General features: G+C 43.6%; 1 protein-coding gene across 1 annotated transcript; it reads left to right on the top strand.

Moving 5' to 3' along the window:
• The first annotated feature begins 66,233 nt into the window (after positions 1–66,233).
• Positions 66,234–138,087, top strand: LOC126421539 (calpain-12-like). Its single transcript, XM_050087237.1, has 7 exons — positions 66,234–66,341; positions 80,225–80,329; positions 95,716–95,862; positions 106,772–106,975; positions 120,471–120,670; positions 129,587–129,746; positions 137,899–138,087. Exons 1-7 carry the CDS (start codon positions 66,234–66,236, stop codon positions 138,085–138,087), a joined length of 1,113 nt encoding a protein of 370 aa, XP_049943194.1.
• Positions 138,088–144,179: the final 6,092 nt, after the last annotated feature.

The raw sequence follows: 144,179 nt of genomic DNA, 5'->3' as shown, positions 1-144,179 counted from the left end.
CCTGTATAGAGGATGTGTGTTTTAATTTGAAGCAACTAAGTATCTCGAAAATGACGCATCGTACGACAAAGATATTGTAAGTGAAAAGCTGACACTGGTAAAGGGGACACCTGTCTGTGCTACAACTGGCCACCTCCTACTCAGCCCTCCTGCATGGGTAGGGTCAGCTTTTTATTTACAAATGGGAACGTCCTATTTTTATTGCATATTCGGATTCTACGCCAAAAAATACGCACAGTTTGCTGAAATCATTGTTTTCCAATCGTGGTAGATGACGCTGTAATCGACAAATATCAAGTGTAACTGTTTTTGCAATTATGAAACGATGCATCTGATTTTACATTCTTAAGTACAAAAAGAGGCACACTTGATATATGTCGATTACAGCGCCATCTACCACGAGTGAGAAACAGTGGTATGAGTAAACTGTACTTATCTTTTGGCGTAGACTCCGAACTTGCAATAAACATGAGGGATTTCCGTTTAAACATACGAAGCTGATTCCTCCCACGCGTGAGCGCTTGTTTGGAGGTGGCAAGTCGTAGCTCAGACAGATGCCCCCATTACTAACTACTTATTTTTACAAGATGCATCTTTTTCGAGATATTTAATTGTTTTAAGTTAAAACAAACACCGTATATATTTGATGGGCCCACTGCTGAGATGCACAGTACCTTTTCAGCCCACAATAAGGACTTTGTTTGTTTTGTTGGGTCTTATTTGCAATTGAAGATTTAGTTGTAGGTCCTTTTTTTCATTTAGTTTGGATTAATGTTTTCTTACTGGTTGATAGTGTCACGTCCCGGCTTTTGCCTTACAACGAGGAGAAAACCGCGAAGTCTGATGTGACGTTAGAGCTGACTGTGAAGCTAGGATTAAGATTATTGTTGTTACCACAGCATCTGTAAAATTTTAAGAAATATTATTTCTTATTCTGCCCGATGCTATAGACTCTCTGAAATTATGTTTTCATACGAGGCTGCCAAAAAATAATAGTGTACAAGAATAAATAAAAAAATGATCTGTTGAAATATGTCTGAAAGGACAATCATAGCAGCTGTATACTGAGATCTGGAGTTCGTACATTTTGTGTTAGCCATGTTGCTGGAACAGCCATCACACAGTAAAACTTCCAAAACACATCTTAAGCCCGCCCCCAGTAGCTGAGTGGTCAGCGCGACAGAATGTAAATCCTAAAGTCCGCAGCTCGTGGTCGTGCGGTAGCGTTCTCGCTTCCCACGCTCGGGTTCCCGGGTTCGATTCCTGGCGGGGTCAGGGATTTTCTCTGCCTCGTGATGACTGGGTGTTGTGTGCTGTCCTTAGGTTAGTTAGGTTTAAGTAGTTCTAAGTTCTAGGGGACTGATGACCATAGATGTTAAGTCCCATAGTGCTCAGAGCCATTTGAACCATTTTTTGTAAATCCTAAGGGCTCAGGTTCGATTTTCTCCGCTCAGGGACTGGGTGATGTGTTGTCCCAATCATCATCATTTCATCCCCATCGACGCGCAAGTCTCCGAAGTGGCGTCAGATCGAAAGACTTGCAACCGGCGAACGGTCTACCCGACGGGAGGCTCTAGTCACACGACATTTTAACACATCTGAAACTGTAACTTTTCTTCTAAAACCGACTGTGAGCATTGTATTGTTTTCACACTTGGAAGAAGCTGATACCATTCTCTGTCCGGCCATCGTTGATCAGGTTCTCCTTGGCTTCCACACATATTTACGGAGGTATTTTAGATGGGTCCATAAATAAATCACGACTCCGTCCTCCACTCATCCCTCAAAGTAATCTATCACTTCCTCACTAATGAGGCCGTAGTGGATACGACGTTAAACTCTAACCTACCATCTTGGGATTCTGAAATCACTTGTAAATGGCTACCGTTTCCCGTACAGTCTGAATAGTTTAAACGTTCCAGTAGGAAACTTTTGATCGTCGAACATAATTCTGTTGCCATTCTCCGGGACCAAAAACTGTTTTCGAATTTCTATCTCTGATCGGGTAAAATGAAAATCTGAAAACTTGAGTGTAAACCAGACTACGGAATTTAATCGAGAATTTGGAGAGAAGAGCTATGCGATTGGCCATGGCTATGTCAGCAGCAGAAATGCATCGCAAAAATGCTGGATAATGTCCAGCGGTACAAAATGCAAGAAAGGAACTGTGCTTCACGTGAAACCTTACATTTAAAATTCCGAAAGCGCACGTTCCAAGATGAGTCAAGAAAACGTATTACTTCTTCCTATACAAATCTTACGGTGGCGCACTGACAGTTCTCAAGGAAACGGAAGAACTGAACACTAACGATACACTTTCTTAGTGTTACCTAAGGATTACACAAATATTTGTCGTTCTAAGTTGGCCCATGAACCATGGGCCCTGCTGTGTTGGGATGGTTTGCATACCTCAACGATAGAGATAGCCGTTCCGTAGGTGCAACCACAACAGAAGGGTTTCTATTGAGAGGTCAGATAAATTTGCGGTTCCTGAAGAGGGGCGGCAGCCTTTTCACTAGTTGCTGAGGCAACGCTCAGAATGACAGTGATCTGGCTTTGTAACATCAACCAATACGGCCTCGCTGTGCTAGTACTGCGAACAGCAGCTCTACTGTATGGAAGAATGACAACATTTGCTTGGGTGAAATATACCGGACGTAAAAGAGTCCCCTATTCGGATCTGCAGGCGGAAGATACTCAGGAGGATGTCGTCGTTAGGGAAAGCAAAACTGCCAGTCTGCGTGCGGAAGCGTGAAATGTTTGTTGCCTTAATCGGGCAGGTAGGTAAGAAAATTTAGAAAGGTAAGCGGATAGATTGAAGTTAGATGTAGGGGGATCAGTAAAGTTCTGTGGCGGGATGAACAAGACTTCTGGCCAGGTGAGTACAGGGCTAACAATACAAAATAAAATAGGGATAATGCCGGAGTAGGCCCAATAATGAATAAGAAAACAGGAATGCGTATAAGTTACTACAAATAGGATAGTGAACGCATTATCGTAGCCAAGACGGACACGAAGTCAACACCCACCAGGGTAGCATAGGTTTGTATGCCAACTAGCCCCGAAGATGACGAAGAGATTGAAAGAATAAGAGGAGATAAAATAAATTATTCGGATTGTTAAGGGAGAGGAACATTTAATTGTGACGGGAGACTGGAATTCGGTATTAGGAAGAGGAAGAGAAGGAAAAATAGCAGGTGAATGTGGACCGGTGGAAATGAATGAAATAACAAGCCACCGGATTGAATTTCGCACAGAGCGTAATCTAATCATCGTTAATACTTGGTTTAAGAATCATCAAAGAAGGTTGTGTACGTGGAAGAGACCTGGAGACATAATAGTAAGACAGGGATTTCAGAACCAGATTTTAAACTGTAAGACATTTCCAGGGATAGATCTGTACTATGACCACAATTTATTGGTTATGAACTGTAGATTAAAACTGATGACGTTGCAAATAGGTGGGAAATTAAGGAAATGGGACCTGGATGAACGTAAGGAACCAAAGGTTTTCCAGAGTGTCAGATGGAGCATTAGGCAACGGTTGACTGAAACTGGGGAAAGGAATACAATAGAAGACGAATGAGTAGCTTTGAGAGATGAAATAATGAAGGCAGCTGAGGGTAAAATAGGTTAAACGACGAGAAATCCTTGGGTAACCCATGATACACTTAATTTAATCGATGAAAGGAGAAAATATAAAAAAGCAACAAATGAGGCAAGTGAAAGGGAATAAGACTGACAGGAAGTGCAAAATGGCCAAGCTAGAATGGCTAGAGGACAAATGTTGGGATATATGATATTGCGAGAAGAATTAGACAGAGCACTGAAAGATCTAAGTCGAAACCAGGCTGCTGCAGTAGACGACAATCCTTCAGAACTATTGATAGGCGTGGGAGAGCCAGTCGTGACAAAACTATTCCATATGGTATGCAAGATATGTGAGACAGGCGAAATAACTTCGGACCTCAGAAGACTGTAATAACTTCAATTCCAAAGAAAGCAGGTGCTGACATTTGTGAATATTACCGTACTATCAGTTTAATAACTAACGGCTGCAAAATACTAACACGAATTGTTTACAGGAGAATGGAAAAGTTGGTAGAAGCTGACCTCAAGGAAGAGCACTTTGGATTCGTGAGAAATATAGCTTTTGTACTTACAGATAGCTTTTGACAATGTTGTCTGGAATATACCCTTTGAAATTATGAAGGTAATAGGGGTACAATAAAGGGAGCGCGTTATCGACAACATGCACAAAAACTAGACAGCAATTGTACATGTAAGAGTCGAGGGGTATGAAAGGGAATCAGTGGTTGAAAATGGAGTGAGAGAAGGTTGTAGCCTATCCCTGATGTTCAATTTGTACACTGCACAATCAGTAAAAGAACCCAAAGGAAAATTTGGGGAAGGAATTAAAGTTCAGGGAGAAGAAATAAAACTTTGAGGTTTGTCGATGTCATTGTAATTCTGGCAGAGGCAGCAAAGGACTTGGAAATGCAGTTGAAATGATTGGACGGAATCCTCAAACGAGAATATAAGATGGACATTAACAAAAGCAAGCCGCGCGGGATTAGCCGAGCGGTCTCAGGCGCTGCAGTCATGGATTGTACGCCTGGTCCCGGCGGAGGTTCGAGTCCTCCCTCGGGCAAGGGTGTATTTGTTTGTCCTTAGGATAATTTAGGTTAAGTAGTGTGTAAGCTTAGGGACTGATGACCTTAGCAGTTAAGTCCCATAAGATTTCACACACTTTTTTCTTTTTCAGCAAAAGCGAAACAAGTGTAATGGAATGTAGCCGAATTAAATCAAACGATGCTGAGGTAATTGGATTAGGAAACGTAATACGAGAAGTGGTAGATGAGTTTTGCTATTTGGGCAGTAAAACAACTGATGATGACCGAAATAGAGAGGTTATAAAATGTAGATTGGCAATGTTAAGAAAAGCATTTTTGGAAAACAGAAATTTTGTTAACATCGAATATATATTTAGGAGTTAAGAAGTCTTTCCTGAAGGTATCTGTATGGATCGTAGGTGTATGGTAGTGAAACAGTTCAGACAAGAAAAAATTGAAAGCTTTTGAAATGTGATGCTACAGAAGAATGCTGAAGATTAGATGGGTAGATCGCGTAACTAACAAAAAGGTACTGAATAGAATTCGAGAGAAAAAAATTTGTCATAACTTGATTACAAGAATGGAATGGTTGACAGTGCACATTCTGAGACATCAAGGGATCGCCTGTTTGAAGTTGGAGGGAAGTGTGTGAGGTAAGGATTGTAGAGGCAGACCAAGAGATGAGTACAGTAAGCAGGTTCAAATGGATGTAGGTTGCAGTAGTTAGTTGGAGATGAAGAGGCTTGCACAGTATAGAGTTGTGTGGAGAACTGGATGAAACCGATGTTCGAAGTCAAGACAGCAACAACAAGAAGTTGGCAGACAACAGACGATTACGCGGATTATATCGTGTGAATTCACCAGCTGTAAATATCAAAGGCCTGTTTTCAATGGCTAGTAGTCTTCTTCACGTGTGATGATAAATATAGCTGATAATATGTACCCAATAAGAAATGTAGTCTTTTGTCTACTTCACAATGATTAAACTAGAATGAAGATGGCATTGAAGTCGAATATGTGGAATGTAGTGGGGCGACATGAAATCAAATTCTTTTATAAACAGCTGCCTATAAGAAAGACAAACGTCTGGTACTGTAACTAACAACTCTGTAGTTCTTTGTTGATGGTTCATTCAACAAGCAAAGAGGACTGAAGTATTTTAGATTGTAGACTATTGCAAGACTGTTACTGAAATTGAGCTGTATGACGCTCGCAGCCCATTCCTTGGCGCGTGGAAAGCTAATGACCACCGATTGATACCGCTCCTAGTCTGCCTTACATGCAATGTGTGCATTATACACACTGGTGAAAATTCGGCTCTTTTAAAAATTGTAAGTGTGCAACAAAATTAGTTCTTAAACCAATTCAGAAATATGGGATGTATCTATGTTTTTTTAATTTGTAACTCTCGCATTATTTAATTTTCACAAACTGAATCCCCCTCAAGATGGAATAATAAAACACGAGACGCAATGAACAGTTAAATGTTGCTGGCTAACACTGGCGGTACCATCTAGCAAGTAATATAAATTATACATTCGCCGGAAAATAGATAGCATTCAACTGACATTGCCAGCGCCACATACACAATGTAGCAATTTGCAAAAAGACGCAGTATCACAAGGTACAGAATGTGCTTTGTAGGTTAGCTTTAGCTACCATATATGAAAATTAATTACGTCGAACGTTATTATAACTTACCTGATATGATAAGAAGAGAAAATAGGTGCTTTTGGCTAACTTGAAATTTTGAAATGCTCAAAGATATTGTTTCGGGATTTACTTCTACATCTTTGATTGCCGATAGTCGTTTGTTTAACCTGCTATGTCTAGGACCACTGCCAGCTGATGCCAGTACATCGACTAAACTTACAAAAAAATTAAAAGGACAGGAATTTAAATTGGTTAAACTTGTTTTAGTAGGCTTTTCTCGGGAATTGTAGACTATATTACAGTCTTAATTGTGTGCATCTTTCTGATTTGTATTTCACAAATATGTCTTTAAGGGAGGTAGGACGTCATACGGGCCAACATGGAGCAGGAGAGGCACCACAGGAGATTTTAACTTCCACTGTCTATACTTTTACAAACAAATTCATAAAACTTTGTCAGCATGACCAGAAAGGATTCAGGATTCACACTCTTGGCAGTGGAAGTTCAAAAACGTAACAATTTTTTTTACGTTTGAAATTTCATCATTTTTTCACTTACTATTGGCTGGATTTGTTACTATAGGTACACTTTTCTTCATAAATAGGAGAGATTATTCGACGAATTTTGCACAGCATACAAACCGTACTTACAGGGGTATGAAACTCTAGAATTTTTTCAGTTTACGAAAAAATGAATGAGCTGTTATATTTTAAACTTCATGTTTAGAAAAGACTCAAATTCTACAGTTTATTATCTGAATTTTTACCGCAGTTTTTAATAGATTTGGAAAATTCTATAGTTTCATACACCTGTGAGTGTGGTTTGTGTGCTGTGCAAAATTCATCGAAGAATCTCTCTTATGAAGAAAAGTGTACCTATAGCAACACATGCTGGCAATAGTAAGTGAAAAAATGATGAAATTTGACATGTAAAAAAATTTATTTTGTTATGTTTTTGAACTCCCACTGGTACGAGTGTGAATCCTGAATCCTTTCTGGTCATGCTGACAAAGTTTTATGAATTTATTTGTAAAAGTATAGACAGTAGGAATTAAAATGTCCAGTGGTGCCTCTCCTGCTCCAAGTCGGCCCGTTTGACGTCCTACCCCCCTTAAGGTTCTCAATTCCTTTTTCATTTATAAGTCTTTCAGCTTTATAGTTTAACTTCAGGTATCTACGTATGGGTTCACAGTTTATTTGTCTATAGAAATGTTATCAATACAGTACCGTTTTCATAACTTTTGTTGTAAATTCTATGTGGAAGAGTCAGGTTACATAAAAAAAATAAGGGAGTTCAGTGTTGATATAGGTGTCTCTAAACATTTAAATCAAAATATCCGTTTATAATACGCCTAGTTGCTTCAAAAATAAATCAAAATCGTCATTATTACTGTGAACTTCCCATGAATCGCCACTTTTATGCAGCAAACTTCAAAATCTCTCTCGCTTCAAAATCTAAGAGTGTCTATATTGAAACTTCTGTCAGATTAAAACTAGGCCTATGTGTCAGACCGAGTTTCGTACCTTGGACCTTTGCCTTTCGTGGGCAAGTTCTCACCGACTGCGCTTTCCAAGCACAAGTAATGACCAGACCTGACAGCTTTACTTTCGCCAGCGTCTCTTCTCCTACCTTCCGAACTTCACAGAAGTTTGTGAGTGAGGTCGTGAGCCGTGCTTGGATAGCTCAGTCGGTAGACCTCTTGCAAAAGTGCCAGATTCAAGCCCAGGCCGTGCACACGATTTAATCTACCAGGAGATTTCAAATCAATGTACACTTCGCTCCAGAGCGAAAACTCATTCTAGGAATTATCAGTATTTTCAGATTTGACTCGTTCTTAATATAACTCGCAACTCCGCCTTAAACTTCACTTTTCAGAGTGGTTTGTGCTCTGTGAATAACTGTAGGTTCTAAAGCGAAGTCCTTACTCCACATGGGCATTGTGAAACATAACAAAACTACACATCCACGGCTTAATTACTAGACAAACATCTCGCATCTCGGGGTCTTACTGCCACACACGGCCAATTCGTCGCATTTAATTCATCAGATTACTTGGGAGTCACGAGCAAGTAGCGATCAATCGCTGTGATTTGCCCATAACGTGAGACCTAAGGACACATCACGCAACGTGGCGATGGCCTGTTGCGATACCTCGCCCGTGTGTGGGGTCCTTTACTAGCTGAGGACTTGTCCGAGGATTCGTTAAACACCACCAATGATTTGAAAGTTATTCTGTAAAAGAGAATCAAATCTGTAAAGCAAGATTTTCGTTTCGTCGACGGAAATCATACGTCTTGAAAAATTCATAGTAAGATTTTATCCAACTCATTATCGTTAAAAATATAAAAGCAAATACACGAGCTCTGAAAATTCGAAGTTTGGGAACACTGAACTATGAGGAATAATAAAACTGTTTACAGAACATGCATTTAAGTGAGAAATAATTTATATTATTAAATCTTACCAGCTGTGACAAATCTATTTCGACGAGCTTCGGCATACTAGTCGAGAGCTACTCGAAAGTAACTCCTGCAAAAACATGTAGGTTATTACGCTTGCGTTTTCGAAAACCTTAGACCAGGACTCCTTTCGAACGAGGTAGAACCGTTAGGGTACTCGAAAATACAGAAACATTTTAATACATGTCAGGCCTGCTATTTAAATGTTTCTGAGAAACCTGTTGAAGACGCACTTGAGGAGGAAAGCTTTTGCTAAATAACCGACTACTAAGTGATGTATGGCCTGCCTTGACATCAGCGAGCGTGAGCTCAAATGGATGCAATAGTTTTTACTATTCGGCAAGAAAATGAAAATTTTTGTAAGGGTATACATTGTTTACGAATGCCTGCTCTCGCGACGATATCCGTTAATAAAATATTCTCTTGTTTCAAACCGCGTCGAGTAGCTCCAGTTGTAGCCACCTTCCTTAAGGAACATTTCGAGGACATCGGCGTGGACACGGCTTCTGTAAAAACTAGCTGTTTTTATCGCTACGTCGACGATACCTTCGTCATATGGCCTCGCAGACATGAAAAGCTGAAAGAGTTCCTGGAACACATCAAAAAACTCCACGACCATATAAAGTTCACGAAGCAAGTAGAGAAGGACGGTTCGTTGCCGTTCCTAGACGTCCTAGTCCACCGTAAACCAAATGGGTGTCTCGGTCACAGCCTCTACCGCAAACACACCCACACGTATCGGTATCCGCATGCCACCCTATACCGCCACCCAGCACAGAAACGGTCTGTTCCGAGGATCTTGGAACATTGAGCACTTATTTGTTATTGTAATTTTAGTTAATTGCATTGTAGTTGATTTATTGTTGGGCAACTAATTAGTCCATTTTGCAAATTTTGTTATACGGACAACACGAATCCGGACGAGGACTAGAGGTATAAAAATCTGAACGGGAATAGTAAAATCCAACGACCAAGCCTGGAATCGGCATGCAAGTTGAAAAAATTTTCATTTCATCTTAAACTTCACAGCACCAAATTCAGCACTGACAAGTGAGTCGTAACAGCAGAAACCGTCTTGTTACATTGACATTTAGAAATAGCTTTAATGTGCAGAATTTATTTATCTGTAGCAATTTTCACCTTTTTGTGAATTGAAATAGATTATTGAGCGTAGGTAGTGTATACATTTCATTGTCCTCCAGAGCGCAACGAGACTGTTTCAATAAATTGGTCAGCCATTGTTGCTTCCACTTAGCATTTAGGACCAGTTTAACGGCATTCAGACCCCGTAAACCGAACGAGGTGGCGCAGTGGTAGCACACTGGACTCGCATTCGGGAGGACGACGGTTCAATCCCGCGTCCGACCATCCTGATTTAGGTTTTCCGTGATTTCCCTAAATCGCTCCAGGCAAATGCTGGGATGGTCGCGTTGAAAAGGCACGGCCGCCTTCCTTCCCCATTCTTCCCTAATCCGATGAGACCGATGACCTCGCTGTTTGGTCTCTTCCCCCCAAACAATCCAATCCAATCCAGACCCCGTAAGTACATTCATTAAATACTATAAAGAGATTTTTTCAGCTATTTTTGTACACTGACTAGTATACTAATTTTATCATGGATTTACATATTTGTATTGCAATGGATTATGATGGTTTAGCTTTCGTACTTGAATTTACACTAGAAAGCAAATCAGTACAGATTGCGCAAGAAAAAAGTGACTGGCATGTTAGCAAAATTAGTCAATCGTAAGTGTTGTTACTCGTAAGAACCAAGAACAGAATCTTCTGAACAAAAACCAGTATGCGGGAAGAACAACCCGCGTCACAGAAAATATAAGCACAGTAGATTCTCTTGCAGTAAAGGTTAACTTCAGTAGATTCTATTGCTGAAAAGCTTAGCACCAGAGACTTAAAGATAGGGAATAATGATTAACTCTTAGATGACCGAAGCCGCTTAGCTTAGCTTTTGAACAAGCAAAAATCAACGAAACTGTTTAAAATCTACCTCATCGGTTGCATTTTGGGCGAGATAGAAAAACACGTTGAAAGGAAGCTTCGTAGGCAAGTTCCCTCGATATGTGTTCGAATGCCCAACTAGACTTGCCCCCCTTCTAACAGCCGTGTACCGCAAGTCTCTAGAGGAACGGAGGGTTCCAAATGATTGGAGAAGAGCACAGATAGTCCCAGTCTTCAAGAAGGGTCGTCGAGCAGATGCGCAAAACTATAGACCTATATCTCTTACGTCGATCTCTTGTAGAATTTTAGAACATGTTTTTTGCTCGCGTATCATGTCATTTCTGGAAACCCAGAATCTACTATGTAGGAATCAACATGGATTCCGGAAACAGCGATCGTGTGAGACCCAACTCGCCTTATTTGTTCATGAGACCCAGAAAATATTAGATACAGGCTCCCAGGTAGATGCTATTTTTCTTGACTTCCGGAAGGCGTTCGATACAGTTCCGCACTGTCGCCTGATAAACAAAGTAAGAGCCTACGGAATATCAGACCAGCTGTGTGGCTGGATTGAAGAGTTTTTAGCAAACAGAACACAGCATGTTGTTATCAATGGAGAGACGTCTACAGACGTTAAAGTAACCTCTGGCGTGCCACAGGGGAGTGTTATAGGACCATTGCTTTTCACAGTATATATAAATGACCTAGTAGATAGTGTCGGAAGTTCCATGCGGCTTTTCGCGGATGATGCTGTAGTATACAGAGAAGTTGCTGCATTAGAAAATTGTAGCGAAATACAGGAAGATCTGCAGCGGATAGGCACTTGGTGCAGGGAGTGGCAATTGACCCTTAACATAGACAAATGTAATGTATTGCGAATACATAGAAAGAAGGATCCTTTATTGTATGATTATATGATAGCGGAACAAACACTGGTAGCAGTTACTTCTGTAAAATATCTGGGAGTATGCGTACGGAACGATTTGAAGTGGAATGATCATATAAAATTAATTGTTGGTAAGGCGGGTACCAGGTTGAGATTGATTGGGAGAGTGCTTAGAAAATGTAGTCCATCAACAAAGGAGGTGGCTTACAAAACACTCGTTCGACCTATACTTGAGTATTGCTCATCAGTGTGGGATCCGTACCAGGTCGGGTTGACGGAGGAGATAGAGAAGATCCAAAGAAGAGCGGCGCGTTTCGTCACTGGGTTATTTGGTAACCGTGATAGCGTTACGGAGATGTTTAATAAACTCAAGTGGCAGACTCTGCAAGAGAGGCGCTCTGCATCGCGGTGTAGCTTGCTCGCCAGGTTTCGAGAGGGTGCGTTTCTGGATGAGGTATCGAATATATTGCTTCCCCCTACTTATACTTCCCGAGGAGATCACGAATGTAAAATTAGAGAGATTAGAGCGCGCACGGAGGCTTTCAGACAGTCGTTCTTCCCGCGAACCATACGCGACTGGAACAGGAAAGGGAGGTAATGACAGTGGCACGTAAAGTGCCCTCCGCCACACACCGTTGGGTGGCTTGCGGAGTATCAATGTAGATGTAGATGTAGATGTAGACCACCCTACAAAACTATGAGATAAATGTACATACTGTCCAGTGGACCGCCAAACAAACAAATTATACCGAAGTCGGAACGGTGCTCCTAAAACATTTACATTGACCAGTGACAGTACAGAGGCCATTGCAGTCTGTAGCCAAGTCTCTTCTAGTGTTCACTTGAGTTGGCCACACCACAACTCTGTAGCTCCAGAGTGGACACTATTTAATCCTATGCACCCCAGGACCTTCGAAAAACTTTTGCAAGCATCCTCGATGACAAAATCATTGATCTCAGGACCGTGGCAAGGTAAGAACTATGTCCGGTGGTCCACGCCCTGCAACACACCTCCAAGGTCGACCTCTCAAGATTCAACATAGTGGACCATGGACCCATTGTTGCATGCAGGGTTGCTAACGTTGCTCACCAGGACGATCTACAAGGGCCATCAGCAGGAATTCCCCCAGATTTTTGGGTTGCTCCCTCCTGAAAATTCAAATGAAAACACTGGCCTACGTCATGAAGCACATCCATTGCTGACGTCTGTGACGAGTTTGTCTTCCATGGCAAAGATTCTGCAGTGTTTCTATTTGCAGATCCGCTCTGCATGGTTTTCATGAGTATTCACAGCCACATTCTAACTGGATGCAGCATTACCGATGGGATCTTCACCACAACTCCAGGGATAGGACATGGCCGCCGAGGGCAACCGCACTCATGGATGTTGACTACGATGACTCCGGGCTGCCTCATCCAATTGGACACCTCCACCGACACCAGTCTACACCCAGCTTTGGGATGGCTTCACCATCTCTTCCTTAGGAGGGGAGGGATGCTGTATCCTCATCTGGAATCGAGATAGCTCCACAATCTCTGCCCTAGGTGGGAGGGTGCTGAATTCCCAGGCTTGTCCGAGGAAGACTTACATGGCAGTACAACTAAGTCAGAAGAGCTGGCGTGCATGACTTGTAAATAAATGCAGTGGTTATTGTACAGGCGTTGATATGACAAGCTGTTTATAAGCTAGTCTGCAGATAGCTTTACGAAAACTCACCACCTGTTGCCCATGCATTGCGGCTGGCAGTGCTACAATCGCAGAATATTTTGCTTTCACCGGTTACATGTCTACCTGGGTGTGGAGCAAGTGTCCGTAAGTGGAGTGTACGTAAATGGACACTAGCGGCTTGCAAACCAATTCAGTTTGCAGAGCCATTCCTGGGTCTACTCTTTGCAGTCCTCAAGCAGCCAATACGTCTTCATGTGCATCTTCTGCTCACTACCAACCACTGACTCATTGGACTGTCTTCATTACGTTCCACGAGTAATCGAAATGTCGTCGTGTGTTGCTACCGCTCACATGCGACCACTGCCTCGCTGGACTAACCTATTTTTGATCAGCCAAGACGTCATTTTGTAGTGCCACTGCCTTGTGGGACTTGACATTCATAAACAGTAGCTCTCCATCTGAACTTTGTCTCAGAAAGAACATTCCAATATTCAATGTCAGCGATTAACTTTCAGTCTGAAATGGACTTTCACTGATATCTTAGCAGTCTTCTGCTATTGGAACAGCAAGTGATCTTTGCTTATTGAATGGTTGGGACTTCAACGATTCACTAATTAAATACTTCCTGAACCAAATTATATGAACTCGCGTCCTAATTAAGTGTTATTGTATTATGTTTATTAAGCTTTAATAAACGTGCTGTTGTTTTTTGCTATCTGGATGTATCAATTAAAACGTGTTGCTCCCTAGGGTCACAACATTAACGGTCTATTTAAACATGGTGCGCCATTCAGAATGAGGCAAGAACGACTTGCTGTGTCACAGAGTGTAGTAAAGTGAACTCTGTTACAGACCCTGGCGGGCCCATCGGTACCAACCGACCGTCCTGTCATCCTCTCCCAATGGCGTCATTGGATGCGGTACGCAGACACGCTGGTCTCCAGCCCGTTGCCAGGCTTAGTGACCTGGAGCTGCTACTACTCGGTTAAGTCGCTCCCCAAGTGGGATCACGAGGAGGCTGAGAGCACGCTCTTCCAGTGGCAGTGTAGTCATATGCCTCAAATGGCTCTGAGCACTATGGGAATATCTGAGCTCATCAGTCCCCTAGAACTCAGAACTACTTAAACCTAACTAACCTAAGGACATCACACACATCCATGCCCGAGGCAGGATTCAAACTTGCGACCGTAGCAGTCGCGCGGTTCCGGGCTGAAGAGCCTAGAACCGCTCGGTCACCGAGGCCGGCCATATGCCTCAATTCTTCCTATTGTAAGGTAGATGATTACACGAAGGGCCCTTTGTGCATGTTGTTAACGAGTATGCGTTCTCAGTTCCTAGTATTCTAATATCCACTTTCACTCAATACTTCATCACACACACACACACACACACACACACACACACACACACACACATGTCCGAGGGAGGACCTGAACCTCCTTCAGGGAGAACCGCATGGACCGTGACAAGGCCCCCTAGACCGCGCGGCTATCCCGCGCACTAACCCTATTAAACTGCGGCGTACTTGCTGTATGAGATGCAAGGGAATTTTTCCTTATGGCCCCCCGTCGATTAGGATCAGATATCTGACATTGCAAGCAGTGTGATTGTAAGCTCTGCAGCTGACTTTATTGGTCGCTCTCGCGAGACATCAGCAGACAATCGCCCGTCGGGCCAGGCAGCTCACTGTGTGAAAACAAAGTTGCGGGAAGCAGAAATATATAAATAGGTCCTAAGAAATATATAACTAAAAATAATTCCACACTAGATGCAGCTCTTCGGAAAACTAACATACCTGCAGCCTACAATTTTTAAATGTATGAGTCGCTTGTTGTGAGTGAAGGGAAACGGAAATTCAATTCTTACATGGTTGAGATGCCGTCCTCATCAAATTATTCCTTGCAGCGTTCTTTTCCCATGCGTACAACTGCTTTTCTTTATTCTAATGAATAACGTTGATAAATTTTCTTGTTTCTACATAGAAACTAATTATATCTTTGTGCTCCAGAGGAAACTTTGCTTTAATGATCGATGTCAGAATTTTAACTGCTTCGTCACACTTAGAAATGGTATGTTCATGAAAACCAGAAGATGTAATTTCGAACTGTCTTACTGCGAGTCGCCCAGTGTGGCCGAGCGGTTCTTGGCGCTTTAGCCAGAACCGCGCTGCTGCTACGGTCGCAGGTTCGAATCCTGCCTCGGGCATGGATGTGTGTGATGTCGTTAGGTTAGTTAGGTTTAAGTAGTTCTAAGTCTAGGGGACTGATGACCTTAGATGTTAAGTCCCATAGTGCTTAGAGCCATCTGAACCATTCTTACTGCGTTCGCTCAGTCTGTTGTGGGATACAAAAGCCCTCTTAGAGAAACAGTAGATATCATGGAACCAAAACTTTTTCCGGGAATTAAGCACATTTCATTCGTGATTCCAAGAATTCGACAGCGCCTCCACACTTTATTGTAAGGTAGACTACCATACAGTGAACAGAGTAAGGCGAAACGTCTTCTGCATCAGATTTTTTCCCTTTATTTTGTGGATTGTTCTCGGGAATTCTTCTTTCCCTTCCATATTGTCTGCAATGTTACAACCACTTGCACACTGAGCTTTCACTCGGTTTTCTTCTGTCACGACAGTAAGAAACTGAAGGGTATTGAATGTCATGTATTCCTCATAGTACGTTGCGGTGCCTGCAGAGCTGTGTTGATTCGCTCATCAGCAACCGATCCAGTGCTTGATAACGGTACATCGTCTCCATTTCCTGTTAAAACAAGAAACGGAAATCTTTGCTTGACGTCCACTGCTGTAGGGTCGTTACAGAAAGCACCAAGTCCTCGAATTCTCGAAAAAATAATTTTCCAGACGGTCTTGATTTAGTCGGGATATTAGAATACACCTTTCTTTATCTTTTCTTATTTCTTTCTTATTTCTTCAAAGTCTTAGAATGTATGTGACGGAGTAGATAAAACCCTTTTGAAACAGCAACAAACACTTCGTTTCCAAAGCGCATATCAAGGCAAACGTCTCGAAACGTTCTTAAAGTGATCATTTGACTTGGAAGATTCAGACCGAAGCTACTACGTAGAGGCCTGCCATACTCAAAGGGAACTCTAGAATTCAAAACATCGAACACACCATTGACTAAGTCAAAGAACATACTTTCACGTTCCTTTCCTAGGACATACAACAGGACTTTAGCCGTGTGGTGCGAAAATAAACGAGCAGCCATCTTTTTTCGGTGGCATAGGTTAAAACGAAAACTGCCTGTGGTGAAGAAGCTGATGAAATTCTGGTCGAATTCGATAGCACCGGGCTTAGAATTTGGCTTCCATTATTTGTACTGTAAATGTCCCCTTCGACGATAACATTTGTCAGAACTGTGAGCTAGATACAACAAAGCTGGGGGAGCAGCAAAAATCTGAGAAAATTATGTCAATACTTACTCGGGAATGGAACATAGTGCAAAATTGTGTTGTGTAATATCGGCATAATGTTTTCCTTATAGCCAATCTGTGCCAAAAATTTGAAATATTCGGTAAGTCTGAGAGCTGGGCAGGTGGGCAGATATGCTATTGTCTAGCATATAAGCGCAAGAATAATATCCTGTAGGTGCTCAGTTTAGTTTCTAAATCCGAACTGGGTTAGGAAATACTTCAAAACCCGAAGAAATAATAACAGGTGTGAGCAGTGAATTTGAAGTACTAGGAGAGTACTGAACTGTGATTCCAAACCAGTCATTCAGACTGCAGGTTTAACTGAAAGAGGAATTCGGGAGAAGAATATTTACGTTACAAATTTTCTTTTCACAATTGTGACTGCCGTGTGTTAAACGACAGATAGCGCTGCAGATGTATGAATAATTCAGCAGTCAACCGAGGATTACTCGGATCGAATATACAGCAGCAAAAATACGAAATATTCATGACAAAAAATGTAAATACGAAACTGAGAGTATAATGAACACAGAAGAAAAAGAAGACGGTATGAGAATAACTCAAATGGAAGTCGAGAAACTCTTGCGTCGTGGAATGTAGTGGACTTTTATGAACGCATCCCGGGAGTAGCTATATTTTTCTAGCTTAAGAAACGGAAGCAAACTAATGGTGGGAGTTAACAAGCAACTTAAATTTTACGAGGTAGCTGATAATCAGCACGTTTCCGAGATAGCATCCATAGATACCGTCAGCCTTAAAATGAATTATTCAGAACGCGCGTGCAAGCTGATAATCGATTATCCTTCCGCTCTTTGACGGTCTGACCTAGTTACATACCGTAATTGACCCGACAATCGCCGCTCAAGGTCTTTCAATTAAAACACGTCACTTCTCTAGAATCACACCACGATTAAAGGTTTGAAATAATGCTCATATATTATTTGGCTAAACAAATAACTGACTGGTTGGCTGGAGGTGAGGTGGATGAATACAGGTCACGATATGTCAAGGAGAGTTGTTTAAAGGCGTTTAGCTGACGTAGGTGGGCGAAAGTTTGCGCAGTTGCATGTAATGCTCAAAGACATGAATCAAAAACATATTCAGCACAGTAGAACACCCTAAAGAGACCAATTTTTTTACGATGTTTGCTCACGTACCGGCAAACATACTGAAGTTGAGTATGCACACGGACATGTGTAAGCTTGTAGTCGTAAAGTATTTTGTCGCTTGCGACGTTGGGCAACAGTTTGAGTATACCAAATTCCGCCTGCAATATGTATGAAATGACAATATGCGATGCATTAAAGCATTTCAAGATGCACGCCTGAAAAATACGTTAGTCGAAACTAAGCAGCTGTACAGTGCAATGAAGATTTTACGGCCAGAAGTAGACAATGATTTTTTTTAAGCAATTTATTATGGTTGCAGAACCTTCAGTCAAGAAAAAGTTTTAACCACACTATTGACGGTAAAACTTGATGAATTAAAATGTGTAAGTTAAATACTGTAGTACTGGTACGTGCGTCTAATAAGTAATTTGTTTCATGTGGCGTACCACAGCACTGTATTTGTTATAGGATATTTTAAAGTTTACCATCTCGGCTGTTTTTCACAAAGTGTTTAATATTTAAAAAAAAAAACAGTTACAGGTTGCCCAGTGTTCTGTATTGTTACAAAAACAACGCGTTTAACCCGGGTAGGGCAACATCAGGTCATCTGGAAGTACAATAGAAAATGAACATAATTAATAATCGTGCGTGATTCTATCCTGAACTACTATACTCAAAAGTGAAATTCAAAAACGTAAATACATAAGATGAAAAAAATGGGAAAGCACGTATAAAATATTATAATTACTACCAAAAAGCACTCGTCAAATACGCCTAAAAACCCGATATCTGAACTTGGAGAACAGCGTAGAAGATAGTATAAAAACTACCGAACAGCAGCGTAGAATAATGCCACGCTCATGATCTGTAGACTTGACCACGGAACAAAGTGCCGCGGCCGATCCACGCTCACTCAGTGTATACACGGTAATGATTGTATCAGAAGCGACTCATAGCGTTAGTTAAGGTAACGAGCACCTTATGGCGCCGAACGCAGGTACAAGGTCAACAACAAAAACTGGTTCTACCAGAGACAAGGAAATCCTCATAAGCGAGTTATATAGATGTAAAATCAGGAAACAAACTGTACAAATATCATTACAGAGGCAGGAGGTTCAAGTATGCAAACGTAATACAATTACATAGAAAACAAATTTAGAAAGAAATGCGGCAGAGGTAAGTAATGCAATAAACAGAGCTGTGAAGCTGACATACAATAAGAAGATAAAGTAAAAATAATTATGCAATACAATTTCCAAACAGAAACCTTTCTATTTAAAGCAATGCAGGGCACGAATCTGAAGGTACATAAGCGGGGACGCTTTTCAGTAAAAAGTTTATCAGAATGACTAAAACGAAAAGAGGGGTAATAAATGTCAAGAGCGTATAGCCGAAAACACAGTTAGTTACAATGCTAAAACTAACTTATATGAGTAATTTTGCTGTCATAAGCAGGAACCTTCGATGTAAAACGAGACAAAACTGCAAATGTTTTGTATAATATAATGCAATTAGAACATTAGAATGTTTAAGGAAAAACCACAAAAGAAACCTAAAACAAACCTTGTAAATTAAAAACAGTACCTTCATAATAAAGTGTTATGACGAGCTCCAGGGCACATGAGGGAGGGCACACCAGTACAATTAGTGGCTGGTTCAAATGGCTCTGAGCACTATGCGACTTAACTTCTGAGGTCATCAGTCGCCTAAAACTTAGAACTAATTAAACCTAACTAACCTAAGGACATCACACACGTCCATGCCCGAGGCAGGATTCGAACCTGCGACCGTAGCGGACGCTCGGTTCCACACTGTAGCGCCCAGAACCGCACGTACAATTAGTAACATGGCTGAAACAAAAGCAGAAATTATGACTGTGAAGAATATATAGGCATAAGATTTTCTAAAAGACTGCTGTGAATAGGAGGATAAAACAAGGCAAACTACATCCCAAGTATACCATAGAAAATTATGTAATTATAAAACCAGAACTTTTTAAGGTAAAAAACACAAAGACAACTAAACCGAAAACAAGCATTATTGATTAAACGTCACTGCCGGAACCCAAAAATTCTTTAAAAATAAGGAACATAGAGTCATAAACAACTTGATTTTTGCTGTCAGATTGATAAGCGAGTTAGACATCCTTCCAAATATATGAGTGCTTAACGAATTCAATTTCTTCCAGAAGGTCAAGTCTCCTCCCTTTGGGAGCGCGGTGTAAAATCATTAAGTGACCGAGGGTGAGTGGCTGGTGGACACTAGATTTGAGGTGCTCAGCAAAGGCGGAATTATATTTTACATGCCTCCTCCTTGTGAGCAAATGTTCTTGAAATCCAGTTTTAAAGGTCCTTTCCGTTTGTCCCAAGCGTATATACTCCAAAAGCGGCAAACATATATTTACAAGGCCGCTCGTCATGAATAAGGTTTCATCTTATTTGTACCGAAAGCCACTTATCATTTGCCTTACGACAGGATCTTTCGAATTTAATACATTAAATGTATTCGCAGTTGCGAATGTGGACAACCATCAGCTGGACTACGAAAATTTGTGCCGGACTGGGACTGGAACCCGGATTTCCCGCATATCGTGAGCGGTCGCCTTACATTTGGCTATCCGAGCACGACTCACGACCACCTTCAAACTTCTATATGTCGTGAAAGACGTGTCTACAACGTCTACTCGCATATCCATTATGTATATTCCCGTACAGGGGAGACATTGCTCATGAAAGTCGCTTGCTCGGTGTTGGTGGATAAAGGTGATCTTCGAAGTGCCTGTATTTTTCTGATTTTCGATGCAAAGTGCCATCGGACATGAGCCAAGGTAGAAAACTTCAAACTATACTTTGTCTAATAAGTCGGACGAGGTGAGTTCGGTTCGTCTTCGATGATCTTTTCGTCGTAAGAAAATGAGTTCATTTTTGATGTTCCGAAAATGGTGTACGAGCTTTTAGATTATTTCTTCAATACAACATAGAAGTTTGTGGAGGTGAGTTTTGTGCCGGTCGTGGAAGTCATTTCGTCTGACATAAACATATTCTCGTAGAATAAACCGTAACAAGCCAATATCACTATACGCTATAAGGAGCTAGAAGGAAGTGGGACTTTAGATATTTATGTCTTTATTCCACAACAGGTAGTTAATTTCTTCCACATCCCAGTACAAACGCTTTTCGAACACATCCAGCTAACATATGAAAGTATGTTACTGACACAAAAGCCTTTGTACCCATGTCTTGAAGATGGTCATCGTAGATCGAAATTACTTACATTTTGTGTAAAATTGTGGTTCGTAAGTGGAATAAAGACTTAAACAAGTTTGTTTGTGTGGCCATCCTCCGCAACAAGCATGTAAATACTTCTTTTGCAAATCAACTGCCTTTTACTGCTGCTAGTTCCCGCTAGGCCTAAACGCTTTTCTGGATCATTGTGAACTTTGCTGCGACTATATTACAGTTTGAGAAAGTACGTGTTTACCACCTCATCGATACCGCTGTCATTACAGATGGATCTCTAAACCATACAACGATGCAGGAAGGGAAATGGATAACATAATTCAGAACTAACAGCAAAAATGTACGCTGGTGAGCCAAAACATTTTGATCACCTGCTTAATAGCGTGATTATCCATCTTTGGACAAAGCAGCGATTCTCCGTGGCGTGGATTCCACAAGTACCCGGTAGCTTTCCAGAGGTATGTGGCGGCAAATGTCCACGCGTAGGTCGCGTAATTTCTGCAGATTACGGGCCGGAGGTTTTTTGGCGCGGAGCTGGCGGGCTGTAGCATCCTAGACGTGCTCCTTCAAAATCTGAAAAGGCGAATTTGGCGACCAGGATAACATGTGTTTCTTATTATGCTCCTCAAACCACTATAGCACGATTCTGGATTTTTGACATGGACCGTTATCCTGCTGGAAGATGCCACCATCGTCGAGGGTGACATCAGACATGAAAGGATGCAGGTGGTCAGCAATAATTTTCATTTGTTATAGCTGTCATGGTGCCTGCGATTACTATCATAGGTCTCATGGAAGCCGATATGAATGTCCCTATAGCACCGTAGGTCCCCACCCGCTTGAGTCAGCGACGCGGTGCATGTTTCGAGAAGCCCTTCGCCTCGATGATGGTGTATCTGGACACGACGATCGATCTGCTGTAAAAAGAAATAGGATTCATTCGACCGGGCGATACGTTTCTATTGAATCACCGTCCAGTTTCGATGATTCTGCGCCAACTAAAATCGTAACTGACGCTACCGATGGTCAGCATGGCGCTCCAAGTCCAGTAATGTGCGTAGAACGTATTTCTGGATTTCCAGAAGGCTTTTGACACTGTACCACACAAGCGGCTCGTAGTGAAATTGCGTGCTTATGGAATATCGTCTCAGTTATGTGACTTTATTTGCGATTTCCTGTCAGAGAGGTCACAGTTCGTAGTAATTGGCGGAAAGTCATCGAGTAAAACAGAAGCGATTACTGGCGTTCCCCAAGGTAGTGTTTTAGGCCCTTTGCTGTTTCTTATCTATATAAACGATTTGGGAGACAGTCTGAGCAGCCATCTTTCGTTGCTGGCAGACGACGTTTATCGACTGATAAAGTCATCAGAAGATCAAAACAAACTGCAAAACGATTTAGAAAAGATATCAGAATGGTGTGAAAAGTGGCAGTTGTCCCTAAATAACGAAATGTGTGAGGTCATCCCCATGAATGCTAAAAGGAACTCGTTAGACTTCCGTTACACTATAACTCAGTCTAATCTAAAAGCCGTAAATTCAACTAAATACCTAGGTATTACAATTACGAACAACTTAAATTGGAAGGAACACATAGAAAATGTTGTGGGGAAGGCTAACCAAAGACTGCGTTTTATTAGCAGGACACTCAAGAAATGTAACAGACCTACTAAGGAGACTGCCTACACTACGCTTGTCCGTCCTCTTTTAGAATACTACTGCGCGGTGTGAGATCCTTACCAGATAGGACATATGGAGTACATCGAAAAAGTTCAATGAAAGACAGCACGTTTTGTATTATCGCGAAATATGGGAGAGAATGTCACAGAAATGATACAGGATCTGGGCGGGACATAATTAAAAGAAAGGCCTTTTTCGTTGCGACTGAATCTTCTCATGAAAATCCAGTTACCACATTTCTCCTCCGAATGCGAAAATATTTTGTTGACACCGACCTACACGATCACCACGATAAAATGAGGGAAATCAGAGCTCGTACGGAAAGATATAGGTGTTCATTCTATCCGGGCGCTACACGAGATTGGAATAGTAGAAAATTGTGAAGGTGGTTCGATGAACCCTCTGCCTGCCACTCAAATGAGATTTGCAAAGTATCCGTGTAGATGTAGATGTAGAACGCTGTGGTGTAAAACACTTGTGCCTGCACTAGCATTGTACTGTGTCGTCATATCTGCCACAGATCGCCGCCTGTCGGGGTTTACAGAACGCGCAAGCCTCCGACCCGTACGTTCTGTCATGAAACATGGACGTCCGGCAACTTGCCGCCTCGGTGTTTCACCGTCCTTCAACCACTTCACGTAGACGATCACTACAGTGGCACGCGAACAGCCGGTCATCTTCCCTAAGCGAAGTGGCGCAGTGGTTAGGACACAAGGGCTCGCATTCGGGATGAAGACGGTTCAAACCTGCGTCCGGCCATCCTGATTTAGGTTTTCCGTGATTTCCCTAAATCGCTAAATGGTTCCTTCGATAGAGCATAACGGACTTCCTTCCTAATCCTTCCCTGATTCAATGGAGCCGATGACCTCGCTGTTTGGTCCCCTCCCCCGAATGAACCAACCAACCGATCAATGAACCCTACCTTTTCCGAGATGCTCTTTCCCAGGTCCTGGGCCATAAAAGTCCGCCCTTCGTCAAAACCACTTACGTCAGCTGATTTCCCAATTTTGCGGCTCGTATCGTCGCTAAAATGAGTCTCTGCTCAACTTACACACTTTCCTTACCGCATCACGTGTCTGCAGCCGCACTAGGCGGCATTCGATTTCGTAGTGTGCAGTGGTCATAATGTTTTGGCTCGTCAGAACACTCGTATATTGCCATTATAACTTTTCCCTTTAAATGATTTTTGCTATAATTTCATTTAGAAGAACGCTGTCTTCAGCAAAATACAATTTCCTCTTTTTAACTTTTAGCCATACATGTTTCAAAACTGGTTCAAATGGCTCTGAGCACTATGAGACTCAACTTCTGAGGTTATTAGTCCCCTAGAACTTAGAACCACTTAAACCTAACTAACCTAAGGACATCACACACATCCATGCCCGAGGCAGGATTCGAACCTACGACCGGAGCGGTCTCGTGGTTCCAGACTGTAGCGCCTAGAACCGCACGGCCACTACAGCCGGCTACACATGTTCCGAAGCTGTTTTACCAACATCTGTTTGTTTTTATTTGCTGTAAAATGTAACTATACTGAAAAGGAAACAACTGTAGATCAGTCAGGTTATGTTTATCAGCTTACACTGATACGTTTTGCGAGCGCTAAAACATATACATTGTTGGCATAATTGTTTAGTTTTGTGACTGATTTGGAGAGTACAAGTGGTTATTTTATAATCTGTAATTTGCAGCTAATAATCCTTTCTTAGACTGGAATACTATAGCTAAATGTGAATATATTACGTACACCAAAAAAAGTTTTGTGTCACCCTGGTTCCCAGAACTCCTGAAGATAGACGTTGACTCTGGATATTGTATCACAGGCACAGTCCCTTTGACTGTTCACCGATGTCACTAAACCCGACCCCGACTAAAGATGTAAACAACCATGTGTGAGGAGCGCCTATTAGACGGACGGGGTTCAACAGCCAATCAGTTCCACTCATTCAAGCAGGAAGGAGGTACACGGCTCGTGTTGCCAGTACTTCAACCACGCGTAGACGGTCAATACCGCAGTTCGATCACGTCCGCATTATTACTTTGTGACAGGAAGGGCTCTCAACACAGGAAGTGGCCAGGCGCTTCGGAGTGAATCAAAGCGATGTTGTTCGGACAAGGAGGGGATACAGAGCGACAGGAACTGTCAATGACATGCCTCGCTCAGGCCGTCCAAGGGCTACTACTGGAGTGGATGACTGCTACCTATGATTTATGGCTCTGTGGATCCTGACAGCAACGCCACCATGTTCAATAATGCTTTCGTGCAGCTACAGAAGGACACGTTACGACTCAAACTGTGCACAGTAGGCTGCATGATGCGCAACATCACTCCCGACGTCCATGGCGAGGTCCATCTATGCAACCACGACACCATGCAGCGCGGTACAGATGGGCAACATGCCGAATGGATCACTCAGGATTGGCATCACGTTCTCCTCACCGATAAGTGTCGCATATGCCTTCAACCAGACAATCGTCTGAGACGTGTTTGGCGGCAATCCGGTCAGTCTGTACTCCTTAGACACACTGTCCAGCGAGTGCAGCAAGTTGGAGGTTCCCTGCTGTTTTGGGGTGGAATTATGTGAGGCCGACGTACGCCACTGGTGGTCTTGGAAAGCGCCGTAATGGCTGTACAATAAGTGAATGCCATCCTCCGACCGATAGTGCAACCATATCCGCAGCATATTGGCGAGGCATTCATCTTCATGGACGACAATTCGGGCCCCATCGTGCACATCTTGTGAATGATAACGACATCGCTCCACTAGGGTGGCCAGCATGTTCTCCAAACATGAAGCCTATCGAACATGCCTGGGATGGGTTGAAAAGGGCTGTTGATGGACGACGTGACCTACCAGCCACTCTGAGGGATCTACGCCGAATCGCCGTTGAGGAGTGGGACAATCTGGGCCAACAGTGCCTTGATGAACTTGTAGATAGTATGCCACAACGAATACAGGCATGCACCAATGCAAGAGGTTGTGCTACTAGGCATTAGAGGTACTGGTGTGTACAGCAATCTGGACCCACACCTCCGAACGTCTCGCTGTATGGTGGTAAAACATGTAATGTGTGATTTTCGTGAGCAATAAATAGGGTGGAAATGATCTTTATGTTGATCTCTATTCAAATATTCTGTACAGGTTCCGGAACTCTCGGATCTGAGATGATGCAAAACATTTTTTGATGTGTGTATTATTATTATTACTATTACTATTATTATTATTATCATCTGTAGTGATTTTTATTTACACTGACTGATGGTTTTGTACTTACTTTTATTGTGAAACTGCTACATTAACGATTCCTATTCTTAAAATGTGTGTTATTCTCATGAAATCGTGAAAGTCTGAGAAAATGTACCTCGTTACGACGTGTTACTCACATGGTAATTTGTAATATATGTACGACGAAACATTTTAATTTTTACCTCCACTTATTTTTGTCACATTTTGGGATTTACAGACATAAATCTGCATTACCGTTACTATCTCCTCTCCATAGACTCGAAAGTTCACAGTACCATTACGTTTTCTCAGTGGCACCAAATGCAGAGATGTATGTGGTAAGTTTCATGCAGGCTGCGAACCACACTCCGATAGCTCAGTTAGATGAGAATTGCCCACGAAAGACAGGCGTATGACAGATTCCCTGTGTACCAATCACCGTTGTTAGCTTTTCGCATCGTTTCAGAAATGGAATCCAGATTCTTCAGCTATATTGCCGTACCTGTCGTCCATCTTCTCTCGAGTCGTCAGGGGCATTTTGTTTGATATTTCGGCAGGTTTTTCCGTCTTTAGTTCTTACAATGTGTACATGCAGTCAGCCCATGCAGGTACTACTCATTACGTGATGCGACACTAAGCGTTAACGGAAACGATCGTCTGTTTTTCGTTACTCACAAAATATTTTGTCAGTATAAATTATGCTGCTTTCCCATGGAGCACTCCCGATTACTTCATTGTAATATTCGTTTTAACGAGATGTAATAAAAATAACAGCAAAGACGAAGAAGAGCCGGTGCCCTGTCATCCATTGGGTAGCGACGCGTCGTGGCGGTGGCCGACTGACCGGCAGGCACACGAGACGGGGTTAAGTGGACATACGAACAGTGGAAAACCTGCCGTTTCTATGAAAAATTATTGAAAGTGGTACCGTACGAGATTGTATTAGTACTGAACCTATACAGAACGCTGTCGATCATTCTCTAGGACAATCAAAAACTAAAAGGGAACGAAATATCAATTAATATTTCTTAGCTACGTCTTCTTTTCACCATGTAAGATGTTACGTTTGTCTCCTCGCGCCGCACTGTGTTGCCACCGCCTTAGAGCAGAGCTGCTCAGTCGCTGCTTGACTATTGATTATTCTTCCCCTACTGCTGTTCTTGTTAATATATATCGTTAAACCGGATATTGCACCAGATTAATTTGAACCGCTAAATGGAGAGGTGACGTAATATTATACTTAAAAAGTTATTACTTTTAAAAATTGTTGCCGGCCGGTGTGGCCGAGCGTTTCTAGGCGCTTCAGTCAGGAACCGCGCGACCGCTACGGACGCAGGTTCGAATCCTGCGCCGGGCATGGATGTGTGTGGTGTCCTTAGGTTAGTTAGGTTTAAGTAGTTCTAAGTTCTAGAGGACTGATGACCTCAGATGTTAAGTCCCATAGTGCTCAGAGCCATTTGAACGATTTTTTAAAAATTGTTTGCAGTGAGAAAGAAGGCGTCGTTCTCTTTTGACACTGGATACTGCGTAAAACAGAAGATGAACAAACAGTATTTGTTTAGGCTGACTCATATCACAGAAATGAAATTGCAAATACGTGAGCGAAACACCAAAGAGAACGCGACTGACGACTCTTACAAGAGAATGTACAGCTATATACACTGTCCGTCGAAGAAGTTCCGAGGCTAATTTTATTCCTGGCTTATAAGCGACGTCAACGCAGGAACTACGGTGGCAGTTTAAACAGCTATAAACTACAGATGAACATTCGACCACACAGTTGTGAACAGGCAGTGCTAAGTAATGGACGAGCGGGTGAGTGTGTCAACGTTTCTGTGACAAAAATAGCAACCTCTAACTCAGGTGTGGCCAAGACACTTTCCAGAATTTGTTGTAGAAGACAAAAGTGTGTTCAGAGTTTTTCCCACAGACCATGCTCCCGAAGAAAAGCAACGATGCATCAACTACAGCAGTGACGTGATTGAAATACAAAATACAGACAACTATTTTCTGGGAACATTATCACACGTGATGAGACTTGATGTTATCAATACGAACTCGCAACAGGGCTAACTCTTCGACGACGTAATTAACATTAAAGTCAATGTGACGCTCAAGTCGAGCAGCATCCAAAAGAAGGACGTTTCTAACAGTTTCATATGGCCGTGTGAGCATTCAGTGCGTTGTAATATGTGGAACACCTGAAGCATTGAAACCCTCAACTGTTCTTTACTCTGTTTTTGTTATCCAATCTCGAAACTTTTTTGACAGAAGGGAAGTGCATGGAAGCGTTATCTGGGGAAAGTACGTGTTACTCTTCCAATTTCTTTTGTTTTGGCAGAAGTTCACTCAATAATTAACGTCAAAGTGTTTGTGACCGCAACAGGTAGACTCATGCGGATATGGAAACAAACAGCCACTTGAGAGACTTCCAGATAAAAAATAGTTCAAATGGCTCTGAGCACTATGGGACTTAACAGCTATGGTCATCAGTCCCCTAGAACTTAGAACTACTTAAACCTAACTAACCTAAGGACATCACACAACACCCAGTCATCACGAGGCAGAGAAAATCCCTGACCCCGCCGGGAATCGAACCCGGGAACCCGGGCGTGGGAAGCGAGAACGCTACCGCACGACCACGAGCTGCGGACACTTCCAGATAAATGCTGACAGTGCTGTTGTTGTTGTTGTGGTGGTGGTGGTCGTGGTGGTGGTGGTGTTCTTCAAGCCGAAGACTTGTTTGATGTAGCTCCCCGCGCTAGTCTGTCCTGTTCAAGTCTCTTCATCTCTGCGTAACTACCGCAACCTATATCCACTTGAACCTGCTTCCTGTGTTTCTCTCTCTGCAATTCTTACCTCCACGCTTCCCTTCATTAACAAACTGGCGATTCCGTGATACTTTAGGACGTGTCCTACTAACTATTCCCTCCTATTAGTCGGATTGTGCCATAAATTTCTTTTTTCCCCAATTTCATTCTGTACTTCCTCATTGTTACTCGATGTACCCATTTGGCATTCTCTTGTAACATCTGATTTCAAAATCTTTTATTCTCTTCTTTTATAAATTGATTGTCGTCCGCGTTTCTCTTCCATGGAATGCTACAATCCAGACAAATACCTTAAGAAAATACTACCTAACACTAAATTTATACACTCCTGGAAATTGAAATAAGAACACCGTGAACTCATTGTCACAGGAAGGGGAAACTTTATTGGCACATTCCTGGGGTCAGATACATCACATGATCACACTGACAGAACCACAGGCACATAGACACAGGCAACAGAGCATGCACAATGTCGGCACTAGTACAGTGTATATCCACCTTTCGCAGCAATGCAGGCTGCTATTCTCCCATGGAGACGATCGTAGAGATGCTGGATGTAGTCCTGTGGAACGGCTTGCCATGCCATTTCCCCCTGGCGCCTCAGTTGGACCAGCGTTCGTGCTGGACGTGCAGACCGCGTGAGACGACGCTTCATCCAGTCCCAAACATGCTCAATGGGGGACAGATCCGGAGATCTTGCTGGCCAGGGTAGTTGACTTACACCTTCTAGAGCACGTTGCGTGGCACGGGACACACGCGGACGTGCATTGTCCTGTTGGAACAGCAAGTTCCCTTGCCGGTCTAGGAATGGTAGAACGATGGGTTCGATGACGGTTTGGATGTACCGTGCACTATTCAGTGTCCCCTCGACGATCACCAGTGTTGTACGGCCAGTGTAGGAGATCGCTCCCCACACCATGATGCCGGGTGTTGGCCCTGTGTGCCTCGGTCGTATGCAGTCCTGATTGTGGCGCTCACCTGCACGGCGCCAAACACGCATACGACCATCATTGGCACCAAGGCAGAAGCGACTCTCATCGCTGAAGACGACACGTCTCCATTCGTCCCTCCATTCACGCCTGTCGAGACACCACTGGAGGCGGGCTGCGCGATGTTGGGGCGTGAGCGGAAGACGGCCTAACGGTGTGCGGGACCGTAGCCCAGCTTCATGGAGACGGTTGCGAATGGTCCTCGCCGATACCCCAGGAGCAACAGTGTCCCTAATTTGCTGGGAAGTGGCGGTGCGGTCCCCTACGGCACTGCGTAGGATCCTACGGTCTTGGCGTGCATCCGTGCGTCGCTGCGGTCCGGTCCCAGGTCGACGGGCACGTGCACCTTCCGCCCACCACTGGCGACAACATCGATGTACTGTGGAGACCTCACGCCCCACGTGTTGAGCAATTCGGCGGTACGTCCACCCGGCCTCCCGCATGCCCACTATACGCCCTCGCTCAAAGTCCGTCAACTGCACATACGGTTCACGTCCACGCTGTCGCGGCATGCTACCAGTGTTAAAGACTGCGATGGAGCTCCGTATGCCACGACAAACTGGCTGACACTGACGGCGGCGGTGCACATATGCTGCGCAGCTAGCGCCATTCGACGGCCAACACCGCGGTTCCTGGTGTGTCCGCTGTGCCGTGCGTGTGATCATTGCTTGTACAGCCCTCTCGCAGTCTCCGGAGCAAGTATGGTGGGTCTGACACACCGGTGTCAATGTGTTCTTTTTTCCATTTCCAGGAGTGTATTAGATGTTAACAAATTCCTCTTTTTCAGAAATTTAACAAATTTCTCTTTTTCAGAAATTTAACAAATCCCTCTTTTTCAGAAATGCTTTTCTTGCTACAGCCAGTCTATATTTTATATTCTCTCCACCTCGGCCATCAGCTGTTGTTTTGCTTCTCAAGTAACAAACTCATCAACTACTTTTAGTGCCTTATTTTCTAATCTAATTTCCCCAACATATACTGATTTAATTTGACTACATTCCATTACTTTTGTTTGATTTTTGTTGACATTCATCTTATAACTTCTTTTAGAAATCTTATTCATTCCCAGTCCTTTGCTGTCTCTGACAGAATTACAATGTCATCGGTAGACACCAGAGTTTTCATTTCTTTTACCTGAAGTTTAATTTCTTTTCGAAATTCCTCCTTATGCGGCGGGTATATGCAAAGAAAAATATGCCACATTCACGTCACGACTCACCAAGTAGCTCTGCCAGCCAACCTGAACAAAGTATGGTACTTCCAAAGTTATGACCATTCTTTCGCTTGGATCATCACAGAAACGTTTGTGCGTTTTGTGACCAACATTCCTCGTTTAGACAGGACAGCTCCATGAATCCTTTATCGGTTCTGAATTAGTTTTGTTAACACTGTTACATCTTCAAGGTTCTCAGTATTGGTCATTCCATCGTTCCTGTGGTCTTTCTCTACTGTGATTCCTTGTGGGTTTATATTAAAGCCTACATTATTCTTGGGCTATTACTGGCTAGTCTTTCAACATGATTTATCCACTTTGTCTTAGGTGCTCCGGTTTCTTCTAGCATACTGTCTACTCCTGATGTGAGTCTTATATCTTCATTTTAGATGCGACCATCTCTTGAGTATCCTAAAAGTCTAACTTTCCTAACTCTTTATAACTTTTGATCCGTTAAAAACATTTCTAATGTTTTTTTAACATATGTGAATAGTGAACAGGGCTCATGGAAACCCAGAGTTAGGTAAGTAAATAATATGTTATTACCGCTATGTTGAATATTCTGTTCTATTGTTGAAAGGAAATGAAACAGAGATAAATAACGTTGCTGTGCCCTGAAGAAAACTTTCCCATCCTAAAGTAAACTTTACTGTTGAACATGAATGTAAAAGCGGTAACTGATTTACTTGACATAACTGTCACTAAAGAAGATGCTAGACATAAATTCATCAGTTGCAGGAAACCAACTTGCACAGCTGTTATCTTAGACTGTTGTATATCATGGGATATACTTACACAAAAGACGGTATATTTTCTTTCACTATTCAACACGTTGCTTAGGCTATCATTAGATAAGCAAGATAGAAAAACATAAATAGCCATTCTTAGGCTAGTCACTGCAAGTAATGGTCGCAATGATGAAATCACTAAAGTGATTCAAGTAATTAAAACAGAACACACCCAGAGAACAAATAACAATACTTTAAAGAGGAAAATTAAACCCAGAAATCTGTCTTTATGTCTACCGAAAACTTCTACATCTACATCTACATGACTACTCTGCAATTCACATTTAAGTGCTTGGCAGAGGGTTCGTCGAACCACAATCATACTATCTCTCTACCATTCCACTCCCGAACAGCGCGAGGGAAAAACGAACACCTAAACCTTTCTGTTCGAGCTCTGATTTCTCTTATTTTATTTTGATGATCATTCCTACCTATGTAGGTTGGGCTCAACAAAATATTTTCGCATTCGGAAGAGAAAGTTGGTGACTGAAATTTCGTAAATAGATCTCGCCGCGACGAAAAACGTCTTTGCTGTAATGACTTCCATCCCAATTCGCGTATCATATCTGCCACACTCTCTCACCTACTACGTGATAATACAAAACGAGCTGCCCTTTTTTGCACCCTTTCGATGTCCTCCGTCAACTTATGAAACGTTTCAGATACAACAGAGTAACGGTTTAAAAAAACTGGTTTAAGAATAGGCTTTAGCACAAGGGAAACTCTTTGTTTTAAACTAAAAATAGTGCAAATAAGTCGAGTTCTAAATTTAGTTCATCGGGTGTGCATAAAGTGAAATACAACGACTGTCCTCAACACTATGTAGCCCAAACTGATAGGACTTTTGAGATCGTTTTAAAGAACAAACTTCACTACGAAATAATAAGATAGCATTTGGAGACAGCACAGCTAAAGCTAAAGACTCAGTTGGAAGGACTAAAAGAGCTACAACTCGAGTTTTTACACATCGCTCCTGAAGGACGTTTTTCAAACACTCTGGAAGAGCACGAAATCTACGGAAATCATCCACAAGAAAGAAATAAAATATTCAACCGTGAAAGTGATTTTCAGAACTCTGTGTGCTTGAAGAATATTGACGATGTGCTGACAATCAGACGATCCATTGGCCTCGGCAGCGTGCGCAATTGCAGCAGCCACGGGCAAACTGACGCGAGCTCAGTGTACACAAGCAGAAACACACCTCACACGCTCTCTGCTGGAAACAGTGTACCCTCATTGTTTAACAATCAGTGTTTCAGTTTAATTATTATTAGTTTTAATTCGACGACTCATGTACCGCTATTCTGTGCATTTATTCAAACAGATCTTGCGTTTTAAATTGATTTTAATACATGTTTTGGACAATAGCTTTGCTATACTTTAGTACCGAAAATTATTAGCTTCCTTCCCAGTCTCCCTCCCCCCTCCTCTGCCCCCTTCCCCTATCAATCAACGATGATACATGAACCTCTATGACACCGCGTGGTGTTAGTGAAATTGTGGATAGCAATTAATGTTGTTACAAGTCTACTATAGTGCAATTCCTCTTGTTTTACTACAATGCTTTCAGAAATGTTTTTAATTTTTTACAACACAAAATCAGTCATGTATAATTTTAAAATTTAAATTTAAATTTTTTCAATCTGTGTTTTTTACTGAAATAGATTTTTGGTTGTAGATCTGAAGATAATAATTAGAAGATCGGAACTAGCCATCTGAATCTGAAACTGTTACAAGAAGTATTTTTAAAAATACACAATTTGGACATGTCTCATGACAATACGTCATCTACTATAAGAGACCAACAGTTTTTCGCAACCTCATTGACCACCAATACTTTAAGAATAGGAGCTATAAAATTTTTTGCACCAGAGCAGCAGATCTATATAAAACAAATCCAATGATATAAGTCCTTCATAGACCATACAAAAAATTGCGGCGTAAAATTACGTTGAAAATGGGAATTTTTGTGCCATGGTTGCACTGGTGTGCCACTCAAACTTTATTCCACTCTCCACGAAAACTAGCGCCATCGAGGCTAGCGATACGCGATGTTTCGCCAGTGCTGCATCCTCAAGAGACAAATCATCATAAATCTGGCTAAATGACCTTCAGCGACATAATATTCTCTTTGGTACAAAAAATTTAAACATTTGTAAAGTCTTATGCTCAAGCCTGACTTTGGATCTCAGTATGATAACGCAGTGGAGATAGGCATATAAGATAACAAAAAATGGTTCAAATGGCTCTGAGCACTATGGGACTTAACTTCTGAGGTCATCAGTCCCTAGAACTTAGAACTACTTAAACCTAAGGACATCACACACATCCATGCCCGAGGCAGGATTCGAACCTGCGACCGTAGCGGTCGCGCGGTTCCAGACTGTAGCGCCTAGAACCGCTCGGCCACCCCGGCCGGCATATGATAACCAGATTGATGAAGATCTTAAAAGTATGTATGACAGTCACTCGTGTCCAGTCGGTTACTGAATTTTATATCCGCCTTTCTTTTGGGTAGTGGGGGCTGCAAGTTACGTTTTGCTAGTTTTAGTATTTTAGTTAGCTGAATTGGACGTTTGTGGATTGTGAGGTACACGTCTAGCGACGGAAATCTCGCTTTGTTTTTCCTGTAATTATTCCCAGAGTTTTTGTAAGTTTAATGAAGAAATATTACTGGATACAGGAGGTGGGTAAATTACTGAGGTGGAATTGGAGGAACCTTTGGCCCGAATGAAGTGCAGGGTGGATAACAACGAAAGTGGTGTCGTCAGCATACTGAAGCATGTGAACGAGGAGTACGTGGTTTGGGTACCTCACCGTAATACCTATATATAACTAAATTAAAGTCCAACACCACGTTTCACTGGCCAGTGAATGGTTAGAAACGAGTGACTTGCAGTAATAAATCACACTAAACCCTGTGTGAATACGATGGAAGGGTTTGGATTTGGCGAATGCGTGCAGAACATTATCGGCCGTCATGTGTAATGCCGACACGAAGCACGGAGGAGATGGTGTCATGGTATGGGGATGTTACCGTGTTTACGGTGTGGTCTCCTCGTTGTGCTTAAGAAAACTGTAAATGTGGAAGGATATGAACACATTTACAGCATTGTGTGCTGCGTAAAGCAAAGGAACAGAGGAACAGATCCGGGACGATTATTGTGTGGATCAGTACGGCAGCGCACCCTGTCATAAGGCAGCACCTGTGAGGCAACGGTTTGTGGACAACAACATACCTGAAAGAAACTGACGTGCCTAGAGTCACCACCTGAATCCAGAGGAACATATTTGGTACGAATTAGAAAGTCGGCTTGGTTCCAGACCCCAGCGTCCAAACATCACTGCCCACTCTCGTTTCGGCTCTTGAAGAGAATGGGCTGCCATTCTTCCACAGACATTCGGACACCTCATTGAAGGTGTTTGCAGCAGAGTTCAACCTGTCACAAAGTTGAAGGATAGACATCTCCGTAATAACGTCCACTAATAGTGCCAGACTGTTTTGATCCGCTAGAGTACAAACGGCAAAAGCAGTAACGTAACCAGCCGCCACAAGTCTGAGAGCAGCGAAGCTCGACCGCATTCATATTTATATTTAAGGTTCCCCACCGCGTTTTTCCGTCTATATGTGAACGGTGATCCCGGAAACTACTGTACGAATTTTGATACGTTTTTCACTGATAGATAAATTGACGCATGAGGAAGGTTTGTGTATAATTTTCACTACCGCTACCTACACAAGAGCGAAGCCCGGGCTGATCGCTAGTATGAGATAAAGGAACGCTGACAGGCCGAATCTTTGGAGCGACATTACTTGCGCGCCATGTCCGTTTCGTACACGGTATTAAAACGTAAAGTGAAATATAGCCTTGTTGGGTTCACTTATGCGTGGACCCGTAGAGGTCATGTAAATGACTCGGTATTCTGTCCCCGGGAATAGAGAAGCTGAAGACAACGGCCTTCAAGGGAGGTAGTTCGGGACGAACCCTAGTGGAACGAGAGGAGGAATGGTGGCTGGAGATGCTTTGCTATGGCAGATATTTGATCAACTCGCAGGTCAGTGCTTCAGCAGAACAAATACGCACTGGCTGCAAGGGCAAGAGACAAGGTCCACAACACCTGCCTCCGATCTGGAAGTGAGTGCTAGATGAAGAAACATCTGCATACCTCGTCAGGTCACTCGTATACGAGAGCCGTTTTCTCACAAATTTAATTACACTAAAATACGAGGTGTGGCTAGAAAAAAACCGGACTAGTACTGGTGAAACAATAAAACGAATGCAATAAGGCTGAAAGTCGCGTGGCCTGTCACGTGACTCTCGCTCCGCCTACTGCTCGAGTTTCATATGCCTCCTGCACTCAGTCTGCCCGTGGCGTCTGTTTTAAGTAGTTGACGTTTTGTCTGTGCGTCGGAAAATGTTGAGTGTACAGAAAGAACAGCGTGTTAACATCAAATTTTGTTTCAAACTAGGAAAATCTGCAAGTGAAACGTTTGTAATGTTACAACAAGTGTACGGCGATGATTGTTTATCGCGAACACAAGTGTTTGAGTGGTTTAAACGATTTAAAGATGGTCGCGAAGACACCAGTGATGACACTCGCACTGGCAGACCATTGTCAGCAAAAACTGATGCAAACATTGAAAAAATCGGTAAACTTGTTTGACAAGATCGCCGTTTAACAATCAGAGCAGTGTCTGAGTTAATAGGAGTTGACAAGGAAAGTGTTAGGCAGATTCTTCATGAAAGTTTCAACATGAACAAAGTGTGTTCAAAAATGGTTCCAAAGTGTCTCACAATTGAACAGGAGGAACACTGAAGAATGATTTGGTCTGACATCCTGGAAAACATTGAAAGTGATCCCACCTTCTTACAAAATGTTATTACTTGCGATGAATCGTGGTTTTTTACTTACGATCCCGAAACTAAACGCCAATCGATGCATTGGAAAACTCCTGGTTCTCCACGACAAAAAAAAAAGCACGAATGTCAAAATCGAAATTCAAGGCAATGATGATTGTTTTTTTTTTTTGACATCAAAGGGATTGTGCACATTGATTGGGTACCAGAGGGACAAACAGTGAATCAGCATTACTACATTAGCGTCCTGGCTACCCTACGTGAGCGAGTACGGAGAAAACGGAACGATTTGTGGAGAAAAAAGTCATGGATCCTTCACCAAGACAATGCCCCAGCTCACAGTGCGTTGTCAGTGAAGACGTTTTTGGCAAAACACAACATTCCCATCTTAGATCATCCACCCTACTCACCTGATTGGGCCCCTGTGACTTTTTTCTTTTCCCTAAAGTCAAGTCAGCTTTGAAAGGAACTAGATTTGAGACTGTTGAAGCAGTAAAAGAAAAAGCGACGGAAGTAATGTATGGACTTACCGAAAATCATCTGCAGCATTGCTGTGAACAGTGGAAAATTCGTATGGAGCGGTGTAGAGACCGAGGAGGAGAGTACATTGAAGGAGATAACATGAAATTGTAAATAATTGTAAATAAATGTTTTTTCCAGCATCAGTCCGGTTTTTTTCTAGCCGCACCTCGTAGATCAGGGCTTTTATCTAGGGTGGCCATAATTTCTTTGGACAAAAGTGGTATTTGCATACATTCTCTTGGCCATATAGTGAGACAAATTTTAATCTTTCGTTAAATATCGCTTTTAATTCTACGAAACTGTAAAGAAGAACATTTCAAGTTTTCAGAAATGTACTTATTAAGAAATGTAAAACTCATAACAAAATGTAGAAAGAGGTGCAGTAGCAATCATGACAGAAAAAAGTTTTGAATGAACGTGAGGAATTTATGTTCCTTTGGATTCCATAACGCAGTCATATTTCCTTGAAGACGAAATTTCATTCAGCAACTCAGGTTTGCCTAATAGGGCTTAATAGACATCAGTACTGAAGTTCAGAAAGGTCAGTAATATACACCTAACACTCCTCATAGTAAATCTATTCCTCTCTCTGTCCACTGTGACTAAGTAAGCTGGGACACTTCCCACATTTTCATTTTGGGCAGAGAGTGAAAAGAAGTACTGTGCTATGTTAAACGATTATCTGAAACATGCACTAAATTTGCACCAGCTGGTTGCATCATTCGTCAACTATCTAAAGAAGTAGCGAAAACAAATTCGAAAGTTTGATATAGCTTTAATACATCCTCAAATGGCTTGAGAAACTCATCTTTTACTGTACCAGCTAGGGATACGTTCTCCTTGTAATTCTTTTCAGGGACAGAAAACAGAACAGGGAAGGGCGCTGGTTGTCTCTATCACAGCACAAATTTTCTCGTGAAAGCTCGCACTTTTTCAGCCACTTCACAAATTGATTGATTTTCACGTTGAAAGCTAATATTCAAAGCATTCAAATGTCCCGTAATATCCACTAAAAATGCAAAAATGCAAAACCCAATCTGGATCTTCTAATTTCGGATCTTCTCCTTTATTTGTCGTTTAAAAGCTGATTTATTGGCATTCTAAATTCAAAACATATTTTCAGTACATTTCCGCGGCTAAGCCAGAGCACTTCACTGCGGTATAGTATGTCATCGTACTAGTCTCCAACTTTAGCTAAAAATTGGTGGAACTGTCGATGTGTCGAATCACAAATAATTAACTATGTGACTAATCATTTGCATGAAATCCCCTAATTTTGCTGCTTTTCACAAGGTATCTCTTAGTGCAAAATTCAGTGAACGCTATGCAATGATTCTCCTGTGCGCTGCAAGTTCTTTCTAAGCAATCCAACAAATCCCATTTGCTCCGATTGTATTGAATGTGCTCCGTCTGTTCTGACTGACACCAAACGTTCCAGCGTAAACCAACAGAACAGAAAGCTTCTACCATGGCTTTTGAGATGTCCGCGCTTGTGCTAGTGCTGTTTAAAGATATCATGTCCTAAAAATCCTCAGTTATGTGCAGATCAGCGACCACTCTTCGGACATAAATAACTAACTGCGCAGTATCTGAAATGTCTGTGGGCTTATAAAGTGCTATGGAAAACGCACCGAAGTCCTGTACTTTCCTTATAACTGCCGTTAAACGCAGCCAGCAATGGCGCTTATGCGACGGTGTGCAGTCCGCAGAGAAACTCGCATTGCTCGAAACCGATTCATATTCGGTGGGCACAAAAGACCTGAGGCGTCATTGATGAACTCACCGTCAGCAAACTGCCCTCCATCTTAAAATTTTAGAAAGCATTCTTTCGATGTAGATTTAACAGCGATCGGTATTAAATATTCAAATTCAGTAAAGCAGTCTCGATCGCAACAGATGTTTATTATAGGTGTCCCAGTTTCGGTCTATGATTTAGACCATCTTCAGGCTGTAAGCACTACAATACAATAATGATACGTATTCAGAGGCATTTCTATACAGAGATATGGTAACATGGCCAAAAACATCTAAAATAAAAGCTACTATAATAACAAAATAAGACGCTATACCCAAGATGACGGACGGACCGAAATCTATAAGAATGCGCACGTCACCTGCCGAATAACGCGGCAATTACCTGAGAATATACACTGTAAGATCCATCCATCGCGTACGGCACTAAATCATTGACAACCAATTATCTACTCATTACCTGAGTATAGTTGGAATTTAGAAGAAAAATTAATACGAAAATACATACATAATGGCTCACAACAAATTCAATGACAATCTGTTTAAATTAAGGAAACTCAACAACAGACATGACCTGAACAGTTTTCTGAGTAGACAGCCCTCTACGGGCATCTGTGCGAACTCGTTGAAAGTAGTCTTAGCAGAGACGGTTGTGTCAGTTACCATAGCAGTGACCCGCCGGTGTCGACATCCACCAGAGCCGGAACGCTGAGGAGGCGGCTGCCCGACGGCTTGGAAGTGGATCGCCGTGTTTCAGCTCTGACAGACGATAGCTGTGGAAACTGACTGCCACAGTCCGGCCTCAAGTGGACGCAAGAAATAACTGAGGCAATGAATCGCAAGTACTGCGCGCTGCTGTCAAAGAATCTGGTTATAGAACATGAACAAGCGCTGGCTTCAAAATCTGTACGTGCTATCTAGTATTAGACAAAATGTGTCCTATAATGTAATAGTACAACGACTTTATAAATACATTTTGTGTGAAATATCATAAAAGTAAGGTCTTCCAGGTATGAAAGCATTACCACGTTTACTAGCGACAGAAAATGGTGTACTAAAAGCAGCACATTTAGTATATGTAAAATACACTCATTATGTAAGTACAAGAATAAATTACTGCTAAAGAGAACAGTTTGTCACATCATTATTATTTTTATTAAAATCTTAAAATATTTGCTTGAAAGAAAGCGAAGTTAAGAGGCAATCAATGGGCATAACTATGGTACGAAAATACGTAAGGGGATACGATTCGTAACTAGTATTACTCGTTCCAGCAGTAAGTGATAATGAATGGAGCTCTTGAGTTTTATATAAAAGTGTAAAGAGCAAACTTCAGCAGTCTTACAGTAAATCATAAAATAGCTCAAAGAAGTATAATTCCGTAGGCCGGCCGGAGTGGCCGAGCGGTTCTAGGCGCTACAGTCTGGAACCGCGTGACCGCTACGGTCGCAGATTCGAATCCTGCCTCGGGCATGGATGTGTGTGATGTCCTTAGGTTAGTTAGGTTTAAGTAGTTCTAAGTTCTAGGGGACTGATTACCTCAGAAGTTAAGTTCGATAGTGCTCAGAGCCATTTGAACCATAATTCCCTAAAATCAAGATGTTCATTCAACAACGATAGTGGTTTTTTTTCTTCAAATGTGCCTAATGTTTCATCTTCTCAATACTGTTAAGTAGTAATCCCTCAAGTACGTTGTGAAGAATTGTCAAGTTATTGTCAATGTAACCTTTTGCATACTTATTCTGCGTCAAACGTTGACCAAACAGTGATTTGTTGCGAGAGACACCTACTGTACGTTCCTTGGACTGCAACGTATTCTTTCTGTCTGGCCAATATATTGCTGATCACAGTCTTCGCCAGACAGGAAGAAACTCTCCGTTGTGATAATGCAATGTCTGTGTTGTTCAGAAGTAGGATGCAATGTTCCCTCGGCTATGCAAACATGCCCGAAGGAACAGTCACTGCGGCGACTACAGCCGATATGAAATCTATCCGTAGTTGCCAATATCGACAACCATCAGCTGTATAATGGAATGACGGCAGTGAAAATTTCTGCCGAACTCGAACCCGGATTTCTCGCTTATCGCGAGCGGTCGCCTTACCTCTTTTTTTTTCATTGCATTTGGTCGGGGCGGACGTCCTATGACACCTGTTCAAGTTCATCGTTGATCCATTCACTCAGTTTTTTTTTTTTAATCACAGAGGGCAGTTAACCATCTGACCGAAGACGCGGAGCTATCGTGCCGGCTACCATTAGGCTATCCGAGCTCGCTTCACGACCAGCCCCAAACTTCCATATGTCGTCAACCATGTGCCTACAACGTACACTCGTAAATCCAATACGTTCATACTGTACAGGGGAAACATTTTAATTTTGGGTCGCTTGACCTGGGTCGGCGGATCAATACGCTCGCGATAAACGGGAGATGTGGATTCGAGTTACGGTCCGGCACAAATTTTCAGTGCCGTCATTCCATAACAGACATGATGGTTGTCCGTATTCGCATCTCGAATATATTTCATGTACTTCGCGTTGTGGTTTAAGGAACATGCAGCAGGTGTTTCTAGCAACAAATCACTATTCTGTCAACATTTGACACAGAATAAGCATGCAGAGAGTTCTTCACAATGCACGTAAGGGATTACTACTTAACAGCTTTGAGAAGATGGAAATTTATGCACATTTGGAAAATAAACCTCTATCATTCTTGAATGAACAGATTGATTAAAATCTACTTCTTTGAACTATTTTATAATTTACTGCAACACTGATGAAGTCTGCTCCGTACACTTTGATACAAAAATCAAGAGCTCCATGTATTATCACTTACCACTGGGGCGAAAAATACCAGTTAAGTATCGTATCAACTTACGTATTATCGTATCATAGATTTACCCATGGATGGCACCTTGATTTTGTTTCCTTTCAACCAAATAATTTAGGATCTTAATAATTTTAATATAAAAAAGTAATGGCGTGGGAAACTGTTCTCTTCAACAGTCATTTATTCTTTTACTTATGTAAATGACGCAGATTTTACTTATACTAAATGTACTGCTTTTATTACATGATTTTCTGTCGCCAGTAAACGCAGTAACGCTTTCGTACTTTGTGTTGTTCATTTTGAAACATCTGGACGGCCTTACTTTTATGATAATTCACACAAAATTCATTTATATGGCCAACGAGTTCACACATATGCCCATAGAGGGCACTCTACACAAAAAGCTGTTCAAATTATGTCTGTTATTGCGTTTCGTTATTTTAAATAGATTGCACAGGATTTGCTGCGCGCTATTATGTATGTAGTTTTTGTATGTATTTTCGTACCAAATTTTCTTCCTAATTCCAGCTATACCATTTACTGTAACGCACCGCATATAATGAGTACATGGTTGATTGCTTGTGCTATAATGCCGTACGTGATAGAGCTTACAGTAGATATTGTCGAGTAATGCTGCCTTATTCTTCCGGATCTTGCTCCGTCAACCGCTACCAGCCGCCAGCTTAGGTATAACGTCTTATTTTGTTATTATTGTAGCTTTTGCATTACAGTGATCGCTGACCATCAACTTCGGTAACTAAAGCCGTTATTAGACTGCCACAAATTAAGAGCTGTCGCCGTGCCTCTGTGCCTGCCCCAGTGTATGCTTGCACGCGAGCAGTATTCACGTGCACCGCCAGGACTAACGAGACGCGTGCAACGTTTGCTTGCCCTTCTGTTCGTAAAAAAAGAAGAAGCAGCAAACTGAAGGAAGTATACATCCATTCGGATATGGATAAATGTGTTATCAGGTAGACAATTCTACGATGCTGTGAATAAAGAAGCACCAACTTCGCGAAAACATCACAGTTTTTGTCAAATGAAACTATATGTTTCGAGAATCTTTTGAAGCCTCAAGCATGTATGATATATCTCTGCAGACTGAAGGGACGAGTAAAAATTTGTACCAAGGCTGAGATATGAATCCAGGTCTCGTGCTCACTAGCCAGACGCGCCAACCACTACGCCAAGCTGACACAGTGGCTTTGCGGACATGTCGAGACTGCCCCTGCACTCCTTCGTCCTCAATCCAAACTCCCTTTCACGCTTCAGCCAGCTTGGTATTCCCCCTATACTCGAATGCATTGCAGACGTTCTCTAACTCTATTCGTTCGATGCTGGAGTGCTATTCCAATACGAGAGACTCTCCAATGCTGTTCACGTTTAGACGCAGTAGCAATTTGGAAGTTGGCTGAGGTGTGAAAGGGAATTTGGATTGAGGAGGGAGGCGTGCAAGGGGCAGTCTGCACCGGTCTGCAAAGCCACTGTGTCCGGTTGCCGTGGTGGTTAGCGCATGTGCTAGGTGAGCAGGAGACCTGCGTTCGAATCCAAATAAATCCACAAGAACAAAATGATCAACAAATAAAATATAATAAAGTATTGTACCCTTTCCTTTCTCCTTTTATTTTTTAATAAAATGTTCAGAGGCATATCTAATTTTTGTTCGTGGGATGAACCTGAAGTGGTGGCGAACGGCCGTCCTAGTTAGCTTTAGGATGAAAGTGGCGGTGGCACTAGATTTGTTTTTGTTTTTAGGCTAGATAGGGTTTTGGGGGTAGTATGGGTGATAGGGGCCAACGCCTGACGTGGAAGAGGTAATTTTCTTTCTTTCTTTCTTTAAATATAAACAGAAATAACAAAAAACAAAAAGCAAAAAAGAAAAATAAATAAAAAACAAAAAAGGTAAAAAAATAAAATAAGGAAAAAAGAAAAAAGCGGAAAATAAAAAAACGGTCTAAAAAAAGAAAAAATCCAGGGCCTCGTACAAATTTTTATCCGTTGCTTCAGTCCGCTTATATACTTCACAGCTTTTGTTGCACAGAACTACACTATAAGGCTTACGATGAAATGCGGAGAAAAATTGTGCTGTCTATGGGATTTGGTTTCAGAGGATGCCAAAATAATCGAGTCGTCAATCGAAATAACACGACCTACTTTCAAAAAAACATTCTACTTTTGATGTAGGTTGATTCTTACAAAGAAGAAGACAGCAACCAGCCACTATTGATACTGCTAGAGGTAAAGGTGGATAAATGGGCCCCCACTCTGGTTTTTTTATATAACACCTTTTATTTTTAGTATAATCACCTGAAATTAACATAAAACATTTCTCTAGTATGTCCTGCATGTTTTGGTCCAACTTTTTGATATTTAAAACAAAATTTTATTTTTTTCCTGATACTCTGCATTTTGTCGCGTCAAGAATTTGTGCTGGTAATATGGGCCATAAGGTAGTTTGAAATAAAAAGAAACAAAAATTTGAAAAAAATAATTTTATTTAATTTTTTTGTATAATGAAAGAAAGATTCACTCTAAACATTGTTAATTAGTCTACTGGTGGGATGATTTTCACAGCCTACGCCTAGCCTATTTAGAATAGCCACACGCATAAGCATCTTTTTCGCATGCAGCGCATTCGTTGTGAGCCCACATCTCACAGGCTATACACTGGACCCAAGGTTCACCTTTTGTGTCATTTGAAACAATCCCTTCACAAAATAGTCATACAGCGTCGTCAACATCAGGGACAGAAACACCAACTTTTTATTTCTTGTGCAAAGCTGGTAGGCCATGCGCCTGACGTCATTTCTGGTAAGGCCGTAGAATTTGGATTCCATAATGAGAAGATATTTAACCAGTTCGTCCTCAAGTCCCTGTCGTAAAACCGGTGGAAAGCCTTTGGAGCGTAGAACGAGGGACATAGTACACTTTAACCGCTTTTTTCAACCCCATTTTTTCTCTTTAATAGCTACAAATAGCTACAATAGCATTTGCCATATTTGCTTTTTCCCACGATTGCCGTTTCGATTTTTTGGGGGGTACAAGATGTGTTCGAGGCATCTGAAACATAAAGAGTAGCAATATTTGTAAATGGTCCCATAAAATCTGATTGATTTTACGGGGCCCATAATACCAGCAGCAAAAGGGGCCCGTATATCCACCCTCGCCATCTTGAGAAAAACGATTTTGCCTACAGTTAGTTTGGTTCGCAACCGACGTTAATTAACGTAAAACGGTATCCCAACAGCAAGCCAAATACGTACCTTACCTTAGTTTTACTAATAACATGTTAGAAATTTGAGTTTTATTCAAGTAAACACTAACCTTTCAAACTCACAAACCATGACAGCTACTACGTCTGCGCACTGTACAGTGAAGTTTGGCAACTAATTTTAGTAGTTAATGTGCTCTCCGCTAGAATTCGTGGCCTGTACTTCCAAATATGTAGGGGGCCCATAATACCAGCAGGGGCCCATTTTTCCACCTTTGCCTCTATTTATTTAAGTAAATAGCGCCGTAACCGGTTACGAACTGACAAGTTCATCATCAGACGGCTGTTCACATGATTTGCAAGATACGCTTTACATAATCGTCAGTTTCCGATTTTTATTCTTCCATTGTTGCGAAATATTCTTGGTGTGTTGGTGCTCTACGGTAGAAAACAGTGTTAGAAGCACCCCATGTTAACATAACTAACCTCCAAATGATGAAATACAGAGTAAATAAATATGTTAGGTTAAGTGGTTATCGTACTTACATCGAAAATTCCGCGCGATTTTGTTGCGAAGTTACAGTATTGTATTTTTCAAATATTCCAAAATATATGCGGCACTTGTATAATTTGCAGCACTTGTATAAGTTCGAAACCGGTTACGGCGCTATTTACTTAAATAAATAGCAGTATTAATAGTGGCTGGTTGCTGTCTTCTTCTTTGTAAGAATCAACCTATATTAATTGTACACAGCCACGGCGTCAGTATGTCAGTTTTAGACAAAATAGCATACTACTTTCGGTTTTTACGAAAAAATGATGCATCAGTGGTTTGTTTGGTTACAGAACTCTGCGCAGTGCTATTGTGGAAGGAGTATTGTCAAGCAGAACTCCCAACCAGTGATTGTAGCACCATGCTGGACATAGCTCTTCCCCAGACAAGTGTGTTGGGAACCATGTTCTTCATATTGTATGTAAACGATCTGACAGACAATGTTAATTGAAACCTCAGACTTTTCGCAGATTATACGGTTATCTATAATGAAGTACTGTCTGAAAGAAGTTACAGAAATATTCAGACACATCGTGATCAAAGTGGTGCAAAACACTGGCAACTTGTTTAAATGTACAGAAATGGTAAATAACACACTTCACTAAAGGAAAAAAAGTATCATATGAGTACAACATCACTGAAACTGGCATCAAAATCATACAAAATACCTGGATACAACAAATTGTTGGTTTATGAAATGGAAGAGGCAAGACAAGTGTGAGAGTTTAGTTCATTGGTATAATACTGGTAAAATGTAATCAGGCCATAAAGAAGACTACTTGCAAATCACTTCTGCTTCCCATTCGAATAACGCTTAATTCCATGGAACCCATAACAGATAGAGTTAACAGGGGACACTGAACACACACAAAGAAAGGTGGCATGATTGGTCTCATGTTTATTTTATCACGAGACAGCGCCACGGAAATGTTGAGCAGCCGAAATTGGTAGACGTAAATCATCCCACGAAAGCGTACTTACAAAATTTCAAGAACGAGCATTGAGTGAAAAAAGCAGAGATACTGTAAATATCGTTTCCATAGAGACTGTATAGACAAAAATACTCTAATTAAAACATAACAAAGGCATTCAAGCAGTCATTCTTCTCGCGCTCCATACACCTTTGGAACGGGGGAAGCACTAACATGTGGAACCATGCAAAGTACCCTCTGGCGTCCATTTCTCAATGTTTTGGAGAGTACGATTGTAGATATACACTGCATGACATAACAAGTAGCCAGAAGAGGAGATAAGGAAACGAAACTTCACTGGTTGGGAGGATGTGTGATGTTATCTCAGTGATTGCAAAATCGTGTCAAATTTGTTAAGAACTTGGCGGTATGAGCCCACTCACCAGTATGACGCTGCGCCCCTTGTGGCCTGGATTCATGCACTGATCCGGTTGGGAAGGGTACCACAAAGCCGTTGTGTCTGCTCCTGAGGCAAGATAACCCACAGCTGTTGTAAGTGGTCCTTGATATCTTGAATACAAGCACTGGGATGCAGCTGACGTCCAAGCTGGCCCTGCACGTAACCTGGGGATCTTGCTGGCCACGGGAGTACCTCATCATAATGCAGACGGTTCAGAGAAACACCTGCCATGTGAGGACGAGCACTGTCCTGTTGAAAAATGGTACCACGGTACTGTCGCAAGAGAGATAACATATGACGGCTCAGGATGTCCCTGATGAACTATTGTGCTTTCAGAGTTCTCTCACCCACTGCCAGCCCTGACCGAAGTGCTAACTGATGGCTCCACATAGTATGACGCCAGGGTTATCACCACAATGCCTTTCAAAAACATTGGAAGAATGGAACCTCTCGCCAGGTCGCCGCCATACTAGCCAACGATGGTCATCCGGGATAGTGCAGAACAACAATTCATGCTGATCGCAATGTGACACCATTCGTCAGCAGCCCATGCTTCCCGGTCACGACACTGATCCAAATGAAGCTTTCTTTTGTGGTGTTAATGGCAGCCTACGAATGGGATAGTAATTTCCTGGTCTGGCAACTGCTTGTCTCCAACCAAAGGTGCGGAATGGTATACAGCGTTGCAGGGAGTTCATTATGTGTTCTTGGACGGCAGATGTAGATGTCAAACTGTTACAGTGTGCTTGGTGAGCAATGTGACGATCCTCGCTTGTTGTGGTCAAATTTGGTCGACGGAATCTTTGACGACCAGTGTGCCTGCCCTCGCATTCCTGCGCTGTCCAACATCGAGCGACTGTCGTACTCGAATGCCCGCAAATTTCGGTATTATACGATTCGACCAGGCGGCTAAATGAAGACCCCACTGTGAGGCCCCCTTTCAGACGCTGTCAGGAGCTGCTTACATTATCGCAAACGATTACACGGCATCTCCGTGTCCTCAGATCAGTCAATATCTGGCGCAATCTGTCGCTGACTGATGGACTTTTGTCCTTGGTCCGAGATTTTTGAAGTTTGAGCAAATAAATGCCGATCTTCCTTTTTCTGACTGGTTGGTGTTGCTGGTGACCTCTCTTCGATGAAATGTCCTAATGGTTAACTGAAATGGATAAAAACGTGAACTGCAACAGGCTAGCGGTTATCAGAAGACTTGGACTTCTACGTCCTCCTCATCTTCCTGTTCATCTGTAATAGGATATACAGTCCCTCTGCGGTTGACTTCATTCTTTCCGACTGGTCTTCCTCCTTTATCCACTGGTCCTAAACTTCGATAACATGTATCCAATACTTAGGAATGAATACAGATTGGGCGTTGATGCAATCCTTCTTCGAGACGACGTCGTGCATGAGTCCTTGCGACCCAGGGAAATCACGCGACTTGTGGGGAAGGGGAGGTTTGTGATTATTAGGAGGGGTGAAGGGTAAGTCCCGACACGAAGGGATTCGGAAACCTTCAGCACCGCCTGTGCGCTGTGCTGTGCTTGTCAGAGAGTGGCAAGCAGACGTCTGGCTCCACCACCAATGCAGCCTTTCCCTAGGAGGCTGCTGTGGTAGGCGTCTCTTCGCTTTCCTGTGTCTGCTGCGTGACATCCCCTTCGGAAAGGTGAGTAGACGTCTTTAGCTCCATGGGCGCCTCCTCGGCTCCCTGCTGTTTTGCAGGGGCCGGGGGAGCGTCCGTCTGTGTGGCGGCGCACGCCACGGCAGAGGCAGACGTTCCCGCTTCCGCCGCCCTCAGCTCTAACTTCACAGCTGCAAATGGCGGCGGACGTCTTCGACCTCCGCTCTCAGTGTCGCCCGTTCCGCCTCCATGACAGCTTTGACAGCTGCCAATGCATTACCGGAAGCTGGAAGCAATTTGGCTTGCATGTATTCTTCTTCGTGGCGCCGCGGACCGGTTTCTCCTCCTTGGATAAGATGGCGGGGGGAGGGGGGGGGGTGGCAGTGCTACCGCTGCTTCTTGCTCCGTGCCTCCTGATGGCACTACTTCGTTGTGTTTCTTCGTTCAGCGGCTCCAGCTCTTGATCTGCGTAGAATGGCTGCAAGAGCGCCACCGCAATTGACGCACATGGCAGCGACATCTCGTGGTTTGTCACATACGTGTGCTCATGCAGTTTCGCACACTTCAAACAGGCGACTGTACCGCTGCAGAACTTGGCGACGTGTCCGAACTTCTGGTAGCGGTAGCATTGCTCTTTCTTTGCCTTCCTCTTCTTGCCGTCTCGATCGTTCCCTGGCAGCTTGAGCAACGATGCGACCTGCAGCGTAATAATCAAAGTCTGGTTTTTTTTTCTTTATTGTCATTTTACACCTTACACAAGATGGGCTGGCAGCGGCAACTTTACGCAGCTCTTCAGCCACAGGCAGTACAAAGAGAGAAAAACAATGAAGACACAGAAATAACATACCAGTGGACAAAAAACAGTAGACACAGTAATTAAAAAACACGAAGCCGTTCACATGCGAAGTAAAACAAAGAAACTGTCAGCACTGTACACGAACACTGATGATTGAGATGACACACGTGAACGATGGAGCGAGGGCGGCGAAAACACTGAAGCACAAACACGACGGCACACACACAAAACCGATGGCGATGATCTCCGGCGCGTTAATGTAGACGTGACGTGTGCGAGTCCGGGGACCTGGCAAAAGGGGAAAAAGGTAGGGGAGAGAGGAGACGCCAGTGGCAGAGGAGATGGGAGGAGGAAAGAAGATATGGAGGCGTAGGGGAAGCCCGGGGGGAGGAGGGGAGAACGGAGAGAAGGGAGAGAGGGTGCCGTAAGAAAAAACACAGGAAGTGGAAGAGGAGGATCAAAGTTGATAGGAGGGGTAGATGGAGGGGATGAGGGCATCATCAGGGAAGGGGAGCTGGTGGTAGCCACCTTGGGAGAGGGTATGGAGAGTGGAGAGCAGTTGGGACTTGGGAATACAGGTGCAGCAGCGGACGGGGGTGGGAGAGGATGGGAGAGACAAGCTGGTGAGGGGGATCAAGTTTACGGGAGGTGTAGAGGATCTGTATCCATTCGAGGAAAAGGAGCAGGTGTGGGAACGGAATAAGGTTGTACAGGATCCTCGTGGGGGAGGGGAGACGGATGCGTTAGGCGAGGCGGAGAGCATGGCGTTCTAGGATTTGAAGGGATTTGTAAAAGGTAGGAGGGGCGGAGATCCAGGCAGGGTGGGCGTAGCAGAGGATAGGGCGGATGGGGGACTTATATGTGTGGAGGATGGTGGAGGGGTCCAGACCCCATGTGCGGCCAGACAACGTCTGGCGTTGTTCACGCCTTTTATGTACCTTACCAGGCCTAGTGACAACAGTAAACAAACAGAACACTAACGCATTCTGGTGGCCATTCTACCTGTCACAAAAAATTGCAACTCGAATCATTTACAGTCTCACCGATGGTGTACACGTGTACAAAATTACAGTGACATCCGACCGTCTTTTGGCTGGGAGTGTAGGTACTGTGCAGCTTGTGGCAGAGCTCCATTTGAAAGTGTACACTGCTGACTGCTGCGACATCCCCTTCCTCTTCCTCAGGCGTAAAGACGACGGTGCTGTAGGTCTTCATTTTGCTACAAATTAGTTACAGTATACTATCATAAGAACACACGCTGTTATCATAGGAGATTTCATTATAGTGTACTATTATAACGCAGAATGATAATATGCTGAGCCCAGAATAGAAGCACAGTGAATCAAAAACTGTATTTACGGATATGAAACGACCTGTTACAGTAGCCAGGCAGCAAATTAAACGTCATTACCAGTAAATAAAATAAATATAAATGAGATAATAAATGATTCAGATGGCTCTGAGCACTATGGGACTCAACATCTGAGGTCATCAGTACCCTAGAACTAAGAACTACTTAAACCTAACTAACCTAAGGACAACATACATATCCATGCTGGAGGCAGGATTCGAACCTGCGACCGTAGTGGTCGCGCGGTTCCAGACTGAAGCGCGTAGAACCGCTCGGCAACACCGGCCGGCTAAATGAGATAATAAATAAGTTATGTTCGTAAATAGGTAAGTTGTTTTACTATTCAAAGCGTGTAGTTTGTCGGGCATTTTGGTGTAGTTTGAGTGCAGACGACGGGGCGTTACTCTGCCTCGAGTGGCGGACAGCAGGGAGGGAGGGCGGGCCGGCGCAGTGGCCGCTGCCCCCGTAACAGCCCGCCGGGCCGCCCCTGGCACGCCAGTCGGCGACCCGCCGCTGTCCCAGCCGCGTCCCCCACGCCCGCACACGGACACCCACCCACTGCCAGCCACAGAGGCACCACCGCAGGTCAGTCTCGGGCGCACACCATACAAGCACCTGCCTCTGCTAGTCCTGCGACAGCCAGTACCTGTTACACCTCCTACATCTTTCCACACTCTTACCGTTGTTTACATATTTACAAACATTTTTCACTCTTTATGGAAAGCTATTTGTAACTAAAGTAATCAGTGAAAAACCACAACGCTTCAAGTAGCCAATTCAGTACTTACCTTACAGGCTCCTGCATGTATTTTGGAAAAAACCGACATTTTGTCAATGGAGTGAGTGATTGATTATTTTGTAAATTTGGCGCGAGGGATTAGCCGAGCGGTCTGAGGCGCTGCAGTCATGGACTGTGCGGCTGGCCCCGGGCATGGGTGTGTGTTTTTATCCTTAGGATCATTTAGGTTAAGTAGAGTGCAAGCTTAAGGACTGATGACCTTAGCAGTTAAGTCACATAAGATTTCACACACATTTGAACATTTTTTGTAAATTTTGTTTGTTTGTTTATAAACGCAATCACTTTCTTATGACACAGTCATAACAGGTTTCGGCCATACAATAACCATTTTCAGATTCCAAAACAATACAAAAGAAAATTTATATTAAAACCTAAAAATAAGTGCAATATTTAACCAGGCTTATTAGTAATCTACTGAAGTTATGCGGACTATATGTAGTTCACACCTAAAGGCGGCATTCACTGAACACAGATTCATGCGTTGCCAAACTAGCTATAAAAAGGAAAATCCCGGTCTTATATAGATATAAAAATTTGTTAGATTTTGCTTCCCCTCTTTGTGCTACATGCGCCACTCCTCTGTAAGATGGTCTTTACTTTTCAAAAGCCTAAAATATGACATTTACTATTAATATTTAGGTCAAATGTATATAAAATTTAAAATTACAGGACAGATCGTTAAATCAGTGAAATAAAATTTCAGTACAAAGAGAAAACATTGCTATACATGAAAATAGTATGTCTGCAAATCTGTCAGAAGTTGTTCAAGTAGAATTGCTTTCTATTCAGTCGACACGGATATCTCTCATGGTAGGGAAGTAGCGTTTTGAGCTTTTGAAATACCTTTATTTGTCCACCAAGTAATGGGCTAAATGCAAAGCGCTCTGTTGTCTGGGTCAGTAAAAATATTGTTCCGTTTCTCTGTCTATAGGGATTTATATATTGTATACTATACAGCTTCACGGATTTCCAGTAACTTCAATTTGGAAGTGTCGCCGGCCGGTGTGGCCGATCGGTTCTAGGCACTTCAGTCTGGAACCGCGCGACCGCTACGGTCGCAGGTTCGAATCCTGCCTCGGGCATGGATGTGTGTGTGTGTGTGTGTGTGTGTGTGTGTGTGTGTGTGTGTGTGTGTGTTTGTGTGTGTGTGTGTGTGTGTGTGTGTGTGTGATGTCCTTAGGTTAGTTAGGTTTAAGTAGTTCTAAGTTCTGCCTCGGGAATAGATGTCTGTGATGTCCTTAGGTTAGTTAGGTTTAAGTAGTTCTAAGTTAAGTCCCATGGTGCTCAGAGCCATTCGAGAAGAATATTTCATCATCAGGGACCAGGAAGAGCGATTTTTCCTGAAATATCGCAAACACACCACAAAGTGAAAAGATTGGAAACGTGATAAGCGCTTAGAAAACTTGAGTTTCTCCCGGCGAATAAAATGTTCAAACTACTTACGCTAATGCAGGTGGGTGACGCCGATATTTCGACAGGTGAGCATCCCGTCATGTGTGTGTGTGTGTGTGTGTGTGTGTGTGTGTGTCTTACTGCATATGCTGTATTATGGTTCGTGGTCGGTGTAGTACTGCCTACCGAGGTTTTAAATTTCCTTGCACAGCACTCTCGCGTCGCATTTGTGCCCTGAAAATGACGGCGTATACACCCTTCGTAGTTCTTTGTCGGTGACTTCTGAAATACTTCAGAGTTTGAAACGGCGAACAACGTTACCGAGCCCGTTTACAATAGGTGTGTGACATGCCAGATGTACAGAGCTGCGAAGAAGCAATACCCACCCTGACATGAGGAAGGCTTCCACGACTCAGCCAAAAACAATGAGGCGTAGTCTTGTTGGAATGCATCATGCAGGAAGATACCGGATGAAGGGTATTTGATGCTTTCCGTTAGTCGTAATTACGTCTCCCACTCCATTCCTTTCCCCGATCCCTCGAATTGTTTTCCAGTCTCTTGTAGTAATTCACATGGTTCGAATGGCTCTAAACAGTATGGGACTTAACATCTGAGGTCATCAGTCCCCTAGATTTAGTACCACTTAAACCTAACTAACCTAAGGATATCACACACATCCATGCCCGACGCAGGATTCGAATCTGCGACCGTAGCAGCAGCGGTGTTCCGGACTGAAGCGCCTAGAACCGCTCGGCCACAGCGGCCGGCTCTCTCGTAGCAATTCCCAACCTCCAACTCTCCAATACCCGTGGGGAACACTGGGATTTTGAGTGGTCTTCGCATTGAAAGTCTGTGTTCACTGTCCTAAGTTAAAACTGTAAATAAATACCAACTATCTGCTTCACATGCATTGAAAGCTTAGTTGTGAAAAGTCTCTTCATTTCACCAAAAGCACTCAAGAGCGTATTTACTCTTCTGTTTATTTCTTTTGCTGTCCATCCAACCGTTATTTCAGTCATCATAAACTCATCAACTAGTTCCATGACGTAATTGTTAACTTGTAGAAGTGTAGCAGAGGGCCGGCCGGGGTGGCCGAGCGGTTCTAGGCGCTACAGTCTCGAACCGCGCGACCGCTACGCTCGCAGGTTCGAATTCTTCCTCCTGCATGGATGTGTGTGATGTCCTTAGGTTAGTTAGGTTTAAGTGGTTGTAAGTTGTAGGGGACCGATGACCTCAGAAGTTGAGTCCCACAGTGCTCAGAGCCATTTGAACCATTTTTTTTTTTTTGTAGCACAGGATTTGGGTGTAGTGGGTTTCGGTTGGGGGTTGTGCAGGAGTGGGCTGAATTTTACAAATTATTAAACGTAAAATATTCTTCTCGGAAGCACAGAAATAGTGGTAAACAGAACTTAATTTATAGCGCAATACAGTTCTTGAAAGCAGATCTCGATTAGAGATTAACAATGTAAAATACCTGTTACACAATTAAAACCAAATTCAAATAGACTTCGATCCAGCAGACTGAATCGGTTGAACGACAATAATGGTAGTAAAATTAGCTCTCGCATTTAACCACAGGACAATAAACTAGTAGACAGCTATCTGACCTAGTTAAGGCAACTCATATTAGCACTCAACTAAATTTGGATGTACAACCACTCCCATCACCAACTTGTTACTGAAGGAAAGCTGCTGTCAGCCATATACGAGACTATCTACACAAATTTCAAAACCTACAAAACCGATCACTCTTTCAGGATACGATAACAAGATAATTTTGCAGTAAAATGATGTAAACAAAATTAACCACGTTCACAGCATAATATTAACAAGCTCACTTTCTGTACAATGGTACATACAGAATCAATCATGCTCACAGCGTAAAAATAATAAATCAGTATGGCTCTTGCTTTTACAGAAAACATCTGTACACCTAGTTCCGCAGGACCCGTGGATAGCTCCTTGTTATACCAGCTTGGAGAAGGCTTTCTGTTCGCGGCTCTCCACCAACATTTGGCACTCGTCCACCGCCTCCAACTGCTCCGAGTGCGGCCAGCAGATCGCATGAATGGCCATATTTACGATTTGCACGGCATCAGGAACAGCCCCTGCTGCCCGCAAGTAAACTTCAGGCGGCCGTCCTTTTCCGCCCCCGGAATGAAGTCTAGCGCACACTGTCGCTCGTAGTCCGAGGCCCGACTGCTCTTTGTGGGCCGTCCACTAGTGAACCGAAGAGTTCGGCTTGAGAGTGTTAGTCAGCCCAAGACTCCAGATTCGGTGCTGATCAGCCCAAGACTCCCTGACCCTATTTTGTGCTGCACCCATCCAGGCTCGGAGCGGTGCCAGCAGCGTCGCAAGCGCCGCATACTATGAATTTCATAAGTTCACGGTAAATCAGTTTTTTCTAACCTTATAACAGCTTTTATGAAACATTGTCTATTGTGTCTTACCTACTGGTCTCATATAGGGCGCCCAGGAAGCCACCTTCTCGGATCGCCAGACAATTCAAGCAAATCGCATTAATGGAGTATATTACAGTAAGTTAAATTCATAATACCTAACTTTGCGTATTCACAACAGTGTGTCGCAAGCAAATGGGGTCATGCAAATAATCAAAGTCCTTCGGTGTATACAATTCATAAGTCACTGCTGTAGCGTTTGTATGACGGCTCGTCTTCCACGCCGCTGCAGCTAAGCGGCGCGGCGCTTATATTCTCTTCGTGTAGAGGCCGCTCCTGTTTTGATGTCATCCTAGAGAGGGGTTCGTCACCTGGCAAACGTCATCTCACAGCCCTCCCTGCTCTTCGGTTCTTGATCGTCGTGCAGACGCTTGTCGTTACGCCGGAACACTATCGAACTTGCTCTGTTAGGTTCCTCCACAAGTTTATGAAGTCTATCTGCACTAAAAAAATTTGGGTTCAGGCGTGAACCATGAACGTAAATTCCCTATAAATTTTCCAAGTTAAAGGATCGGAAAACTTGCTGTAGGAGTGCTGGGATTAGTTTTGGCAAAATGGCACTTCCTGACTTCTGCTTCAGTTCTAAATTTCTCACTATCCCGATGAAGGATAATAGAATGTATAGCATTGATGCTTGTTTTATTCAGTATATTAATCAATATCGACTTCCCCCATGAACCATGGACCTTGCCGTTGGTGGGGAGGCTTGCGTGCCTCAGCGATACAGATAGCCGTACCGTAGGTGCAACCACAACGGAGGGGTATCTGTTGAGAGGCCAGACAAACGTGTGGTTCCTGAAGAGGGGCAGCAGCCTTTTCAGTAGTTGCAAGGGCAACAGTCTGGATGATTGACTGATCTGGGCTTGTAACAATAACCAAAACGGCCTTGCTGTGCTAGTACTGCGAACGTCTGAAAGTAAGGGGAAACTACGGCCGTAATTTTTCCCGAGGGCATGCACCTTTACTGTATGATTAAATGATGATGGCGTCCTCTTGGGTAAAATATTCCGGAGGTAAAATAGTCCCCCATTCGGATCTCCGGGCGGGGACTACTCAAGAGGATGTCGTTATCAGGAGAAAGAAAACTGACGTTCTACGGATCGGAGCGTGGAATGTCAAATCCCTTAATCGGGCAGGTAGGTTAGAAAATTTAAAAAGGGAAATGGATAGGTTAAAGTTAGATATATTGGGAATTAGTGAAGTTCGGTGGCAGGAGGAACAAGACTTCTGGTCAGGTGACTACAGGGTTATAAACACAAAATCAAATAGGGGTAATGCAGGAGTAGGTTTAATAATGAATAGGAAAATAGGAATGCGGGAAAGCTACTACAAAAAGCATAGTGAACGCATTACTGTGGCTAAGATAGACACGAAGCCCACACCTACTACAGTAGTACAAGTTTATATGCCAACTAGCTCTGCAGATGATGAAGAAATTGATGAATTGTATTATGAGACAAAAGAAATTATTCAGGTAGTGAAGGGAGACGAAAATTTAATAGTGATGGGTGACTGGAATTCGAGAGTAGGAAAAGGGAGAGAAGGAAACATAGTAGGTGAATATGGATTGGGGCTAAGAAATGAAAGACGAAGCCGTCTGGTAGAATTTTGCACAGAGCATAACTTAATCATAGCTAACACTTGGTTCAAGAATCATAAAAGAAGGTTGTACACGTGGAAGAATCCTGGAAATACTAGAAAGTATCAGATATATTTTATAATGGTAAGACAGAGATTTAGGAACCAGGTTTTAAATTGTAAGACATTTCCAGTGGCAGATGTGGACTCTGACCACAATCTATTGGTTATGACATGTAGATTAAAACTGAAGAAACTGCAAAAAGGTGGGAATTTAAGGAGATGGGACCTGGACAAACTGAAAGAACCAGAGGTTGTACAGCGTTTCAGGGAGAACATTAGGGAACAATTGATAGCAATAGGGGAAAGAAATGCAGTAGAAGAAGATTGGGTAGCTTTGAGGGATGAAGTAGTGAAGGCAGCAGAGGATCAAGTAGGTAAAAAGACGAGGGCTAGTAGAAATCCTTGGGTGACAGAAGAAATATTGAATTTAATTGATGAAAGGAGAAAATATAAAAATGCAGTAAATGAAGCGGGCAAAAAGGAATACAAACGTCTCAAAAATGAGATCAACAGGAATTGCAAAATGGCTAAGCAGGGATGGCTAGTGGAAAAATGTAAGGATGTTGAGGCTTATCTCACTAGGGGTAAGATAGATACTGCCTACAGGAAAATTAAAGAGACCTTTGGAGAAAAGAGAACCACTTGTATGAACATCACGAGTTCAGATGGAAACCCAGTTCTAAGCAAAGAAGGGAAGGCGGAAAGGTGGAAGGAGTATATAGAGGGTCTATACAAGGGCGATGTACTTGAGGACAATATTATGGTAATGGAAGAGGATGTAGATGAAGATGAAATGGGAGATACGATACTGCGGGAAGAGTTTGACAGAGCACTGAAAGACCTGAGTCGAAAAAAGGCCCCCGGAGTAGACAACATTCCATTGGAACTACTGACGGCTTTGGGGGAGCTAGTCCTGACAAAACTCTACCATCTGGTGAGCAAGATGTATGAAACAGGCGAAATACCCTCAGACTTCAAGAAGAATATAATAATTCCAATCCCAAAGAAAGCAGGTGTTGACAGATGTGAAAATTACCGAACTATCAGTTTAATAAGTCACAGCTGCAAAGTACTAATGCGAATTCTTTACAGATGAATGGAAAAACTAGTAGAAGCCGACCTCGGGGAAGATCAGTTTGGATTCCGTAGAAATGTTGGAACACGTGAGGTCATACTGACTCTACGACTTATCTTAGGAGAAAGATTAAAGAAAAGCAAACCTACGTTTCTAGCATTTGTAGACTTAGAGAAAGCTTTTGACAATGTTGACTGGAATACTCTCTTCCAAATTCTAAAGGTGGCAGGGGTAAAATACAGGAAGCGAAAGTCTATTTACAATTTGTACAGAAACTAGATGGCAGTTATAAGAGTCGAGGGACACGAAAGGGATGCAGTGGTTGGGAAGGGAGTGAGACAGGGTTGTAGTCTTTCCCCGATGTTATTCAATCTGTATATTGAGCAAGCAGTGAAGGAAACAAAAGAAAAATTCGTAGTAGGTATTAAAATCCATGGAGAAGAAATTAAAGCTTTAAGGTTCGCCGATGACATTGTAGTTCTGTCAGAGACAGCAAAGGACTTGTTAGAGCAGTTGAACGGAAGGGATAGTGTCTTGAAAGGAGGATATAAAATGAACATCAACAAAAGCAAAACGAGGATAATGGAATGTAGTCGAATGAAGTCGGGTGATGCTGAGGGAATTAGATTAGGAAATGAGACACTTAAAGTAGTAAATGAGTTTTGCTACTTGGGGAACAAAATAACTGATGATGGTCGAAGTAGAGAGGATATAAAATGTAGATTGGCAATGGCAAGGAAAGCGTTTCTGAAGAAGAGAAATTTGTTAACATCAAGTATAGATTTAAGTGTTAGGAAGTCATTTCTGAAAGTATTTGTATGGAGTGCAGCCATGTATGGAAGGGAAACATGGACGATAAATAGTTTGGACAAGAAGAGAATAGAAGCTTTCGAAATGTGGTGCTACAGAAGAATGCTGAAGATTAGATGGGTAGATCACATAACGAATGAGAAAGTATTGAATAGGATTGGGGAGAAGAGAAGTTTGTGGCACAACTTGACCAGAAGAAGGGATCGGTTGGTAGGACATGTTCTGAGGCATCATGGGATCACCAATTTAGTGTTGGAGGGCAGAGTGGAGGGTAAAAATCGCAGAGGAAGAACAAGAGATGAACACACTAAGCAGATTCAGAAGGATGTAGGTTGCAGTAGGTACTGGGAGATGAAGAAGATTGCACAGGATAGGGTAGCATGGAGAGCTGCATCAAACCAGTCTCAGGACTGAAGACCAAAACAACAACAATCAATATCGCACCAACTCCTTGTTGCTTTAAGGCTGTTTGTACAGGTTTTATGAATCCCAGACACAAGGTAATTCATACTCAGTGCTCCACGCCGTATTTTCTCCTACGGTTGCCATGGTACATGGTGCTGCATGCACTTCTAAAGGAATGTTGTTCTTTGTCTGTTTAAAATACAGTGTTTTTTCTTTATTGAGAATTTTTTGCTCTTCCTAGACGAGACTGGTAAGTGTGTCGGTATTTGTATGACTTGTGTGTCTTCTATCTTGCGAAATCGATAACAGTTATAGAATTATTCCAGTTTTCGGGAATTATCTTCCACTAGACATGTTCCGTAAATAATTTTGCAAGTTCTTTTTGTATTACTTTTCGTTCATTCACTTTCCTATTGACACACCGCCTAGTGACACTTTCTTTTCTTCGTACCTTGAATTGCTCTACACTACGTCCACGCAGCTATAATTCCAGAATGATACTATTTCCTGTGTCCGCTGCGCATGGCCTTGCGGTAGCGTTCTCGCTTTCCGAGCACGGGGTCCCGGGTTCGATTCCCGGCGGGGTCATGGATTTTTCCTGCCTCGAAATGACTGTCGTCTTCATCATCGTCATTCATCCCCATTACGGTCGGAGGAAACCATCTCCACTAGGACGTTGCCTAGTGCAGCGGTGCGGGTCTCTCGCATCGTTCCCCTACGCTCCGTCACGGAGTGTGGGACTTCACCATCATCACTATTTCCTGTATTAACTATCCATGTTTCTGATTCATCACCTGAACTAAAATATTCATAAAACGTTTTGCACAATTCTTGTCCCGTCCCAAGACGTCACGCAGTCGCCACACGTTAAAACCCGCACCATTGCCCGGCGTACGTGGTTGAGCAGCTCGGTGGCGGCGCTGCGAGACTGGGCGAAGTTTGCTTCAGGGTTATCTGACTGACTGTTACCGAAGCAGATCCTGTAGACAGCACAATAGCCTGTGTGAGCGTGTTATTAGGAAGGGCTCATCTCTTCTGTTGCAGGTCTGCAGATGTTATTAAATGGCGTGCGCTGCTGTATCTAGTGACAAGGGAAACTCCCCGTCGCACCCCCTCACATTTAGGAGTAAGATGGCCCAGTGGATATATCGTCAGAAACTGAACGCGGATCAGGCATGCAAACACGAAGAAGGTGTACTGAACCGTGAAAATAGAGGCAAAATTGAAACAGTGAACGATCCAAGCTCAAGAGGTGCAACATCGAGCGAATTTATACAGCCATGTCGCTGTGGTCATGTGGTCACTGTGTTGGACTGCAAAGGGGGAGATCCGTGGCCCAAGCTTCCTCGTGACCCATACTACGAGGGTCGTCCACAAATTAAGTTCCGTTTCTATTTCTATCCGGGGCAGCGCTACGATCTCAGTTCCGAGCATGCGCAGCAGTTACTCTGGCTCAAGGAGAAGACATGAACGCCATTTTCTGATCGCTACTGCCGATCTATGCTTTGCAGTGCTTCTTAATAATGCTAGCAGTAGTTGAAAACGCCGCTGCGTGTGAAATCAGATCTGTGATTCGTTTTCTAAATGCAAAGAAAGTTAAACCAAAGGGAATTCATCGGAAAATCTGCGAGGTTTACGGACAAAATGCTATGAGTGATTCAATTGTTAGAAGATGCGTCAGACTGTTCAGTGAAGGACGTGATAAAGTGCACGATGAAGAACGAAGTGGACGCCCGCCTGTGGTTACTGATGAACTGGTTCACACAATTGGAGAGAAGATTAAGCACAACCGTAAGTTTATACTTAGTGCCTTTGCTATGGTAGTTCCGCAAATTGTTACTGAAAAACTGAAATTTCGAAAACTTTGCTCACGTTGGGTACCCTAAATCCTTACTGAACAACACAAAAAACAACGGATGGGCAGTGCACTTCAGTTTTTGCCACGCTACAATGAAGAAGGCGATGGTTTTCTTTCTCGGGTAGTCACGGGGGATGAAACTTGGGTATGGTACGACACCCCTGAAACAAGACGTCAATCAGTGGAATGGAGGCACACTTCATCCCCATCGGAGGTTAAGCCTAGGCAAATCTTGGCACCTCGAAAAGTCATGTGCACCGTTTTTTGGGATGTAAAAGCCATTTTGCCGATTGATTTCTTACCACGAGGCCAAACAATCAATGCACATGGTTAATGCGAGACCATTAAGAAATTGCTCCGCGCAATACAGAACACGCGCCGAGGATTACTGTCAAAATATGTTGTTTTTCTCTACGATAATGCCCGACCTCTCACGGCGAATGTCACCAAAGAATTCTTACTGGAATTTCTCTGGGACGCAGTTGATCATTCTCCGTACAGCCCGGACCTCGCTCCTAGCGACTTTCATCTCTTCGTACACCTAAAATCTGTCCTTGGTGGTAAACACTTCAACGATGATGACGAGGTGAAAGAACACGTTACCACATGGTTGAATACACAGGCGGTAACCTTCTATGAATAAGGCATACAAAAATTTGTGCCACGCTGTGACAAGTGCCTACAAAATTTCGGAAGCTATGTAGAAAAATAGTTTAATAGTTGTAGATTTTGTACAATAAATATTTTTTCTGTATCTATACACGTTTGTTTTATATAACCAAACGGAACCTACTTTGTGGGATACCTCATATTTTCACACAGTTATGAACTGTCCGTTCAGTCACTGACATGTCTATTCGCTGTTTTCAAATTTGTGCCTGTGTCGTGGTGTAACGTCCGTTTGCAACAGCGAGGTATAAGGAAGGGACCCCCACACGTAAGTACTTCGTGCTTGTTCTACACAAGGGCCACATATTATGATTCTTGCATTCCGTTTTGGAAGTTTTGACTCTTGAATTTCTTTGTTGTAACACAGTTCACACCTTTTATTTTTGGTTTTCATTTCTGTAAGAAGACCATGCGGCGTCTCGCCTGCTCTCACTGTTAATCACATTTACTCACGACAGTAATATATTCTTACGACATGACTCATATTCTGTAACTAATGTGTAGTATGACAATTGGCAAGAGTACAAATGAGAACAGACACGCCAATGACCGGACGGAAGGTTCGCAATTTTGTGAAAAAGTCATTAGGCACGAGGGAGATTTCAACACGAATCTCCCGCTTGGCAGTCCAACACCGCGTCCTCATAAGCAGGACGCGGTGGCTCTTCCAGTACGCTCGATGTTGCACATCTTGAACCTGGACCGGTTACTGTTTCTGTTTTGATTCTTTTTCACAGTTCAGTACACCTTCTTCCGGTTTTCATGCTCGATCTGTGTTCAGTTTTTTATGGACTATCCACGTGGCCATTTAATCACTAAATTTGGGGAGGGTGTGCTGGGGAGTGTCCCTTGTGAGTGAATTCAGCCTGATAAGCACACATTGTAAAACCAGTACCTGCCTTCTAACTGTGCTTCATATTTGTGACTTCTCGATTCCCTAAATTTTTCAGACGAGTATTCTTTTGGCCACTGGATTTGATGTCATTTGATTTTTCGATATGTTTTATGCAACCAACCCGCCCCTTATTTAACTGTCATGTTGCAGGTGATGCTTATTTGGATTGTATTTTAATTATGAGAATTCTTTTAAAGATTTGGAGTAGAATTTGCTCCTTGCGTAATAGTCTTGTGTGTAACTTTTAATACATATGTATTTTAAATCAATTTTTTTGTTATGAAGCAGCAGTGATACTTCATGTGTTTTCACTGTAGTGGAATTTCATACTGTTAAGTGAGCATTTTTATGTTGAAATTACAATGAAATGAATACCCTTAGGTGCATACAGGCGTTGATGTAAGTCAACGGGGACAATCGAACCCGGGATCTCCTGCTTACATGGCAGACGCTCTATCCTTCTGAGCCACCGAGGACACAGAGGACAGTGCGACTGCAGGGACTTATCTCTGGCACGCCTCCCGTGAGACCCACACTCGCAACTTACTGTCCCGCACTATATTCATAGTCCCCCTGCCTATCATACTCATTACTCGCGGCTTATATATATATATATATATATATATATATATATATATATATATATATATATTATTATTAGTCGTAAAGCTCCCAACATGGAAGACGCTAAGTAAAGATGGTTCACTTCTGGGGCTTCTTATTCTTCTTGTTTGCCCACCAGGTCTTCATTCTTTGCGAGAATTCAGCTTTTCTTCCTTCGCTCCATTTTGTTCCAGTTCTCGGCGCTTTTGTCTCTGGTTTGACCTCCCATTTGTCAACTTTAAGTTTGAAATTGTTTCTTTTGTTCATGTCTTCAGTAGTAATGTTGGCTAATTCCAGATCTTTCTTTACATTTTTGATCCATTCTCCTCCATTAACAAGGGATGCTACGTATCTTACAATTTTTTTGTCAGTCTGTGATCGGGAAGTCTCATTATGTGGCCATAGAATTTTAGACGCCTCTTCCTCATGTCTATCTCTATGTTAGAATATTCTTCAATTTTAGAATTTTTCTGTAATCTATACCCCTCTTTGGTCCATCTTGGTCCCAGAATTTTCCTAATGATTTTCCTTTCCTTATTTTCCATATCTGTTTTCCTTTTAAGTGTCAAGGTTTCGCTGGCATATAGCATTATTGGTTTAATTACCGACTTATAATGTTTAATTTTTGTATTTATAGATAGACATTTTTTATTGTAAATGTTTTGGACCAGCCCTAGACCCCTACGAGCTTTTAATATTCTTCCTTGTTGTGAGTATTTTTCAGAAATTATCTCTCCTAAATATTTAAAGTATAGTACCCTCTTAATTTCTCCATATTTGGTTTGTAACTTAGAAATTTCTAGATTTGTTGTTGTAAACACCGTTTTCTCAAAAGATATTTGTAGGCCAACTTTTCCTGCACACTCTTTTAAGGTTTCTATCTGTTTGACTGCCATTTCACTACAATCTGCCATTATTGCAAGATCGTCTGCGTAGGCTAAGTAGGGGATTTGTGGGTCATCTTTTTTGGTTCCCAGTGATATTGGTTTCCAGTACTTTTCTTTTTTGAGTTCTTTTTCCCATTCTGCCATGACTCTATCCAGAACTAAGTTAAATAACAGAGGTGATAATCCATCACCTTGTCTAACCCCAGTTTTTATCTCAAATGATTTTGAAAGTTTTCCCATGAATTTCACTTTGCATTTTGTATTTGTTAATGTCTGCTCTATGATGTTCCGTGTCTTCTTATCCAGTCCTTGTTCTTCAAGAATTTTAAATAGTGTGGGTCTTTACATTTATATATATATATATATATATATATATATGTATATGTAAAGATGGTATCTGTTCTTTCTGACACGTCCGAAAGAACAGATACCATCTTCATATATATTTTTGTGTTGAGTAAGCTCTACTTGTTGAGTAACTACAAAATTGATTTGTTTGGCCATACTGTAACAGTTGCCCATACTGTAACTGTTAATTATCGTTGAAATTTCTAAATTGTGCTACTTTCTCATAAAAAGTATGTATTGAGAACTTGTTGGCATATATTAAGAATTATTTTAGGAAGGAGCAAGAGCAACGAATTACGGCTGAACCCAGTCCTACCATTTCCTCCATCGGCATCCTCATGATTTAGAATGCTTGTGCTTTTTTTTCGTGAACAGCTCTGCCTCAGTAACCATTTTAACCACAGGAAATCACAACGTGCAACCACCTGTGTAACTTCCTATTGCGCAGTTCTGACCTCAGAGGGGCCAATCGGAATAGACCGACCGCCATGTCATCCTCCGCCAATGGCGTCATTTGGATGTGGTACGTAGGGGCGTGAGTTTAGCATACAGCTCTCCCAGCCGTTGTCGGCTCTGCAGACCTTGGAGCACCTATTTCTCATTGAACTGTCTCCTCAATTTTGATGAAGTTGAATGGACCCCGGCCCAGACCTCCCAACCTCGGTAATTCCCTGGCAGTACCGGGAATCGAGCGAATCCAGATCCTACGATTGGCATCCAGTCTCGCAGAGCACTCAGCTACGGAGGTGCACGTACCAGCATAATTGAGTTAAAAATAAACCCGCGTTCTCGGTGGAGCTCAGCAGAGCGCGCTGCCAATGGTGAACGGGAGAATGCGGCCTGTGTGCATTCCGAGCTCAGATCGTACACACACGGTCTCGTTACGGCAGGAAGGATTGTCAGCACCAGGATCGGCGTATAACACAGCGAATTCAGCCACTATCGTGGAGCACAAGACACTGAAGACCTGCTCCGTAGTGATCGTTCGCGATCAGCAACGCCAGCTAATGACCGCCACCCACAAATTATGGCTCGTAGGTACCCAAAGGAGAGCGGGGCACAACTGTATGCCGCCTTTTTGGAGGCAACTGGGTGGCTGTGTAGACCCTGACAGGAAGGCGCTGTCTCCACACGGTGAGTTTCGCTTCTTGGAGTCCGTCACGAATACAGTACAAATCCTCCAGCAGCATACCGCGCGAAGGAGGGGGGCAAAGAACACTAAATGGAACCTGTGTGAATTGCGTCGGGTACTCTTTCCCGAAAAGTTCAGTGTCTGACGATCAGCGTAGAACAGTGCGACATCAGCCAGCCAGGGAGTTCCACAGGTTTTGCAGCCAGCTGAATCATTAACGTTTTCCGCTAGTATCACCGGTTTTAAGAGTGATCTGAGGCCTGTGCTGTGCTGGATCAACATTTTGGCGATGGGTTCGTCTTGCAATGCTGAAGCTCTGCCCTCACAATGGAGACGACAGTACGGGACTGAGTCACTTGGGACGAGACAAATTAGAGATCCGTGAAACGTAAAGGTCGTACAGAGAAGTCAATCAGAGCGACTAATGAATCCTTAAATTTTGATGCTGGAATTTTGCAATTGCTCAAATACACTTACGCCAATGATTGTTAATTCTAACGGACGTTATCTGGTCAATTCACATCGTCGTCTAATAAATCTTAAAACAAAGCTACACGAGTGAATTGCTAGACACGCAGCACGTTTCCCTGCTTTACTTCTATGGACAGGAGGAGAGGTAGTTCCGCCGCGGGAACGGGAGCGCGGCGCCGTGGCTGGGCTATGGCATGGGGTGCGGCGCCAGCGGCGTCTGCTCGTCGCGCGTGTCTGCCGTGCTCGACTCCAGCCGCTGCTGCTCCTCGGAGCACTTCTTCCGGGACAGCTGCCTCACCCAGGTAACGCCTTCCTCTGTACGCACTCTCGCCCGAGGGGTCGCATCGTAGCTGAAAGTGCATCATACTCTGCCTCATACACTGTTTTTCGAATTTTTATTTTTACAGTTATAAATTTCACTATACAGGTTGTCTGACAACTACAGCTACGAATGACAGGGGCAAGAAAAGTACAACGAACAATCAAATAATTCTAATGTACATAGGTCACTATTCACGTCTAAGGCTACGTTTATTTCGAAACACCTTAAGTCAGACGTCAGTTGCGAATGATAAACTGCCCTCGCTTCATTTTATCATCATTTGGGATGCATAAGTCCTGGTAAATAGCGTTCGGCAATTGGTTGTGGCTCGTTAACCATTGGTCTCACAGGTCCCGACTTGAATCCTTTCTAATTTTTTTTCTTTTTGGGTGGGGGTATTTAATAGCTTTGAAATATGCCAGCTCTACTGATAAGGTCGATGACCTCTCGGAATGCAATGTGGATGATTGTCACTGCATGCGAAACACGCCTGCGATTTTTGACTGTGTACTGCCATCCATGATGCGTGCTGAAGTCTGCCTTCACATGTGGCCATCTGCACCACTTGTTGTAATGTGTTTGTCCTCAAGCGCATGTATGCGGTTTGGATGATAGGCGACTCTGTTGTAAGGTGTTCATGTGTTCATGCACTCATAATATGTCGTATCGGGAAAACTACTGGTCTTCAGACCTGTGTCTGACAGAATTACTTGCTTGTTTCATTGTGCTCGACTCGCCGCTTTCGTTTGTGCCTACATTAGCTAAACACCCTATTTAAATGTCGATATACTCGAGACCTATCATGACATCGTGCCCCGGCCGGGGTGGCCGAGCGGTTATAGGCGCTACAGTCTGGAACCGCGTGACCGCTACGGTCGCAGGTTCGAATCCTGCCTCGGGCATGGATGTGTGTGATGTTCTTAGGTTAGTTAGGTTTAAGTAGTTCTAAGTTCTAGGGGACTGATGACCTCAGCAGTTAAGTCCCATAGTGCTCAGAGCCATTTGAACCATTTTGACATCGTGCACTAGTTGATCAATAATTTATAACCCTTGAATCCAGCTATGTGAATCTAATATAGCAATGTGATCCTGACCATGTTCCCGTAACCGCTCCACTGAGTCATTGTAGACTAAACCCCGTAAAAATGTGGTTGGCCAGTATGTATACATTTCTCCACAATTATATGATAATGAATCTTCTGCGAAAACATATTCTGAAATTAGGCTCGTATTAGCACTTTGTAACCAACGTTATGCTGTTCGATTTTTAATAGCGACGCAGAATTCTAGTATGTCGGTATAATCTGTAAAAAAAATTCTTAGACGAATAGTCTCTCTAAGAAAGGATAGGAGAAACTGAATACTCTGAACTTCCTCAGAAAAACCGTTACTCCAGAGACTGATTAAGGAGTCATTGTGAACTGAAATTATAAGTTTGTGAGTAATGCATTCAAGACGTAAATGTCGAGACACGTATCATAAACTATGGTTGTTTGAATGTGGTTTCTCATGTGTTAGTGTAAGGATTTTAAAATTTTGTAACTTATTATCAAAGGTCCGACGAAAGAATTGTAACGAAGACATTTGACCTGATAGTTTGATCCTAATTTTCCTTCGTTCCTTAGGGTGTGTAGGACACAATATATGTCGCGTGGGCAAGTCTTAGTCCTTGGTCCACGCTTCTGGATGTTGTCACAGTCTACGAATGATCAATAACTACCCAACCGGCCAGTTATGTTTTAAAATTGTTGTGCATCGTTTATCCAGTAACGAAAATTAAATCCACGTATTAAGTCATTACGAGTTTCAGGATGTCTACAACCCATAACTGGTGTTAGCATTACATATTATAAAGATATTGTTGTGCATTAACGCTTATATGAATCTCTCAGATCGTCCACATGTTCGTAGTACGTGCACCCCCATCATAAAACTTCACGAATTGCTCGGCCACAAGGTGCTTATCCAGGTTAATCTGTTAACCAGTCATGGTTTCATATGATCAAAGTGAAATTCGATAGTGGAATCTGATATGTCGAAACTGCTAATATTATAAAAATAATTTGTAGTGCGGGTGGGTGAATAATCGATTCATATCAGTTTCCAAATGAATCGCAGCTAGACTCACCGCAAATCTTTCAATGGTCCTTTCTCGTAGTTCACCCAATACATGAAAATACCTTATCAATCTCTGTAAATTCACATCAGTAATTTCTGTCCTACTGTCAAACAAGTAGCTTAATGCGACGTACAAACAACAAATGCGGATTGAACCACCGCTTCTTTCCGCGTAGTCGTTGTGAGCGGCACGACTCCAGGGACAACATGCCTACCTTTCGTGCCAACCGCTTTATGTTTTATCATGTATTTTCCTGTTTTAGTGATTCAATCAGAATTTATGGTATCAGAACGGTATGTATGTTCTGAGTCTGATATTAACAAGCAGTTCACTGGCATGGGCTATTTATTACTATGTTTTTAAATTTTATGTTTCAAACAAACAGTGAATTAAATTCTATTGTGAAGGCGTGCCAGTGCCTTTCGATAGTAAATGGAACAGCATCATTTATTCGGACCTTTACTCGACGAAAGAGTATGCATGCAATTGACGGAAGAGAAATCTGTAAACTGTTGACGGCGTTTCACTACAATGATGAAAATGACCCGTCGTTCTGAAGTCCCAACCTAAGTCGTTACATCTTATATGGTTTTGTTTATAATCAGCCGGTTGCACCCCCCTTATGACCCTGGGTGATAACGTTGATATCGGGAAACATCCCCACAAATTTTGTAAAAGTTCCGAAAAAATGTCGTCGTTCCCAAACTTCTTAACGCCTGGGGTGCGTGTGGCGGCAGCACACCATCTCTGCCGTGAATTGGAGTGTTGCAGCCAAATGTACCGCAGATGATCTACTTTTGCAAATCTTAGGATGGGCAATATTTTCTTCTTATATATCAATGCTGGTGTCATATTTAATGTTTTCCCCACCTGAATATGGCAAACAAGTCTGTTTGTCGAATTGTCGTGGAGAACTTACGACCTGTCCCTGGCGGACACCAAAGAATTCTACGAATATTTTTGCTGTCGCTTCATACTGACAGTACACTTAGCTTTTACATTTGGCGCCTTTTGCTGTGAAAATATTGGTGAACTTCATACTCTTCTTTTCATGAGCTACTGAATGTCTTGATGAAAGTACATTGTCCTTTAGCTATGTCAGTATGTCGATGGCCAAGAAGATTAAACGCAAATTAAAAAACTCGTATCTTTTGGTACTGACACTTCTAAAACGTCTTGCGTCTCAGTCGTTAGACTCTTTATTAAAGAAGTGGGATTGTCTGTGTGATGCAGAATACACCACTGTATGTTACATCCATGTAAGCAGAGACTGAGCGAAGTAGCAAAATGGCTCTGAGCACTATGGGACTTAACGTCTGAGGTCATCAGTCCCCTAGAACTTAGAAGTACTTAAACCTAATTAATCTAAGGATATCACGCACATCCATGCCGGAGGCAGGATTCGAACCTGCAACCGTAGCGGTCGCGCGGTTCCAGACTCAAGTGCCTAGTACCGCTCGGCCACACTGGCCGGCGACGTAGCAAATCAACGTGTGTAACGTAAGGACTAGTTAGCATTTTTCCCCTTTTTTGAGTGATCAACAATGACAGAAGAGACAGTACATTTACATTTTCATTCAAATTTCAAAAGCAACATATCGTGATCTAGCTAGCAGCTACATTAATGTAAGAACTCCAATAACCACTCATAAAAATTTATATTTATTTTTTACACATTATTTTCGAGTCTTAGCTTTTTCTTCAGATACTCTCAGAACTAAGCAACCGAAATGCCTCGTTATTAATAAACACACGGTTAGGTAATTAACTGCAATGTTTTTTTTTTAATGTAACAGCTTCTCATGCAGTCATGAAAATAGCTAGTAGGCTTATCTCAGTGTAAAAACTGTTCTGTACAGGTAATTGAGACTTTGTGCTCCGAAATCCTTTTACAACCACTATGGTGTCCTTCAAAACCAGTCGTCTACACCGTGCGTGTTCCTTAGCGAGTCGGGGGGGGGGGGGGGGGTTGGAGCGATATCAGTGTTGGATCCTGACCGAGTCGGTATGAAATATCAATCGGAAGAGCGAGGTCGGGCGCGCAGTCGATGCGCCGGGCGAGGCGGGCACCCAGGTTTACTGCCCGCGGCCTTTATTGTCCTCATTAATTCCGACAGCGCCTCTCTGCACGGGCCGTGCGGCGCTCGCCTGGCCACGGGAGGGCCTGCGGGAAAACTCTGAGAGCTCACTGACCTCGACGTCGCTACTATCAAACGGAAATGATGAACTATGTTTCCAAATTCGTAGATACAAGTAAACACATCGTTGTTAACGGAAAAAATAGCACAAATGTAAACGTAGTTTCGAAAGGACCCCCAAGGAAGTTAGCTCCGCTACTGCTATTTACATTTTATCTTAATAATCTAGTGGATAACGTCGGACGCTCCGATCGGCTATTCGCTGACGATGCTGTTGTCTTTGGGAAGGTTGCAACGCTAGAAGACTTTGGAGCAGTGGTCGTCAAACTGCGGTTCGGGTATTCGTACGGCCCGCGCTTCTCAGCCATATTTTATAATAATATGCATTTAGCGACTAACAACGAAATCCATAAACGTCAACTAACGTTAAAAACTTCTTTGGAGTGTAGTTTTTCTGATGAGTAACAAATAAAAATACTTTCAGAGACAGTAATATTTTAAGATGGGCTTAATTTTAATTGTTGGTGAATTCGGCCTCGAGCTAAGTAAAGTTGGCCTTTAACTCAAGGGCAGAGCGGTATGTGGCGCGTCCGCTGCGGATTTAGGGGGTGTAAGAGGAGGGACTTTTATTCTTTGTCTTCCAGTGTTCACAACCTACGAGCGAGCGCGAATCGTACCGATCAGATGCTATAATACAAACTTTGACATGGAAGTAACATGCATTCGTGAATGCACGTTATAGAAACGGTCTTCCTCAGATGAATTGCATAGTTGTATCAAGGTCTATGAAATTAAATTACGGCTGTTGTAATACAACGCAGTGCGTAGAAGCAAAATGGCATTCGAAACATTTAACAAATATCTGTGATCGTGTCTCGTATTGGATAATGCATTTAAATACCAATTAATCCTCCGCTCACACAGGCAAAACAGCAATAGTTCCTTCAGGCAATTGCCGTGTCACAGCTCTTAGATTGCTGACAGTGGCAGCAAACTCAGAGAGGGACCAGTGGACACCATGTGTACCAAATGGTTCAAATGGCTCTGAGCACTATGGGACTTAACATCTGTGGTCATCAGTCCCCTATAACTTAGAACTACTTAAACCTAACTAACCTAAAGACATCACACACATCCATGCCCGAGGCAGGATTCGAACCTGCGACCGTAGTGGTCACGCGGTTCTAGACTGGAGCGCCTAGAACCGCACGGCCACACCGGCCAGCTGTTCCAAATGGCGCCGACGTGTAACGATCAGTACTTGAGACATAGTCACCAACTTAACAGCGGCCTTACTATAGCTACACTACTTTAGGCTCTTAACATAGTAAAAATAGTAACAGTATGTATGAGGCTCGAGGTGCCGACCATAAATTCAGCATTGGCTCTTGAGCAAAAACGTTTGACGAGCACTGCTGTAGAGAAACATAAGAAGATGTGCAGAGGATCGACGATCGGTGCTAGGACTGGCAGTCGACCCTGAACCTAAACAAATGGTATGTACTGCGTGTAAATAGGTGAACACATCCAGTACTGGCGTGTAAATAGGTGAACACATCCAGTACTGACATCTTGGATTGTCGGATGTTCTGCCGGATATCAGCGTCGTTCTTGCACGATATTTCGGTAACGTAGCTCGTAACCTTCATCAGGTGCGACCTGAGACTGCTCCTCGAATCGACCTGGTCCAGTATTTATGTCTGTGGCCTTCCCCCTCCATCGGCGGTCGCAGACGTTCACTCTGCAGTCCGCGCCCGCTTGCTGCGACCTGCTGGAGCGCTGCCGTTCCGTTTTCGGTCCGCTGCGGTTCTGGATGCTCCCTCTGCGGTCCGTGCCCGTCGGACCCGCTTCTGGACTTCCATCTTCGGTCTGGGGATCGTTTTCCATATCCGCGCCTTCAGTTCTTCTATTCATGGAGTACTGCAGCTGTCCCCGTTGCTCCTTTAACAATTACAGAGCAGGATGCCACGCTCTACTTAGCTGGTACCCCACGTCACAATTCATGAGATTGTCAGTTACTTTTATCTCTATCGATACCCTTATAGCACTATCTCAGAAGCTGGGTGTCTGTGCTAGAATCTTGGTTTTATCATAATTCATGGCATGATCTAGTTCTAGACAGTGTTCAGTACTGGCTGATTTCGTCACCTGTCTTAATCGGATGTGCCTTTGTTGTTCCTTGCACCTGATATCCACTGTTATTGTCGTCTGGTCAATTTAGGACATGCCACATTGACAAGGTATATAGTAACTGTCTGGTTTCCGTAACCCCAGGTCGTCTTTAACATTTCCCACCAGTCCCCCGATCTTGCTGGATGGACAGAAAATACACTTGATGTTGTGTTTACGGAGGATCCTACTGATTCTGGCAGAAATAGAATCAGCATAGGGCAAATACGCCACCTTCTTTGATTCATCTTGGTCCGCTTCTGGAACCTGTGTTGTAGTGACTCGTTGGAGTGCCATCTCAATTTGTTTGGTAGTACATCCATTTTTGTAGAACACTGTTTTAAGATGCTCTATTTCTATTGGTAGACTCTCTTGGTCTAACAGGATACGTGTTCTATGGACCAAAGCGTTAAGAACCCAGTTCTTCTGCGCGGGCTGGTGACAGCTGCTGGCCTGCAGACATAAATCATTGTGTGTTAGTTTCCGATGTACAGTGTGGCCAGTTGATCCATCTAATCCAGAAACCTACGTATGCAACAGCCAGGCACTTGAAAGATCATCTGTCTCCGTATGTGGGGAAATGCGTTCAGCACAACTGAAACTCAGACTTCCTGCAACGCCTCAACAACCACACATCACAGATTAGGACATCATGGTTAGTTTTGATGTGGTGTCGCTGTTCACTAGGGTCCCATTGAAAGACCCACTAGAATTGACTGCGGAAAAATATGACAGTGCTTTGTTGGACCTGTTCAGACATACACTGACCTCGACGTATTTCCTGTAGCCGGCCGACGTGACCGAGCGGTTCTAGGCGCTACAGTCTGGAACTGCACGACCACTGCGGTCGCAGGTTCGAATCCTGCCTCGGGCATGGATGTGTGTGTGTGATGTCCTTAGGTTACTTAGGTTTAAGTAGTTCTAATTTCTAGGGGACTGATGACCACATAAGTTAAGTCCCATAGTGCTCAGAACCATTTTACCATTCTTTTCCTGTATGGGAACCAATATTACGAGCAAACTGAAGGTGAAGCTATGGGCAGCCCACTGTCTCCTATAGTTGTCAAAATGTTTATGGAGAGTTTTGAGAAGAGGGCATTAGAGACAGCCCGATATAAAATCACATAAATCACATACTTCTTCAGGTATGTGGACGACACCTTCGTTATCTGGCCTCATGGGAAGGACAGGCTCAAAGAGTTCCTTGAACATCTTAACTCTTGCCACCCAAATAACAAGTTTACCATAGAACTGGAGAAGAATGCCCAGCTGCCGTTTCTGGATTTACTAGTTAAAAGGAAAGCAGATGGATCAATTGACCACAATGTGTATCGAAAACTAACACACAATGATTTATATCTGCAGGCCAGCAGCTATAACCACCCTACGCAGAAGAATGGGCTTCTTAAGACATTGGTCCGTAGAGCACGTACCCTGACAGACCAAGAGAGTCTACCAACGGAAATAGATCATCTTAAAACAGTGTTCTGCAAATGTGGATGTTGTTGTTGTTTTTGTTGTTGTTGTGGTCCTCAGTCCAGAGAATGGTTTGATACAGCTCTCCATGCTGCTCTATCCTGTGCAAGGTTCTTCATCTCCCAGTACCTACTGCAACCTACATCCTTCTGAATCTGTTTAATGTATTCATCTCTTGGTCTCCCTCTACGATTTTTACCCTCCACGCTGCGCTCCACTACTAAATTGGTGATCCCTTGATGCCTCAGAATACGTCCTGCCAAACTTCTCTTATTGTAGTCAGGTTGTGCCACAAATTTCTCTTCTCCCCAATTCTGTTCAATACCTCCTCATTAGTATGTGATCTACCCATCTAATCCACACCATTCTTCTGTAGCACCACATTTCGAAAGCTTCTATTCTCTTCTTGTCCAAACTGGTTAACAAATTTCTCTTCTTCAGAAACGATTTCCTTGCCATTGCCAGTCTACATTTTATATCCTCTCTACTTCGACCATCATCAGTTATTTGGCTCCCCAAATAGCAAAACACCTTTACAACTGTAAATGTCTGATTTCCTAATCTAATTCCCTCAGAATCACCTGATTTAATTCGACTACACTCCATTATCCTCGTTTTGCTTTTGTTGATGTTCATCTTATATCCTCCTTTCAAGATACTGTCCATTCCCTTCATCTGCTCTTCAAGATCGTTGCTGTCTCTGATAGAATTACAATGTCATCGGCGAACCTTCTCCATGGATTTTAAATCCTACTCCGAATTTTTCTTTTGTTTCCTTTACTGCTTGATCAATATACAGATTGAGTAACATCGGGGAGAGGCTACAACCCTGTCTCACTCCCTTCCCAACCACTGCTTCCCTTTCATGTCCCTCGACTCTTATAACTGCCATCTGGTTTCTGTACAAATTGTAAATAGGCTTTCGCTCCCTGTATTTTACCCCTGCCACCTTCAGAACTTGAAAGAGAGTATTCCAGTCAACATTGTCAAAAGCTTTCTCTAAGTCTACAAATGCTAGAAACGTAGATTTGCCCTTCTTTAATCTATCTTCTAAGATAAGTCGTAGGGTCAGTATTGCCTCACGAGTCCCAACATTTCTACGGAATCCAGACTGATCTTCCCCGAGGTCGGCGTCTACTAGTTTTTCCATTCGTCTGTAAAGAATTCGTGTTAGTATTTTGCAGCCGTGCCTTATTAAACTGATAGTTCGGTAATTTTCACATCTGTCAACACCGGCTTTCATTAGGATTGGAATTATTATATTCTTCTTGAAGTCTGAGGGTATTTTTCCAGTCTCATACATCTTACTCATCAGATGGTAGAGTTTTGTCAGGGCTTGCTCTTTCAAGGCTATCAGTAGTCTAATGGAATGTTGTCTACTCTCAGGGCCTTGTTTCGACTTAGATCTTTCAGTGCTCTGTCAGTCTCTTCACGCAGTATCATATCTCCCATTTCATCTTCATCTACATTCTCTTCCATTTCCATTATATTGTCCTCAAGTACATCGCCCTTGTATAGACCCTCTATGTACTCCTTTCACCTTTCTGCTTTCCCTTCTTTGCTTAGAACTGGGTTTCCATTTGAGCACAACTGCAATAATGAGGGAACGCGTAACAACATAAAAATGTCAATAATGTTATCGCATACCTGTTATGGACATCAGTGGCCAGGAACTACGAGTTTAGTGAGGTGTTCCTGATAAACCATTACGAATTTGTAATCTCCGTCTGCTTGCGTTTGGAAGTCGATGAGATCAACTTGACATCTGGAAGTTAGCTCCTTGAACAGCATTGGCTTTACTGCTATTTTTTTTAGCGTAAACAAGGCTCACCAAACTAAGATACATTTGGAATCTCTGTATCTTATATTACAGAACTTGGACTTCAAGCGTTTCATCATTCTGTCGCGTCCACCGTGGCCAGTCATTACATGAGTATCATGCAGAAAATCATACAGTTCTTCACCATAAACATAGTATTTAATATTACCTTTTTCAGTTACAGGTTGTAACAATTTGGTTACTCCATTTGATACATCCCCCTAGAAAAATTAAGAATGACTTTGCTGATAAACCTCTTACGTTATTTGATTTTCAAACAGCTGAGCAAAACTGAACGTACTCAGACATTTCTCTCTTTACTTATTCTTATCAACACTAAACTGACACACAATATTTTTAGCGCAACGCAATCTGACTTTGAATAATCCCTATAAAAGAATGGCCCTGACTAACGACAACCTATACCTTTCGTGAATCACTTACCTCACAAAAATCTTCGTTACTCGATCTACTGCAATACAGCGAGCGCCAATAATTCCAGCCAAATAAAAGATACTAACTAGTGAAGGCACTACCTACTGATAGGCATAGTTAGCAAATGAAAGATTTTGTTGGAGAACAAACAATGTATTTACCTTAATAATGTTAAAAAGCCATTATATATATATATATATATATATATATATATATATATATATATTGATTGATTGGTTGGTTTGGGGAAGGAGACCAGACAGTGTGGTCATCGGTCTCATCTCGGATTAGGGAAGGATTGGGAAGGAAGTCGGCCGTGCCCTTTCAGAGGAACCATCCCGGCATTTGCCTGGAGTGATTTAGGGAAATCACGGAAAACCTAAATCAGGATGGCCGGACGCGGGATTGAACCGTCGTCCTCCCGAATGCGAGTCCAGTGTCTAACCACTGCGCCACCCCGCTCGGTATATATATATATATGACATCCAGTTTTACAAATTTTCCTTTTTCTGTCGGACACACGTCCAGATAGTCCGCTCTGAAAACTCTGCCATCTATTTCCCCATATCCATCACTGCTGGCGGCTCACCTCCAACTGCGCAACGCTAGGCGCTGTTCACATCCAGCTGCCCAACACTACAATAGCGAATATTGCAACAATGCCAATTAGGCACAGACTGCACACAGCACAGCCAGTGATTTTCATACAGAGCACTACGTGGCATTACCAACATAAAAATCTAAACAGCCTACTTACACATTCACTTCCAGCACTTCATATCTCTTCAAAACCTTGTTGTCGTCGCCGTCCCTCTTTCGTCCAGACTGTAGTGATTTAGCCTTGCTGATAGGTGACTCGTAATTTTCTTTGTCCATGAAGACAGAATTATAACTGAGATTTCCCCGTTCCACTCTAAGATGTTCGTAGAACTTCACTGTTTCAGCCATAGCTGCAATGATGTGAACCGTAACTGCACTACTGTCATCCATAACCGCACTGCTGTATAATGTAACAATAACGAGCTGACGACAATTACGTTCATGCTGGTGCCTGGTAGCATTGTTTGACGCATCATTTATAATCCGGGAAAAACGATGGTACACCTTCACTTGTGGATAGTATACTGTACAAATGGCTCTGAGCACTATGGGACTTAACACCTGAGGTCAGCAGTCCCCTAGAACTTAGAACTACTTAAACCTAAGGACATCACACACACCCATGCCCGAGGCAGGATTCGAACCTGCGACCGTAGCGGTCGCGCGGTAATATACTGCACACTTTCCCTAGCAGAGTACAGTGATGGTTCACCTTCACTAGCGGATGTAGTTTTTTCAGTTTATGGTAAGCTCTCACTGATCATTTTAGTGACGGTGTACACCCACTAGCGAAGGTTTATTTTCTCTAATCTTCCACTTCCACAATAACGTTTATATGGGTGGTGTACTGTCCATGTTTGGGTGGTGTACTGTCCACGTGCTGTACCGAAACGAGTAACACTTTGGGGAAACAGAAGTACACATCCTGAATCGTTGTAAATCACTATGTATTCAACTTGCTAAACGGCACCCAAATAACACTGTAAAGCGCGAGAACTAAGCACCGAAAAAGGGAGTGCGGGTTTGTAATAAGCGAATGGAGCTTGGATCCTCCCACACATAAATCCATTTGCCAGGGGGACAGAACTCTTCGAGAAACGGGAACTTTGATTTACAATGCTGGAAAACATCCTAAAATGCATGTGAGTGAAGAGACCGCGGAATGTGCGTGCAAAGAATTAGCTAGAAACCCACGTAGATCTATTTGAGAAGATAGTAATGAAATAGCCGTACCTCGTTCGACGGTGCGTCACATTATGCACAAACGTCTCCGGTTGCATTCTTACAGACACCAAATTGGGATCACATTATGCCTGAGGATTACCGCAGACGATGTGATTTTTGTGTTGAAATGTTGCAAAGCATAGACGAAAAAGCAGTGCTGTTCAGTGATGAATCTACCTTCCAAGTCTGTGGCAAAGTAACCCGACGTAATTGTCGGATATGGGCGAGTGAGACTCCAGGAGACATGACTGAGTACGAAAGGTAAAAGTAGTTGAGGTTCGTTTTTTTAAATGGGGTCTGTAGTGAGAGGGCGCTCTTATCTCGACGTATTGGCGAACTACGAAATTCCACAGATGTCCCCGACTTCATTTTACTACAGGATGGTGTCCTACCACACATACATGGGGATGTTATCACATTTCTCCATGAGACGTTTCCTGAGCGTTTTACCGGTTCAGAAATGGCTCTAAGCACTATGGGACTTAACATCTGAGGCCATCAGTCCCCTAGACTTAGAACTACTTAAACCCAACTAACCTAAGGACATCACACACATCCATGCCCGAGGCAGGATTCGAACCTGCGACCGTAGCAGCAGCGTGTTTCCGGACTGAAGCGCCTAGAACCGCTCGGTCACAACGGCCGGCCATTGTACCGGATGGACTGGTCCAGTTCACTGGGCCCCGTGGTCTCCCTTATTCCGCTGGATTTCAGTACATGGGGTTTTTATCAAGGACAATGTTTACAGAACAATTAACCACAAAATAAACAATAGTGAAATAACAAATGAGAAATCATGTCCGCAAAAATGTACTAAGCCATTTGTCACAGACATTGGCTACGCGTTTCGAGATAATCACAAACGCTAATCTCCGTTTATATAGCTAGTTTCATTTCTGATTTTACAAATATGCTAAAATATGTTAATTTCACAATTTTCCAGACGGTAAATAGTAAACCATTGTTTATTGCACAGGAGATGGTGAATCATCTATGGGCAAAAGGAATAGTTGTTTCTTATACAAGGTGGTATTTTCATACAATTTTTTTCACACAAACATGAACTCAAAACAGCTACAGTATCCAAAAGACGGTTGAGTCTTACATATTCTAAGTAGGTTTTCTGGAGTTATACGGCGTCTTTTTACGAAAGAGACACGTCAGAGACACTTTCTCATGTAAACCCCCTTTATGTTCTTCCTTGAGTGAGTTATGTACCATTTAATACTTAAAATTGCTGTTAACACTTTGTACAGGGTGATTCAAGTGCCCCTACTGCTGGGATTTACGCAACCCGCAACGCCATCAAATACTGTGTGCATGATTTTCAAATTCTCTTGCTCGTTACTGGCAAACTATTAGTCCTACGGAAAAAATGAACAGGACTTCTCAGTAAGAAATTTAATGTAGTTAAATTTTGTATCAGGACGCAATTTCACTAGAGGCTGTAGTTTTCGAATTATTCAAGAAAAATAGACAAAAAACGTACAAAAGTGATCTTCAGACGCGTTTTTCTTGAATAACTCGAGAACCGTAAAATTTAACTACATTAAATTTCCTACAAAAAGGTCCTGTTCACTTTTTTTTGTAGGACTAATAGTTTTCATGTAGCGAGTGAGATAAAATGAAAACCTTGTGTATGGTACTTGAAGGCATTGTGGGTGCATGAAACCCAGTATTAGAGGCAGCTGAATCACGCGGTGTACACAAGCAATATTCCAGTGTGGGTTTTTAAACGATTTATAAGGAAATTCTTTCAAATTTGTAAGTTGTATAAGGATGCAGCATAAACGACCGTGCAGGGGACAGAAGTTGCGTGCTGGTGGCCCAGCTGTTGCGGGTGACGGTCTTATGGCAGCTAAATGCGGCGTTGCGTGTTGCAGGGCGATGAAGACGCAGCCCTTCACGAGCGGTCCGCAGCAGAGGACTGCGATGGAGTCACTGATGGCCTTGACACCTTCTCGGACATGGGCAGCACTGCCCTGCTGGTGAGTAGCTCATGTACTCTAAGCTACCTGTTTCTCATAAAGCCTCATCATATGGATAAGATCACAGGTTTACGAAAGTGAATAATCCTTTCTGTCTTTTTGATAAATTTTCATCTTACACGACCTACCTTTCAAATTCCAGGTCCATTTTCTAGTGTTACTGTTTCAGAGATGTTATATATATGTTATCTGGTGCTCTAAGACACAAAGAGTCTACCCTGATGATGAGATGTCTCTGGAAAGACGTCTTAAAACCGTCACAAGCTGTTGTAAATGTTTGTTGACAGTTACGTGAATATGGTTCCAACGGTTTTATGGGTTCAGACATTTATCGAGAATTACTTTGCGCTTTTAACGCTCATGAATTGTTCACTTGATGTCAACGAATTGAACTGTATTGCAGAACCGTGAAGGCTGATACAGTGATCTCCTGTATCTTGCCTGCACATTTGATGACAACGTACAGTCCTTCCAATTGTCCTCATAAAAATTGTCAGGCTGGTGCCGATATCGAAACTAGTAGAAAATAATAAGTTCCTGGCAATTTTAAGATATTTATGAATCACTAATGAGCTGTGGAGCATTGCCCACAGGAATATGTATCATATGATTTAGTTTCAAGTTTCAAATGGCTCTGAGCACTATGGGACTTAACATCTATGGTCATCAGTCCCCTAGAACTTAGAACTACTTAAACCTAACTAACCTAAGGACAGCACACCACACCCAGCCATCACGAGGCAGAGAAAATCCCTGACCCCGCCGGGAATCGAACCCGGGAACCCGGGCGTGGGAAGCGAGAACGCTACCGCAGTTTCAAGTTTAAATACATATTTTCTCACTATGTCACATTAAAAATAGTGTACTATTTGCTACACAGCCAATAAGATGATCGTCGCCCTCGCACATGTTGCCTGTCATATGTAACAAATATATACTGGATGGATGACCACGACAGTCTATCTTTCATAGCCACCCCCCATGCCTAGCCTTCTAATCACCCAGTTATCGCCCTTCAGGGCACTTTGCCTTAGTTTTTTTTTCTACGTCTCAATGAAGTCATGTTTTGCCATAGATGTCTCGGAAATGAGAGAATCAGGAGCGAGCAATAACAACATTTTCTCACAGTGCGTAATGGCAGTTAGCTGAAGCAGTTTCACTGTGTACAGCGCTGCGCTGTATCATCGAATAGCGCCCGTTGTGGAAATTCGTGTCGAGGGCCTCGGCTCTGGTGGCAGTCGATACAGGGAATGAGGACGGAAGGGGGAGACCGATACGCCGCCGAGGCCTGCCTTTCTTTCACTTCCGCCGTCCTTGAGATTTCGGTGCCACGGTGATTAGCTAGGCGGCCTGCCGACGCGTTTTATACTCTCGCGTGAAACATGAACCTTCGGTCCTGACCATGCTCAAAGCATTCATTCCTTCTGCTTCTGTGCCGAGTCTTGCGTTCCGCTGTAGACAGATACCATCTACATGATTCCATCTTCAGTCCCTAGCAGTGGCTGTTGCTTTGTAAGAGCACAAGGGCGAATGAACACCCTAACTTTTGACATCTTGCAGATTTATTGCTTATTTTTCTTTGAATGTTGTTCAACGCAATGTAGATACGGTAAACTGAAATACATGGCACTAAATGTACAGCGATATACTACGTTGCTTCTTCTCTGGACTCCCTGAAATTTGGCTTCAGGGTCGTGAGCACGCCTTGGCTTGGGCACGTTTTAAGGAATTTCTGTGCATGCGCAACCGGCGTGACGTAGTGGCCTTACGGACCAAATACATACGGAATTGATCAACAATGTGCACTGTTGACGGTGTGCGCAGCTAGCCCTTACACTGACCTACAAGTTTATGTCATGCCACCAGATGGTAACACACCGCAGCAAACGTTTGTCCGCCTGGCTTAAATCCTGATAGACGGTAGCGCTCTCCTCAGATATGCCAGTTCACTCGCTATACACTGAAATTAGTGTTTGTTATATTGCTACTGGAACTTTTTCCCAAGTAAGATATAGTTCTCTACTTCTGGGTTCTCAATATGAGAAAATTCAGTCCAAATTTGTATTTCCATTTAGAATAAGGGAAGAATTTGCAACATCATAGCAACTTCTACTTTCGCTTCCTATGACTTTATACTCAGTATATGGTATACTGATAGGAAAACCTGTTTTGTGGGGACTCTGAATGAGATATAGTATATTAAGTTATGGATTTTATCATACTGTAATCAATTTGAGGTGCTGAGAACCATAAGGCACATCATCGTCGATTGTGAGACTGTAGCATGTGTTCATGCTACTGATGTCAGTTGATCATATGTGGGTCAGGTTTATCTGTGGTGTAGGAAAGCATTGTATTAATGAACAGTCACGAAAAGCTGTCTCGCTGATTTGTCTGATATTCACTTAAATGTTGGATCAACGACGCTGTGCTTTTTGCCCTTACCGTTCTCAGCGCCTTATTTGTACTCCGGTCAAGCGAACATGTTGGTAGATATTAGTGCTTGGAAATAGAAATGGCGTGTGGCTAGGGCCACCCGTCGGCTAGACCGTTCGCCAGGACCAAGTCATTCGAGTTGACGCCACTTCGGCGATTTGCGTGTCGATGGGGATGAAATGATAATGATAAGGACAATACAACACCCAGTCCCTGAGCGGAGAAAATCTCCCACCCAGCCAGGAATCGAACCCGGGCCATTAGGTATGACATTCCGTCGCTCTGACCACTCAACTACCAAGGGCGGACAGTATTAGTGCTTGAATTTAATCATTTACACAAACGGCAGCTAGTGTTAGGAGTTGGTTGTTTACCGTACAGGAATTGGCATTCGTGTGTTGTGTCATCATGAACTCTGTTCAATCTGTTTTAATGGCAAACAGAAAAGAAAATTATCAGGAAAAGTTAGCTGCGAATGATCTAGGGCCTCCCAGGCCAGATCCACTGACTGCATAAGTGACGAAATAAAGAAAAAACCGTGACTACAAGCGAATATTTAACAAACACGTGTAGAATAAGTTGTTGCGTGGGTACAACGTAAAAATGTGTAATTTTCATCCTGTTAGGGAACTTATACATTTATCCGAAAAAATAAAAAAGCACGAAAATTCCTACTTAAATACTTACTTTCCGTGTCCGGAACTAGACTTCAGACTTCCAAAAATCAGCAGCCAATATGGCCTTGTCATTTGCATCCCATAAGCCATTCATTGTGCAGGGCTGGTCTAAATATGGACAGATAAGCAGGTGTTGAGGATTCTGGACAGAACCACACAGACAGAGAGTGTTCTCATTCTCTTTTAGGAAGCCCCATTGCTGCAGGTTTGTCTTCCACTTCGGCACTTCTACCCTCATACGGTTTAGGGTTCTCCAGACTGTGTATGGTAGGCCTCCACCAGGCGCCAGTTCTTCTTTTACATCTTTATGGGGGTTTCTCAGGTAGATTTCCCACCTTTTCAAACGATTCTCTGCAGCCGACCCTTCCAGGGCTCGGGTACGTGACAGGAAACTCTTTCTCGAACAAAGCCGTCGGTCAGCAGGCTGGTGTCCATATAAAGGGTGACGCATGTCCTTTTCTTGCTTGGTTTTTTCGGCTTCGGCAGCGATGTCACGTCGTATGTTGGGAGGTGCGATCCCCATGATTAAGTACATCTTGTACACTGGGGTTGGCCTCATGCATCCGGTAACAATCCGTGCCATTTCATTCACCGCGACATCAACTTTTCTCGCGTGTGTTGATGCAGACCATGCTGGAGCGGCGTATCCCGCGGCTGACACACTGAGTGCAAGGGCTGAAGTTCTCAGGAGTTTTGGGTTTGCGCCCCAGGATCCGCTGGTTAGTTTCCTGATGATGTTGTTTCTAGTTGAGACTTTTTCCCTTGTGGCATTACAATGATGTTTATAGGTCAGTGTGCGATGCAACGTGACACCAAGATATTTGGGCGTTTTACAATCCTCGAGACGTTCACCTTTCCATATTACATTTCATTCACGATTTGCCTCCCTGCTCTTTAAATGGAATGCACTGACCTGCGTCTTGGAAGGGTTTGCCCCATAAATGCAAAACGGAGAGTAGCGAAAGCTTAAACATTGTTTCGTTCTTGCCCTACACTGTACTTCCTTATGCACAAAACAGCATAGTTCCACAGAAACAATTCTTTCTTTGTTGAGACAAGTTATGCGTATTATTATTATTATTATTATTATTATTATTACAATTATTATTACTGTTATTATTATTGTTGGCAGTGGCTGTAATTGTGTAAATATGTTGATAACCGTAAGTGTTATACAGCACTTGCTATTCTCTTATTTATCTGAATCTAAAATTAGCGAACATCCATAATGTATACTCACGAACCGCCACTGGTACCTAGGTATAGCTCGAACGAATAAAGAATGTGACTTGCAACAGAGGCTACACTGTGCTACGAAGGAAAACACATGGAGATGATACACCGACGGAAAAAAATCACAACACCAAAAAGTAATTAGTGTAGAGAAATAAAATTTCAAGAACACATTTTTCTAGATAACATTACCAGATCACAGATTAATGAAAATGAGAGATAAACCATTGTAAATGAGAAATGCTGATACATTAATAACCGGCGTAACCGCCAGAATGTTGAATGCAAGCACGCAAACGTGCATGAATTGCGATGTACAGGTGCCGGATGACAGTTTGCGGGATGGCGTTCCGCGCCTATGGCACTTGGTCGGTCAATGCGGAGATGGTTAATGCTGGTTTGGATGACGTTGGAGTTGTTTTCCACTTGGAGACAGATCTGGTGATCGAGCAGGCCAAGGCAGCGTGTCGACACTCTACAGAACATGTTGAGCTACATCAGTGATATGTGGGGGAGAGTTGAAAAACACGCCCTGGAATGCTGTTCTTGAATGCCACTACAACAGGTTGAATCACCAGATTTACGTACAATTTTGCACTCAGGGATAGCCACGAGAATGCTCCTGCTATCATACAAAATCGCATCTCAGACCATAACTCCAGGTGTAGGTCCGGTGTGTCAAGTACGTAGACAGGTTGGTTGCAGGCCCTCAACTAGTCTCCTAATCAACACACCGCCGTCACTGGCTCCGAGGCAAAACCAGCTTTCATCAGAAAACATAACAGACTTCCACCCTGTCCTCAATTAGCTCTCGCTTGACACCACTGAAGCTACGAATCGCGATGGTTTGGGGTCAGTGGAGTACACGCTACAGGGCGTCTGGATCGAAGCTGACCTTGAAGCAACCGATTTGTAACAATGCGTTGTGCCACTGTGGTGGCAGCTGCTGCTCAAACTGCTGCTGCATTACTATGCGCCAGAACCATACGCCGAACACGATGATCTCTTCTCTCGGTAGAGCCACGTGACCGTCCGGAGCCCGATCTTCCTGTGACCGCTGCCAGCAATCATGTACAGTGGCTACATTCCCGCCACGTCTTTCTGCAGTATCGCAGAAGAAACATAGAGCTTCTAGCTACGCTATTACACGATCTAGTTCAAACTCAGTGAGGTATTGATAATGGCGTCTTTGTAGTCTTAAATGCATTCTTGGCTAACATCAGTTTACAGCGTCCAAAGGTAACTGACGCTCACGACCGTCACAGCGAACGTTGCAGAGCGTATTTACAACAAACCTCGTTTACATCCTCAAAATGGCGGTACCAGCGCCACTCTTAGGCGACTGACGTGAAATCTGAATACACATCGTGTTTCTGATGTAGAAGCAGGCCTACCAACTTTCGTTTCCGTCGCACAGCTCCTTATTGGTATTGCGATTTTTTCCCGTCAGCGTAAAATATTCAAAAGAACAAAGTAACCATTTGTAGTTCGTATTATCCATAAACCACTCACCAAAGAAATAATGGAAAATGATGACCAAGTGCACCTTGTGCGTACAGGACTTCTAGCAGTTCTTCAATGCACTGTTCTTCACACTCTTCGCCGCGACCTACACTCACAAATGCGTAATGTAACAATGAATGCAGCATATACACTACTGGACATTAAAATTGCTACACTAAGAAGAAATGCAGATGATAAACGGGTAGTCATTGGACAAATGCATTATACTACAACTGACATGTGATTACATTTTCACGCAATTTGGGTGCTTAGATCCTGAGAAATCAGTACCCAGAACAACCTCCTCTGGCCGTAATAACGGCCTTGATACGCCCGGGCATTGAGTCAAACAGAGCTTGGATGGCGTGTACAGGTACAGCTGCCCATGCAGCTTCAACACGATACCACAGTTCATCAAGAGTAGTGACTGGCGTATTGTGACGAGTCTGTTGCTCGGCAACCATTGATCAGACGTTTTCAGTTGGTGAGAGATCTGGAGAATGTGCTGGCCAGGGCAGCAGTCGAACATTTTCTGTACCCAGAAACTCCCGCACAGGACATGCTACATGCGGTCGTGCATTATCCTGCTGAAATGTAGGGTTTCGCAGGGATTCAATGAAGGGTAGAGCCACGGGTCGTAACACATCTGAAACGTAACGTCCACTGTTCAAAGTGCCGTCAATGCCAACAAGAGGTGACTGAGACGTGTAACTAGTGGCACCCCATACCATCACGCCGGGTGATACGTCAGTATGGCGATGACGAATACACGCTTCCAATTTGAGTTCACCGCGATGTCGCCAAACACGGATGCGACCATCATGATGCTGTAAACAGCACCTGGATTCATCCGCAAAAATGACGTTTTGCCATTCGTGCACCCAGGTTCGTCGTTGAGTACACCATCGCAGGCGCTCCTGTCTGTGTTGCAGCGTCAAGGGTGACCGCAGCCATGGTCTCCGAGCTGATAGTCCGTGCTGCTGCAAACGTCGTCGAACTGTTCGTGCAGATGGTTGTTGTCTTGCAAACGTCCCCATCTGTTGACTCAGGGATCGAGACGTGGCTGCACGATCCGTTACAGCCATGCGGATAAGATGCCTGTCATCTCGACTGCTAGCGATACGAGGCCGTTGGGATCCAGCACGGCGTTCCGTATTACCCTCCTGAACCCACCGATTCCATATTCCGCTAACAGTCATTGGATCTCGACCAACGCGAGCAGCAATGTCGCGATACAGTAAACCGCAATCGCGAAAGGCTACAATCCGACCTTTATCAAAGTCGGAAACGTGATGGTACGCATTTCTCCTCTTTACACGGGGCATCACAACGTTTCACCAGGCAACGTCGGTCAACTGCTGTTTGTGTATCAGAAATCGGGTGGAAACTTTCCTCATGTCAGCACGTTATAGGTGTCGCCACCGGCGCCAGCCTTGTGTGAATGCTCTGAAAAGCTAATCATTTGCAATGATTCTTTCACTCTAGAAATTCCGTACCCTTAACTTTTGCACGAAATGGTACTACCAACTGAGCTATCTGGACACGCTTTACGGATCGGATCGAAACTTCAGTTTCATAACATCTATAACTCACTACTATAAGAGTACAGCCTTTTCCTTTAGTACTCTTCGGTTCTCGAAACACTGTGCATTCGAAATAGCTGGAGGAGAGAGGACGGTTCGGGAAAAATTTTTCCTCTGAGGGAGTCTCTGTGAAGGATGGATAAGTCTGAGGGAAGCACTGGAAGACTGGCAACTCGGGCGGTATTTCAGTGGCTCATTTAGTGAGAGCATTGCCCGAAAAAGGCGAGTCCTGGGTTCACGCCCCCTCCCTGTCACGGCACATGTCAGCTATCAGGAAGCTTTGTTTCGAAGCTGTTGAACAGTAGTAAAAACAAAAAAAAAAAAAGAATGACGCAGTGATTAAGGCACTGGATTGACATTATGAGGGGGCGGTGACTGAGGGTGGAATTCAAATGACCGCTCATAAAACCAGAATTCAATTACCCACGTTTTTTTCTAAACCCATTTCCTTCCTCGTCCTTGTCTTCTCCGAGCGTGATTCTCCATCGTTGATATTACGTTAAACCCTAATAAACGTAAGGCTGTGCGTTCGGGTGTTCGGCTGAGGTTTTCGTTTCTATGTTATGCACAATATTTCGACGACCGACTCAGTTTTCTTCATGAGGTGCTGCGAACTCTCCTGTTACCACATAACTGTCGTCTGTGGACGGTTGGTGTCGTGCTGTTATTTAGAGCCCAGTTCGACTCCCAGCGCCATCTACGCTCTTTTATTCATTGAGACACTCTTTGACCGTTTTCAGCTCTGGTCTATGAGATGTCCTACGAGATCTTGATAAATTTAGTGCTCGAACCCAAGTCTTGTTTTAATTGAAACCACCGTCCCAATTTATTAAGACGCCGCCGGCCATCTCATCTACCACAGCTATCCTAGGAAGTTCTGGTCTTATGTTAAATCAGTAAGTGGCTCGAAACAGCATATCCAGACACCCCGGGATGATGATGGCATTGAAACAGAGGATGACACGCGTAAAGCTGAAATACTAAACACCTTTTTCCAAAGCTGTTTCACTGAGGAAGACCGCACTGCAGTTCCTTTTCTAAATCCTCGCACAAACGAAAAAATGACTGACATCGAAATAAGTGTCCAAGGAATAGAAAAGCAACTGGAATCATTCAACAGAGGAAAGTCCACTGGACCTGACGGGATACCAATTCGATTCTACACAGAGTACGCGAAAGAACTTGCCCCCCTTCTAACAGCCGTGTACCGCAAGTCTCTAGAGGAACGGAAGGTTCCAAATGATTGGAAAAGAGCACAGGTAGTCCCAGTCTTCAAGAAGGGTCGTCGAGCAGATGCGCAAAACTATAGACCTATATCTCTGACGTCCATCTGTTGTAGAATTTTAGAACATGTTTTTTGCTCGCGTATCATGTCGTATTTGGAAACCCAGAATCTACTCTGTAGGAATCAACGTGGATTCCGGAAACAGCGATCGTGTGAGACCCAACTCGCTTTATTTGTTCATGAGACCCAGAAAACATTAGATAAAGGCTCCCAGGTAGATGCTATTTTCCTTGACTTCCGGAAGGCGTTCGATACAGTTCCGCACTGTCGCCTGGTAAACATAGTAAGAGCCTACGGAATATCAGACCAGCTGTGTGACTGAAGAGTTTTTAGCAGACAGAAGACAGCATGCTGTTATCAATGGAGAGACGTCTACAGACGTTAAAGTAACCTCTGGCGTGCCACAGGGGAGTGTTATGGGACCATTGCTTTTCACAATATATATAAATGACCTAGTAGATAGTGTCGGAAGTTTCATGCGGCTTTTCGCGGATGATGCTGTAGTATACAGAGAAGTTGCAGCATTAGAAAATTGTAGCGAAATGCAGGAAGATCTGCAGCGGATAGGCACTTGGTGCAGGGAGTGGCAACTGACCCTTAACATAGACAAATGTAATGTATTGCGAATACATAGAAAGAAGGATCCTTTATTGTATGATTATGTGATAGCGGAACAAACACTGGTAGCAGTTACTTCTGTAAAATATCTGGGAGTATGCGTGCGGAACGATTTGAAGTGGAATGATCATATAAAATTAATTGTTGGTAAGGCGGGTACCAGGTTGAGATTAATTGGGAGAGTCCTTAGAAAATGTAGTCCATCAACAAAGGAGGTGGCTTACAAAACACTCGTTCGACCTAAACTTGAGTATTGCTCACCAGTGTGGGATCCGTACCAGATCGGGTTGACGGAGGAGATAGAGAAGATCCAAAGAAGAGCGGCACGTTTCGTCACAGGGTTATTTGGTAACCGTGATAGCGTTACGGAGATGTTTAGCAAACTCAAGTGGCAGACTCTGCAAGAGAGGCGCTCTGCATCGCGGTGTAGCTTGATGTCCAGGTTTCGAGAGGGTGCGTTTCTGGATGAGGTATCGAATATATTGCTTCCCCCTACTTATACCTCCCGAGGAGATCACGAATGTAAAATTAGAGAGATTCGAGCGCGCACGGAGGCTTTCAGACAGTCGTTCTTCCCGCGAACCATACGCGACTGGAACAGAAAAGGGAGGTAATGACAGTGGCACGTAAAGTTGGCACGTAAAGTGCCCTCCGCCACACACCGTTGGATGGCTTGCGGAGTATAAATGTAGATGTAGATGCATAAAACGCAGTGAGAATTTATGTCTCAGAGAATAAAAGTGTGGGCTCTGAAAAACAAAGAAGGATCAAAGCGTGCAGCGGGCACGAGGAGTACGCATGACAGCACAGCTCGCAGTATCGTTAGAAGACACCTGGACTGATCGTCAAAATATTCAGCATGAAATAGAATCAGCGATTCGTCTGAACATCCGGAAGCACACTATTAATGAAACACGCCTAGAGAACCTAAGAGCTTCTTGCAACATTCGTTAACGAATGCGTAATGATTCCTGATGTACCCGCCGCTGCATGCCACGTTTCAGTCGCTACTACGCACCCAGCTGTAAGCAGCGAGGAGGCAACATGTAAAGGTGGACGCGAATCAAACGTGACGAGCAGTAATGATCAACTAAGCGGACAGAAGAACACAGCCTAGCTCTGTGTTCGTAGACACGCGTTATCAGCGCTCGCCCTGTCGACGATGGAGTGTACCACATCTCACCGATTCATCCTGCAGTACCGTCACTTGGAGAAAAAAAAGACATGCTATCGTTGGGTTGCATCTGGGTAACAAGGAAGGTAAATGTAGAGTGGAAATAAAATTATCTGTAAGATGCTTGCAAGCAGTGGACGGATAGAAACATTTTACTACATGTCATTCGAAGACAATTGAACGATGTGGCACTAAACCTGAAGAATAATTTATTGCCGGTCGGGGTGGCCGAGCGGTTCTAGGCGCTACAGTCTGGCTGGAACCGCGCGACCGCTACGGTCGCAGGTTCGAATCCTGCCTCGGGCATGGATGTGTGTGATGTCCTTAGGTTAGTTAGGTTTAAGTAGTTCTAAGTTCTAGGGGACTGATGACTTTAGAAGTTAAGTCCCATAGTGCTCAGAGCCATTTGAACCAATAATTTATTCACTATTCTGAAATAGTCACAGTAGAAGAGCACTAGTTCGTATCCCGTCTGTAGCGAATCAAAGTCAACTAGAGCCAAGATAGAACAATATAGCTTAACCAGCATGTCCAGGGACCCAAAGCCAAGTCGTTTTACGCAATAGTAAAATCCTCCAGTGTAATAATCCGGTTCGTATGCAAGTCCACAGGCAACGGTAGGTTCCCCGATCAATTCATGCTGTCACTGGCTGCTTAATGGTCCGCAGTGAATTTGCAGGACCGAGACCACTACTGTCGGTTGAAGGCACTTGTGTTGCGAGCACCTCCTAGTGCAGGCCGTGGTCTTGTGAAAACCTCGTAGTACGGACCGCATTGTTTGTCAGCGATTGTGGTGTGTGCATGTCGATGTTATAGTCGGACCCTGAGGTGCGTTAGGCTGGGATGCAAAAACTATGATTATCTGCTTCTTTCAGTCGGCAATAAGTCACAAATAGAATGAAAGGTGGAAATAATAAAAATGTCTATTATGTAAACTGAAGGTGAAGGGGGCAGCGGCCGCCCGGGGTAGCCGCGTGGTATGAGAGTTGTCGCGGTCCGCCCGGCTACCCCGTCGGAGGTTCGAGTCCTCCCTCAGGCATGGATGTGTGTGTTGTCTTTAGCGTAAGTTAGTTTAAGTTAGATTTAGTAGTGCGTAAGCGTAGGGACCGATGACCTCAGCAGTTTGGTCCCATAAGATCTTACCACAAATTACCAAAATTTCCAAAGGGGGCAGAAAGGAAAGGGAAGGAACTACTGATGTCAGCTGTGTTGGGACTTTATACGGAAACAGCGGCGACGAGTGAAAATGTTTGCCGAACCCGGGATCTCCTGATTACTACGCAGCTGCGTTAAGCACTGTGTTTATTGTAATTGCGCGGGCTATCTCAGCACGCCTCCCGACCGACCTACATTTCCACCTAGCACCAACATTCCGCAGTTTCCATCCATGTCCTCCACGCTTGCTACCTTGAGATTCCCACAGGAGGTCGGACGTAACTGTGCATCCGCACTGAAGGTGGTGGGTTCTTTGTCCATCGAGGTGAATCAATTATATGGAGGTGTGGTCCGAAAGAACGGGCACCGCGCGCTGATATAATAAAAAAGGCATTTTTTCGAAAGAGAGACTAGGAATAATTCAACTTCAGATACTTTTTACGAGCTTAACGTGTTTGTACTAAGTAACTAACCAAAGTATGTTAAAATTTTCATCGAATTTCGTACAGTGCTCAGTAATAATTTTTGCTTGGTGATGCAATAGTTCCTGTATCTCTTTGTGAATGAAGCATTTCATTTGTTTGTTTTCAACTCGATATTTACAGTACACAGATTCAGTTAGAATACTCTACCACATGTAAAGCATTCAGTGAAATTCCAAATACGGCATGCACAAACGAACCATACCCTTTGACATACCAACAGTATGATACTGAAACTTCCTGGCTGATTAAAACTGTATGCCGGACCGAGACTCGAACTCAGGAACTTTGTCTTTCGCGGCCAAGTGCTCTACCATCTACCATCTCACGCCCCGTCCTCCCAGCTTTACTTCTGCCAGTACCTCGTCTCCTACCTCCCAAACGTAAAGCTGTGAGGACGGGGCGTGAGTCGTGCTTGGGTAGCTCAGATGGTAGAGCACTTGCCCGCGAAAGGCAAAGGTCCCGAGTTCGAGTCTCGGTCCGGCACACAGTTTTAATCTGCCAGGAAGTTTCATATCAGCGCACACTCTGCTGCAGAGTGAAAATCTCATTCTGGAACATCCTCCAGGCTGTGGCTAAGCCATGTCACCGCAATATTCTTTCTTTCAGGAGTGCTAGTTCTGCAAGGTTCGCGGGAGAGCTTCTGTAAATTTTGGAAGGTGGGAGACGAGGTACTGGCAGAGGTAAAGCTGTGAGGACGGGCGAGAGTCGTGCTTGGGTAGCTCAGATGGTAGAGCACTTGCCCGTGAAAGGCAAAGGTCCCGAGTTCGAGTCTCGGTCCGGCACACAGTTTTAATCTGTCAGGAAGTTTCATATCAGCGCACACTCCGCTGCAGAGTGAAAATCTCATTGCAGTATGATACTGTTTCTCAGGTTGCATAGTCTATCACAGTTGGCACACCATCTGCGGCATCTTTAGCCTCGAGCATCTTCAGTATAATTTTAAGGAACTGAAAACAGCTCCGGGGGTCGAGAACTTGACGAGTACAGCGTAACTGCTAGAGAACTATACGGTTCAGCCATTCAACCAGCTTTACTCATAGTTCTCGGACGCGTCCATAACGTGGAAGTTCATGTCGTCTGTCGCACCTCTGTGCAAAACAGTTTTGTGTAAATGAATGAAAGTTATAGCAGTTTCTGAAGTGCGTTTTTCGGATAATATTCTTTTTGAAAAAAAAAATGCTTTCGTATTATGTATTTTCTTTGCTATGCAGATTTTCGATTCCAGTTTTAAGAAAAAAAAAGATCATTAAACAGGGTACTCTTTTCCTTGTTAAGGTCTCACATGGCCATTTAGTAAATAACTGAGTATTGTTTTATTGTTCGCCATGGTTGCTACAATGCTCCGAATTAAGTAATTCATCACAATTAACAAAAAAATTGCTGTAAAAAATGTAATCGCTAAAAACTTACATTAAACACATTTTTCAACACAACTTTCTTATTTGTAGAACAAGTGTGACCTCTGCCCGTGTTTCCATACTAAGAGGCAGCTGGAGACAAACAGAAACGAATATACATCCCAGAAATTTTGCGAGAATGACGGATAGTGTCGTTCTGGTCTCAAGTGCTGCCGACAACAGTCGATCCGTTGTGTGAAACAGGAGATTCATTAAAATCTTCTCGGTTTACGAGCTGTCTCACTTCAAATAAAACACTCGACTTTTCATTTGCTGTCTCCGACATCGTTATCAGGAGTTAAAATCACCGACTACCAGGGCTGGCTGATTTTAACTCCTGATGACAATAGCGGAGACAGCTATCGAAAGCTCGAGCGGTTTATTCGAAGTGACGCGGCTTGTAAACCGAGAAGATTTTACTGAAGCATGCCACCGCAAAAGACTCTAAGGGAACAGCATATACCCTGGATTTAGTCTACGAACACTCCGCCAGTTCTGCAATAGAACGAGGATATACTATGTGATCAGAAGTATCCAGACACCCGGCTGAAAATGACTTAAAAGTTCGTTGCGTCCTCCATCGGTAATGGTGTTGACCCACCCTTAGCCCTGATGACAGCTTCCACTCTCGCAGGCATACGTTCAATCTGGTGCTGGAAGATTTCTTGGGGAATGGCAGCCCATTCTTCACGGAGTACTGTACTGAGGGGAGGTATCGATGTCGGTCGGTGAGGCCTGGCACGAAGTCGGCGTTCCAAAATATCCTGAAGGTGTTGTATAGGATTCAGGTCAGGAATCTGTGCAGGCCAGTCCATTACAGAGACGTTATTGTCGTGCAACCACTCCGCCACAGGCCGTGCATTGTGAATAGGTGCTGGATCGTGTTGAAAGATGCAATCGCCATCCCCGTATTGCTCTTCAACAGTGGGAAGCAAGAAGGTACTTAAAACGTTAATGTAGGCCTGTGCTGTGATAGTGCCACGCAAAACAACAGGGGGTGCAAGCCTCCTCCACGAAAAAGAAGACCACACCAAACACCACGGCCTCCGAATTTTACTGACGGCACTACACACGCTGGCAGATGTTCACCGGGTACTCGCCATACCCACACCCTGCCATCGGATTGCCACATTGTGTACCGTGATACATCACTCCACACAACATTTTTCTACTGTTCAATGGTCCAATGTTTACGCTCCATACACCAAGCGAGGCGTGGTTTGGCGTTTACAGGCGTGATGTGTGGCTTATGAGCAGCCGCTCGTCCATGAAATCCAAGTTTTCTCAGCTCCCGCCTAACTCTTATAGTACTTGCAGTGGATCCTGATGCAGTTTGGGATTCCTGGGTGATGGTCTGGATAGATGTCTGCCTATTACACATTACGACCCTCTTCAACTGCCGGCAGTCTATGTCAGTCATCAGACGATGTCGGCCTGTACTCTTTTGTGCTGTAAGTGTCCTATCACGTTTCCACTTCACTATCACGTCGGGAACAGTGGACCTAGGGATGTTTGGGAGTGTGGAAATCTCGCTTACAGACGTATGACACAAGTGAAACCCAATCGCCTGACCACGTTCGAAATCCGTAAGTTCCGCGGAGCGTCCCAGTCTGCTCTCTCACGATATCTAATGACTACTGAGGTCGCTGATATGGAGTACCTGGCAGTAAGCGGCAGCACAATGCACCTGATGTGAAAAACGTATGTTTTTGGGGGTGTCCGGATACTTTTGATCCCATAGTGTATGCTACAGCCAAGGACTTGCCCATCCTCGGATTGCCCAACACTACTAGAAAGAGTTTGATGGGCCCACTGTAAGATGTTGGCGGCCGTGTTGCAGGAGGAGTGCGAGGCGGCGCAGCGTGTGGCAGCCCTGCCGGAGGGCGAGCTGTTCCGCGACGAGGACTTCCCCGCAGAGGCGAGCAGCCTCAGCCACTCAGACCCGCAAGCGCCGCACCTCGGCGACGTCGTATGGCTGCGGCCGCACGTCTGTATCACCGCTGCACACTCACATGTTTCAGTTTCAATACCAAATTCCGAGTGCTGGAGACTCAGCGCACTGACATTAGAGGAATGTCACGCAAGAGAATGGCAACGCCCGATCAAGTGGCGTTTGATTCACACTACACACCAATGTCACGTCACATCGGAGAATTACTCAGGACTGAACAGGGAATGCGACGTTCTAAAGGAACGTCAGCGGTGCAAGTGGTTGGGATTTAGTCCCACAAGGGGATCTTACAGATTTCCTCCCTTCGATTTTCTTCATGCTTATACGATTAATGATCAGTGCCTGGACATCAGTGTCCCCGAACAGAATGACGCAATTCCAAAAAATTTAAAAACGAAAACATAGCCTTTGAAAATTAGATGATTTTTGAGCGCTGTTTTGTTCATAACTTTTCTAGCTTGTTAACACATCCATCAGTAACTGAGTGGGTTGTGTAATACCTTGCAATCGTGAAGTCGCTTGTTCTAACCTTGTTACCACCACTGTATTTTTTAAACTTTTTTGAATTCCATTTTTATTTAAAAAATGTAAATGCCAATTAACAGATACTCATAATGTTTCTAATTTATTAGTAGCTATCTAAAAATAGATGGGGCAAATAACAGGAGCCCAGACAACTTGAAAGTATCTGTAGCAGCATTAACGGAGATGGAAAGACCTACAGCTACTTCTAACAGCATGGAGCATCTGCGCGTATAGCCGGCCGAACCTTGGAGCATACTTACATAATCTTCACGCTTGACAGAGATGTTAGCAGAGGTCAGTCTGGTTACGGCTCTAACTGGCCACCCAGGTAATCTTATCAGTCAGTGTGCGATTACTCAAAAAATGTGTGTGAAATCTTATGGGACTTAACTGCTAAGGTCATCAGTCCCTAAGCTTACACACTACTTAACCTAAATTATCCTAAGGTCAAACACACACGCTCATGCCCGAGGGACGACTCGAACCTCCGCCGGGACCAGCCGCACAGTCCATGACTGCAGCGCCTTAGTCCGGATCCACGCGACTGCTACTGTCGCAGGTTCGAATCCTGCCTCGGGCGTGGATGTGTGTGATGTCCTTAGGTTGGTTAGGTTTAAGTAGTTATAAGTTATAGGGGACTGATGACCTCAGATTTTAAGTCCCATAGTGCTCAGAGCCATTTTGCAGCGCCTTAGACAGCTCGGCTAATCCCGCGCGGCTCAGTGTGCGATTACTTTGTGTGGGTAGCCCTAAAGTCTAAGGTGTATCGCAACAACTCTCATAATCTTCAAGAACTGCAGCAGAAGATTTCGTGTGAGACTGCAACAATTCCAGCAGTCCAGCTTCGATCCGCCTTCAGCAACTTGCTGACCAGGGCCCAAAAATGCCAAGAGATGAATGGTGGTCACTTTGAACATCTGCTGTAGTGAAGTTAGTACCGTATTTCCTTTCCTCTGATGTCTGTCTTTGTACCCTGGAACTCTGCTCTCTGGGCCACTTTTACGAGGGTTGACTGAAAATTAATGTCTCCATCTTCGTAATTCTTCAACCGTTGGCAGCATAGGTATGCGGCAGGTACTGGCTTGTTCCGTAGCCTCTTCTCTACAGCTCCATTTGGCAGGAAGCCTTAGCATTGAGCGGTTGTGTTGTTGCAGTGTAAAGTATGGAACAATGCGCAGACGGTCAGTCAGTGCGATTTAAGCAACGTGCAGTCATTGAATTCTTGACAACAGAAGGTGTCACCCCAAAGGAGATTCATCAGAGAATGAAAGCAGTTTATAGTGATTGTGTTGATGCGAGTACTGTGCGTCGTTGGGCAAGTAAGTTTAAAGATGTTGAGGCGGGAAATTTCAGGCCTGTGCACTTTCATTTCAGGAGTCAGCATCCGGGTACCCATTGTGCACAGACCTTCCGATAGCCAAGCAAAGCAATAATGTGAACCCAAATGCCGATTGTGCTTGCAATTTCTCTCTGAGTGATACGATGATCGTCTTGAATCAATCTGTCAACATTTTGCATGTGAAACTCGGTGGTTGCTGTCACAGGACGTCCAACTCTTTGTTTGTCACGCAGGTCAGATGTTCCCGCTTCTACATCTTTAAACTTACTTGCCCAACGACGCACAGTACTCAGATCAACACAATCACCATAAACTGCTTTCATTCTCTGATGAATCTCCTTTGGGGTGACGCCTTCTGCTGTCAAGAATTCAATGACTGCACGTTACTTAAATCGCACTGACAGAGCGACCGTCTGCGCAGGGTTCCATACTTTACACTGTAATAACACAACCGTTCAGTGCTAAGGCTTCTGGCCAACTGGAGCTGTAGAGAAGAGGCTACGGAACAAGCCAACAGCTGCCACATACCAATGCTGCCAACTGTTGAAGAGTTAAGAAGGTGCAGGCATTACTTTTCAATCAACCCTCGTATTTACCCCACGCTGTATATGATATAGAAGCACAAAATACATTTTTGTTAAATGAAAAAAAAATTATATATATCAATGATATAGCTCAATCTCTAGCAAAAAAGTATTTTATTTTTTGTTTGAAGTTTCGCATTTTTGTACAAAATTCTCACAACAACGCCATGCACAACAGACAACGCCACCACAGAGGCGTAACCACTGGCCCGTCCCCTATCGGTTCCAAGCAGCAGCCACCAGAGGGCGCTCAAAAATTCGGACCACTTTCTGCTTCCACGCCAGTCTTTAACGCGTTGTACGAGTATTCGTCCTCCGATAGAGTTACCAGCCGCCGACAGGAGCGCTGTCGCCATGGACTGCACTGCTTCTGCCTTGTACTGGCAGAAAAATTCTTTCGCCGACGGGCACAAAACACGACGTGCTGCGGATCCTCAGACAGTTCTGAAGCAGCAGTTAGACATTCCTGTTCAGCGCCAATAGTCAGACACTTCAGCTGTGTTCTTGCAATTACGATACATACATAGTTCTACGATATCTGTTGTGAAGACAATATTCCAACTTAGCAAGCACTAAATATGGAAGGAAGATTGGGTTTAACGTCCGGTCGACATAGGGATCATTAGAGATGGAGCACAGGCTCGAAGGGTGTCAAGGATGGGGAAGAAAATCGGCTGTGCCCTTTTATGGGAACCATCCCGGAATTTGCCTAGGGCGATTTAGGGAAATCACGGAAAACCTAAATGTCGATGGCCGGAGGCGGGTTTGAACTATCGCGTCGTCCTCCCGAATGCGAGTCCAGTGTGCTAACCATCGCATCACCTCTCTCGGTACTAACAGGGGAAGATCCCCATCTCACCCCCATCAGATTTAGCGATAAAATGGCTCAGTGGATAACCCGTCAAAAACTGAATACAGATCAAGCCTAAAAACAGCAAGAAGGCTTCTTTGTTGTGTGGTCGTGGTGCTGGACTGCAAAGAGGGTTCCTGTGTTCAAATCTTCCTCATGCCAATGTCTCCGTCTGGTCATTGACGTGTCTGTTCTTCTGTAGTCTTGGCAACTGTCTTAGTATACGTTATTTCTTGGTTTGAGTTATGTGGTAAAAATGTATTACCGTCGCAAGTAAGTGTGATTAACAGTGGGAGCAGGCGAGATGCCACTTAGACCTCTCACAGAAAGGAAAACAACAAATAAAAGGGTATGAACTATGTTGCAACTAAGGAATTAAAGAGTCGAAACTTCCAAAATGGAACGCAAATAATACGTGTTACTTGTGTAGAACAAGGGGAGGTACGTACGTCTGCGTGTCCCCTTCCTTACACCTCGCTATTGCAAACGGACGTTACACCACAACACAGACACAAATTAGAATACAGTGCATAGATACTTCAATGATCGGACGCACAGTTCATAATTTTGTGAAAGAAAGGGGCAAAAGGGAGATCTGAACACAGGGCAGTCCCTTCGCCATCCAAACCAGTGACCACATAACAACTCGCTCGATATTGCATATCTTGAGCTTGCACCGTTCACTGCTTCGACTTTGCTTCGTTTTTCACATTCAGTACACCTTTTTCCTCTTTTCATGCATGATCTGTGTTCAGATTTTGACGGGCTATCCACTGGGCCATCCTACTACTGAATCTGAGGATGGTGGGGTGCGGAGTTTCCCTTTTAATTAGGACACTAAAAAGAGTGTCTGCAAAATTAATTTGTCATAGTGATGATGTTGTAGACTGCCAAGAGACAATAAAGTTATTTAGATATCGTTATATTAGGTTTAGGACATGAAGTAACTACCGAACTTACCAAAGGTTAAGTAGTATTTTGTAACACAGTCTTAAGAAATATAACGGGTTATTTCTTATCCTGTTGCCACATTTCTGTTCAAATGCTGCCCTGTCAAGCAAGTGCTTAATTAATCTGTCACCTTTTATTAACCTAAGAATTAAGTTTTCCGCTACCGGCGATGTTTGGGCTGGTTTAATAGCAACATTCAGCCACACATTCCCAGCAAATAACATGTTATTTAGATTTAAAAATTTGTGATTCAAAATTTGTTAAACAATATTTCCTTTCCTTAATAAAAATGAAATTTAAATATAAATAAAGAAAGTATGGTATCAGAGATGTCGGAACCAGCAAACTTACAATTACAGTCCTATTAAACTATGCATTCATCTTAAAGCTTTCTCTTTAGAATTGCTTCACACTGCTGTAGGAAATTAATGTGTATAACTGACCTCCAGATTCTATACATATAAAGAAAACCAAAGGGAGCAGAGCAGTCCGTAAAGTACCCTTGTCAGATTTAAGGACTGTCTACGGAACCAGCTTCGTTTATTAAGGACGTGTACTTGTGGCCACAAAGCGTCAATTCCCATTTGTTCCGAATATAATACTGAATTTGAAAAAAAGGAAGTTTACATTGCATTCGTCTTGTCCTCATCGACTTCTTAATTTCCAACTGCTGGATTACTTCAGAGAAATGTGTTTTACACCCTCGTTGGAGAAGACGGTTTCACTGCCGCAATATTCAGGAACAACGCATCTGCACTTTTAAAGGATTTCAATAACATTAATCGCATTTAGGCATCGAAATCAATCGATGGTAACAGGTGAAAATATGTGCCGGACCGGGACACGAAAAGGATCTTCCGCTTAATACAAGCGGTTCCTTAACCACTTCGGCCATCCGACCCAACTTCCCATCCGGTTACACACTAACAGCGTACCTACCCATGACCTCTTCCTCGCCATTTCGTATTCCTGCAATAGGCAGGGTTTGGTGTGCATGTCCCGGTATGAGTCCCGGATCGGAACAAATTATCACCTGTTACCATCGATTCATTTCGATGCCCAAATGCTGCTAAAGTGATTGAAAACCTTGGAATAGTATTTGTATGGCCGCTGCAGCACATAACGCCTCTGTTCTTCCGGATATGTTTCCGTATATATCCAGGCATTTTCTTTTATTCTATTTTATGCACATTGTGAGCTTTTTTGTCCACATATAGTAATATTGTTCGTGAATATTCGTCATATAAATATGGCATTTATTTCTCGGGAAAATTGTTTGGGTAAACCTCATAAGCCATGGCAGTTAGTCCCGAAAAAACATGCAATAAAATAAGTAACGTGCCAAAAACACAAGCCGAAGTAAATGCAATAGATCCTGATAAAGAATTGGACATAACTTCACAAGGTAACGTCTTACTATTATTCGTCGTTTCCAAAATTGCTGTGGACAAATCTTGGTGTGACGTGATATTGGTGTTCCTTGCTGTTACGTTCGGTCGACTGTTGCTGTGAATGCCGCAATTTTCAATAAAGCGCGGGAGATTTTGAAGTTATGATGCGTTCATTGTGGATCGACTTCGATTATGGAAATCTTTTTATCGCCTGAGCTCTTAGATTTGAGTAAAAGAAATGATACGTACTATATCACAATTAAGAAAGCTGTGGCACGGGTTAATACAATGGGCTCTCATTCAGTTGGAAAGACGTAGCAAATACTCTACCTTTCTATGAGAAGAATGATACTCGCGTTTGGTGAGTGGCCACTCCATGCTGTATCGACTGGTGTCAGTGCTATATACAATATAGGCATATTTCGTCATGCACGACAGCGGCTTGCAGTGAAACACAACTTTTTACAAGAAATTTATTTAGAATATGTTGACAAGGTATTAAAATTCATGGAGAAGAAATACAAACTTTGAGGTTCGCCGATGACATTGTAATTCTGTCAGAGACAGCAAAGGACTTGGAAGAGCAGTTGAATGGAATGGACAGTGTCTTGAAAGGAGGATATAAGATGAACATCAACAAAAGCAAAACAAGGATAATGGAATGTAGTCTAATTAAGTCGGGTGATGCTGAGGGAATTAGATTAGGAAATGAGGCACTTAAAGTAGTAAAGGAGTTTTGCTATTTGGGGAGCAAAATAACTGATGATGGTCGAAGTAGAGAGGATATAAAATGTAGGCTGGCAATGGCAAGGAAAGCGATTCTGAAGAAGAGAAATTTGTTAACATCCAGTATTGATTTAAGTGTCAGGAAGTCATTTCTGAAAGTATTCGTATGGAGTGTAGCCATGTATGGAAGTGAAACATGGACGATAAATAGTTTGGACAAGAAGAGAATAGAAGCTTTCGAAATGTGGTGCTACAGAAGAATGCTGACGATTAGATGGGTAGATCACATAACTAATGAGGAAGCATTGAATAGGATTGGGGAGAAGAGAAGTTTGTGGCACAACTTGACCAGAAGAAGGGATCAGTTGGTAGGACATGATCTGAGGCATCAAGGGATCACCAATTTAGTTTTGGAGGGCAGCGTGGAGGGTAAAAATCGTAGAGGGAGACCAAGAGATGAATACACTAAGCAGATTCAGAAGGATGTAGGTTGCAGTAGGTACTGGGAGATGAAAAAGCTTGCACAGGATAGAGTAGCATGGAGAGCTGCATCAAACCAGTTTCAGGACTGAAGACCACAACAACAACATGTTGACAAATTGTCTTGCGTGTCAGTTTTTTTCCCTCGACTTTTCGAAAGGATGAGGTGTGAAACACATTCCACATTCGTTAGAATGACAGAATATGGCAATGATGGACACCTGTCATCACTTTAAGACTTCCATCAAACTTTTTAAACCAGTCGTGCTCACGACCTCTTCGCAGCGTTTCTTCGAAATATCGTGACGGCAGTTCTCTCCCTTATGTTAATCTAGATTCAAGTTTTCCTTCACAAGAGATATTACTTCCCGCAGCTTTATTTGGCAGCAACAGATAAAGTACTGCATTGTTTAAGAGTTAAGTGTAATCGGGAAAAGTGGAAGTAAACGATCACCAACATTTCCCCAGAAAGCAGACTTGGACTTCTATAAAGGGGCGGAATACTTTCTTCGAAGAGGAACATGATTCATAGATAATGAAGGAAATACGTTACAATGTATAACGCAACGGAATTATTTTGTTGGACAGTAATTTACGTTCACTTGCTGCATGGTAACAATCAGCAACACACATGATGGAAATTTCAATTTCGAAAATACTTACTCTCCTAATCATCTTGGGGTTGAAGCTCTTGTGTCCGTGTTTGCTTTACCAATACAGGTGTTTTTGGATGGGGTCCGCCTTTAGCAAAACACTTTTGTTTTATATCCCAAACATGTTTCACTGCAGTTGCAGCATCATCAGTGGGCTTTTATTTAATGGCTGTTAGACATAAAGAATGTTCTTTACTGTTTGAATACATGTAAATATTTGTTTTTAAATCGTAATTACAGATTTTCGAAGGAACACATAAAATTATGAATTCATACCTTTTTACCACATGGTGTGGTTTTCCTGATGTGTTATGTATTTACAGTGACTGATTTCGTTAACAGTTTGTCATCTGCAACTATATAAAACTTAAATAATTTGTCTACATTAAGTTGTACATGGTTGCAGATGACAAACAGTGAAAAAAATCAATCACTGAAAAGGGTATGAATTCATAATTTTATGTGTTTCTTCGAAAACCTGTAATTACGATTTAAAAAATAATATTTAAAAAATAATATTCACATGTATACAAACAGTAAAGAACATTATTTATGTTTAACAACCATAAAATAAAAGCCAATTGCTGGTGCTGCAACTGCAGTGAAACATGTTTGGGATAAAAAACAAAACTGTGTTTTGCTAAAGGCGGACCCCATCCAAAAATATATGTACTTACTCTCCTGCTTATAGCATAATATAATGAAGCTTCTCTGCTAGAGATGCCTTTCTTACTGTATTTTCTTCTAAGCAACGATAAATAAAGATATAGAGAGACCGTGTAAACAATCCCGACAATACTTGGTACGATGTGCGGGACGCCAACTTCATCAGTTTACTAGGAGAATCCATATCCCGAAATGCATGTTTTGGCGCCGTGTCATCGAAACTAGAGTATAATGACGTCATGGTAGCACTTGGTGACCTAATTAATTATGCAACCCAGGTTCCTAAGCGATTAGAAGTCGTAAAACCAGGTACAGTATTAACGTATAGCTAGAATAATTGGTGGCAGGTCAGTGGGCTATGTCTGTTGGCATTCAGATAAACAGTCTGTTGGCATTCATATTGTATGAAAAGTTTGACGACCCTACTGCATGTGGAGCACTACGCGATGCTCGGGTAATGTGACTGCAGTTTACGCTGATTCAGATCTGCGGCAGCAGAGCTCTGCTTGCGTCTTGGCTGTGTGGTGGTGTGAAGTGGCATCTAAATATCTACTTACGTCTGTAGGCTTACTACATATCATGTGTTCTAAAGTACTGTCAGATCATCTATAGACCAAAACATCTAGGATCGGGAGACAGACCTCATTCTCTGCTTGCAAGATGAAACTGATTTTAGAATTAAAATCATTTAAGAAATTGTGGAAACAATTTTTATTTACTGTGTAGACATATATTTCTCATTCACATAGCAGAGTCAACAAGAAGGCTTTAGTGGCGCATTACCCTGAGGTGACAAAAATCATGGGGTACTTCCTCGTATCGTGTCGGGCCTCCTTTAGCCCGGCGTAGTGCAGCAGCTCGACGCGACATGGACTCAACAAGTCGTTGGAAGCCCCTGCAAAAATACTGAGTCATGCTACCCTTATAGCCGTCCATAACTGCAAAAATATTGCTGGCGGAGCATTCTGTGCACGGAACTGTCCTCTCGATTATGTCCCGTAAATGTTCGATGGAACATGTCGGGCGATCTGGGTGGCCAAGCCATTCCCTCGAATTGTCCAGACTGTTTTTCAAACCAATCGGGAACAATTGTGGCCCAGAGACACGGCGCATCGTCACCAACATCTTTGTTTCCGAAAATGAAGTCCATCAGTGGCTACAAATGGTCTCCAAGTAGCCAAACATTGCCATTTACAGTCAATGATAGGTTCAGAGGGACCAGAGGACAGACTATTCCATATTTTGCAATGTTTCAAAAATACAATCGTGCAACTTCGCAACGAAATTGCGCGGAATTTTCGATGTAAATATTTTAACCACTTATCCTCACATATTTGTTTACTCTGTATTTCATTAAAAAAATGTTCAAATGTGTGTGAAATCTTAGGCCGACCGGGGTGGCCGAGCGGTTCTAGGCGCTACAGTCTGGAACCGCGCGACCGCTACGGTCGCAAGTTCGAATCCTGCCTCGGGCATGGATGTGTGTGGTGTCCTTAGGTTAGTTAGGTTTAAGTACGTCTAAGTTCTAGGGAACTGATGACCTCAGAATTTAAGTCCCATAGTGCTCAGAGCCATTTGAACCATTTTTTGTTTGAAATCTTATGGGACGTAACTGCTAAGGTCATCAGTCCCTAAGCTTACACACTACTTAAACTAACTTATGCTAAGGACAAACACAGACACCCATGCCCGAGGAAGGTCTCGAACCTCCTCCGGGATCAGCCGCACAGTCCATGGCTGCAGTGCCTTAGACCGCTCGGCTGTATTTCATCGTTTGGAGGTTAGTTATGTTCACGTAGGGCGCTTCTAACACTGTTTTCTACCGTAGGGCACCAACACACCAAGAATATTTCGCTACAGTGGAAGAATAAAAATCGAAAACTGACGATGATGTAAAGTGCAATTTGTAAATTGTGTGAACAGCCGTCTGATGATGCACTTGTCAGTTCGAAACCGGTTACAGCGCTATTTACATAAATAAATAGCAGTATTAATAGTCGCTGGTTGCTGTCTTCTTCTTTGTAAGAATCAACCTACATTAAAGCCCACGTCATTATCGAGCCATCATCAGCTTGAGCACTGCCTCGTTGACAACTTGGGTCCGTGGCTTACTTGGGTGTGCACCACACTCGAACCCTACCATCAGTTCTTATCAACCGAAATTAGGACTCATCTGACCAGCCCATGGTTTTCCAGTCATGTAGTATCCAGCCGATATGGTCGCGAATCCAAGAGAGACACTGCATGTGATGATGTTCTGTTGGCCAAAGCATTCGCGCCAGTCGTCTGCTGTCATAGCCCATTAACGCAAAATTTCGCTGCACAGTCCTGACGGATAGTTCGCCGTACCTCCTACATTGATTTCTGCGGTTATTTCACGCAGTGTTGCTTGTCTGTTTGCACTGACGACTCTACGTAAGCGCCGCTGCTCTCGGTCGTTTAGTGAACGCCGTCGACCACTGCGTTGTCCGCGGTAAGAGCTAATTCCTGAAATGTAGTATTCTCGACACCCTCTTGACAATGTGCATCCGTGAATATAGAATTCTGTTACGATTTTCGAAATGGAATGTCTCATGTGTCCAGGTCCAACTACTATTCCACGTTCAAAGTCTGTTTATTCCCGTCGTGAAGCTATAAGCTCGTCGAAAACCTTCCCATATGAATCAATTGAGTGCAAATGACAGCTCCGCCAATGCACTGCTCTTTTATACGTTGTGTACGCGACACTACCGCCATTTGTATGTATACGTGGCGCTATCCCATGACTTTTGTCACCTCAGTGTACACGACAACAGCCACGGAAGCCTGCAGACTTACTCAGGAGGTCGGTGTCTGCTTGTGTTGGATGGCAGGAGCTGGTGGAGGAGCCCCGGCTGCTGGACGAGGGCCGCGGCGCGTCGGCGGTGCGGCAGGGCGCGCTGGGGGACTGCTGGCTGCTCAGCGCGTGCGCCGCCGTGGCCCAGCGGCCGCACCTCCTCAGGAAGGTCCGCACCTCCACCTGCCAGCGGCCAAACACTCTCACACAGTATAGACTAAGTACGAGGCGTATTCCGAAACTAAGGTTCGGCGACCAATAATTAGCTGATGGTAGGCGCGAATGAAGTTCCACCGGCTCTTTAGGAAATTACTGCAGTGTTGGTTTGATTCAGTAGTCGTCTGCCAGTGGGTGACAGCAGATTGCAATGGTCGAGTCAATCATAGATTCCGCCAATAGTGAAGCGCGCCCTGTGATTGGATTTTTGCTTGTAAAAGGATCTTTGTGACTCTACAAGCTTTCCCGGCAGATGTGTTGTAAATACACTCCTGGAAATTGAAATAAGAACACCGTGAATTCATTGTCCCAGGAAGGGGAAACTTTATTGACACATTCCTGGGGTCAGATACATCACATGATCACACTGACAGAACCACAGGCACATAGACACAGGCAACAGAGCATGCACAATGTCGGCACTAGTACAGTGTATATCCACCTTTCGCAGCAATGCAGGCTGCTATTCTCCCATGGAGACGAACGTAGAGATGCTGGATGTAGTCCTGTGGAACGGCTTGCCATGCCATTTCCACCTGGCGCCTCAGTTGGACCAGCGTTCGTGCTGGACGTGCAGACCGCGTGAGACGACGCTTCATCCAGTCCCAAACATGCTCAATGGGGGACAGATCCGGAGATCTTGCTGGCCAGGGTAGTTGACTTACACCTTCTAGAGCACGTTGGGTGGCACGGGATACATGCGGACGTGCATTGTCCTGTTGGAACAGCAAGTTCCCTTACCGGTCTAGGAATGGTAGAACGATGGGTTCGATGACGGTTTGGATGTACCGTGCACTATTCAGTGTCCCCTCGACGATCACCAGTGGTGTACGGCCAGTGTAGGAGATCGCTCCCCACACCATGATGCCGGGTGTTGGCCCTGTGTGCCTCTGTGCCTCGGTCGTATGCAGTCCTGATTGTGGCGCTCACCTGCACGGCGCCAAACACGCATACGACCATCATTGGCACCAAGGCAGAAGCGACTCTCATCGCTGAAGACGACACGTCTCCATTCGTCCCTCCATTCACGCCTGTCGCGACACCACTGGAGGCGGGCTGCACGATGTTGGGGCGTGAGCGGAAGACGGCCTAACGGTGTGCGGGACCGTAGCCCAGCTTCATGGAGACGGTTGCGAATGGTCCTCGCCGATACCCCAGGAGCAACAGTGTCCCTAATTTGCTGGGAAGTGGCGGTGCGATCCCCTACGGCACTGCGTAGGATCCTACGGTCTTGGCGTGCATCCGTGCGTCGCTGCGGTCCGGTCCCAGGTCGACGGGCACGTGCACCTTCCGCCGACCACTGGCGACAACATCGATGTACTGTGGAGACCTCACGCCCCACGTGTTGAGGAATTCGGCGGTACGTCCACCCGGCCTCCCGCATGCCCACTATACGCCCTCGCTCAAAGTCCGTCAACTGCACATACGGTTCACGTCCACGCTGTCGCGGCATGCTACCAGTGTTAAAGACTGCGATGGAGCTCCGTATGCCACGGCAAACTGCCTGACACTGACGGTGGCGGTGCACAAATGCTGCGCAGCTAGCGCCATTCGACGGCCAACACCGCGGTTCCGGGTGTGTCCGCTGTGCCGTGCGTGTGATCATTGCTTGTACAGCCCTCTCGCAGTGTCTGGAGCAAGTAGGGTGGGTCTGACACACCGGTGTCAATGTGTTCTTTTTTCCATTTCCAGGAGTGTAGTCTTCACGGGTTTGCCGCCGGATCACGTTGTGCAAATTCCAAAATATTTCATCGGAGCAACTGTCCGACATCTTCAGGTGGTTCAACCTCGCTCGTGGCCAGGTACGACTGATGGTATCCGCACACCGACTCACCGTTTTTAGAACACGCGCGCGAAGAATGCGCAGCCGCAGAAATCGCGCATGCCCAGTGATTTGCCACATTCAAACTCCCTCTGCCGAAAATCGCAGAGCGGCTCTCCCGCGCGTGCGCTGTACGCTGCGTTTCTCAATAGTGCGGCCAGACGTTACTCACCAATGACCGTACTAGGCCAGTGTTATGATGGGCCTGTTATCGAAGAATCTTGATTTTTGCGTCGTGATTTAACAGCAGCCAATGCAGCGTTCCAGGCTGTGCTCAGTTGAAATCCCGTATCCTTGTTGATGAGATTATCGGCTGTACGGATATGTATTGCTTCCTTAATGACGCAGTCCGAGAAAGATGATGCCGGGGATAAAACTTCCGTCTTTTCATAAATCATACGATGTTCTGTATTCAGGCAGTGTTCCCCAATTGCCGACTTTTCCGGTTGACGAAGGCGTGTATGACGCTGATTCAAATGGCTCTGAGCACTATGAGACTCAACTGCTGTGGTCATAAGTCCCCTAGAACTTGGAACTACTTAAACCTAACTAACCTAAGGACATCACACACATCCATGCCCGAGGCAGGATTCGAACCTGCGACCGTAGTGGTCGTGCGGTTCCAGACTGTAGCGCCTTTAACCGCTCGGCCGCTCCGGCCGGCTATGACGCTGATATTCATCGCAGCGTTCTTGTACGGTGCGGCATGTCTGTTATACTTACTGTATCGACCTGATATAATGAGGACAGACAAGTAGGAAAATGCTGTAGAGAATTTCAAAGTGGCCGCACAAATGTTCACATGAACGTAGGAGTGGCAGGCCCAGTATTCGGATCAAAAATATCGTTGATTCAGTGAACCGGAAACTTCGAAGTGATCGTCAATTGACGATTAATGGTCTGACTAATGAAATCCAAAATGTTGTTCGAACCTCACTTTACAGCACTGTCAATGAACAGCTTGGATATCACGAACTGTGTGCGAGAAGGTTTCCAAAAATGCTCATTGATCATCACAGAGAGCGAAGAATGTGCAGTGACGACAGTTTTTCGAGCGCTATAGACATGATGGAGATGATTTGTTTCCCCAAACTGTTGCAGGCGACGAGACGACGATATCGTACAACAACGCAGAATCGAAACAACAGTCAGTGCAGTGGCGCCATTGAAGTTCACCCAAACCAAAAATGTCTAAGCGATCTCCGTTCTCGAATAGAAATAACGATGGCTACCGTTTTCTGAGACGAAAAGGGCATCCTTTTGATTGATTTCTTGGACCGTGCGTCAACAATTACAGCTGACGTATACTGTGAAACGCTAACCAAACTGAGACGTGCGATCCAAAATCGACGCCGCGAGAAACTGTCGTTTGGCATCACCCTCCCTCACGACAACACAGCCGGACGCGGTGGCCGAGCGGTTCTAGGCACTTCAGTCTGGAGTCGCGTGACTGCTACGGTCGCAGGTTCGAATCCTGCTTCGGGCATGTATGTGTGTGATGTCCTTAGGTTAATTAGGTTTAAGTAGTTCTAAGTTCTAGGGGACTGATGACCTCAGATGTCTCATAGTGCTCAGAGCCATTTGAACCATTTTTGAACGACAACACACGCCCTCACACCGCTGTCAAAACCAAGGAGAAGATTCAAGATTTTCGTGGGAACATTTTGATCACCCTCCATACAGTTCCGACCTTGCAAAAAAATGGTTCAAATGGCTCTGAGCACTATGGGACTAAACTTCTGTGGTCATCAGTCCCCTAGAACTTAGAACTACTTAAACCTAACTAACCTAATGACATCACACACATCCATGCCCGAGGCAGGATTCGAATCTGCGACCGTAGCAGCAGCGCGGCTCCGGACTGAAGCGCCTAGAACCGCTCGGCCATAGCGGCCGGCCCCGACCTTGCACCAAGCGACTTCTTTCTCTTCTCGCGTTTGAAAAAGTGGCTGGGTGGACAACATTTTTAAAACAACCATGAACTCAACACTGGCGTTATAAACCGCTTCAATTCCCAGGCGTCAGACTACAGCGCAGAGGGGCTAAAGAAGCTGGTGCAGCCTTGCAGTAAGTCTATAAACATGAACGGCGATTAAGTGAAAATGTAAGGCAGATATGTAATAGAATCTTACTGTCAATAGAAAAATTTTTTCGTAAGCTTATTTTTTATGACCAAACGTTCCTCAGTTTTGAATACGCCTCGTGATTAGACGAGTCCCTAGGTAAAACAATGTCTAAAATATGCACTCCCTCTGGCCTGGATGCATGCACTGATTCGACTGTTAAGAATGCCATTACGACATTGTATCCTCCCCCTATGAACCATGGACCTTGCCGTTGGTGGGGAGGCTTGCGTGTCTCAGCGATACAGATGGCCGTACCGTAGGTACAACCACAACGGAGGGGTATCTGTTGAGAGGCCAGACAAATGTGTGGTTCCTGAAGAGGGGCAGCAGCCTTTTCAGTAGTTGCAGGGGCAACAGTCTGGATGATTGACTGATCTGACTTTGTAATAATAACCAAAACGGCCTTGCTGTGCTGGTACTGCGAACGGCTGAAAGCAAGGGGAAACTACAGCCGTAATTTTTCCCGAGGGCATGAAGCTTTACTGTATGGTTAAATGATGATGGCGTCCTCTTGTGTAAAATATTCCAGAGGTAAAATAGTCCCCCATTCGGATCTCCGGGCGGGTAGGTTAGAAAATTTAAAAAGGGAAATGTATAGGTGGGAATTAGTGAAGTTCGGTGGCAGGAGGAACAAGACTTCTGGTCAGGTGAATACAGGGTTATAAATACAAAATCAAATAGGGGTAATCCAGGAGTAGGTTTAATAATGAATAAAAAAGTAGGAGTGCGGGTAAGCTACTACAAACAACATAGTGAACGCATTATTGTGGCCAAGATAAACACGAAGCCCACACCTACTACAGTAGTACAAGTTTATATGGCAACTAGCTCTGCAGATGATGAAGAAATTGATGAAATGTATGATGACATAAAAGAAATTATTCAGGTAGAGAAGGGAGACGAAAATTTAATAGTCATGGGTGACTGGAATTCAAGAGTAGGAAAAGGGAGAGAAGGAAACATAGTAGATGAATATGGATTGGGGCTAAGAAATGAAAGAGGAAGCCGCCTGGTAGAATTTTGCACTGAGCATAACTTAATCATAGCTAAACGTGGTTCAAGAATCATAAAAGAAGGTTGTATACGTGGAAGAATTCTGGAGATTCCTTTTAGTATCAGATAGATTATATAATGGTAAGACAGAGATTTAGGAACCAGGTTTTATATTGTAAGACATTTCCAGGAGCAGATGTGGTCTCTGACGACAATCTATTGGTTATGAACTGTAGATTAAAACTGAAGAAACTGCAAAAAGGTGGGAATTTAAGGAGATGGGACCTGGATAAACTGAAAGAACCAGAGATTGTACAGAGTTTCAGGGAGAGCATAAGGGAACAATTGACAGGAATGGGGGAAAGAAATACAGTAGAAGAAGAATGGGTAGCTTTGAGAGATGAAGCAGTGAAGGCAGCAGAGGATCAAGTAGGTAAAAAGACGAGGGCTAGTAGAAATCCTTGGGTAACAGAAGAAATATTGAATTTAATTGATGAAAGGAGAAAATATGAAAATGCAGTAAATGAAACAGGCAAAAAGGAATACAAACGTCTCAAAAATTAGATTGACAGGAAGTGCAAAACGGCTAAGCAGGGATAGCTAGAGGACAAATGTAAGGATGGAGAGGCTTATCTCACGAGGGGTAAGATAGATACTGCCTACAGGAAAATTAAAGAGACCTTTGGAGATAAGAGAACCACTTGTGTGAACATCAAGAGCTCAGATGGAAACCCAGTTCTAAGCAAAGAAGGGAAGGCGGAAAGGTGGAAGGAGTATATAGAGGGTCTATACAAGGGCGATGTACTGGAGGACAATATTATGGAAATGGAAGAGGATGTAGATGAAGATGAAATGGGAGATACGATACTGCGTGAAGAGTTTGACAGAGCACTGAAAGACCTGAGTCGAAACAAGGCCCCCGGAGTAGACAACATTCCATTAGAACTGCTGACAGCCTTGGGAAAGCCAGTCCTGACAAAACTCTACCATCTGGTGAGCAAGACGTATGAGACAGGCAAAATACCCTCAGACTTCAAGAAGAATATAATAATTCCAATCCCAAAGAAAGCAGGTGTTGACAGATGTGAAAATTACCGAACTATCAGTTTAATAAGTCACAGCTACAAAATACTAACGCGAATTATGTACAGACGAATGGAAAACCTAGTAGAAGCTGACCTCGGGGAAGATCAGTTTGGATTCCGTAGAAATACTGGAACACGTGAGGCAATACTGAGTTTACTACTTATCTTAGAAGGAAGATTAGGGAAAGGCAAACCTACGTTTCTAGAATTTGTAGACTTAGAGAAAGCTTTTGACAATGTTGACTGGAATACTCTCTTTCAAATTCTAAAGGTGGCAGGGGTAAAATACAGGGAGCGAAAGCCTATTTACAATTTGTACAGAAACCAGATGGCAGTTATAAGAGTCGAGGGGCACAAAAGGGAAGCAGTGGTTGGAGAGGGAGTGAGACGGGGTTGCAGCCTGTCCCCGATGTTATTCAATCTGTATATTGAGCAAGCAGTAAAGGAAACAAAAGAAAAATTCGGGGTAGGTATTAAAATCCATGGAGAAGAAATAAAAACTTTGAGGTTCGCCGATGACATTGTAATTCTGTCAGAGATAGCAAAGGACTTGGAAGAGCAGTTGAACGGAATGGACAGTGTCTTGAAAGGAGGATATAAGATGAACATCAACAAAAGCAAAACAAGGATAATGGAATGCAGTCGAATTAATTCGGGTGATGCTGAGGGAATTAGATTAGGAAATGAGACACTTAAAGTAGTAAAGGAGTTTTGCTATTTGGGGAGCAAAATAATTGATTATGGTCGAAGTAGAGAAGATATAAAATGTAGACTGGCAATGGCAAGGAAAGCCTTTCTGAAGAAGAGAAATTTGTTAACATCGCGTATAGATTTAAGTGTCTAAGTCGTTTCTAAAAGTATTTGTATGAAGTGTAGCCATGTATGAAAGTGAAACATGGACGATAAATAGTTTAGAGAAGAAGAGAATAGAAACTTTCGAAATGTGGTGCTACAGAAGAATGCTGAAGATTAGATAGGTAGATCACATTACTAATGAGGAGGTATTGAACAGAATTGGGGAGAAGAGGAGTTTGTGGCACAACTTGATAAGAAGAAGGGACCGGTTGGTAGGACATGTGTTGAGGCATCAAGGGATCACAAATTTAGTGTTGGAGGGCAGCGTGGAGGGTAAAAATCGTAGAGGGAGACCAAGAGATCAATACACTAAGCAGATTCAGAAGGATGTAGGTTGCAGTAAGTACTGGGAGATGAAGAACTTGCACAGGATAGGGTAGCATGGAGAGCTGCATCAAACCAGTCTCAGGACTGAAGACCACAACAACAACAACACATCCTCTTCCAAGGCAAGCTGGTCGACTACTGTTGTGATTGGTCCTTGATATCCCAGATACTGCCACTGGAATGGAGTAAACGTCCGAGCTTGTTCCATAGATGTTCGGGGACACATTTGTGTTGTGACATTAACGGCAGTCTACTCGTGGGACTGCAGTTCCCCAATGCGGCTCCTATTAGTCCCTGACCTATGGTGCGGGATAACACAGAATGTCGCACGTAGCCATTCACTTGTTGTCTTATGACAGGCACACATGTGAAAGAGTTACGATGTGCTTGGTCCACAATACCGTCATCCTCCCATATGGTGCTCTGACGTGTGCCACGCAATGGTTTCTCCGTCCAAGGAAAGAATGAGATGTCACTGGGTACTGTGTTAGAAGAATACGGAGGTGTGTGACAAAATTTTATATTCTGAAGAATCAGCATGTGTGACTACGCATGTGCAGAATGAGTTGGGACGCTGTCATGAAACAAAAACGTCACATTGGCAAGCTTTCTGTGACGCTTCGTCTCGACAGCATCATGGAACCTCGTTGGGAGAATTTTGGTAGTATGCTCCTACGAAGGTTTGCCTCTCACGAGCATAATCCCGTGAACTAATCTACACTTTATGTTAATAAATTTCTCTTTTTCAGAAACGCTTTCCTTGCCATTTCCAGTCTACATTTTACATCCGCTCTTCTTCGACCATTATCAGTTATTTTGCCCCCTAAATAGCAAAACTCATCTACAACTTCAAGTGTCTCATTTCCGAATCTAATTTCTTAACCGTCACACGATTTAATTCGACTACATTCCATTATCCTTGTTTTGCTTTTGTTGATGTTCATCTCATATCCTCCTTTGGAGGCTGTCCATTCCGTTCAGCTGCTCTTCCAGGTCCTTTGCTGTCTCTGACAGAATTACGACGTCCTCGGCAAACCTCAAAATTTTTATATCTTCTCCTTGGATTTTAATTCCTACTCCAAATTTTTCTTTTGTTTCCTTTGATGCTTGCTCAATATACAGATTGAATAACATCGGGGATAGGCTACATCCCTGTCTCACTCCCTTCCCAACCACTGCTTTCCTTTCATGCCCCTCGACTCTTATAACTGCCGTCTGGTTTCTGTACAAATTGTAAATAGCCTTTCGCTCCCTGTATTTTACCCCTGCCACCTTCAGAATTTGAAAGAGGGTATTCCAGTCAACATTGTCAAAAGCTTTCTCTAAGTCTACAAATGCTAGAAACGTAGGTTTGCCTTTCCTTAATCTTTCTTCTAAGATAAGTCGTAAAGTCAGTATTGCCTCACGTGTTCCAACATTTCTGCGGAATCCAAACTGATCTTCCTCGAGGTCAGCTTCTACCAATTTTTCGTCCGTATTTTGCACCATGATTTATTAAACTGATAGTTCGGTAATTTCCACGCCTGTCAACACCTGCTTTCTTTGGGATTGGAATTATTATATTCTTCTTGAAGTCTGACGGTATTTCGCCTGTCTCGTACATCTTGCTTACCAGATGGTACAGTTCTGTCAGGGCTGGCTCTCCCAAGGCTGTCAGCAATTCTAATGGAATGTTGTCTACTCCCGGGGCCTTGTTTCGACTTAGGTCTTCCAGTGCTCTGTCAAATCCTTCACGCAGTATCATATATCCCATTTCATCTTCACCTACGTCCTCTTCCATTTCCATAATATCGAGTACATCGCCCTTATAGAAAACCTCTATGTACTCATTCCACCTTTCTGCTTTCCCTTTCCTTAGAACTGGTTTTCCATCTGAGCCCTTGATATTCATACAGGTGGTTCTCTCTTCTCCAAAGATCTCTAATTTTCGTGTTGGCAGTATCTATCTTACCCCTAGAGATATATGCCTCTACATCCTTACATTTATCCTCTAGCCGTCCCTGCTTAGCCATTTTGCACTTCCTGTCGATCTCATTTTTGAGACGTTTGTATTCCTTTTTGCCTGATTCATTTACTGCATTTTTATATTTTCTCCTTTCATCAATTAAATTCAATATCTCTTGTGTTATCCAAGAATTTCTACTAGCCGTCGTCTCTTCGCACATTTGATCCTCTGCTGCCTTCACTATTTGATCTCTCAAAGCTACCCATTCTTCTTCTACTGTATTTCTTTCCCCTGTTCGTGTCAATCGTTCCATAATGGTCTCTCTGAAACTCTCTACAACCTCTGATTCTTTCAGTTTATCCAGATCCCACCTTTTAAATTCCTACCTTTTTGCAGTTTCACCAGTTTTAAACTGCGGTTCATAACCAGCAGACTGATGTCGGAGTCCACATTTGCCCCAGGAAATGTCTTACAGTTTAAAACCTGGTTCCTAAATCTTTGTCTTACCATAATACAATCTATTTGAAACCTTCCAGTATCTCCAGGCGTTTTCCATGTATACAACCTTCTTTTATGATTCTTGAACCAAGTGTTAGCTATGATTAAGTTATCCTATGTGCAAAATTCTACCATGCGACTTCCTCTTTCATTCCTTACCCCCATTACATATTCACTTACTACATTTCCTTATCTTCCTTTTCCTACTATCGAATTCCAGTCAATTAAATTTTTAGTCTCTTTTCACTATCTGAATAATTTGTTTTATCTCATCATACACTTGTTCAATCTCTTCGTCATCTGAAGAACTAGTTGGCATATAAACTTGTACTAGTGTCGTAGGCGTAGGCTTCGTGTCTGCCTTGGCTACAATAGCGCGTTCACTACGCTATTCGTAGTAGCTCACCCCGCTCCTATTTTTTTATTCATTATTAAATCTACTCCTTCATTACCCCTATTTGATTTTGTATTTATAACCCTGTATTGACCTGCCACCAAACTTCACTAATTTCCACAATATCTAACTTTAACCTACCCATTTCCCTTTTTAAATTTTCTAACCTGCCTTCCTAATTAACGGGCTGACATTTCATTCTCCGATCTGTAGAACGCCATTTTTTTTTCTCCTGATGACGACATCCTCCGGAGTAGTCCCAGTCCGGAAATCCGATTGGAGGAATATTTTACCTCAGTAAATTTTACCCAAGAGGACGCCATCATCATTTAACCATACAGTAAAGCTGCGTGCCCTCGGGAAAAATTACGGCTGTAGTTTCCCCTTGCTTTCAGCCGTTCGGAGTAGAAGCTTAGCAAGACCCTTTTGGTTAATGTTACAAGGCCATATTAGTCAATCGTCCAGACTGTAACCCCTGCCACTACTGAAAAGGTTACTGCTCCTCTTCAGGAACCACACGTTTGTCCGGGATCTCAACGGATACCTCTCCTTTGTGATTGCACCTACAGTACGGCTATCTGTATCGCTGAGACACAGAAGCCTACCCCCTCTCCCCCCCCCCCCCCCCCCGGCTCCAACGGCAAGGTCCATGAGGGGGGGAGGGGGAGGGGAAGGGTACTGCGTTATGCACATGAATTTGTGCGCGACACAGATTACAGTGATTTCAAGGGAAGCAGCTGGTAGTTGCAGAGCTTCATAGAGTGCTACAGAATTGGAAGACATAAGATAACGAAATTTCAAATAAAGCGTCGACTTGACGATGTACAGAAAACTGCAGAATAGGCGCGAACATTTATAAAAGAAATAAGCGAACTTACCCATCGTTGAGTAAGAAATTTATTTTCAACCCCGACCAATCGGGATTTGAAGAGGAAATGCATATGAAAGGAACCCTGGAAATTTGAGGTACGAAGAGAGTTGCATCAAGATTAAGTACCATCAGTGCCTCAACGCATTCGTATACAATTAAGCTGACTATTAATCTGGATGGTAAATTGAGTAGAAAGTTGTTAATTGTGCTGATAGAAATCCGAGGTGCTCTGCCCCCTACGATTGTTTTTTGTGTGCTTGATTTTGCAAGGGCAGTAGAGAAAATTTGCGTCACAGCAAGCAAGAGTGGGAAAATGAGCGAAAGAGAACTGCAACTGTAGTATTAACACTTGGTTTTGGCCAATATCTGGTTAAAATAACTTTCTTTTGCTTTATTCCTGGTCTGGATATAAAAATCATACTCCTGTAGAGCAAACTATCTCTCCTGAAAGTGTGTGACATTGTAATTCATACCAACTGGAGCCGCTGGACAAGTTCAGCCTCTAGACCTTTGTTTTATCCGTCCCTGTAGAATAAGTTGTATCACTATCTGCACCTACGCTTTAAAGGATAGCCATTTCACGATAAGCTCCACTACAGACTGCTTTTGCATTCGCTTCCATGCCATCACATTCCATCAATTTTCATCAGCACGTTACTCCCAATATGATTCTCGTAAGAGTGGATACCTAGCTGAATATCTTGCACGGTTTGCGACTCCCAAGGAATTCACCTTCGATCTTGATCGTGTGAACTTTTGTGATCTACGTGGCGCGCCATTTTCATTCGGTTCTCATGGTCCAAGTTAACGGTTTATTTTGAACATTTCTTGAATGTCGACGATGTGCGTTTTGTGGAGTGTAATACATACATCCCACAGCAGGTTAATCTCGGCACCTCGCGGACGCTGATCTTCTGTCACCTTCCTGATGCACACGGTGAATCATTGGCAGCTAATATCTTTCCTAATTGTGAACACAACACTTCTAAATTAGCCTTACTAAAAATTGAACTTACACTACTGGCCATTAAAATTGCTACACCACAAAGATGACGTGCTAGAGACGCGAATTTTAACCAATAAGAAGAAGATGCTGTGATATGCAAATGATTAGCTTTTCAGAGCATTCACACAAGATTGGCGCCGGTGGCGACACCTACAACGTGCTGACATGAGGAAAGTTTGCAACCGATTTCTCATACACAAACACCAGTTGACCGGCGTTGCCTGGTGAATCGTTGTTGTGATGCCTCGTGCAAGGAGGAGAATGCGTACCATCACGTTTCCGACTTTGATAAAGGCCGGGTTGTAGCCTATCGCGATTGCGGTTTATCGTATGGCGACATTGCTGCTCGCATTGGTCGAGATCCGATGGCTGTTAGCAGAATACGGAATCGATGGGTTCAGGAGGGTAATACGGAACGCCGTGCTGGATCCCAACGGCCTCATATCACTAGCAGTCGAGATGACAGGCATCTTACCTGCATGGCTGTAACGGATCGTGCAGCCACGTCTCGATCCCTGAGTCAACAGATGGGGACGTTTGCAAGATAACAACCATCTGCACGAACAGTTGGACGACTTTTGCAGCGGCATGGACTATCAGCTCGGAGACCATGGCTGCGGTTACCGTTGACGCTGCATCACAGACAGGAGCGCCTACGATGGTGTACTCAACGACGAACCTGGATGCACGAATGGCAAAACGTCATTTTTTCGGACGAATCCAGGTTCTGTTTACAGCATCATGATGCTCGCATTCGTGTTTGGCGACATCGCGGTGAACGGACATTGGAAGCGTGTATTCGTCATCGCAATACTGGCGTATCACCCGGCGTGACGGTATGGGGTGCCATTGGTTACACGTCTCGGTCACTTCTTATTCGCATTGACGGCACTTTGAACAGTGGACGTTACATTTCAGATGTGGCTCTACCCTTCATTCGATCCCTGCGAAACCCTACATTTCAACAGGATAATGCACGACCGCATGTTGCAGGTCCTGTACGGGCCTTTCTGGATACAGAAAATGTTCGACTGCTGTCCTGGCCAGCACATTCTCCTGATCTCTCACCAATTGAAAACGTCTGATCAATGGTGGCCGAGCAACTGGCTCGTCACAATACGCCAGCCACCACACTTGATGAATTGTGGTATCGTGTTCAAGCTGCATGGGCACTGTACCTGTTCAAGCCACCCAAGCTCTGTTTGACTCAATGCCCAGGCGTATCAAGGCCGTTATTACGGCAAGAGGTGGTTGTTCTGGGTACTGATTTCTCAGGATCTATGCACCCAAATTGCGTGACAATGTCAGTTCTAGTAAATTATATTTGTCCAATGACTACCCGTTTATCATCTGCATTTCTTCTTGGTGTAGCAATTTTAATGACCAGTGGTGTATAACCTGGCACTCAGGAGTTTCCTTGTAAGTTCCCTCGAGAACCCCTAGATGACTACAATAGGAATTTGGACCAGCCTGTACAAAGTGATAGTATGCGTTTGGAGGGCTAGGTGCGCGCTCTGTCTGCGCAGGTGGTGCCGGGCCGGCAGCCGCTGCGTGGCGCGGGCTACCGCGGCGCGGTGCGCGTGCGTCTCTGGCGCTTCGGGCGGTGGCGCTGCGTGCTGCTGGACGACCGGCTGCCGGCCAGGGGCGGCGCGCCGCTCTACGCCAGCTGCGCCGGCGCCGGCGCCGCCCTCTTCTGGGTCTGCTTCGTCGAGAAGGCGTACGCCAAGTGAGGACCGCCACTCCACTAAGCTCACCCGACAAAGTATTTGACACACCGTAAACTGGTTGCTTTCGACCACTGGAAATGTTGTAGAGCTGGTAATAGGCAGTCGTGACACCGCAACACTGACATACATCATGGCAGTGAGTGGCGTGCAAGTACCAGTCAGTTATAAAGAAATAGCGCACTGGAATGGATCGACATAGTCGTGACAGAGTTGCACACAGGAACTATAGTGAAACTTGGTGCCAGATTAAAACTGTGCACCGGACCGAGCCTCGAACTTGAGACCGTTCAATTGATTGAGCACTTGTGCTCGAAAGGCAGAGGTCGAGAGTTAGAGTTTCCCTTCGGAACACAGCTTTAATCTTCCAGGAATTTTAATAACAGCGCATGCTCAGCTGCTGAGTGAAAATTTCGTTTAGGAACTGTAGTGTTTGATGTATGTCTAGACCTTACTGATACGTCATTCCTTAGTCGTACCACACTTGCACAGCATATTCTAAATACCATAAAAGAGGAAGCGTGATGGAATCGTGGTTGGTAGTCACACTTTATAATTAAGACACTTTATTGGCATTACGCCTTTAAAACAATAATTAGAGAATTACAAATTGTGGACGAGTCACTAGATAAAGTTTGCAGATACAATTAGAAACCCAACGTACTCATTACTCCAACAAATAATTCCAATTAAGAAAAGGGGGTTATTGACATACATGAGAACTTCAAACTCCCAGAAGTCACCTCCCATATAGGACTTCCCTTAAAATAGATATAATGAAACAATTACACGTAAAAGTTGACTTAATAACACTTGACCACTAGTGCCAAACTAAGATGCCATTACATAACATGATGGAATCAATTAAAAAAACTACAACGCAGACACTGATCTTAAAAAAAATATTTACGTACTCAGACGGCCGGCCGTTGTAGCCGAGCGGTTCTAAGCGCGTCAGTCCGGAACCGCGCTGCTGCTACGGTCACAGGTTCGAATCCTGCCTCGGGTAAGGATGTGTGTGATGTCCTTAGGTTAGTTACGTTTAAGTAGTTCTAAGTTCTAAGGGACTGATGACCTCAGATGGTAAGTCCCATAGTGCTCAGAGCCATTTGAACCGCACTCAGACGTGTTAATAAAAAATTACTAGAAAAAGCTGACAGGGAACTCAGCAGATGCTATGCAGTTTAAGGCTTAGCCAGTTGCCAGTCGTAATATTTAAGAAAACAAGTTCATATACAAACAGGTTACATACAAAATATGTATCTACCAGCTTAACCCGCCTTGCCGGATGTAAGATAAATACTAAACGTTGGAAGGGGATATGTGGCCAACTCCGGTAGTGGCCAGGTTCTTTTCCAGGCCTAGACCTCGGATGACATTTCTCTCCCCGCCAAGGCGCTGGCGCAATAAAAATTTCTTCCCGATCACAAAGACATTTCAACAACGCTGAAACATAGAAAAGTTGGGCAGAACATTTGACTCATTTACACATGGACAACTGTATTAATAGAGTGCGGGCTTTAAAAACAGCTTCATAAAATCATTTGACTGCAAGAGACACAAAAACTTCTCAAAGTTTTCAAATAACGGCCACCATTTAACTAGGCCAAGAAAGTCTCCCACAATAATAATAAAGTTTAAAATCTCTGAGTGCGTCGGTGAACAAACAATTACGACGACACTCCGTATCAGGTACACAATACGAGGGAGTGGTTTCCACAGCTTCACCGCTTCCCTTCAAATTTTGTTCCCAGCGAAGTCACAAAAAGCTGCCCATGTCGACAAAACACCCAACCAATTCCACACCACGATGTGTAACGGTCATCACACTCGTTCGGCAGACGTTGACACTCGTCTCCCCCGCGAATGACACGAGTTCTCGAAGGTTACCCGTCGAAGGCTAACAACCACTCGCTTCGCCTTCGAAGCCGCAAGATAAGACACGCGAAAAGCAAAGATAGCTTGCCTCAACCACAATCGATCTCAACGATAAATGAACAAAATAAGACTGGCGCCAGCTCGCCGCGGCTCACTCACCATAAATGAAGGTGTGCAGTTTCTTGGTGTATCAACGTAGACTATCCATGATCTCTACAAGGAATCGTGTAACCACATTCAGACATCTAACATGTAAAAGTAGTGGTTGCAAAAAGACACCGAATATCAGTGTTGCGCCTTGTTATTGCCAGTCAGTTTCAAACTCAACAGGAATTGCTACTCCAAGTGAATGCAGGGCTATCTCAGTCAGTTTCCAAGCGATCATCGCCAAAGGAGTTGCAGGCAAAGGACATTTACGCCGAGTACCTGTCAATGCATCATTGCTCACAGTGACCCATTAAGCTGCGTATATGGTTGCAGGCGAATAGTGCGGTCATCTCTTTTCAAATCATGCAAAGTGTCGAATGTCCCCAATGAGGAGTCCACCCCGCGATTTGTAAGGGTACATACAATTAAGGCAGGATATGCAGAGGGTGTTTTTCGTATAACTACTAAGACCCACTCATCCAGGTTACTGAGAACATGAACTAACATGTGCATTTCAGTATTCTCGGTGGCGAACTGTTGCTCTTTGTTCTCCAGCTTCGTCATGAGTATGATACTGACGATACTAAGATGAAAAAAGTTGTATTTACGGGTGCGCAGGCATACGTTTCTAATAAACAGTCAGGAACTCTATACAGGCCCTCTAAATCACCTGACCAAAATCCTGTACAAAATGTCTCGACTATTTGTAACAGTGTGAAATGGTAGCAATCAACAACACACGCTATATGGTAGCTCTGCTGGAGCTAATAATCAGTCAGTGCCTTCAAATGGGCATGAAATATCTGATGAAACTTATCGGCTCTCTTCCTCGACGAAGTGACGTCATTATCGAGAACAGATATGATGTAACACGATATTAGCGAAAATGGTTCAAATGGCTCTGAGCACTATGAGACTTAACATCTGAGGCCATCAGTCCACAAGAACTTAGAACTACTTAAACCTAACTAACCTAAGGACATCACACACATCCATGCCCGAGGCAGGATTCGAACCTGTGACACACACCACCCCCCCCCCCCCCCCCCTCCCGTAGAAATGAGGAAAAATATGGCAGACTCAGATGCGTTACAGACTACATTCAGCGACCACCGCTAGCTTTGCTACAGATCTGAAACAACGCTATACCTCTTGCTATGATATGTCAATTGTGAAATATTCTGAACTCAGTAACAAGCAGCTGGCACCCGCAGCAAAGGACGTGGTTGTGGTTGAAAGCCGTTTAAGATTTTCGTTACAAGTCCAGGGACAGTTGTGATGATCCTAAGTGAACTTGCAAAACAGAATCTGTACAATTAAAACATTCCATTCTACTGGTCAGATTAAGTTTAAGCTTGGCACAACACCTATCTTCTACGAAAAAATCACGCTCCCCGTTTTCACGACAGGAACACTTGAATGGTTAATACTGTCTAGCCTCTTTGTTGGTGAAAACCTCCACTCTGACGTGCTGACAACAAAGAGGTCTGAATACATTTACCGTTCTAGTTACCTATGCCTCAGGCCGTGGCGCGTTTATCACTATAAATAGTCGAGTGAAGAGCACATCTGCCGCGTCAATTTGCGGTAGGCTGCGATCGTCGTGGAGACGAAGTATGATGTGCAAATGTGAATTTAACTACACAGGGAACGTGTGGTTGCATCCGAAAACTTCTGTGTTCGAAGTTACTCACGTACAGCGTCCGTTCACTAGTGAAGACAATCTGCTTGCACACTTGCCAAAAGCAGACACTTGACTCAAGAGCGTCGTAGTAACCGAGCACTTCGGAATGCCTCAAGCTCTACGGATGAGCACCGATTTGTTCCTCCGCTCGCAGAGACACAAAATGATTCTGCTTCAAACGGCACAATTGGCACTTTCTCAGATTAAGTTTCAGAGTGATCACTGGACGCTTTATCACTAATGTCTCCAACGATGTGTTTCGGCTGGACACCCACCAGAGAGTCCTATGTCATATTCTGATTCGATATTAACAAATCTCGGTTCAACAGTGCGGGCTCTCGACTCAACCAGTGACGGCCTTCGTTATAATCCGATTTCCTTTCACTCTTTCTAGAAGTGAAACCGCTGGTCCACCCCGAGCAGTTCATACAAAATGTTCTAGAAGCTTCTTGAACAATTTAAAACAATATCCGCCCGTACGGCTTAGCCAATCACAAGGGCTCCTCGATATAGTGGCGGGAAAGTGGCGCCAAAATACCTCCGCCTTACAAACTACGAATTCTGATCAAACACAACTTAACGTCTGCCACTGTCAGTTAAAATAAACTGTAAGATGTTTTTCGTCTTTAATGCTAGAACACTACCCTTCCTTCCCCTGTGATTTTTGTTTGATATCTTCTCTTCCTTTTTATAAGATCTTCCTTGGTATAAGTGCACTGAATTCTGGAGGTCAGAAAATCGAAAAGCCACTCGATTAAGATATCGTGCGCACTATGGTCTTTCTGTGTCAGTATCTCTTTCCATAGTAATCTCTTGACGGCAGTATCTCTTTCCATAGTAATCTCTTGACAGCAGTATCTCCTTTTTACATTAGAGCTTATCTTCTGGACTGCCATCGCGCTAAAATGACTACTTTGGGATGATTCTCATCAAAGATGACACTGTCTTATGTAAGAGCATATTTTAAATCCGCGCTTGAGTGTGGAATGTAGTGATCACCGTTGTTTTTTTAATATGAAATCACTCTTTGTTTAAAAAATTATTGGTCTAGAGCCCCACATTGGTTAGAGAAACAGGAACAACAATTCTCTAATAGATCTAGGTCTTGAATGAGAGACATAGAGGGAGAGGGGGAAGGAGGGAAGGAGGGAGGGAGGGTGGGAGGGAGGGTGAGAGAGAGAGAGAGAGAGAGAGAGAGAGAGAGAGAAACGGGCTTAATTTCGAGAATAAGTGGAACCGACGCAGCACATGAGTATTTTCCAGAGTCGAAATTTTCAAGTTTTTAGTCCAGCACTGATCGATGGAGGATTGTTATAAAATATCTGACTTTCCAATATTTTATTGATGATTATAGTTTGAAAATCGACCAGAAGTGCTTTATATTCCTTTCGTAACAAGAAGAAATTAAACTCATGCAGAAACTGAGGCAACTACTTTACACTGTCGCTGCCACTGTCGGGAAAAAAGAATCAAATAACATAGAGAAAATATGGCATTAAGGGGTGTAATTCTTTAAATATATCTTAGAGTGGTTCGCGGCCCTCCGGGAAAAAAAGCTTTGTACACGACGTTCGTTGTAATAAATCCCGTCGTGATTTGTGTAGAAGTGGCTTCCGGACATTATAAAAGAACGGCAATTGCATGCACTGTAAAAGGCGCTCATTTTAGAGGTATAATTTGCGGCACAGTCAGAGTGACGGGATAATTTTAGTATGAAATACAACAGTATATGAGCCAAGTATGGATGCAAGGCGAAGAAGATACAGGGGTTGGACAAAATTATGGAGACACCAAGAGAAATGAATGCTTGACCGTAAATTCAGATGCTAGCCAAGCCAGCAGGTTGCGTTGTTGTATGTGACCATGAGCGACACCTTCGCAGTGTCAGTCATAATTATAACAGCGTTCTGTGTCGTTGTAAGTGCATTATATCGAAGCTAAGTGAATCTGAACGTGGGCCAGTTGTTGGTACTAGTATGGAGCCGCAATTTTTTGTGTGTGTTTGGAGAGGTAGCATATCAAAGGATTACATCGCACACAGGTAAAGAGGAAAAACATTATCCACGAAGTCACAACGCGGACGAAAGTGTCAGCTGAGTGATCGTGACAGACGGTCATTGAAGAGGACTGAGACAAAAAATAAGAAGACAACGGCTGCAAAAGTCACTGCAGAACTGAGTGTCGCACTTGCGAACCCTGTCAGCTCCAAAACAACAAGAAGGAAGGTCCATAATTTGGAAATTGCAGGGCGAGCTGGAATTCCAAAATGACTCATCAGTGATTCAAATGCCCGTTACAGAAATACGTGGTGCCGAAACCATAAAACCTGGAATATGGAAAAATGAAAGAAAGCCATTTGGTCGGATGAGTTCCGTTGCACAGCGTTTCCAACTTCTGGAGACTTTACGTCCCAAGAGTGAAACATGATGGGATTCGGTGATGAATTTGGCAGCCATATCGTGGTATTCCATGGATACCAAGATCGCATTACTGCCAAGGATTATGTTACCATTTTGGCTGATCAAGTCCATCACGTGGTACAATGAACTTCTCATGGTCGGGGTTCACAGTCATGCAGAATTTTAAACGAAATCGTATTCGCAATTGACTGTCGAAATTATTTATTTCGCAATTGCAGTTTCGAATTTTGGCAGCTGGTACTGCACAAGATCTTGCTTGAGCACCTGTCAGACTTTGAAATACATATTTTGGCACCAACGGCCCTAGTTTATACGTAAAGAGTGTGCGAGAACACTGACTTGTAGCGATTTATGTGAATGATGTTAACGTTGGTGACATTTCACATAACTTACATCATTTTGCGATCTGCAGAACTTCGCACACGTCTGATGTTGCCGTATTTCTACAGTGAAAAAGCCTATTTTTGACGGTGACATATATACATGTCGGAGGATTTTAAGGTCTTAGATGTGCTGAAGCAAAAGCTTTTGCCTTTATGGTTAGGAATGGTCCAAAGACCGAAATTACAATTGTGAAAGAAATAATTTCCAAGTTACAAAGTTTGTTCCCGAATGGTGTTGTATGTTGCAAGACGACAGGAACACTTCACATCACTCGTGTCGTCCAGGACTGGTTTTGGGAGCACAAGGATGAATTGTCGCACTTCCCCGGCCACCACAATCACCGGATGCTTATTTAGCCGTTGTGATCTATTTCGGATAGAAGTGTTCCTGGTCGCTGTCCATCATCGTTGCCTGAACTTGGCACTGTTTTTCAAGAAGAATGGATTACCATTCCCTGGAAAACCATACAGGACCTGTACGTAAGCATTCCGAGACGACTGGAAGCTTTTCTGAATGCCAACTGTTATTAGACACGGTAACATGTTGTGCTTGTGGTGTTTCAACATTTTTGTCCATTCCCTGCGTATGAGAACAGATAATAGCGTTGTTGAGGTAGTAGCTCCGAAATTCTATGGCAGGCTGATTTGAACTTACGGACTTTACTTTCGAATCAATGAACCATATACTCTTGTTTATAAAGAGAAGTAAAATATTGTTAAAGCCATGAGATGCCTGAGGCACACAAGGAAAAATGTGTGTGTCCGCTGGGTTGCTTGCCATGTAACAGAAGACCGTAAAGACAACGGAGGATCATCTGTGCGGAGTTGCTTGCGCGTTATGAGGCTGATCGTCATGAATTTCTGTCGAGCATCCTCACAGGCGACGAAACACGGGCTCATCTCAAAACAAAATATCAATGCATGGAGCGGCACCACACCTGCTCTCCTTCGATGAAAAGGTTCAAATCCACACCTTCAGACGGTAAAGTCATCGCGACGGTCTTCTGGGGCTCTGAAGGGGTTATTCTGTTTCATGCCCTCCCACATGGTGCAACGCTCAACTCACAAGTGTATTGTGCTACCCTCAGCAAATTGAAGAAACCATTTCAAACTGTTGCTCGCACAAAAATGCAAATGTACTTCTTCTTCATGACAACGCAAGGCTTGACAGAAGTCTGTGCACCCGAGAGGAGCTCACGAAACTTCATTAGACTGTTCTTTCTCATCTACCATTCAGCCCGGATATCGCACCTTCCATCTGTTTGGGCCAATGAAGGATACATCCCGCGGGATGTAGTGGCTGGATGATGGGGAGTTTATTGATGCAGCGAAACTTTAGCTACGACGTCGACCAGTAGAATGGTACCATGAGAGCACCCAGGCCCTCGCAGTAAGTGGCCTAAGGCTGTGGTATTGAACGGAGACTGTATTGAAAAACAGGGTTTTGTAGCCAGAAGAGTGGGTAATAATGTTATCCTTTGGAATCCTCAGAAGAACCTACCCGCTTTCAGAAAAAAATGTTCCATTACTTACTAAAAGCCTCTCATTCCACAAGATCTCCAGGAATTCTAACCTACCCGTGCATAGCGACCTGCCACCTTTAAACCGTAAGAGACTGAAATCACGTCATCCAACTCTGTGCGATGCTGCTGACATGGTTGCTAAGAATTTCAAACCTCTTGAAGAATGGAAAGGTCGTGACAGATGTGCACCTGCATAACATCTTCTCAGGTGCTAAACTTCCAAGTGGATTCGACCTACCACGCAAGACCTGGACTACTCTCAAAAGAATCCGTACTGGCCATGGCCGATGCAGGGATTCTCTCTTTAATTGGAAGAAGCGGCTTGATCCAGCTTGTGACTGTGGGGCTCCAGACCTAGTGTTCACCACATTGTCAGTGAATGCAGGGTTCGAGCCTATCACGGCGCCAAAGAGGACTTCCTGCTAGCAACTCCAGATGCAGTGCGCTGGATATTCAGTTGTAAAGACAAACTTAAGTTTCTTGTGTGTCAATATGTACATATGTATATGTAATTTAATTTCATGATATGTCTGTATTAGCCATACGCTAAATAATAATAAATAAAATAAGCCTCTCATAGCTTGTTATCTGCAACGAAATGATTCATTTTGAAGTTGGGTGGTGAGTTAATAAATCACCTTATGTGTAGAAGTAATTTTGCTGCGTGAAAATATTTTGCGACTGTTTACAGTTTTTTTTCTATGGTAGCTGTCTTCATTCGCGTTGTATGAGTACACGCAGTAACATGGTAAATGTTTTTGATGTACCGCACGTGCGCTTTGAGACCTACCGACTTGTCCTTTAGTGTTTGTGGAGAGGCAGCTAGAAGTACAGTGGGTGGGTGCAGAGCTGAGCTGACGCTTCGGCCCTGCCGCTGCCGCAGGCTGCACGGCAGCTACGAGGCGCTGGCGGGCGGGCACGCGCTCGAGGCGCTCGTCGACCTGACGGGCGGCGTCGCCGAGAAGCTGCGCTCGTCGGCCGCGCTCTACCCGCTGCTGAGGGACGCCTTCGCACGCGGGGACCTCGTCACCTGCGCCAAGAAGGTGACTCGCGTCTGCCGAGCGCGCTAAGATAGCTAGCAGCACAGCACGGCTCAGCTTAGACCGGTACTGATAACCTACAGTGCTCTCTACTGGGTGCTTCTGCAACATTAAGAATTTAATGGGCGGTTGGCTGTGGCAAACACTTACTGCGGGATCCACTGTTACTACTTCATTAAACTCATAAGTATCAAGGTTAAAATAAGCTAGGGTGTAACCCTACTGAAGGGTTTATACGAGTCGTTACTAACAAATAAATTCCAAGTAAATGATAATCAATTGAAACCCTCAGCTGCCGACAGGTGTTGATATACCTCGATGGGGACAGCTGAAAATCTTCATATAAATTCCAAGTAGTAAAGGGTGCAGCAATCAGTCGCAACTGATGTTTATTGCATGTCTAGATATCGTTCGCTGTATGGCCATCTTCAAGACATATGAAGAACAAATTACAATAAGGTACGATGCATACCTTATTAAATGTAGAGTCGCATAAGCTTTAAATGTTAGTCATAAAATACAAACCAGTAAATGTAACATCAAAAACACTTGTATGTGCACATAGTCCCAATTGAACTATTCGTGCTAGAGGTTGAGTCCACACTGAGGTCCTCTTTACAAAATTACAATGCAGGTGGCTCCCCAGTGTACATCATATCAATGTACAGCGACGGCCTTACATGCTGTCAGACCGTAATACATATAAGGACGTTGCTGTAGGTTGGTACGATGTACGCTGAAGCCAGCTGCATTGTAATGATAAAGAGGGCTTCAGTGTGAACTCTGCCTCTAGCATGAATCGCCCAGTTGAATCTATGTGCATATACAAGTTATTTTAATAATTTCACTTTTATTACTGGACTGAACATTGCCACACTGTGACCGAAACCTAGATATAGAATAAACATCATTGCAACTGATTGCTGCACCCTTCACTACTTGAAATGAATACAGTCGCTCGGCACAACTGTTTTCCTGTTTGTGGATCCTCAATATTTACAAAATTATAACAATTTTTTAAAATAAAAATTGTCACAATTTAACATGAAATATTTCTGCAATTACTTTAATCAAATAAGTCAAACATATTAAACAAGCCTTCGGTTATAGGTTTGAACAGCGACCGGACAAAGAGGAAGGGTACTATGAGAGTTTATAATAACATAAAGAAAAAACGACTAAAACTAAAAAACCAACACGTCACAGTTAAGAAAAACAACAGAAAGAAAGAATACGTGGCTATAACCTACAACGGAAAGACTTCCGACAAATTCGAAAGATGCTCTCATAAAGTAAATGAAGAATAGTTTTCCGTAAAAAAGTGCTAAGTTCAAGCTATGCCATTAAATCTGTAGCAATAGGAATAATTTTTGGGATTCAGGTATGTATACGATCAAGTGCACTGACTGTAACAAACCGTTCATAGAACAAACGGGGAGGAGCTTGCAAATTTCAGGGAGCAAAGACACTGTTAAAACAACGTTAAAGCATCTGCCATGGATGTTGATCGGAAGATGAACAACCTAAAGACAGCTTAAGAGGGACGATTTTTTAACGTCTTGGAGGATCTCGAAATTTGCAGTCACAAGAAGCAAGATCGAGATCTAATTATATGGAACGTACAGAGCGAATTCAATCCCAATGCCTATTTTAACAATTACGATGAATTTCTGAGGTGTTTATTGTCGCAAATGGATGTCGAAGGCTACAGGGACAAAAAGTTTGCGGCGGGATAACTGGAACACGTGTGCTGTGCCTGAAATCGGAGACGGGCCGCTCTGCCCACGGTGCCGCTTAACAGTCGACTGTTCGGTTCGCGGCACAATCCAGAACTGCGGTCGCGAGAAGGAGCGAAGACAGACCTGCAGCAACGCCATGAAAACGGAAAAGTCCGCTTCTAAATTACCGATTTCTGTCAGGTTTTTACAAAGTTTTTTTTTCTTTTTTTACCCTTGACAAACCGCAAGTTTTAATTAAGTGTCTTCAAGAACAGTATCCTCAACCGACATACAAAATGTCATCACTTCAGTGTTCGTGTAGGCTGCACGGTCGGCGTAGGCTGCACTGATGATGTGTCTGGTTCCATTGGCAAGCGCTGAGATCTGACGAGTAGAATGAGGTCAAGTCGAGGCCGAGGCTGGAATCCGCACTGACCGGCGAGCTGTTGGGCTGTCTTACAGAGGCCACCTGGAGGAGGAATACCGGCAAGTTGTCTACTTTCACGTAGTTCGTGGACAGAGCTAGTGCCGGCTGTATCTGGCGGACGTGGCGCCCCCAGTACTGCAGCGGGTGTCACAGGCAGGACGAGCTGCGATCCAGTTGCAGGCCACTCGACAGTGCGGCAACCAGCAACACGCCGTTATGTGGATGGATCAGAAGACGCTACAAAAGCAATGAAGACGAAAAATAAAAATTCCCTTTTACGATGGAATGTCTGTCTGGCTTTATTACGTAGGATCTTTCACTTTTTGGTTCCTAGTAATCGGTTAGCGAACCCGTAGACTCATGAAGCCTCATTCTCCTAGTTTCCAACGTCCTATTGCGAAACTGTAGCTCTTGTACCTTTGCAGCTAGCGACAGTGGCACTGCATTTTCTTAGCGTTATTAAAGTAACGTAGTGTTGTAACAAGACTAAATATCTGCTAAATGGTCAGACGACAGGGCTAAGACGTGTCTTGAATTGACCACGATTTGCTGCTTTTTGTTTGTTCCATACGTACACATTGCCACAAATGGGAAACAAAACCAGATTCCTCTTGCAGTTTAATAATCACATTAGTTATAAGAAAACAAAGGTAGTAGCGAATATCGAACATATGTAAATACGAGAGCAGCAGTAACGACACTCTCACATTGCAGGTCCACAGAGTGATGTCAAGCTTATATACGGCGTCGAATGGGCTCCTCGACACCTATCTTCATTGTTACATGAGAGCCAGTCGAAACAAGTTGTGTATTTTGTGATTAAAATTAAATGTTTGGTACAAAATCCCGCTCACAGAAAGGTCCCAGTTGTTATCCAAGTTTGGAACGCTGAGAAGCCGAAACTTGCAAAAAAAATACAGTCGGCTAAGAAAACTGTATCGTGATGCAAATAATGAACGAAAGGTATGTGAGACAGTGATGTGACATGTTCAACAACGCCCGAACAAATGTGCATGAATAAATCGACTACCACGTTCGTCACTCATCGCATACGGTTCGGAGACCCAAGTAGGGGACAAAATTACTTAAGATGGACGTGTAAATTTAAACAAGTAAGACAACAGTTTCCCAATTATTACTCGTTCTTTCGTTGATGAAACTGTGTCCAAACATCATGACCATAACAGAATTTGTTAACGGTAACTATACCGGCTACTGACTGAATAACACAAAACAGACAGAATGGCTGCAGCGCCGGCGCGCTGTTACACTGACAGAAATGCCTTTCTTGGCCAAACTCCTACTAGTGATGAGACATATGTGTTTCACTTCACCCCAGAGACGAAGTGCCACTCATTCTATTGGCGTTACTCTTTACTACCTAGAAGAACAGCGAAAATTCAAACTCAGTCAACATGGCCGGCCGCAGTGGCCAAGCGGTTCTAGGCGCTTCAGTCCGGAACCCCGCGACTGCTACGGTCGCAGGTTCGAATCCTGCCTCGGGCATGGATGTGTGTGATGTCCTTAGGTTAGTTAGGTTTAAGTAGTTCTAAGTTCTAGGGGACTGATGACCGCAGATGTTAAGTCCCATAGTGCTCAGAGCCATTTGAACCATTTGAATCAACAAGGAAACTCGTGTCGAAAGCTTTTTGTCATTGTAATGATGTCAGGGTAGATTTAATGCATAGAGACATTACAATCAGTGTGCATAGATACTGCGACATCGTGTCGATGCTTTCCACGGCGACATTCTGAGTTTGCTTGCCACGTTAAATCCGGGTTCAGTTTGAGCTTTCAACGAGAGTCTCCATAGTCTTCGTAAGAAAAACTGCCGTGGCTGCTGTTGTGGTGACGATTTATAGCCCATAAACGGCTCAAGTCGCACTTGTTACCAGATACTGTACCCATATCTGCGATGGTGGAGCCAGCGGTCTCGTGGGAATCTGAACAATTAAGTACACTTCTCTTTGTCTTCTCAGCGTTGAGAGATGACATGCACGCACCAATAGATTATATCCGCTGTGCCGGTTGAAGATGTTCTTGAAGATTCGGATTTCTACTGCTTCTTTAGCAACAGAATCCCAGTATTAAGAACTGTGGACAAGTTTAATAAAACATTATTCTGCGTTTGTTTGCAAGACTCTGATCAGTAATTGCTGATTTCTCAAGTTTTATGTGCTTTTGGCGTTCTCCATAGCGGTTGGTAACGTTAAGGATAGAGTGGCGGAAATGGTTGCTTTTGCACTCAAAGTGAATCTTGTTAGTGATATGGATCACCTACTTTTCGAGACTATTGAATTACATATTCCGAAAGAATAGCTATGGCTTTCGACATACAGGATGAATTACCTAAAAATTGCTTCGCAAATATTGCGAAAATGGAAAGTGCTATTGATGTGCGATTTTCACAGAATAGACTGGTAGTCAGTGGCTCGTATTGTTAGCCAGTAAACAGATTGTCATAATTCTTAGAATATGTGTTTTCGTGCAAACGTACATTTTTTTTAAATGGAACAATGCCTCTTGAGATTAACAAACAAAGTGGGGTAAATTAGAGTGTTGGTGGTGTTTATTGCAGGATTCTAATGCGAGTCATTTACATGTATCATATTTTGAAAGGCTTCTACATCGATACTTGTTTGGGCCATTCAACCTGCGTAGTTGCCAGAAACTATGTTGGTGTGTTCTCTTATAGTGTGCTTGTGTGTTCCATGAGTGCTCTGCGACTTGCTAGTCAGTTAGTGTGTGACGGTCAAAGCAGTAGGATTTACCAATCCAGAAGAAGCCGACAGGTTCATAGTGTACGGAGAGTGTAATGCAGTTCGTTCATGTACTGCATACGCGGCGAGATATTCCGATAGCGTCAGCCATCACGGCTATTATTTATCAACCTTCTCAACCAGTCACGTCGAAGTGATAGTGCAACACCTAGACAACTTAACAGAAAGAAACAAGTGACGACAGAAGAGGGGAGAAATTAACGTTCTTGCTGCTGCTGTTTCAGTTGATCCGTACGTTAACTCCAGTACAATCGCACGAGAAGTAGGTATGAGGTCCTAAGCGTTCTCCATCGACATGAGTTCCACTCCTATTTTTTCTCTTTCCATCAAGAGCTGGGTGGAAACGATTATAATAATCGTGTTAACTTTGTACATGGGCATTAACACAGGATACTCAAGATGTATCATGTATCTTGTTTAGTGATGAAGCCACACTTACCACTCATGGGCAGGTAAACCGCCGAAACATGCACTATTGGTCTGTTGATTAACCCCCTTTGTTAAAGCGAAATGGTCGTTACTTACCCTATTGTCTTCGTTTATAGCCGGCCGCGGTGGCCTTGCGGTTCTAGGCGCTGCAGTCCGGAACCGCGGGACTGCTACGGTCGCAGGTTCGAATCCTGCCTCAGGCATGGATGTGTGTGATGTCCTTAGGTTAGTTAGGTTTCAGTAGTTCTAAGTTCTAGGGGACTGATGACCTAAGATGTTAAGTCCCATAGTGCTCAGAGCCATTTGAACCATTTTTTTTTTAACCAATCCTCGTTTATATGTGTTTACTTTATAGCCGAAAAAAAGTTGTAATAAGGGCTATCGAAAAGTCGTGCGCATTAAAAAGTGTTATATATCATCATATCATACACATTATTTATAGCACACGCTCAAAATTGTCGTCCTGTTCAGCAATGCATCCATGAATTCATTTTACCAGATTGAGACGACCTTACGTAGAATAACGACACTGATGTTAATCTCCGTTGTTATGTTAATCTTTAGTTCCGCCTGTGTGTACGTCCTGTTTTTAAAGACCCTTACTTTTAGCGCCAGAGGAAGACGTCTAGAGAGTTAAATCGGGAGCGAGTAAGGGCCGTAATCCTTTAGAGATGATTCGATTACCAAAATATTCGCTGTTGATAAGAATTGTTTCATTTGTTGTGTCATCAGTGACGTCGTCCAGCTGTAACCAACAAGGATGTTCATCTGCCTGAAGAAGCGAAATTAACTGTTGAATGACGTCTTGGTACATAATACCATTAACTAAAATTTCAAAGAAACTAGGGATCACTGTTCAAGGACGCGATAAAGCACACCACATTCCAGTTTTCTGACAGTGCAATATGTTTTCATGGAACACGTATGGATTTTCGGTTGACCAAAAATGGTTCAAAGGGCTCTGAGCACTATGGGACTTAACTTCTGAGGTCATCAGTCCCCTAGAACTTAGAACTACTTAAACCTAACTAACCTAAGGACATCACACACATCCATGCCCGAGGCAGGATTCGAACCTGCAACCGTAGCGGTCGCGCGGTTCCAGACTGAAGCGCCTAGAACCGCTTTGCCACCCCGGCCGGCTGGTTGACCAAAGTATTGTGTTTTGACTATTCATGCATCCACTACGGTGAAGCCAAGTCTCATCAGTACAGGAAATGCGATCCAGTTTTACGATTCCATGGATGTTAAAAATAACCAAATCCACGTACAATACACTAGACGCTATTGTTTATTCTGCCTCTTCAATTCCTCTACATTACGATCGTCATAAGCACGAAATTTTAACTTCTGCATCGGTTTCGGAGCTACGCCATATGAAATCTGAGATTGGAGAGACGGTCTCAAACTTTTTGAAAGCGAGCAAAGGATGACATTTGTCACCTCAGGCAGTTTAGCGTTCATGCAGCTGGTCTCAAGTTCTTTTCTTGTCTACAACTGGTCCACGTTCCCAGTACCGGGAGATTAGTCTCGTTATTATTGAATTATTTGGCAACGTGGCAACTGCACATTTCTCAGGAAATGCACGTATGATATGTGCATATGGATGACAAATAATGCTGAACAACAGCAAAAACTCGTTGCTCTTGGAAAAAAGACATGTTTACCGCGCTATTAGCTGCACAATACTATAAATGTCACGTGATCTAACTTGTTACATTGGGCTCTTCATTTACTGTTGGTGAAACATATTGTGCTATCTTGCAGTGGCTGATCGAACTGATGCAGTGCAACTCCTGTTTACAGATGCATTTATTTTCATGTGCGCGGCTTTTAGATCGCACTGTAGAAAGAGAGCTTAATATCACAAAGTTTATCACGTAAATATTTGTGTTTGCAAATGCGTTTAAGACTATACACTTCTAACAACTTTTTTTTTTCCTTTATTGTATTTCGATTCCCCCCTAAGGGGGCGGGCTGGCAGCAGCTTATTACGCTGCTCTGCAGCCTACAGACTTTTTAAAACGTAAGAAAGAAGATAAGAAACAATAAAAGCAGGCGATAAAACGGTGACTGAAATTGTAAAACGGCGGAAAATTGTGGAAAGTTAAAACATAAAGGGTTGGCAAAGCTAATAAAATACACAGGGAGCAGACAGGGAACATAGTAGACAGACAAAAAGCATGGCGACATTCTGGTTTCTTTTCGCAAGAGATATAAAAATCACTCCCAGCGGCAGTATGATGTCCGTTCGCAACACTTCGGAGAAGACACACAACACTGAACACTCACTGTAAACACTGTACTGAAATGTCGGCACAAGGATGACACACCATAGCCGAGGGCAGATGGGGGGGGGGGGGCGGGATCTGGGCAGATGGGGGGAAAACAAGGAGGGAGGAGAGGAAAAACGAAAGGGGGGAGACCAAAGGAAGGAGAGGACTCATAAGGGGGGGGGAGGGGGAGGGCAGACGCGAGAGGGAATGAGGAAAGGCAGAGGAGGGAAATGCAAAATGACTTGGAGGAGAGATGGGGGCAGAGAGAGGGTAGGTGGGGGGAAAAAAAGAGGATGGAAGGAGGGGGAGAGGGAGCCCAGGAAAAGGACGGAGGAAAGGAGAGGGGGTGAGGATCAGAGTTGATAGGAGGGATAAATGGAGGGAGAGAGGGCATCATCCGGGAGGGTGAGTTGATGGAAGCCACCTTGGGAAAGGAGGTGAAGGGTGTTCTAACAACGAAAATGCTAGTGTTTTTAGGAGGGACAGGTACACAGAGAGACAGAGTTGATAATGTCGCTTTTGCAGGGCAACTGGGCGTCCGTGTCGGCAAGTAGGCCAGCGGTGACGGAGAGCGGGCTGGCGCGCGGCCACGCCTACACCGTGCGGGAGGTGCGCCACGTGCGGCAGGCCGGCCGGCGGCCGCTGCGCATGGTGCGCGTGCGCAACCCCTGGGCCGACCACCGCGAGTGGACCGGCGCCTGGAGCGACGGGTGAGCGATCGTCTCCAGCGCCCTTTACATCTCCAGCTGCTGCAGTCCTATAGGCGCCTGTGAAGTGCTGCATCATAAAACAGCCTTTTCACACCTAGCCCATAACATTGCTGTATTGACACGCCTGCTCGCACGTTGCCGTACGCATTGTTGTTGGTGTTGTTGTTGTGGTCTTCAGTTCAGAGACTGGTTTGATGCAGCTCTCCATGCTACTCTATCCAGTGCAAGCTTCATCTCCCAGTACCTGCTGCAACCTACATCCTTCTGAATCTGCTTAGCGTATTCATCTCTTGGTCTCCCTCTACGATTTTTACCCTCCATGCTGCCCTCCAGTACTAAATTGGTGATCCCTCGATGCCTCAGAACGCGCCCTACCAACCTATCCCTTCTTCTAGTCGAGTTGTGCCACAAATTTCTCTTCTCCCCAATTCTAGTCAATACCTCCTCATTAGCTATGTGATCTACCCGTCTAATCTTCAGCATTCTTCTGTAGCACCACATTTCGAAAGCTTCTGTTCTCTTCTCGTCCAAACTATTTATCGTCTATGTCGTACGCATATGCTGCGCAAATCCGTTTCACTAAGGCAGGCGGCCGGGGTGGCCGAGCGGTTCTAGGCGCTTCAGTCTAGAACCGCGCGACAGCTACGGTCGCAGGTTCGAATCCTGCTTCGGGCATGGATGTGTGTGATGTCCTTAGGTTAGCTAGGTTTAAGTAGTTATAAGTCTAGTGGACTGATGACCTCAGAAGTTAAGTCCCATAGTGCTCAGAGCCCAGTCGCAGCTTCGAATCCTGCCTCGGGCATGGATGTGTGTGATGTCCTTAGGTTAGTTAGGTTTATGTAGTTCTAAGTTCTAGGGGACTGATGAGCCCAGATGTTAAGTCCCATAGTGCTCAGAGCCATTTGGACCAAAACGACTCCAGTGCTGTGGGCAGTTCCTCTCTGTTTCTTGGTTAGGATCCAAGCGGCGAATTTGCACCTGGGGAGTTTGGTGGCTAGGGGAGTACGGTAAACTAACCCCCTGTTGCTCTTCGAACCAGGCACGTAAAGTAAAAGATGTGTGGCACGTTTCATTGTTCTGCTGGTAGATGCCATCGCGCTCAGGAAAACCAAGCTGGTCCCAGGCATACATAAAAGCGTGTGTTGATCCGTTGTGCTACGAAAACATTCCCCAGATCGTAACGCTGCATCCTGCGGTTTGGACCCTTCCGAAGATTGTTGCAGCCATCGACCATCTGTCCGGTGGTGCATAAACCGTGATTCATCTCAAAATACCAACTGTCGCCACTCACTGGACGTACAATTGCGGCATTAGCGTGTAAATTCCAGCTTTTGTCGTCGGTCAACGGCAGTTAGTCTGGGTGTATGGACAATGCACCCACTGTGGAGGCCCATACGCAGCAACATCCACTGAATGGTCGTCGAGGAGACACTGTTTGTAGCCCGTTGGTTCATCTGAGCGGTCAACTGCTCAACAGTTACACGTCTATTCACCCATACGCACATCAAATGGTTCAAATGGCTCTGAGCACTATGGGACTTAACATCTGAGGTCATCAGTCCCCTAGAACTTAGAACTACTTAAACCTAACTAACCTAAGGACATCACACACATCCATGCCCGAGGCAGGATTCGAACCTGCGACCGTAGCGGTCTCGCGGTTCCAGACTGTAACGCCTAGAACCGCTCGGCCACTCCGACCGGCATACGCACATTCACAGCTGTCGTTTACTACTGTTGTCGATGGCCCTTGGTGCACCACAGTTGCGTCGGTGTAGGTTTTGGATACCGCCATTTTGTCACACTCGTTATACACTCAAATGAAAGACAAAGAAGGACGCACCACGATGGAATTATCCGAACTGGACGGAAATCGGTAAATGTGATGTACATATCAAGACAAACAAATGATCATAATTTCAGAAAAAAATGGATGTTTTACTGAAGGGAATAAGCTTCACAAACTGAGCAAGTGAATAGCTCGTTGATCCACGTCTGGTCCTTTTGCAAGCAGATATTCGGCTTGTTACTGATAGATAGAGTTGTTGGATGTCCTACTGCGGGATATAGAGCCAATCTCTATTCAATTGGTCTGTTAGATCGTCAAAGTTCCGAGCTAGTTGGGGGCGCCCTGCCCATAATGCTCCAAACATTCTTACTTGAGGAATGATCCGGCGACATTTCTGGCCAAGGTAGGGTTTGGCAAGCACGAATAAAAGCAGCTGAAATTTAAGCCCAGGATGGCTTTCAATGAGGGTGATAAAACGGAATGTCGAATATCGTCGACGCACCACTGTACTGTAATGGTGCCGCGGATAGCAACCAAAGGGGTCGTGCTGTGAAGAGAAATATCTCCCTAGACATCACTCCTGGATGTCGGGCCATGTGGCGGCGAGAGTCGCGGGACTTATCACTGAAGACAATTACATTCCAGGGTTCATGGTAGGACCCCGTGCTTCGTCATCCGCGGCACACCTACATCACAGCAATACGTCGACGATATTCTACTTCCCGTTTTGTTGTCCATGCCAGGTCATTCAGAACTAACATTCAAGCAAGACGATGCCCGCCTTTACACGGCGAGAGCTTATACTGCCTGGTTTCGTGCTTCACAAACAGTACCTTGGCCAGGAAGCTCGTCGTATCTCTCCCCACTTGAGGGCATTTTTAGCGTTATGGGCAGGACACTCCAAGTATCTCGGAATTTATACGATCCAGCGCGCGAATTAGTCAGAACTTGGCATGGAGGACATCCAACAACTCTACCAAACAATGGCAAGACGAATAAATGCTTGCGTAAGGGCCAGTGGGGGACCAACGGGTTGTTGTCTTGCTAAAACTGTAATCATTTGTTTGTCTGCACACGACCATAACATCTACCGATTTCTGCCCCATTTGGATAATTCCTTCGTGATGCGTCCTCGGTTTATTTTTCTTCTAATTTATAACCACGGTGGCCCGCGAACAGTTTACAAACTTAATCGTTTCGGAAATGCTTCCAGCCTTGGCCCAAAAGCCAATGATCATCCTGTTTTGGATGTCAGATAAATCACTCCGTTTCTGAATTGCGAGAATGACTGCACTGTTTTCCTCGTCCCCCTGACGCACTTCATGTACCCTCCACTGCTGGGGCTGCCACCTGCTGTATGTGAGCGGCTATTGCACGTTCACGTTGAACATAGGCGATTATCACATTAATGTGAATGGATCGTGTAATAATGTGTGCAGTACTGATATGATGGGTAAAATCTATGCTACAAAATTACGGAACAAGAAGTGCAAAATACACAAGGGAAGCACACTAATACGAGAAGCTGAACCAGGAAAAAAAGGTAGCACATTTTTATGTCTTAAGACGGCGCTTTATCACATCAAATAGCCCGTAATTTCAGTAAAACTAACTTGATAGTTGCGTTCTGCACAGTTAAACAAAGTAGAGAAAATAGGCACGCCTTCCACAAAACAAAACCATTAATGCAATCAGGAATTTATAAAACCAGATATGGTGAATGTTGAAGTTTATACGTGGGACAAATCGGTAGACGCTTCTCTGCCAGATTCGGAGAGCGCACGCATATAATCGAGAGTCGCAAATCTTCATTTAGTGTACATCTCTGCGATTACAGTTATAACACCAGCACTACTGAGGAATCTTTGAAGGTATAGCAAGGGCGGAGAAGGGTGGATTAATGCACGCTCTGGAAGAATTTCAGTTTTTAGAGCCTTCAAGGAGCAACCGAAAAATATATTACTGAAGAAACTGACAAGAGATTTTTAGATTGTTAGGCATTAACTGTAGTGTGCTGTAAGGGCTCACCTTCAACTACGTAGCGAACCGCTGCTCACACCACCGAGAGTTCGTGAGCACATACTGCATGGCATTTGCGCTGCTCATTCGCCACGACCACGGGAACAGCTTCCCGCTTAAGTCTGACAGCTCTATAAGCTACTGCTTGAAAAGATACTGAATTATCTGTATCTCTGTAACACTTAAAAAATATAAGAATACAGTTACCTACAGGATCAGATTATGTCAAATTACATAACACTCTCCATGTGTCCACATGGTTGCTCCTTATCCTGGTATAGCTTTCAGAACGACCCCACGACGTTCACATAATATGAAATGTAGATCGAAACCTGTTTTGTACTATGCTCAATAATATGTTCCTTACGTGAAGAGTAACTTTACAGATGTCTTGGACCTGGTAGAAGACGTCTTCTCTCTTCTCTATGATCAATCCTAGGTATATTTGCTCACATCTGTTGTTGGCTGGTTTTACTGAAGGGTCTGTTCAAAGCTTCCACGTAAGATCAGTGTGTTGTGGTTGGCCAACTGAAGTTCATACTACGGCTGCCTGTGTTAATGCAGTGATCTCCTAGTTTCCTTCTTGAGTCTCCTACTATTACTAGCAACGGCTACTCGCGGAATGAGGTAAATATCTTACATTTTCTTCATTTTATTTCTTTTTCATTACTCACTCAGCTGTATGGATTGTTTCCAAATTTACATACCGTCGATTTCAAAGCCAAATGGCCCCCAAGTCGAGAAACAGTACATGTGAGTTTTTTTTCTCGTCGAGTAGTTGATGACGACTTGTAATATTTGGACGCCAGTTTAAGATTATAAATTTTGTAAATAATGTCCTCGCCTACAACTGATAGTGATGCTTCACATATATCCTTGAAATTTGCTATAAACTGATATTTCTGCAGTTCGTGCTTAACGATGTAACTCAACGACTCACTGCACCACTATAAGTCTGTTTATTTCAATACGATAGTCGCCATCTTGTTTTCCTAAACATAGTTCTGCTACACTGGTTTATTGGTCTGTTCTTCCTATTCGTAAATCAGAGCTTTTTCACAGGAAACAATACAAATTGAAAATATTAGGCGTATAAATTCGTCTCTCAATTGATGTCCAAACTCGCGTAGGAATTATATTATGAGCAACAAGAATAACATTGCTTTCGACAGTAGTATTATGCCTAGGTTAAGCTGCCTAAATTTTATTGAAAAAATAAATGTTTTTGTTTAGGGATAAATGACAGACTCGAATAAAAACTCAGACTAAAAGTTAAGAGAAAATGCATGCATTGAGAAACCAAACTCTGACTGCTTCCGCCACGAAAGTTTATCGAATCAAGAATTCAGTATTAAGCGGGAAAGTAAGGTGCTGTAGATTACAACCGAACAGATGTTCAGATTCGTATCCTCGTTTAGTTGTCTCGGGACATTACGCCGCATGGACAGTTGCTGTACTCTCGTTACAGCCAGGTAACGCGTTGTGTTCTTGAGCTTGTCAGTTTACTTTTCTTCGATTTTTCACAAGCTCGTGCGACAAGAATTACGTCATCTTTGTAATTCAAAGTATTATCCCACGGAAAAGACTAGCCCTCGTTTCCTTTGGATTTGCAATAAATAACAGCTGCACAGCTCTCAGAAATTTCCACCAGTGCAGGATACGGAGTCGTGGGGAATGTTACGCCACCCTGCCGAAGACCGAAGGAAGGACAGAGTTTAACTGCTGTCGACACTGAAGTGGTTAGAAACTTGGAACAAGCCCAGGTGGGTAACAACAGGAAACTTTCTAGTCGTGGTGTTTTTGCATTGGTATTAAGTAACATATGAATACTGTCTCCCTCTACGATTTTTACCCTCCACGCTCCCCTCCAATACTAAATTGGTGATCCCTTGATGCCTCAGAACATGTCCTACCAACCGATCCCTTCTTCTGGTCAAGTTGTGCCCCAAACTTCTCTTCTCCCCAATCCTATTCAATACCTCCTCATTAGTTATGTGATCTACCCATCTAATCTTCAGCATTCTTCTGTAGCACCACATTTCGAAAGCTTCTATTCTCTTCTTGTCCAAACTATTTATCGTCCATGTTTCACTTCCATACATGGCTACACTCCATACGAATACTTTCAGAAATGACTTCCTGACACTTAAATCAATACTGGATGTTAACAAATTTCTCTTCTTCAGAAACGCTTTCCTTGCCATTGCCAGCCTACATTTTATATCCTCTCTACTTCGACCATCATCAGTTATTTTGCTCCCCAAATAGCAGAACTCCTTTACTACTTT

Source organism: Schistocerca serialis, chromosome 1 (assembly GCF_023864345.2).
Source record: "Schistocerca serialis cubense isolate TAMUIC-IGC-003099 chromosome 1, iqSchSeri2.2, whole genome shotgun sequence".
Classification (NCBI taxonomy): domain Eukaryota; kingdom Metazoa; phylum Arthropoda; class Insecta; order Orthoptera; family Acrididae; genus Schistocerca; species Schistocerca serialis.
The sequence above is the reverse complement of the archived record's forward strand: the minus strand, read 5'-3'. Positions and strand labels throughout refer to the sequence as shown.

What these genes read in the sequence shown, in the direction of transcription:
- LOC126421539 (XM_050087237.1), top strand. Translation starts at nt 66,234, where the DNA reads ATGGGGTGCGGCGCCAGCGGCGTCTGCTCGTCGCGCGTGTCTGCCGTG. An exon ending in GTCGAGAAGGCGTACGCCAA is followed by an intron (nt 120,671 to 129,586) that starts GTGAGGACCGCC and finishes CCGCTGCCGCAG; the next exon opens with GCTGCACGGCAGCTACGAGG. An exon ending in TCGTCACCTGCGCCAAGAAG is followed by an intron (nt 129,747 to 137,898) that starts GTGACTCGCGTC and finishes TCGCTTTTGCAG; the next exon opens with GGCAACTGGGCGTCCGTGTC.